The sequence below is a fragment of the Chiloscyllium punctatum genome, chromosome 14 (genome assembly GCF_047496795.1).
Source record: "Chiloscyllium punctatum isolate Juve2018m chromosome 14, sChiPun1.3, whole genome shotgun sequence".
Classification (NCBI taxonomy): domain Eukaryota; kingdom Metazoa; phylum Chordata; class Chondrichthyes; order Orectolobiformes; family Hemiscylliidae; genus Chiloscyllium; species Chiloscyllium punctatum.
Genome location: NC_092752.1, coordinates 38,939,795 through 39,061,690, shown reverse-complemented (window position 1 = coordinate 39,061,690; position 121,896 = coordinate 38,939,795). Strand labels below are relative to the sequence as shown.

The following is a 121,896-nucleotide window of genomic DNA, read 5'->3' as shown; positions in this document are numbered from 1 at the left end:
TCTCTCCCCATTTCTTCAATCAACAATTCCACCTCCAATCCGTTGGGACCTCCAGCATCTAGGAAATTTTGCTAAATCATACACAGAACCATCCACTAATCTGCAGTTATCGCGACTCAAACCATCATATTGATGCGATAGATATTTGTTAGATTACAGTTCGTTGAATTTTTCCATACTTTGTCTTAAATTGCTCATTCTTATTAGAATCTGAATTGCACTCCTTTTCCAGCATACAAATTCTCTCTTCTTCTTTTCTGAAGTCAGACTAAAAAGATGTTCTGGTCACTCCAGCAACACAGTCGCACTCCAGTTATCAGGGTTAGGGAAGCGGCTGCTGAAGGCGCTGGATATGAACGGCGCATGCGCGTCAAGCCCTCGAGCCTTTGGGGATAACGGCCTTTTGTAACGGCGGGTGCGCGAGAGTAACGGCGAAGTGAGTGACTAATCAGCTTTTTGGAAATGATAATTGTAATGCAGCTGCTTGTGTGAGTGTGACATGTGCACTCTGAGCACGGTAGCCTTCATCGCATGTCAGGTACACTGCACCTTTGGTGCAAAACCATTCTGTCTTTGAAACTTTTTGAAAGAGTGTTTTGTGGAGATACCGTTATGGTGTAGTCCAAGGTTAGGGCAGTAATTATGACCTTCTACCACGTTCTCGATCTGCAATTTACACCGCGAGGCTGGCAAGCTGTGTCTTAGGGTCGGAATCCAGGGGATATCATGGTTAGAAATAAAATCAGTAAACTGGTCATCTAATCTCACGTTTAGAAACAGCTATGACGGACATCGCAAACCAGATTCTTGTTCTTTAAGGACATATGCTCTTCGTGAAAATAAAACATTTTTGGCACTAAATTTGGTACACTTTTGGGAAATTCGTTTGCACTCAAGTTTTCAGTATCCAAAGCAACCTGTGAAGTATATAAAACCGTTTTTTTCCCTAAGATGCACTACACAATTACATCACTAAAATATGCCCTGACCAATTAAAAATATCTAATGGTCCCGACTCTTAGCTTTCTGTTCCTAAAAGTTTATTTTCACCGTCTCGCACTTTTAACTTTTGTAACACGTTTTCCTTCTGGTATCAGCTTTTTGAAAATCTGCACTCTTAAAATGTTCCTTTTGAAAAGTCAAGAATTACGAATTCTTTATAAACAAATTTTGGTTGACCTAGCCCACAATAGTTCTTTGTTTTAGTGGAAGAGAGAATGTACAAAATTGATGATTGAATTACATATTTATCTTTTTGTAGATAGGGTAAATAGCTTCAATGTTGTAAGCAGTTTAGCAATCAAAGGGGCGCCATTTTGCGAATATTAATTAATCTATCAAAAAATCTATCTATGAAATTCACAGCCTAACCAATGCCCCTTTAAATTCTAGTGTTTTCATTTGTAGAGTACACTTTTATTTACTGATTATGCCTTGAAAATATGTTGAAATCAGACCTGAACTTAACTTTTGTGGATTTGTATTCAAATGTAATACACTACTTACTTTTTCCACCTCTTAAATCAACTTTTGAAGTTTTATTTGTTAGCTTTTGCCATTTTTTAAGAACCTGCACCTCATTAAGTCAAGAACTTTAATCAAGTTATGGGTTTTACATTTTGACATGTTAAATTGTAATTATTTGGAGGAAAAAAATTAATTTTTCTTAATTATCTAAATGAATTACCATATCTTTACCACCCTATTGCTAAAATATTGCGACAAAATTTAGGCCAGCATAAATTCAGCAAGTAATCATATGTAGGAATGACAGGAGCAGTCTTAATTGATTCTGCCTTTCCAGGACTTGAATGCCTTTTCTGTATCTTGATGACCTAGTACTGATCTGACCAAATCACTGTGGAGATTAGGCATAATTATGACTAGCTTGTTTTTATTGCTTCGGCATTTGGTTTGTTTTATTTACTGACATTTAGCAATAATTGACGATCAAACTTTAGTAGCATTCATGGTGTTCTTGTATCTGATGTTTCTTTAGCTTCTTGGTCAATTTGCGTTGAACTCTGATTAAAAGTAAGTTCATGTAAATTAAAAGCTGTAGAGGTTCCAACCAATCTCAGGGACAGGAGTAACACACTCCAGCAGATATCAAACAAGTCTCCTTGCTTACAATAAATTATACATCAAGTATTTGTACTTCAGTGCCAACTCTTCTATACAGACTGTTGTCAAATGTTTGAATATCTGGGTATACCATACTAGATTATTATAAAACACTTAGAATAGCTGGGGCAGCTTTTAATAAAAGGTTTGTTGAGGAAACTTTGAAATCCGTTTCAAAATCCATTTTGAAACTATTCACTAGCTTATTTAGTTTTGCACATTGATTTGTCATGTTTCACTGGGTGACACTAACAAAATGTACTGAATCCATTGTAATGAGAGCTATCTTAGATCTTAATTGGGAGTAGTGTTATTCTTCCTTGAGGTTTTATTTGTTAGCTTTTGCCTTTTTTAGGACTTGCAGTTCATTAAGTCAAGAATTTTAGTTCTGTTTAGTTTAATCAAGTTATTGTATTTTACATTTGATGTTAAATCTTAATCAGTAGGAGGAAAAATTAATTTTTCTTAATTATCTGAAAGAACCATCACCTCTTTGCCAACCTATTGTTAAAATATTGGAACAAAATTTAGGCAAGGATAAATTCAGCAAATACTTGTAAGTAGAAATACAGTCATAGAGATGTACAGCACGGAAACAGACCTTTTCGGTCCAACCCGTCCATGCCAACCAAATATCCCAACCCAATCTAGTCCCACCTGCCAGCGCCCGGCCCATATCCCTCCAAACCCTTCCTATTCATATACCCATCCTGATACCTTTTAAATGTTGCAATTGTACTAGCCTCCACCATTTTCTCTGGCAGCTCATTCCACACACATACCACCCTCTGCATGAAAGAGCTGCCCCTTAGGTATCTTTGATATCTATCCCCTTTCACCCTAAGCCTATGCCCTCAAGTCCTGGACTCCCCCACCCCAGGGAAAATACTTTGTCTATTTATCCTATCCATGCCCTTCATGATTTCGTAAACCTCTATAAGCCTCCAACGCTCCAGGGAAATCAGCTGCAGCCTGTTCAGCCTCCCCCTATAGCTCAAATCCTCCAACCCTGGCAACATCCTTGTATATCTTTTTTGAACCCTTTCAAGTCTCACAACATCTTTCCGATAGGAAGGAGACCAAAGTTGCATACAAAATTCCAACAGTGGCCTAACCAATGTCCTGTACAGCTGCAACATGAGCTCCCAACTCTTGTACTCAATACTCTGACCAATATAAGAAAGCACACCAAATGCCTTCTTCACTATCCTATCTACCTGCGACTCCACTTTCAAGGAGCTATGAACCTGCACTCCAAGGTCTCTTTGTTCAGCAAAACTACCTAGGACCTTACCATTAAGTGTACAAGTCCTGCGAAGATTTGCTTTCCCAAAATGCAGCACCTAGGAGAAAGTGAGGACTGCAGATGCTGGAGATCAGAGCTTCAAAATGTGTTGCTGGAAAAGCGCAGCAGGTCAGGCAGCATCAAAGGAGAAGGAGAGCTTCTTCAAGGAAGGCATCCTTGCAAGAGAATTTGCAGTAGGTTAAAATCAACTAGGAGAAAGTGAGGACTGCAGATGCTGGAGATCAGATCCTGAAGAAGGGCTTATGCCTGAAACGTCGATTCTCCTTCTCCTTCTCCTTTGATGCTGCCTGACTTGCTGTGCTTTTCCAGCAACACATTTTTAAGCCAAAATGCAGCACCTCTGATTTATCTGAATTAAACTCCATCTGCCACTTCTCAGACCATTTTTCCATCTGATCAAGATCCTGTTGTAATCTGAGGTAACCTTCTTCGCTGTCCACTACATCTCCAATTTTGGTGTCATCTGCAAACTTACTAACTATACCTGTTATGCTCACATCCAAATCTTTAATGTAAATGATGAAATGTAGTGGACCCAGCACCGATCCCTGTAGCACTCCACTGGTCACAGGCCTCCAGTCTGAAAAACAACCCCCCACCACCACCTTCTGTCTTCTACCTTTGAGCCAGTTCTGTATCCAAATGGCTAGTTCTCCCTGTATTCCATGAAATCTAACCTTGCTAACCAATCTGCTACGGGGAACCTTGTCAAATGCTTTACTGAAGTCCTTATAGATCACATCTACCGCTCTGCCCTCATCAATCCTCTTTGTTACGTCTTCATAAAATTCAATGAAATTTGTGAGACATGATTACCCACACACAGAGCCATGTTGACTATCCCTAATCAGTCCTTGCCTTTCCAAATACATGTACATCCTGTCCCTCACGATTCCCTCCAACAACTTGCCCACCACCGACATCAGGCTCACTGATCTATAGTTGTCTGGCTCGTCCTTACCACCTTTCTTTAACAGTGGCACCACGTTAGCCAACCTCCAGTCTTCTGACACCTCATGTGTAACTATTGATGATACAAATATTTCAGTAAGAGGGCCAACAATCACTTCCCTTGCTTCCCATAGAGTTCTAGGGTACACCTGATCAAGTCCCAGGGGTTTATCCACTTTTATGCGTTTCAAGACATCCAACACTTCCTCCTCTGTAATATGGACATTTTTCCATATGTCACTATCTATTTTCCTACATTCTCTATATCTTCCATTTCCTTTACCACAGTAAATACTGATGCAAAATGCTTGTTTAGTATCTCCCCCATTTTCTGCAGCTCCACACAAAGGCCGCCTTGCTAATCTTTGAGGGACTCTATTCTCTCCCTGTTACCCTTTTGTCCTTAATGTATTTGTAAAAACCCTTTAGATTCTCCTTAACTCTATTTGCCAAAGCTATCTCATGTCCCCTTTTTGCCCTCCTGATTTCCCTCTTAAGTATACTCCTACTGCCTTTATATTCTTCTAAGGATTCACTCGATCTTTCCTGTCTATACCTGACACATGCTTTCTTCTTTTTCTTAACCAAACACTCAATGTCTTTAATCATCCAGCATTGCCTGTACCTGCCAGGCTCTCCTTTCTCCCTAATATACTTTCTCTGGGCTCTTGTTGTCTCATTTCTTAGATTCAATGTTTGAGAAAATACGGGTGCAAATTATTACTCTTAATATACAAATATGCAGGTGCGTGTATTTGTTTAACTGTAAATTTTTTGGACACCGTGTAAAAGTCAACACTTACATGAATAATATTTTCAGTGGATTGACAAGCATGCTTAATTTGTGCCACATGGAGAAAAGTAAAGAGCAAAACAAATCTTCAGTACAATTTTTGAAATATTTTGAAAATAAGTTATTTTAAAAACCTCAAAAAATCTCTTTCCTTCATCTATCATTCACACCAAGGATGTGGCCACAAAGCTTACTGTCGTTGAAATACAGCACTGAAAATAGCTTTTAATTATCTAACAATAATTTGCAAAGACTCAATGGAAGCTGACATAATTAGCCTACTAGCACCATTACGTAAAAAATGAAATCAACTTTTAAGTACGCCGTACAGACGATTAGAGAGAGCATAAAATTGTGAACAACGTTTAACATGTTGTGACATTGAAATGAGATATAAATAATGCGGTATAAATCCTGACATGCTCTATGACAAATTAACATTAGGCTCTTATATTAATCAGTATTTCATAAGCAGAGTAGCATCAAAAATTATTCTCAACACCATGTTAAATCCTTCAAAATCACAGATCTTCAATGAGTCCACTTGCTTGATTTTTCTTCGAGTGGAGGACATTTATTTCTCTGAAGTGTTTCCCCAGTTTCTTAATTATTTTCTAGAATCATTAAATTCTTTTGCGACTGTTCCGTTATCTGTCGTCTTCACAAGTACTACTTTTAGTTTTTTGAACAAGGTGCTTCCCCCCGCCCCCATCATCCAGACAGCCCTCCACCAACTGCTTCATTCCCCGTTCCACTGTTCTAAACCCTCCACCCAAATGCAATAAAGATAAGGTCCCCCGTTATCCTTACTTACCACCTCACCAGCCTCTGCATTAAAGGCATCATCCTTAAATACTTCTACCAACTCCATTAAGACCCCACCACCAAGAACATCTTCCCCATCCCACCTCTTTGCCTTTGGCAAGGACTGTTCCCTTCACCAATCCTTGGTTCACGACACTCTCCCCACCAACAACCCCCCCCCCCGAACCCCAGGGTACCTTCCATTACAACCAGAAAAGATGCAAAACCTTGCTGGCATACCAATCCTTCACCTCCATCCAGGGCCCCAAACAGTCCTTCCAGGTGAGACAGAGATTCACCTGCCTCTCCACCAACCTATTTTGCTGTATCCGATGCTCTTGAGGTGGTCTTCTTTACATTGGGGAGACCAAACGTAAACTAAGGAAACATTACGCCGAGCATTGCAGCTGGGCCTGCAGGGGCCGACCTGACCTCCCAGTGACTGCCTACTTTAATTTCCCTTCCTACTCCCTTTCCAACATGACCATCCTGACCACCTCCATTGCCACAATGAATCAGTCCACAAGTTGGAGGAGCAACATCCATCTTCTGCCTGGGCAGCCTACAGCCCAGAGAGCTCAACATTGAGTTCTCCAATTTTAAATAACCTCCTTTCCCATTACTGGACTCCCTTCCAACCCCTTCTCTACCTCCCATTCTTCTATAAGACCATAAAACGTAGGAGTGGAAGTAAGGCCATTCGGACTATCGAGTCAACTCCGCCATTCAACCATGGCTGATCGGTATTTCAATGCCACTTACCCCCACTCTCCCCATATCCCTTAGTTCCTTATGAGATTAAGAATTTATCAATCTCTGCCTTGAAGACGTTTAACGTCCCGGCCTCCACTGCTCTCCGTGGCAATGAATTCCACAGACCCACCACTCTCTAGTTGAAGAAATGTCTCTTCATTTCCATTTTAAATTGATCCCCTCTAATTCTAAGGCTGTGCCCACGGGTCCTAATATCTCCGCCTGATGGAAACAGATTCCCAGCATCCACCCTTTCTAAGCCATGCATTATCTTGTAAGTTTCTATTAGATCTTCCCTCAACCTTCTAAACTCCTAATGAATACAGTCCCAGCTTCCTCAGTCGTTCATCGTATGTTAGGCCTACCATTCCAGGGATCATCCGTGTGATCGATCCTTCTTTCTGGCCACCAACCAGTTTCATTCCTCCCATCGACCAACTAGGTCGTACCCTCTACCTGTGTTCACTTCCCCACCGCACTGCCCCCTCCCCCACCTTCTTTATCTGCATCTCCACTTATACCCAGTCCTGAAGAAGTGTTATACCCGAAACGTCGACTTCACCACCTCCTGATGCTGCCTAACTTGCTATGTTCTTCCATCCTCCTACTTGAATACTTTTAGTTAGACCCAAAACCAAGTCATGGGTCAGTTGAACTCCACTTTTACACGTGTATAATAATGATGTAGAACTGGTTCATGTTTATTGGGTCCATTCCATCATCTGTACTATTGTGCAAGAATCTTTGGACCACTCAGTAAATGGGGGAAAAAATGTCAATTGGATGATGTAACGCAAAACTGAAAAATGTAATGGCTGTGTTTACCTTTGCTGAGTAATTTGTTCTACTTTATAATGTCAGCTTATTTTGTGTATATTCTAATGTGCAGATGTATTTTTGAAAGTGAATGCTGGCAAGTTGAGACAAAAATGTTAGAATTTTATATTTTTTAAGTATCGATGAGCAGAAAAAAGTAACAGCTATGTTATGGATCAGAGCAAATCCCCTCAAAATATATTAAGAAGATAGCATTGACACCAACCTTCTCTTAATTTTAAAGGCAAGTGTAACGCCTTGTGTTCCAGGTAGAATTCAATTGGTCAAAGGTTTGAAGCAAAACATACTTTATTCTTACTCTATGGGTAAAATACAAACAAAAGAATGAAGAATTGGAATAATTTAACTCTATTGGAAAGTTTAACAGAATATCTTATAAACAGACCCTGGGAAAAGGCAAATTCAATGAAATAGAACAAAGAAAATTTACAGCCCAGGAACAGGCCCTTCGGCCCTCCAAGCCTGACCCAATCCAAATAGGTTGTCTTGCATGCAATTCTAGCAGTAGGAAGAAAACCCAAGCTTCTGGCTGTGACAGAGAGTAATAATAGCTTCCACATTCAGCTTCAAGACCCCAGCAAATGCTGATTCCATGGGAGCTTGACCCTACCCCTCATGTTCCAACTTCAAAAAAACACAAAGCCTCACAAACTGTTTATTGGCTGGGAACAGACGTTACTTTATTTTTTAAAAAAAGGACAAAGTGCACCGCTTAAAACCATTGCATAATCGCAGCTATCACTAGAAAATCTAAGAAGTTGTGTTTCAAAAGAAGATTTTCAGTTTAAAAAATAACTGAGCTGAGTCATGTTGCCTAGATGAAAATTATACTAGATCACTGGCAGGAGCGAGGATAAAGGCAGCAGAGCTCTCAATATGATCTTTCAATTCCCCTTAGATGCAGAATCTTGATGAAGGACTGGAGGATTTTTTAAAAATTCATTCACAAGATGTGGGCATCACTGACCAGGCCAACATTTATTGCTTATCCTAGTTACCCTTGAGGCACTGGCATGAGCTACCTTCTTGCTACAGTCTAGCAGATGTAGGTGCATTCTGAATGCTGTTAATGGAGGAAATTCTGAGATTTTGACCCAGTGACACTGAAGGAATAGTGATTATATTTACAAGTCAGTGTGGTGAGTTTCCTGGAGGGGGACCTGCAGGTCTTCCCATGCATTAGCTGCTATTGTCCTAGTTGGCAATGGTTGTTGGTTTGGAAATGTGCTGTCTAAGGACCCTTGGTGAACTTCTTCAATGCACCTTGTAGATGTTGCCCACTGCTGCCATTGAATGGTAATTATGCAGGAGTGAATTTTGTGGGTGTGGTACTCGTTAAACAAGTTGCTTTGTTCTGGATAGTATTAAGCTATCAGGCCTTATGCATGGACTGCTTTGGTGTCTGAGGAGCTGCAAATGGTGCTGAACATTATGCATTCATCAACAACATCCCACTTCTAACCTGATTGGAGAGAAGACCATTGAAGCAGCTGTAGATGCTTAGACAAAGGGCACTACTCTGCAGAGCTCCTGTAAAGATGTCCTGGAGCTGAGATAACCATCTGTGATTGTTGCTGAGCCTTATGTTTTGCACTGATCTGCTGGGCTCTGCCATTATTAAGGATGTTTGAGGAGTTGCCCTCTCTAGTGTGTTCTTTAATTGTCCTCAACCATTTATAACTAGATGTAGTAGAACTTAAGAACTTGAATATGATCCAGCAGTTGTAACATTATTTAGCTCTGTCCAAGACTTGCTGTTTTTGTTTGGCATGCAAATAGTCCTGTTTGTAACTTCACAATGTTGTCACCTCATTTTTAGGTATACCCAGTGCTGTTCCTGACATACCATCCTTCTCTCCTTGTTGAGCCAGAATCCTCTGGTTCTTTTGTAATGGTAGAGAAGGGGGTTATGCCAGCCCATGAAGTTGCAGATTGTGTTGGCCTACAGCGCCTTTGAATGCCCAGTCTTGGGTTGCTAGATCTATTCAGTCAGTTCCATTTAGTACAGTGACAGTGCCACACAACGTTGAGTGTTTTCTCAGTGCGAAGATGGGACTTTGTCTCCAGAAGGATTATGCATTGATCACTCCTACCAACACTATTATGAACAGATGCATCTATGGAAGACAGATTGGTGCAATGATGTCAAATATGATTTCCCCTCTTAGGGTCTTACAGCGGACCCTTTAATCCAACTCATCAATGCTGGCCAAGTTTCCCAAACTAAACAAGTCTCGTTTGCCTGCATTTGACCCAAATCCCTCTAGATCTTTCCTATTCCTGTACCTGTCCAAATGTGTATTAAATGTGGTGACTGTACCTGCATCCACCACATCCTGCAGCAGTTTATTCGACATGAACCACTCTCCGTGTGACTTTTAAATATTTCTTCTATTAGCTTAAATATATGCCTCTAGTTTTGAACTATCCCATGCTGGGAAAAATATCTACGCCTCTGATAATTTTATAAACCTCTATAAGGTCATCCCACAATTTCTACACTCCAGTGAAAAAAGTCCCAGACTCTCCAGCCTCTCCCTTACTACTCAAATTCTCCAGTTCTGGCAACCACTTGGTAAATCTTTTCTGAATCCTATCCATTTTAATAACATTGTTCCTGTAGCAGAGCAACCAGAACTGTACACAGTACTCAAAAAGTGGTCTCACGAACATCCTGTATGACCTCAACATGATGTCCCAACCTCTATACTCGATGGTCTGAGCAATAGGGGCAAGCATGCTAAAAGTCTTCTTAACCACCCTGTCTGTGGTAATGCAACTTTCAGAGAATTACGTACCTAAACCCCTAGGTCTCTCTGAACAACAATACCACCGAAGAACCTACCTTTAACTGTATAAGTCTTGCCCTTGTTCACTTTACCAAACCTCAATACTTGAAATTTATCCAAATTGAAATCCTCTCTTCAGCCCATTGACCCAATTGATCAAGGTCCCTTTGTAATCTTAGATAACTTTCTTCACTGTCAGCTATACAACTAATTTTGGTGTCATCCCCAAGCTTACTAACCATGCATCCTACATTGTCATCCAGATCCCTCTTATTGGGTCCCACTCCACCTTTGCAATATGTGGTAATGAGCAGGAGGTTCCCTTGCCCATGTTCAACCCAGTATAATGGGAGAGGTTTGGAATCAATGTTGGGGACTTCTAAGGCAGCTTCCATCCAACTGTATATCTCTGTGCCATCACCTCTGCTGAGTCTACACTGCTGACAGGAAGGTGATGCTGTTGTCTGGGATATTGAGAGTAAGGTATAATTCCGTGAATATGTTTACTTAAAGCTGTTGATTGGTGCCCGATACCACTGTTTACAACTGCCATCTCAGAGGGCAGTTAAGAGTCAACCTCATTGCTGTGGTTTGGAATCACATATAGGCTAGACCAAGTCTGGATGAACCAGGTGGTGTTTTGTGACAATCTAAACTGGTTTCATGATTGTCACCATCAGACATTTGTTTCCAAATATTTGAATTCCATCATCTACTGTGCTGGGAACTTTATCCGCAGCTCTCTGGATTACAAATTCGGCATCAATGCCAAATGCTACCCCAGATTGCAGATAGTGTGTTCTCTTCACAGACAGGAGAAGAATAATAACCACACATTAATTAACGTAATATTAGTAGTGGGAGAAAAATTGTTGATTATCAAGTTTAAAGTTAAGTGGCATGGAGTTGCATAGGAAGTAAAAGATAGCCAAGATGTGCCTGTTATTGGTAAATGGTGATTAAACTAATTGAATTTTCTGAAGTAACTGACTTACAAAAGTAATAAAGTATGGCATTTGTTATCACAAAAAAAACTTCTTTTTCTTTTTGAAATGGAAACACATGATATTAACAGTAAAGTTAGAATTGGTTTAGTATCACATACTCACCCGGATGCAGTGATAACTTTGCAAAGTTATCATTTAAGGCATCATCTTAGGTACAAAGGTACCTAGGGTACAGGATCTTAGAAATAAATTAGAAAAATAAAGAAAATAAACAGCTCAGTATTATAGTCCCTCAAGCAGACTGCAGTTGCACCGGGACATCACTTCCACGACACTTCCAGGCACCAAGCTCCACCACAGCTGACAGCCCACCAAGTTCCTGAGTCCAGGCTCCGGGCCTACTGAAGCCAGGTGTCTTTGATCCCACTATCGCTGCTGCTGCTGGCAACTCTCTGACACTGTTCCAGCTGCCCCACAACGTCAGAAGATGAAATAAGCAAAAGAGAGAAAACAATGAAAAAGGAGAGAGAAACAAAGTGTGCAGTCAGACTGGAGCATACAGGCTAAGGACCCTCAACACTCCCTACGTTGCTGCCACCGTCATCTTTATATGACCTGTATGTGAAATTGGCTACTAGTTGATTTTATTGTTGTTACAAGTACTGAGTTGCAGTGAAAATTGTTGCTTTGCATGTTACAGGCAATTGCACCGTACAAAATGCATCAGGGTCGACAAAAAGAATAATAACCAAAAGAATAGAAATGAACTTTTTTTTCCATCTGAAAAATGCAAGAATCAGTATTAGGACCATTCATTTTCCTGGAATATTTAAATAATGTAGGCCTGATTATATGAAGTACAATTTCAAAGTTTATTGATTATGTAGAAAGGATAATGCACATGGTAAATTGTAAAGTGATGTGCGTTAACTGATGACATATGTGAAGGTGGTATAATCTACTGATGAAAATGCAGTGCTCTGAAAGCTAGTGCTTCCAAATAAACCTGTTGGATTATAACCTGGTGTTGTGTGGTTTTTAACTTTGTACACCCCAGTCCAACACTGGCGACTCCAAATCAAAAATAAAGAAGACGTGCAAAATGTTTACACCTTAGGCCTTAACTGTCACCTGGTTTGGCCTTGACTGTTCAAAATTCTGGGAGCCACATTTCAATAAAGTTATCAAGACCCTGGAGTGGGTCAAAGGAGGTTTATAAGGATTACAGCCAGAAAAAAGCTGTTCAGTTATGAGCAGAATTGGACAAAGTGGCATTACAGGTTGTTATGCAATAATACACATTTCTTCAAAGGGAATTGGCTGTTGTGGACGTTGTGTGGATAACGTGAACTTTCTACTGGATGAGTAAAGCGATTTTCTATTAGTTATCTTTTACAGCACAATTTTCTATAGCACGAGGTTGCAGAGGAACACAAATGTCGCTTTATAGCAGAACGACCTGAATTCTCCTTGGAGCAGAGAGATTAAAACAGGGTTTCTAATAACATTATTCAAAATTGAGGGCTTTAGTAAAGAAACTACTTTCTCTGGCAAATGGTAAGATTAACAGAGGGCATTAATTTAAACCTATTGCCAAATGAATTTGAGGGGATATGAAACATTCTTCAAGACAGTGAGAACCTTTTTCCACGTATGGAGTCAGTGATTACAAGGGGGCATAGCTTTAAATTAAGGGGGGGTAGATATAGGACTGATGTTAGGGGTAGGTTCTTCACTCAGCGAGTCATAAGTTCATGGAATGCCCTGCCAGTAGCAGTAGTGGACTCTCCCTCTTTATGGGTATTTAAGCGGGCATTGGATAGGTATATGGAGGATAGTGGGTTAGTGTAGGTTCGGTGGGCTTTGATCGGCGCAACATCGAGGGCCGAAGGGCCTGTACTGCGCTGTATTCTTCTATGTTCTATGTTCTATGTTCTAAGATTTGGAGGCAGTACTTGAAAGCATAGTGGAGTTAGGTGTCATCGTAACTTCCAGAAAACAGTCGAAACATGCACTTAAGAATTAATTTGCAAGGGTATTGGAAAAATCTGGGCTGCGGGATTAAATTGGACCATACTTTGAAAGAGCAAGTACAAGAACAAAGCTAAATTTCTTCCTCATTGCTGTAAAGTTGTGTTTTCATTATTGTACAGAATGCGCGTTCCAGCATGGAATGGGAGAGGAGCAATTTTTAAATTTTCCATTTTATCTGCTATGAAAATGGCCTGATTTGTCAAAATGTAATCTACTGTTACAAACCATTGCATTTGGACATTAAAAAGTTGAGCTTATCTTTGAAATAACAGCATTCCCAATTTGGGGAATAAGTTTGCTGAGACATCAGAGAAGCTCTTGTTAAATTCTCAAACATCGTTATTGTCAATATGCTTCCTTGGGCTAAATACACCCAGCATGCTTAAATGTTTCCAACACAGATGATAATATAAGCATGCACAAATGAAGAAAGGTTGTGTACTTTGGTTTCCTTTTCAGTAAGTTATGTGCAAACACTGTTCACAAATGTTGCTATTTATTTAATTCATGCTGTTTTCTTTTATTTCAGAATGTCCAGTGACAGCGCGTGGCGTAAGGGTTCAGGAGAACCTAGTTTTGCTCAAATTTTGAAAAAGAATATTCCTCCAAAACCATCACAGCAAACACTAAATGTAACTTTTACACCACAGGGCGGAACTGCAGAAGATTTAGACTCTGGTGTATCCAGAGTAATTCAAATTTCAGGTGTGGTAAAATAATTAGTTTTCATTTTCTTGTGTTTTGAACAGTTTTGCCTTCACATTAAAGGGAAATCATTATCCTTTTTTGTATGCCAGTATACCATCTAAAAGGTTTCTTGCTCTTGTGTTAAGGAAGTTTTGAAGGATGTTTTTTAAAGTAACCAAAGTGAAGGTTCTAGGGCAATCTGTGGGAAAGAATAGAAGAACTGTTATGCTTCAAGCCTGGAAAAGTCATTCTTTATTTCCAGTGTATTGTTTTCAATTTATTTATTTTTGACTAAGCGAGGCATGGGGAATCATAATTTTTTTGTTCTTTCAAAAGGGCGGCACGGTGGCACAGTGGTTAGCACTGCTGCCTCACAGCGCCAGAGACCTGGGTTCAATTCCCGCCTCAGGCGACTGACTGTGTGGAGTTTGCACGTTCTCCCCGTGTCTGCGTGGGTTTCCTCTGGGTGCTCCGGTTTCCTCCCACAGTCCAAAGATGTGCGGGTCAAGTGAATTGGCCATGCTAAATTGCCCGTAGTGTTAGGTAAGGGGTAGATGTAGATGTAGATGTAGGGGTAGGGATATGGGTGGGTTATGCTTCGGCGGGGCGGTGTGGACTTGTTGGGCCGAAGGGCCTGTTTCCACACTGTAAGTAATCTAATCTAATCTACATACAATTCACCTGAACACCAGCTCTTATTCTCTATCAATTAGATATTTCATCTAAGCATTTATTTTCTGGGAAAAAAAAATCATTCTTCACTATATCTATAACCAGCAAGATTGTATTTATACCTATTCTTGCTGCCTTTAAATGTCAGTCATCAGTTTTCCTCGAATAAGTACAGTAACCGTGGCAACGGGACACACAATGCTATTGGTTAGGGAATTCATGGATCTTATCTCGGTGATAGAATGGCAGTTAAGCGTTCAAGTCATTGTGATTGGAAGGAGATCTTTCCATGTGCTTGTTGCTGTTGACCACCTATGTTGTGGAGATACTGGATTTGCAAGGTGCGGTCAGTGGGTACTTGGTGACTTGTTGCAAAGAATCCTATAGATTTTTGCATCTGCGTGGGCTGACAATCCAGCCTGTCCTATGTGGTTCAAATCTCTTGAATGTTGCAGCTGCAGGGAATTCCTAGAGGCATGGCATTCATCCACAGATTCAATCAATAAGCACATCGAACTGGAACCAAAATACAGGCCACTGCAGCGGACAGCTGGAATTTACAACTGGAAGTGGCAGATACAAATCAGTACAAATGCCGGAGGAAAGATCACAGAAGCGCTTCACAGGAGGCTCCCAAGCACTGAGGATGTCACCTAGACGGGAAAAACGTCTGCAACACAAATTCCCAGCTCGGTGAACAGAACCACAACATTGCTCATGCTGGAAAAGGCTTTCTAGAGTTGGAAAGAGTGTCATTCATGGCCAAATTGTGCACTCTGATCTCCTCTTCCATTCATGTCATTTATACGGCTGGTCCCCTTGGGTTGGCTGACATCAGTTATATTCAAGAATGACAGTTTGTAAAAGATTGATGGTTGGTCTAGGTTTTATTAAATGTATAATCTGATTCAAGAAAAAGGAGAAAATTATGATTGGGAGATACTGTAACGCAGAAAAATTGAAATCTATTGCTATAAATTGTAATTTTTTAATAGTACAGTTATGGACATTATCATCATTAAATCATAGAAATGTGCAGCATAAAAGGAGGCCAGTTGACCCATCATGCGCACATTAGCCAATAAGTTATCATTTATCTTATTCCACTTTGCGTGTTTTGGTCTGTATCTTTGAGCATTTTTTTTTTGTGAATATTTTACTCAATGTATAGCACAGAAACAGACCCTCGGTCCAACTCGTCCATGCCGATCAAATATCCTAACCTAATGTAGACCCATTTGCCAAAACTTGGCCCATATCCCTTTAACCTTTCCTATTCATAGACCCATTCAGATGCCTTTTAAATGCTGTAGTTGTACCAGCCACCACTACTTCCTCTGGCAGCTCATTCCACACACACACCACCCTCTGCATGAAAAAGTCACTTCTTAGGTCCCTTTTATAGCTTTCCACTCTCACCCTAAACCTATGCCCTCTAGTTCTGGACTCCCTCACACCAGGGAAAAGATCTTGTCTCTTTACACTATCCATGCCCTTCATGATTTTATAAACCTCTATAAGGTCACCCCTTAGCCTCCGATGCTCCAAAGAAACCGACTCCAACCTATTCAGCCTCTCCTTACAGCTCAAATCCTCCAACCCTGGCAACATCCTTGTAAACCTTTTCTGAACCCTTTCAAGTTTCACAACATCCTCCAGAAAGGAATGAGACCAGAATTGCAATGCTTTATTTCGAAAGTGACCTAACGAATGTCCTGTACAGCCACAATATGACCTCACAACTCCTATACTCAATGCTCTGACCAATAATGGACAGCATACCAAACGTCGCCTTCACTATCCTGTCTACCTGCGACTGAACTTTCAAGGAACTATGAATCTGAACTCCAATGTCTCTTTGTTCCGCAACACTCCCCAAGACCTTACCATTAAGTGTCAAATCTGCTCTGATTTGCTTTTCCAAAATGCAGTACCTTGCATTTATCTAAATTAAGCTCCATCTGTCACTCCTCAATCTGTTGGCCTATCTGATCAAGATCCCATCGTACTCTGAGGTAACATTCTTCGCTGTCCACAATGCCTCCAAGTTTGGTGTCATCTGCAAACTTGCTACCTATATCTCCTATGTTCGCATCTAAATCATTTTTTATATATGACGAAAAGTAGTGGACCCAGCACTGATCCATGTGGCACACCACTGGTCACAGGCCTCCAGTCTGAAAGGCAGCCCTCCACCACCACCCTTTGTCTTCTACCCTCGAGCCAGTTCTGATTCTAAATGGCTAGTTCTCCCTGTGTTCCATGAGATCTGACCTTGTTAACCAGTCTCCCACAAGGACCTTTGTCAAACGCCTTATTGAAGTCCATATAGATCAAGGTTGCACATTAAAAACTATGCACTTATCTGTTCCTGTGCTGTGAGATCTCCTACACAGGTTCCTCCAAGGTCAGCTGTGAATTTTGATGTTTCTTAATTTTTCCTAGATGCACTCCAATGTCCACTGATGCATGAACTTGGACAGCAAAGGCAGTAACTGTGCAGATTCACTGCTGTGTCAGTTAGCAGTGTAGGTTTCTTTCTATCTCTCCCTCACTGACCATATGCTCACTGCCTTTTATCTGTCTGTCTTCTGGGGAAGCAGTGACTTGAACAAGAAGGACGGATTACACCTGAATTGGAAGGGGAGTAATATACTGGCAGGAAGACTTGCCAGAGCTGCTGAGGAGGATTTAAACTAGTAAAGTTGGGGGATGGGGGGGGGCACCAGGAAAATGGTGACGAAAGAGATCAATCTGAGACTGGTAAATTCGGGAAAGGGAGCGAGTCAAACAGTCAGGGCAGGCAGGAATAAATAAGAGAACAGGGTAGGACTGATAAATTAAACTGTATTGGCTTCAATGCGAGGCCGAACATGGAAGGTAGATGTACTTGGTTAAGAACATGGGACAAGGATATCCTAGCAATTACAGAAATGTGACTCAAGGATGGACAGGACTGGTAGCTTAATGTTCCAGGATATGGGAGAAATTGGGATGGGGGTTCGGGGGGAAGCATTTTTGATAAGGGATAGCATTACTGCTGTACTTAGGGAAGATATTCCTGGGAATACATCCAGAGAAGTTATTTGGTGGAACTGAGAAGTAAGAAAGGGATGATCACCTTGTTGGGATTATATTTTAGACTCCCCCCTCCCCGCAGTAGTCAGCAGGGAATTGAGAAGCAAATTTGAAAGGATATTTCAGTTGTCTGTAAGAATAATAGGGTGGTTATAGATTTTAACTTTCCAAACATAGACTGAGACTGCCATAGAGTTAAGGGCTTAGATGAAGAGGAATTTAAGTGTGTACAAGAAACTTTTTTGATTCAGTATGTGGATGTATCTACTGGAGAAGGTGCAAAACTTGACCTACTCTTAGGAAATAAGGCAGGGCATGTGGCTGAGGTGTCAGTGGGGTACACTTTGGAGCTAGCAACCATAATTCTATTAGTTTTAAAATAGTGATGGAAAAGGATAGACTGAATCTAAAAGTAGAAGTTCTAAGTTGGGAGACCTATAGACCAATGAGTCTGACATCAGTGGAGGGCAAGTTGTTGGAGGGACAGGATTTACATATATTTGGAATGGCAAGGACCGATAACGGATAGTCAGCATGGGTTTGTGCATGGGAAATCGTGTCTCAAAAACTTGATTGAGTTTTCTGAAGAAGTAACAAAGAGGATTGATGAGGGCAGAGCAGTGGACGTTCACCCCACGTGGAATCCAACTGAAGTTTCATCCCTTGTGCTTTGAAACCACCCAGGATCACAGGTATCTCCGTGATGTTCTTATTCCACAGACAGCTGCTCTTGCTGTATCCTCAGATTCGGACTCAGTGCCATCGGCGTCGCATGCACATTCTCGATCTTCCTCTTCAGGTGCATTGCAAAACGCTGGCACAAAGCTGCGCCACTCCGCATTCCACTTCAACGTCCAGCTCATTTGCCGTGCTGACAAGAAACTTTTTTTCTTTTCAGGAATCAAGGCCTGTAAGATGCAATAACATGGGGATACCCATGGCCTTCTGGAACCTTTCTGTCCTCCCCTTCTGTCTGACTCTATTCTGTCTCCCAACCCCATCTCCTGTCAGGTATTCATCATTCCTCCTAACCTTCCGCTGTCAATGCAGAACCTTTTCTGTACTCAATAAAGGTTTATCCCCCTGCGTCCCCACCTGAATGAAGTTTGGGCATGAAGTGATGTTGAACTCTTCTTCCACCATCTTTATTTCTTTGGACAAGAGTCCTGTCCCCCTCCCACAGCCCCTTTGTCCCGATCCAACACTCTCCCTTCACCTGGCCCCCTCCCTCTAGCATTTTACCTGCACTTGATTTGTTCACTGAGAACTGTCAACATGACATTGGTTGCCTCAATTTCTCTGACCCCCTCATCCAATCCAATCTGTCTCCCTCCAAACTGACTGCACTCTGGATGCTTAGATCCAACCCTGACTTTGTTATTAAGCCTGCCAATAAGGATGGTGCTGTTTTTGTCTGGTACACTGACCTCTAATTTGCAGAGGCTGAGTGCCATCTCAGATACCTCCTCCTATCTTCCCCTGGTCCATAACCCCACCATGGTACATCAGGGCATTGTATCAATAACAGTCATTGACCTCATTCATGTGGCCACCCCCAACACTCGCTTCTACCCCCTTCCAAAAATCCACAAACAGGACTGCCTGGGCAGACCCATTGTTTCTTACCCCACAGAACTCTTCCTACCTTGACTCAGTCTTTTCTCCCCATTCCAGTCCCTGACCATGTACATCTGTGATTCCTCTGACACTTTACACTGGTTTCAGAATTTCCAGTTTGCAGGCTTGAACTGCCGCCTCTTTACCATGGATATGCAATCCCTTTACATGTCCATCTCCCACCAAGATGGTCTGAGGGCCCTCTGTTTCTTCCTGGAACAAGGGCCTGAACAGTCCCCACCCACCACTACCCTCCTCTGCTTGACCGAGCGTGTCTTCACTCTCAACAACTTCTTTTTTAACTCCTCTCATTTTCTTTAGGTCAGAGGGGGTGGCTATGGATATTTGCATGGGCCCCAGTTAATGATTGTCTCTTCATGTGGAACATTCCTTGTTCCAGTCCTATGCTGGCCTCCATCCACAACTCTTTCTCTGATGTATCGATGATATCATTGGTGCTGCTTCCCTCTTTCATCTGGAATTGGAAAAGTCAGTCGATTTTGCTTTGAATTTCCACCCTACTCCTCCCTTCCCTTCCTCAACATCTCTGTTACCATTTCTGGCCATTAATATATAGTGTAAACTCACCAACTCCCACAGCTACCTGGACTATCACCCTTGTACCCTATTTCCTGTAAAGACTCCATTCCATTCTCCCTGTTCCTCTGTTTCTGTTGCATATGTTCCGCTGAGGCCAACTTCGACAAGGGAGCCTCCAAAATGTCCACCTTCTTTCTCAACCTGAGATTCCCCAGTACCATTATCAACAGGGCCATTAACTGGCTCCAACCCAACTCCTGCACTTCCGCCCTGATTTCCTTTCTTCCCTCCCGCAATAGTGATAGGGATAACTTGTCCTAGGTAAAAACAATGACTGCAGATGCTGGAAACCAGATTCTGGATTAGTGATGCAGTTCAGGCAGCATCGAAAGAGCAGTGAAATCGACGATTCGGGCAAAAGCCCTTCATCAGGAATAAAGACAGTGAGCCTGAAACATGGAGAGATAAGCTAGAGGAGGGTGTTGGTGGGGAGAAAGTAGCATAGAGTACAATGGGTGAGTGGGGGAGGAGATGAAGGTCAGGGAGGAGAGGGTGGAGTGGGTAGGTGGAAAAGGAGATAGGCAGGTAGGACAAGTCTGAACAAGTCTTGGGGACAGTGCTGAGCTGGAAGTTCGGAACTAGGGTGAGGTGGGGGAAGGGGAAATGAGGAAACTGGTGAAGTCCACATTGATGCCCTGTGGTTGAAGTGTTCTGAGGCGGAAGATGAGGCGTTCTTCCTCCAGGCGTCTGGTGATGAGGGACCAGCGGTGAAGGAGGCCCAGGACCTCCATGTCCACGACAGAGTGGGAGAGGGAGTTGAAATGTTGGGCCACGGCGCGGTGTGGTTGATTGGTGCGGGTGTCCCGGAGATGTTCCCTAAAGCGCTCTGCTAGGAGGCGTCCAGTCTCCCCAATGTAGAGGAGACCGCATCGGGAGCAACGGATACAATAAATGATATTAGTGGATGTGCAGGTAAAACTTTGGATGTGGAAGGCTCCTTTAGGGGCTTGGATAGGGGTGAGGGAGGAAGTGTGGGCGCAGGTTTTACAGTTCCTGCGGTGGCAGGGGAAAGTGCCAGGATGGGAGGGTGGGTTGTAGGGGGGGCGTGGACCTGACCAGGTAGTCACGGACGGAACGGTCTTTGTGGAAAGCAGAAAGGGGTGGGGAGGGAAATATATCCCTGGGGGGGGGGATCTTTTTGGAGGTGGTGGAAATGTCAGCGAATGATTTGGTTTATGCGAAGGTTGGTAGGGTGGAAGGTGAGCACCAGGGGCGTTCTGTCCTTGTTACGGTTGGAGGGGTGGGGTCTGAGGGCAGAGGTGCGGGATGTGGACGAGATGCGTTGGAGGGCATCTTTAACCACGTGGGAAGGGAAATTGCGGTCTCTAAAAAAGGAGGCCATCTGGTGTGTTCTGTGGTGGAACTGGTCCTCCTGGGAGCAAATACGGCAGAGGCGGAGGAATTGGAAATATGGGATGGCATTTTTGCAAGAGGTAGGGTGGGAAGAGGTGTAATCCAGGTAGCTGTGGGAATCGGTGGGTTTGTAAAAAAATGTCAGTGTCAAGTCGGTCGTCATTAATGGAGGTGGAGAGGTCCAGGAAGGGGAGGGAGGTGTCAGAGATGGTCCAGGTAAATTTAAGGTCAGGGTGGAATGTGTTGGTGAAGTTGATGAATTGCTCAACCTCCTCGCGAGAGCACAAGGTGGCACCAATGCAGTCATCAATGTCGCGGAGGGAGAGGTGGGGAGTGGTGCCGGTGTAATTACGGAAGATCAACTGTTCTACGTAGCCAACAAAGAGACAGGCATAGCTGGGGCCACTACGTGTGCCCATGGCTATCCTTTTGGACTGGAGGAAGTGAGAGGATTCAAAGGAGAAATTGTTAAGGGTGAGGACCAGTTCGACCAAACGAATGAGTGTGTCGGTGGAAGGATACTGTTGGGGACGTCTGGAGAGGAAAAAACGATGGGCTTGTAGGCCCTGGTCATGGCGGATGGAGGTGTAGAGGGATTGGATATCTATTGTGTAGATGAGGTGTTGGGGGCCAGGAAAATGGAAATCTTGGAGGAGGTGGAGGGCGTGGGTGGTGTCTCGAACGTATGTGGGGAGTTCCTGGACTAGGGGGGATAGGACAGTGTCAAGGTAGGTTGAGATGAGTTCATTGGGGCAGGAGCATGCTGAGACAATGGGTCGGCCAGGGTGGTCAGGCTTGTGGATCTTGGGAAGGAGGTAGAACCGGGCAGTGCGGGGTTCCCAGACTATGAGGTTGGAAGCTGTGGGTGGGAGATCTCCTGAGGTGATGAGGTTCTGTATGGTCTGGGAGATGATGGTTTGATGATGGGGGGTGGGGTCATGGTCGAGGGGGCAGTAGGAAGAGGTGTCCTCGAGTTGGCGTTTGGCTTCAGCGGTGTAGCGGTCAGTGTGCCAGACTACCACTGTGCCCCCTTTATCCGTTGGCTTGATGGTGAGGTTGGGATTGGAGGGCTGCGCGTTGTGAGTGTGAGAGGTTGGGGGGGGGTGTAGACAGGTTGAGGCAGTTAATGTCCCGGTGGCAGTTGGGAATGAAGAGGTCGAGGGCAAATAATAGACCCGCGCGGGGTGTCCAGGTGGATGCAGTGTGTTGGAGGTGGGCGAAGGGGTCCTTGGAAGGTGGGTGGGAATCCTGATTATGAAAGTAAGCTCAGAGGCGGAGGCGACGGAAGAATTGTTAACTTGTCCTGCCTACCATCTCTGAGCAGGAGTATCGACGTTTCGGGCATAAGCCCTTCTTCAGGAATGAGGAAGGTGTGCCAAGCAGGCTAAGGTAAAAGGTAGGGAGGAGAGACTTGGGGAGGGGCGTTGGGAATGTGATAGGTGGAAGGAGGTTAAGGTGAGGGTGATAGGCCAGAGAGGGGTTGGGGGCGGAGAGGTCGGAAAGAAGATTGCAGGTCAAGAAGGCGGTGCTGAGCCTGAGGGTTGGGACTGAGATAAGGTGGGGGGAGGGGAAATGAAGAAGCTGGAGAAATCTGCATTCATCCCTTGTGGTTGGAGGATTCCTAGGTGGAAGATGAGGCACTCTTCCTCCAGGCGTCGTGTTGCCATGGTTTGGCGATGGAGGAGGCCAAGGACCTGCATGTCCTTGGTGGAGTGGGAGGGGGAGTTAAAGTGTTCAGCCCCGGGGCGGTTGGGTTGGTTGGTGCGGGTCCCAGAAGTGTTCTCTGAAACGTTCCACAAGTAGGTGGCCTCTCTCCCCAATGTAGAGGAGGTCTCATTGGGTGCGGTGGATGCAGTAAATGATGTGTGTGGATGTGCAGGTGAATTTGTGACGGATATGGAAGGATCCCTTGGGGCCCTGGAGGCAAGTGAGGGGGGAGGTGTGGGTGCAAGTTTTGCATTTCTTGCGGTTGCAGGGGAAGGTGCCGGGAGTGGAGGTTGGGTTGGTGGGGGTTGTGGACCTGACGGAGTCGTGGAGAGAGTGGTCTTTCCGGAACGCTGATAGGGGAGGGGAGGGGAGGGGACAGAAATATATCCTTGGTGGTGGGGTCTGTTTGGAGGTGGCAGAAATGACGAAGGATGGTACGATATATCTGGAGGTTGGTGGGGTGGTAGGTGAGGACCAGTGGGGTTCTGTCCTGATGGCAATTGGAGGGTCGGGGTTCAAGGGCGGAGGAGCGGGAAGTGGAGGAGATGTGGTGGAGAGCATCGTCAACCACGTCTGAGGGGAAATTGCGGTCTTTGAAGAAGGAGGCCATCTGGGTTGTTCGGTATTGGAATTGGTCCTCTTGGGAGCAGATGTGGCGGAGGCGAAGGAATTTGGAATATGGGATGGTGTTTTTACAGGGGGCAGGGTGGGAGGAGGTGTAATATGGGTAGCTGTGGGAGTCGGTCGTTTTATAGTAAATGTCCGTGTTGAGTCGGTTGCCCGAGATAGAAATGGAGATGTCTAGGAAGGTGAGGGAGGAGTCTGAGACGGTCCAGGTAAATCTGAGGTCGGGGTGGAAGGTGTTAGTAAAGTGGATGAACTGTTCAACCTCCTCGTGGGCGCAAGAGGTAGCGCCGATACAGTCATCGATGTAGCGGAGGAAAAGGTGGGGGGTGGTGCCAGTGTAGCTGCTGAAGATGGACTGTTCCACATATCAGACGAAGAGGCAGGCATAGCTGGGGCCCATGCGGGGTGCCCATGGCTACTCCTTTGAATTGACGGAAGTGGGAGGATTGGAAAGAGAAGTTGTTCAGAGTGAGGACCAGTTCAGTCAGTCGAAGGAGGGTGTCAGTGGAAGGGTACTGATTGGGTCGGTGGGAAAGGAAGAAGCGGAGGGCTTTGAAGCCTTCATGATGGGGGATGGAGGTGTATAGGGACAGGATGTCCATGGTGAAGATAAGGCATTGGGGGCCGGGTAAGCGAAAATCATGGAGGAGGTGGAGGGCGTGGGTGGTGTCCCGAACGTAGGTGGGGTGTTCTTGGACTAAGGGAGACAGGACCGTGTCAAGGTATGCAGAGATGAGTTCAGTGGGGCAGGAGCAGGCTGAGACAATGGGTCAGCCGGGGCAGTCAGGTTTGTGGATTTTGGGCAGGAGGTAGAAACGGGCGGTGTGGGGTTGTGGGACGATGAGGTTGGAGGCGGTAGATGGGAGATCCCCTGAGGTGATGAGGTTATGGATGGTCTGGGAGATGATGGTTTGGTGGTGGGAAGTGGGGTCATGGTCAAGGGGACAGTAGGAGGAGATGTCCGCGAGTGTTAAAGTGTTCAGCCACGGGGCGGTTGGGTTAGTTGGTGCGCCTAGGAACCCACAGATTTCTCCAGCTTCTTTATTTCCCGTCCCCTCACCTTATCTCAGTCCCAACCCTCGGACTCAGCACCGCCTTCTTGACCTGCAATCTTCTTCCTGACCTCTCCGCCCCTACCCCTTCTCTGGCCTATCACTCTCACCTTAACCTCCTTCCACGTACTGCATTCCCAACGCCCCTCCCCCAAGTCCCTCCTCCCTACCTTTTATCTTACCCTGCTTGGCATACCTTCCTTATTCCTGAAGAAGGGCTTATGCCCGAAACGTCAATTCTCCTGCTCCTTGGATGCTGCCTGACTTGCTGCGCTTTTCCAGCAACATATTTTTCAGCTCTGATCTTCAGCATCTGCAGTCCTCACTTTCTCCTGCCTACCATCCCACCAGCATCCACATCCAGAATATCAGCAGCATCCATTTCCTCCAGTGAGATGCCATCACTAGACACATATTCCCCTCCTCTCCCTTGTCAGCTTTCCACAGGAACCATTCCCTCTGGGACACCCTGGTTCACTCTTCCTGCATTTCCAACACCCACCCGCAGCCCTCTGGTACCTTTCCCTGCAACGGCCGAAGGTGTAACACCTGCCCAGTTACCTCCCTCCTCAGTATTTAAAAGCCCAAAAGTACCTTCCAAGTGAAGCAGCACTTCTTTACTTCTCATGATCTAGTCTACTGCATTTGCTGTTCACAATGTGATCGTCTCTACATTGGGAAAATGAAATGTAGATTGGGTGACCGCTTTGCAGAACATCTGCGTTCTGCCTGCAAAAAAGACCCTGAGCTTCCAGTTGCCAGCCACTTCAACACACCACCCAGTACCCTGGCCAACATTTCTGTCTCTGGGTTACTGCAGTGTTCCAGTAAAGCTCAGTACAAGCTAGAAGAACAACACCTCATTCTCCGCTTGGGGACCCTGCAGCCCTCTGGATTCAATATTGAGCTCAATAATTTTAGGTCCTGACCTCCCCCATGTCGCTTCCTCCCCCCCCCCCCCCCCCCCCACCCGCACAGTACACACTCCCTATTGTTAGCCACTAACAGTCTCCAATAACAGCCATTCACTCTCCTAACCAGATCGTTTGCTCCTTACTCCCTTCCACCACCCTATCTTCTGCATATAAACCAATATTTTCTGAACCACAATCGGTTCTGAGGAAGGGTCACAGGACCCAAAAGATTAACTTTGATGTCTGTTCAGAAATGCTGAAAGATGAACTAAGCTTTTCCAACAACTTCCGTTTGTGTTGTTAATCCCCTGGCTTGTTGGTAATGGTAGAGTAGGGAATGAGGTTGCAAATTGTCTTCAAGCATGATTCTTATTGGTGATGATGGCCCAGGGGCACCTCAAAGATGCCCAGTTGCTAAATCTGTTCAAAATCTGTCCCATTTTGCATGATAATGTGAAGCACGGTATTCTGAATGTGAGTGCAGAGTTTTGTTTCCTCAAGACTATGATGGTCACTCTTGCAAGTGCCATCATGAATAGATGCAAATGCAGATTGGTGGGGATGAGACCAAATATGATTTGCTCTCCTTTGATCCCTTGCCAACTGCTGCAGGAATGTCCTTTAGAATTCGACACTCTCAATCAGTAGTGCTGCTACCAGTCCATTTTTGGTAATTGAAATCCACCATGGAGTGTACGTTTTTCACCCTTAATACCCTTAGTGCTTCCTCCAAGTGGTATTCAGCATGGAAGAATGCTGATTTATTAGTTTTGTGGAGAGAAAAATCACATGAAGTTTATTTAGCAATGTTTCACCTGATTCCATGAGATTTCAGGCGGTCTGGGCTCAGTGTTGAAGACAACTCCCTCTCAACTGTATATTACCGTGCTACAACCTCTTCTGAATCCGATCCTTGCCTTTGGACACGACATACACAAGGATGCTAATGGTGTTGGTTTCAGGGACATTGTAAGATATGTTTCTGAGAGTGTACTGACAGACTATTGTTTATTTAGTTGCAATCAATCTCTCCCAATTGTGGCAATAGCTTCCCTATGTTAGTGTGGAAGACGTTGCAGAGTCAACAGGTCTGTATTTGTCGATTGTTGTCACCGGTACTGCTGTCAATTCCAGGTGGTTGTTAGGTATCATTCCTTTATTGAGACTTTTTAACAATTGTTACTAGGGCATTTCAGAAAGCAGTTAGCAGTGAGCCAGTAGACCAGACCAGGGAAGGACAGCAGATTTTCCTCCCTAAATGTTATTAGTGAATGAGAGAGATTTTTCTGACAGTCAAAAATGGTTTCATGGCTATCATTCTGGATCATGATCCAGATCATTCCAGATTTTTATTGAATTCAAATTCCACTGTCTGAACTCACCATCGGTTCAAATCTGGGTTTTCAGAACATTACTTGAGTCACTGGACTAATAGTTATAATTTCACTATGCCACTGCTCCCCATTACTCAATGCCTTTGAATTGTGCCTTCTATTTCTTCAAGCATGCCATGCTTCACTTGTTATTCTTTTGCATGGCAAGCCCCCTACTGCTGTGGGATGGGTTCTTTACAATTAATTGGAATGGCAGGCTGGGACAACCATCCACAGGATTTTCCTTCACAGACCTCATTAGGGTGGAGGTTGGAAAATAATAGGATGCCTATCTTCTACCAAATTAAATAACCCTGTTAATTATCTCTCCATGGGAAGGCGCAAGATCCCACCACTTGCCTGACATCTGCTGAAACTCTGAGGTACCCTCTTACCTCAGGACTTGACTATTCCCAATGCTCTCCTACCTTTTCACCCTGTATAACTTGTGTTGATGCAGAACTTCTGCCTATATCCTAAACAAAAAACAAAGAACAACAGATCCTGGAAATCTTAAACAAACACAAACATTTCTGGAGAAACTCAAAAGTTTGGTAACATCAGTGATCCTTCTTCAGTGGCTTTGTCCCTCTCGATCTCTCTAACCTTTTCTAGCCCTATAAATGTTCAATGCTTTTGTCTTGGCTCAATTCTGGCATGCTGAGCATTTTCAATCTTATCTGATGTACCAGTGACAACGATTTCATATGCTGAGGCCCTAACCTATGGAATTTGTTCCATACTATCTGTACCAGTGTCTTCCTTTACTCCTTTAAGACACTCCATAAACCTAAACTCTTTGGGCAAGCTTTTGGGCATCCGCACTATTATATCATGATGATGTTGTTTGTTGTGAAAAATATTTTTGTCAATAATGGTTTTGTTGAAGCACTTTGGGATTTTTTTTCTATTTTAAATAAATGATACATAAGTGCACATTTGTGTTTATTTACCATATTCTAGTGCACCATCTTCAATTGCTTCACCAAATGTACTCTGTTTTCACCAAGGCTGTTTTTATAAGTAATTGCATAGTATTTTGCACTTTTTAGGTCAATACCCAAAGTCACAATTTGTTGAATATACTAAACCACTCTCAAACAGTGCACTACCACCAAAGAAAGTTTCCAGGGAATTTATTGATAAATACAGACGTGGTGAGATCAACCCAGTTTCAGCCTTGCATCAGTATGCACAAATGTTGCGAATGCAACTAATTTTAAAAGAAACTGTAGCAACAGGTAAGTGGAATTTATTTTTCTACAGCAGATGCCCTATTAGCAATTATTTATATTCTTTTAGCTGAGAATGTTAAAATTTTGTTTTTTAGGTAATATCTTTGGACAATACTTTGCATTCTGTGCTGTGGTTGATGGGGTTGAATATAAAACAGGAATGGGTCAAAACAAGAAGGAAGCAAAAGCTAATGCTGCACAATTAGCTCTTGATGAACTTTTGGACACCGAACTGAGCAAACCTTCAAGTAAGTTTTTTTTGGAGAAAAAAATCTTTAAGTGATATCTTTTCTTGTTTTGGCTAGAAAAAATGGTGATGAGAGATTTTTTACACAGAACTGAACTCTGGAGAGAGCTGATTAACTTACCTGGATAGTTACACAGAAAAGTTAACACTTTATAAAGCTCCAGTTAGGCCCCATTTAGAATTCTGTGTCCAATTTTGAGTCCCACACCTCAGGAAGGACATTCTGGCACTGGAGCGGTTCAGCGGAGATTCACACAGATGAATGGTAGGTCTAACATACAATGAATGGCTGATGATCCTGGGATTGTATTCATTAGAGTTTAGAAGGTTGGGGGAGATCTAATAGAAACTTACAAGATAATGCATGGTTTAGAAAGGGTGGAAGTTGGGAATTTGTTTCCGTTGGGCAAGGAGACTAGGACCCATGGGCACAGCTTTAGAATTAGAGGGGGTCAATTTAGAACGGAAATGAGGAGACAATTCTTCAGAAAGAGAGTGATGGGCCTGTGGAATTCATTGCCACAGAGCGCAGTGGAGGCCGGGGCGTTAAATGTCTTCAAGGCAGAGATTGATAAATTCATGATCTCGCAAGGAATTAAGGGCTACGAGGAGAGTGCGTGTAAATGGAGTTGAAAATGCCCATCAGCCATGATTAAATGGTGGAGTGAACTCGATGGGCTGAATAGCCTTACTTCCACTCCTATGTCTTATGGTCTTAAATGTTGGGTTAAAACAGTGTCTAATTTGTGTGCATCATATAAGGCTTTGAACCCCCAGACTCTTAAATTCCTCAGACATCTCTCATCCAATTCCCATTCCATTGGACTGCTACCTCCAACATGTTTCCCAACGCACCATCTCTTACAAACCTGCTGAGAAGCAATTTGAAGATCCCAAAGCATTTCAGTCCATTGTTGAATAAATACACAAGACAACACAGTCACTAGTGCTGTATGAAGAGGGATATGGCTTCTACGCAGATACTCTTTACTATTACCACTGATTTGCAAATTACCACCCACCCCTTTGTTGAATAAAATAGCAAAGTATAGTGCAATGGGAGGCAATGGATGAGATTGCAGGGCCCCTGACATTAATTTTCAAAGACTCTATGGCTGCAAAAAGGTTGTCAGAGGACTGATGGAGAGTTAATAGTCAAGAAAAGTGATATATAAACCAGGAAATTACAGACAAGTGAACTTAACATCTGTGCTAGGAAAAAATTTGGAAAACATTTTGAGGGACAGAATTAATCTGAAGAATCGCGAATTAATCAAGGATGGCCAGCATGACTTTGAGAGTGGGAAATCAAACAAATTTGATAGAACTTTTTTTTGAGGAGGTGACTAACTGTGTACTTGAGGGTATTGTGATTGATATAGTCTACATGGATTTCAGTAAGGCTTTTGCCAAGGTCTCACATGGCAGACTGTTAAGAAGCTAAGAGTAGGACAATTTGACAAATTGCAACTACAGTTCACTTAGTGGCAGGAAGCAGATGGTAATGGTCAGCTACTGTTTTCATACTGGAAACTCCTTTCCAGTGGCATACCGCAGCATTTAGTGTTGTGTCTTTTTACTGTTGTGTATATTAATGACCAAGACATCTGGAGGTGTGATCCAGAAAATTGGTGTCATAACCATGAGGAAACCCTGAGAATACAAGACAGTATAGGTGGTCTGGTCAGATGAGCTAAACAGTGGCAAATGGAATTTAATTCTGAAAAGTGTGAGGTGATGCATTTTGGGAAGAGTAACCAGGCAAGGGAGTACATGTTGAATGGTAGGACCCAAGGAAATACAGGGAATCAGCAGGACCTTTGTGTGCATTCCCATTGATCATTGGAGTCAGCAGGACAGGTAAATAACATAGTGTTTAAAAAAGCCTATGGGATACTTGCTCTTTTTAGTCAGAGCATTGAGTACAAGGGCAAGGATGTTATAATGGAGCTACATATTTTGTTAGAAAACATCTGGAGTGCTGTGTGCCATTCTAGTCGCTGCACTATGGGAAAATTGTGATTTCCTGTGTAGAAGAGATTAACCAGAGTATTACCTGGGCTGGAGCAAGTTAGCTATGAGGAGATGCTAGATAGGCTGGGGCTGATTTCATTAGAGCAGATATTTGGTTGAGGTGTACAAAGTCATGAGAGGCATAGACAAGGTAGAGATGGAGAAACCTAACTCTTGAACAGAGGGATGAGTAACCAATGAGCACAGTTTTAAGGTAAGGAGCAAGCGGTTTAGAGAGGATTTGAAGAATTTGTTTCACCTAGAGGGCTGGGCTATTTTGAACTCACCACCTAGGGGGTCGTAGAGACAAGTACCTACAAAACAGTTGAAAAAAGTATTAAAATGAGCACTTGAAATGCTATAGCATACAAGGCTTTGGCCAAGTGCTAGGAAATGAGATTAGAATAGGTAGAAGTTTGATGGTTGGAACAGATACAATGGCCAGAAAAAAGCCTTTTTCTGTTTAAAAATAGAATTCTTCAATATTTCAAAGTTTTAATATGTTACTGCACCATGGGTATTATGGCTATTGTATGAGTCTCCCACTGCATACTGTGACTATTCCTCATCTTTTGTAGCTTAATTTTAGCCATCATTACAAAACACATTTTTTGTTGCATAGAAATATATGCATTTTGGTGGGTCAGATCAGAATGAAAAACTTGAATAGTTTCGAGTAGAACCTTGGGAAATAACTAATGCCAACTTCTTAAGCATCTTCAGAGGAACACATCCTTTAGGTTTGTGTCATAGCTGTAATAAGGACAAGTTGTATTTAAAAGGCCATGCTATTTTAGTTGTGATAGTGCTGTTCATTCAAAGATAAATGTAATTGTTCACACTAGTATTCTGTGTTTAATTTCAGCTACAGGTCCTGCACCAATACCTGCTGAACGAAGAGTAATATCTTCACCGTGTTTACCTTCAAGAAACCAACCATCAAAGTTAGGATATGGTGAGCAAAGATTCATTGTTTACGTTGAATATCATTTGAATAGATCTGTTTGCAAAAAAAAGGTTCTATGTTAATAACTATAGGTTTCATTTTGAAATTGAATTCTGACATTTTTAAAACAAAATCCAGTAAATTTCACCCTCATGCATTCTACACTTAATACATCAGTCACTAATGAGGAACTGTTTTTCATTAAAAATTCCATTGCAAGTTGTTGCTAACATGTTTTTCACATTCTTTTTACCTCTGAAAGGGAAACTTTGATTAAATGTTCCTCTAAGAAAAGTTATCACTTATTATTTGAAAATAATTTTTTATATGTTTATGCTGAAAGATCCATTGAAATAATTGTTAACATGTTAATGTATAGTATTATGGTCCATAGGGGTGCCTCCATTACATTCTGTGGAAGTAAAGATGAAGTAAAAATGCCAATTTTTGTTTTTCAGTGGTGCTACTTTTAGCAGCAGCTATTTTAACCCGTTTTGGTACAAATGAGGGCAAGTTGCCAGTTTACAGACCTGAGCTATGTCTACTGTCCACAAGCTGGCAAATAGTTCAGATTAAATAGGGGAGCTAGTTTTTAAAAAAAAACTTGTGAACTAGAATTGGCAGCATTTCAAGAGAATGACAGGGAAATTATAAAAGGGGCTGGTAAAGCATCAGGTTTGGGCCAGAATGCTAAATTGACCCAACCTATCTTGTTCGGAGAAAACCTTTTCGTCTTCTAGTGTAAGTGTAGTTACAACAATTGTGTTTACCCACAGTCAAAGAGAAACTCATCATATTTCTTAGAATGGAGCTGGGGCAAAAACCTTTTGAAAAGCTTTTTATATAAATGGGATATGAATGTAGCTGACAAGACCAGCATTTATTATCATCCCACATTGCTCTTGAGAAGTTGGTTCAAGGGAGTGGAGTTTCAAGATTTGACCTAATGCAAATGATTGAATGACAATATATTTCCAAGACGTGGTGATGTGTGTCTGATCTTCGAGGTAATGGTATTTCCATACACCTTGTCCTTTCTAGGTGGTCAAAGTCACAACGGTTTGGGAGATGAGCTGCTGATTTGCATCTTGTGAATAGAAATCGCTGTAGTTATGTTGCAACAGCAGTAAACTGTATGATTGTTTAAGTGATGGATGAGATAGCATTCAACTGTCCTGGATGGTTTCGAGCTGCTTGAGTTATACTGGAGTTGCACTTTTCCAGGCAACCGAAGAGTATTCATAGAATCCCACAGTGCAGATAGAGGCCATTCTACCCAACAAGTTTGCATCAACCCTCCAGGGAGCATCCACTCCACTCCCATATTTACCGTAGTTAACCCACCTAGCCTATGCACTGGAGTGAAATTTAGCATAGCCAATTCACCTACCGTGCACATCTTTGGACTGTGGGAGGAAACCAGACCACCTGGAGGAAACATGTGCAGAGACATGGGAAGAACTCCACAAATAGTTGCCCAAGACTGAAATCGCACCTGGGTCTTGGCGCTGAGAGGTAGCAATACTAACCACTGAGCCACCATGCCACCCTCACAATCCTGACTTGTGACAGTAAATGGTGTAATTACTTTGGAGAAAATTCGATTCACAAATGTCAGAGTGCAGAAGGAGGCCGCTGTCTGCGCAGGCTCTCTAAATGAACATTGTGAATTGGCGCTGTTTTCCTGCATTTTCCCAGTCCCTTGCACATTATTTATATTTAAACAATCATAATGCATTCTTGCCCTCAGTTAAATCTGCTTCCACCAGACTTCAGAAAGTGCATTCCAGAAATGAAATCTTTCTTGAAATTGTTTTTCTCATTTCACATTTGCTTGATCTGAAAATCGCTTTAATTTTGTGTCCTGTCATTCATGATCTCTTTACGAAACAGGACTAATTTTTCCAAACTTTATCCAGCCCCATTATGATGTTGAAAATTTCTATCAGGTTTCCTTTCAGCTACTGGTCCAAGAACAATAGTCCCAACTTGTCCAATCTGTCCTCGCAACTAAAGTTTCTCATGCCTGGGACCATTCTTGACAATTTCTTCTGCATACCCTCCAGTGTGTTCACATTATTCCTAAAATATAGTGCCCAGACTATACAAAATACTCCATCTGACTTGTGTCTTGTATAAGTTAAGAATAACCTGATTATTTTTGTACTCCATCAACTGCTGTCTCCACCTGTCCTGACACCACTGATGTGCACGGACATAACCAGGTCCTTCTGCTCCTGCATCATTTTGAAAATTGTACCCCTTATTTTCTGTTATCCACTTGAGTTCTTTATACCAAAATGTATTACTCACACTTCGTTGTATTGAAACTCATTTGCCACATATCCATACACTCTTCAACATGTCTGTGTCATTTTTGAAGTTTTCCTCTGTCCTCAGAACTTATAGTGCTTCCAAGATTCATATGGTAATTTTTCCCTGTCCTCCAAGATCTAGATCATTATTACATTTCAGGAAAAGCAAGGGTCCCAATATTAACCCCTTGTGAAACTTCGCTGTAAGCCTTACTCCAACCAGAAGAACAGAGATTACTATAGTTTGGTAGATGTTTTAGGCTGGTGCAGACATGATAGGCTGAAGGGCCTTTTTCAGTGCTGTAGATCTTTATGACTCTGGCCATTACTATTTGTTGTTACTCAGCAAATATTTGTGTTAATGTTGCTACTGCCCCTTATATTCCATAACTTTTTTTCACAAATCTATTGTATGGCAAGGCAGTAGATGCCTTCTGGAAGACCGTATACACCACTGTGCACTGTCCATTTCTGTCATGGCTTTTAAAACCTCTTGCATTTCCTTTGGGAAGAACAGTACAAGAACATAAGAAGTGCAACTGGAGTAGGCCATTCAAACACTCAAGTCTGCCCTACCTTTCTATATATGATCATGGCTGATTTGCCCCAGGCCTCAGCTTCTTTCGACCCTGAACTCCTCTATTTCAAAAATCAGCCTTTGTTCTCTTTGAATACTTAGTGATTTAGCCTCCAGCATCAAGGTAGAGAGCTGCAGGCATTCACTACCCTTAAGGAGAAAGAAATTCCTTTGCATCTCAGTTTTAAGTGTGTGCCCCCTTTTTCTTTAGCTACGTCCTTTAGTTCAAGATTCCTCCACGAATGGAAACATCTTTTCAACATCTACCCTGTCAATCCTTCTCAGAATCCTATATGTTTCATTAAGATCACTCCTCGTTGTTTTAACTCTAATGAATAAAGGTTTAATCTATTCAGCCTTTCTTGATGTCAGCTCCTTCATCCCAGGAATTCGCCTAGTGATTTTTTTCTTTGAACTACCTCCAATGCCAGTGTATCTTTTCTTAAATGCTGTGACCAAAACTGTACACAGTAGTCTACATGTCCTGTCATCTACACCTTGTAACAAGACTTACCTACTTTCAAACTCCAACCCCAATAACGAAAGGCCAAAATCCCATTTACACCCTTAATTAATTGCTGCACCTGCATACTAATGATTTGTTTCATGCATCAGAGCACTCAGATCCCCCTGTTGGATGTTTTTGGAGTCCCTCTCCATTTAAATAATAGTCTGCCATTTGATACTTCCCATCAAAGTGCACAACCTCTCACTTTGCTGCATTAAACTCTGTCAAGTATTTGCTTACTCACTAGGCCTATCTATATCCCTTGCAGGTTCTTTCCCCTGATAGTGTGATGAGGATAAAGTGAGGACTACAGATGCTGGATATCAGAGTCTAAAAGTGAGGCTCTGGAAAAGCACAGCAGGCCAGGCAGCATCCAAGGAGCAGGAGAGTCAATGTTTCGGGCAAAAGCCCTTGATGAAAGGCCTCATTTTTCAACTCATCACTCTGTCAGTCCAGTTTTTAACCATGTGACCACTATTTCTATCCTGAATAGTTGTTTCTAGAAGCTTTCCCACCACTGAAGTCAAACAGACTGATCTGTGATTGGGCTTACCACTTTTTGAACAAGGATGTGATTTACAATTCTCCAGCTGTTTGGCATCTCCCCTGAGTCTCAGGAATTATGGCCACTGCCCATGCAATTTCCACTTTTGATTCCTTCACTATCCTTGGATGCATCTATTCTGGTACCTTTTCAAATTTAAGTACCAGTGGTCTATCTGACACTTCCTCCTTATCAATTTTAAACCCTATTTAGCCCAACTTGTCCCTTTACCAATTATAAACCATTACAAGACTTTGGGTCATCTCTTTATTTTGGCTACCAGTTATTTCTCATAATTCCCCTTTGTTTGTCTCATGTGATTTTTCACCTTCCTATAAACCTTATGTATTCTTTTTGGTTCTCAATTGTATATTCTACCTACGAGGAGAATGTGAGGACTGCAGATGCTGGAGATCAGAGCTGAAAATGTGTTGCTGGAAAAGCGCAGCAGGTCAGGCAGCATCCAAGGAACAGAAGAATAGACGTCTCGGGCATCAGCCCTTCTTCAGGAATGAGGCAAGTGTGTGCAGCAGGCTAAGATAAAAGGTAGGGAGGAGGGACTTGGGGGAGGGACGTTGGGAATGCGATAGGTGGAGGGAGGTCAAGGTGAGGGTGATAGGCCGGAGTGGGGTGGGGGCGGAGAGGTCAGGAAGAAGATTGCAGGTTAGGAAGGCGGTGCTGAGTTCGAGGGATTTGACTGAGACAAGGTGGGGGGAGGGGAAATGAGGAAACTGGAGAAATCTGAGTTCATCCCTTGTGGTTGGAGGGTTCCCAGGCGGAAGATGAGGCGCTCTTCCTCCAACCGTCATGTTGCCAAGGTCTGGCGATGGAGGAGTCCAAGGACCTGCATTTCCTTGGTGGAGTGGGAGGGGGAGTTGAAGTGTTGGGCTACGGGATAGTTGGGTTGGTTGGTCCGGGTGTCCCAGAGGTGTTCTCTGAAACGTTCTGCAAGTAGGCGGCCTGTCTCCCCAATATAGAGGAGGCCACATCGGGTGCAGCGGATGCAATAGATGATGTGTGTGGAGGTGCAGTTGAATTTGTGGCGGATATGGAAGTGCCCCTTGGGGCCTCAGAGAGAAGTAAGGGGGGAGGTGTGGGTGCAAGTTTTGCATTTCTTGTGGTTGCAGGGAAAGGTGCCAGGAGTGGAGGTTGGTTGGTGGGGGGTATGGACCTGACGAGGGAGTGGTCTTTTCGGAACGCTGATAGGGGAGGGGAGGGAAATATGTCCCTGGTGATGGGATCCATTTGGAGGTGGCGGAAATGACGGCGGATGATACGCTGGACATGGAGGTTGGTGGGGTGGTAGGTGAGGACCAGTGGGGTTCTGTCCTGGTGTCACGCCTCTACTGAGGCCTCTGATCAGTCCTCAGCAGAGGCCTCACCTTCATTCCCCTACGCTCTTGGATTAACGAGTTCAACATGCGGCGTGAGAAGGTCCCAAGGGACACTTCCTATCCGCCACAAATTCACCTGCACCTCCACACACATCATCTATTGCATCCGCTGCACCCGATGTGGCCTCCTCTATATTGGGGAGACAGACCGCCTACTTGCAGAACGTTTCACAGAACACCTCTGGGACACCCGGACCAACCAACCCAACCGCCCCGTAGCCCAACACTTCAATTTCCCCTCCCACTCCACCAAGGACATGCAGGTCCTTGGACTCCTCCATCGCCAGACCATGGCAACATGACGGTTGGAGGAAGAGTGCCTCATCTTCCGCCTGGGAACCCTCTAACCACAAGGGATGAACTCAGATTTCTCCAGTTTCCTCATTTCCCCTCCCCCCACCTTGTCTCAGTCAAATCCCTCAAAATCAGCACCGCCTTCCTAACCTGCAATCTTCTTCCTGACCTCTCCGCCCCCACCCCACTCCGACCTATCACCCTCACCTTGACCTCCCTCCACCTATCGCATTCCCAACTCCCCTCCCCCATGTCCCTCCTCCCTACCTTTTATCTTAGCCTGCTAGACACACTTTCCTCATTCCTGAAGAAGGGCTGATGTCCGAGACGTCTATTCTCCTGTTCCTTGGATGCTGCCTGACCTGCTGCGCTTTTCCAGCAACACATTTTCAGCTATATTCTACCTACACCTATCATAAATATATTTTTCTTTCCCTTAATTTCTATCTTTCTATGTTATCTTTCTCATTTCATCAAAGATTTGTTTTAAGTAGTTCATGATTTAACAATCTTGACCATGTTTCTCTTTCATCTGGTTTCCGAACAGATTTATGAGAATTGAAAAATATCCAAGAAACTTCACTGTTAAGAACTAACAAAACTATTTGCCATTTTAGAATCCTTTTTAGTGCCTCAACCATTTTTCTAAGGAACAAAAGCTAAGTGGGCGGTATGGTGGCACAGTGGTTAGCACTGCTGCCTCACAGTGCCAGAGACCTGGGTTCAATTCCCGCCTCAGGCGAATGACTGTGTGGAGTTTGCACATTCTCCCCATGTCTGCGTAGGTTTCCTCCCACAGGTGAATTGGCCATGCTAAATTGCCTATGGTGTTAGGTGTAGGGGAATGGGTCTGGGTGGATTGCGCTTCGGTGGGTCGATGTGGACTTGTTGGGCTGAAGGGCCTGTTTCCACATTGTAAGTAATCTAATCTACATATTTCAGCCTTGGTCTTGAGCAATTGTTTATGGAATATAATTTATTTACACTTCATTTTGCTTTGGTAATTGATATGCTGTAATGTTTTTAACCTTAGTTATTTTCCTGCTGTACCTCATCTTGTATTTTAATGTTTCATTATAGCTTAATAACACTGATATAAAGTACTTACCCATTGTTGATATATAAATAATTTTACTACTTTTTTTTACAGAAGGAAGGAATTCATATTATAAAGCTGTTTCTGTAGCCTGCCGAGATGTTTTCAACAAGTTGACTGCTAACCTACCTGAGCTCCAAAATTGTAGCAGCTCCTTGGCTGCTTTTGTAGTTGAAAGGTGTAAGTAGAATTTTAATAGAGTCTGTAACTCAAAAGCCCCAGAAATTGGATTACACAAGATGTAGATGGACAAGGATAGTATAATGTTAGTGCTGGGTAGCATAATATTATGATCACTTAAGTGCAAGGAGGCTTTTGTGTGGAGCCGCAGGAGATGGGGGGGATATTAAATGAGTATTTTATATCTGTGTTTACTGTAGAAAAGAACATGGAAGGTATAGAATGTAGGGAAATAGATGGTGACATCTTGAAAAACGTCCATTTTACAGAGGAGGAAGTGAATTGAATTTAATTTAATTTATTGTCACGTGTACCGAGGCACAGTGAAAAATCTTGCGAGCAATACAGGCAGATCACATAGTTAAGTAGCTTCGATAATAAATAATAGGTAAACAGCGTCAAAAACGTAACACAGGTACAGGCGAATGTTAAGAGTTTGTGAGTCCATTCGGTATTCTAACAACAGTAGGGTAGAAACTGTTGCAAAACTAGTTGATGCGTGTGTTCAGGCTTCTGTACCTTCTCCCCGATGGTAGAGATTGTGGAAAAACATTGTCAGGGTGGGATGGATCTTTAAGAATGGTGGCGGCCTTTCCTTGACAGCGGGCCTGGTAGATTAATTCTGTGAATGGGAGGTTGGCGTTTGTGATTGTCCGGGCCAAGTTCACCACTCTCTGTAACCGTCTCCGACCTTGAATGGTACAGTTGCCATACCAGGTAGTGATACATCCAGACAGAATGCTCTTGATGGCGCACCTATAAAATTTGCAAGGATATTTGTCATCATGCCAAATTTTCTCAGCTGCCTGAGGAAGAAGAGATGTTGTTGGGCATTTGTAACCAGTGCATCAACATGAAGAGTCCAAGAAATCTTGTTGTGGGTGACCACTCCCAGAAGCTTGACACACTCTGCTCGTTCCACCTCTGTGCTGTTAATGTGTGGGGGGCATGAGTAACATCCCGCCGAAAGTCAATAATGAGTTCCTTGGTTTTGCTGGCATTGAGAGACAGGTTGTTTTCAGTGCACCATTTTTTCAGGTCTTCCACCTCCCGTCTGTAGTCTGTTTCATCGCCATCTGAGATTTGACTGACTATGGTGGTGTCATCATCGAACTTGTAAATGGCATTAGTCTGGTATTTGGCAACGTAATCATGGGTATACAGTGAGTACAGCAGAGGGTGAGTATACACCCCTGGGGAGCTCCAGTGTTAGTGAGGATGAAATATTGTCCCCAGTCTTCACTGATTATTGCCTGTGGGTCAGGAAATTGAAGATCAATTTGCAGAGAGCAGGGCTTTATGTCTTGAAACACATAAAATTGGATAAATCCCCAGGACCTGATCAGGTGTACCTTAGAACTCTATGGGAAGTTAGGGAAGTGATTGCTGGGCCCCTTGTTGGGATATTCCCGCCTCAGGCAAATGTCTGTGTGGAGTTTGCACATTCCCCCAGTGTCTGAGTGGGTTTACTCGGGGAGCTCCAGTTTCCTCCCACAATCCAAAAATGTGTAGGTTAGGTGAATTGACTGTGCTAAATTGCCCATAGTGTTAGGTGAAGGGGTAAATGTAGAGATGTATGGGTCTGGGTGGGTTGCTCTTCGGAGGTTTGGTGTGGACTTGTTGGGCTGAAGGGCCTGTTTCCACACTGTAAGTAACCTAATCTAATTGTAATCTAATTTGTATCATCGATAGTCACAGGTGAGGTGCCAAAAGGCCTGGCTAACGTGGTACCACTATTTAAGAAAGGTGGTCAGGAAAAAACAGGGAACTATAAACCGGTGAGCCTGCTGTCGGTGGTGGGCAGGTTGTTGGAGGGAATCCTGAGGGACAGGATATACATGTATTTGGAAAAGCAAGGACTGATTAGGAATGGTCAACCTGGTTTTGTGCGTGGGGAATCATGTCTCACAAAATTGATTGAGTTTTTTGAAGAAGTAACAAAGAGGAATTATGCGGGCAGAGCAGCAGACACAATCCATATGGACTTCAGTAAAGTGTTCGACAAGGTTCCCCATGGAAGACTGTTTAGCAAGGTTAGATCTCGTGGAATACAGGGTGAACTAGCCAATTGGATACAGAACTGGCTCAAGGGCAGAAGACAGAAATGGTGGTGGAAGGTTGTTTTTGACCTGTGATCAGTAGAGTGCCACAAGCATCAGTTGTTGTGGTTCTGTTCGCCGGGCTGGGAATTTGTGTTGCAGACGTTTCGTCCCCTGTCTAGGTGACATCCTCAGTTCTTGGGAGCCTCCTGTGAAGCGCTTCTGTGATGTTTCCTCTGGCATTTATAGTGATTTGAACCTGCCGCTTCCGGTCGTCTGTTCCAGCTGTCCGTTGCAGTGGTCCAGGTTGATGTGCTTATTGATTTGAATCTGTGGATGAGTACCATGCCTCTAGGAATTCCCTGGCTGTTCTCTGTTTGGCTTGTCCTATAATAGTAGTGTTGTCCCAGTCGAATTCATGTTGCTAGTCATCTGCGTGTGTGGCTACTAAGGATAGCTGTTCGTGTTGTTTCGTGGCTAGTTGGTGTTCATGGATGCAGATTGTTAGCTGTCTTCCTGTTTGTCCTATGTAGTGTTTTGTGCAGTCCTTGCATGGGATTTTGTACACTACGTTGGTTTTGCTCATGCTGGGTATCGGGTCCTTCTTTCTGGTGAGTTGTTGTCTGAGAGTGGCTGTTGGTTTGTGTGCTGTTATGAGTCCTAGTGGTCACAGTAGTCTGGCTGTCAGTTCGGAAATGCTCTTGATGTATGGTAGTCCTTTGGGTTGCGGCATGTCCTCGTTCTGTTGTCTTTCGCTTAGGCATCTGTTGATGAAATTGCGCAGGTATCCATTTTTGGCAAATACATTGTATAGGTGTTCTTCTTCCTCTTTTTGCAGTTCTGGTGTACTGCAGTGTGTTGTGGCCCTTTTGAACAGTGTCTTGATGCAACTTCTTTTGTGTGTGTTGGGGTCGTTGCTTTCGTAGTTCAGGACTTGGTCTGTGTGTGTGGCTTTCCTGTATCCCTTTGCGGCGAATTCTCCATTCGGTGTTCTCTGTACCATCACGTCTAGGAATGGGAGTTGGTTGTCTTTTTCTTCCTCTCTAGTGAATCGGATTCCTGTGAGTGTGGTGTTGATGATCCGGTGTGTGTTCTCTATTTCTGTGTTTTTTAATGATTACAAAGGTGTCATCCACATATCTGACCCAGAGTTTGAGTTGAATTTGTGGTAAGACTGTTCTAATCTTTGCATTACCGCTTCTGCTATAAGTTCAGAGATGGGTGAGCCCATGAGCCGCATCCATGAACACCAACTAGCCACGAAACGACATGACCAGCTATCCTTAGTAGCCACACACGCAGATGACAAGCAACACGAATTCAATTTGGACAACACTACTATTATAGGACAAGCCAAACAGAGAACAGCCAGGGAATTCCTAGAGGCATGGCACTCATCCACAGATTCAATCAATAAGCACATTGACCTGGACCCAATATACCGACCACTGCAACGGACAGCAGGAACTGACAACCGGAAGCGGCAGATTCAAATCACTATAAATGCCGGAGGAAACATCATAGAAGCGCTTCACAGGAGGCTCCCAAGCACTGAGGATGTCACCTAGACAGGGGACGAAATGTCTGCAACACAAATTCCCAGCGCGACGAACAGAACCACAACAACGAGCACCCGAGCTACAAATCTTCTCACAAACTTTGAACAAGCATCAGTGCTGGGTCCACTCCTTTTCATTATTCATATAAATGATTTGGATATAAGCATAAGAGGTGTAGTTAGTAAGTTTGCAGATGAGACCAAAATTGGAAGTGTAGTGGACAGTGAAGAAGGTTACCTCAGAGTACAACAGGATTTTGATCAGATGAGCCAATGGGCTGAGGAGGGACAGATGGAGTTTAATTTAGATAAATACGAAGTGCTGCATTTTGGAAAAGCAAGTCTTAGCAGGACTTATACACTTAATGGTAAGGTCCTAGGTAGTGTTGCTGAACAAAGAGACCTTGGAGTGCAGGTTCATAGCTCCTTGAAAGCAGAGTCATAGGTGGATAGGTTAGTGAAGAAGGTGTTTGGTATGCTTTTCTTTATTGGTCAGAGTATTGAGTACAGGAGTTGGGAGGTCATGTTGTGGCTGTACAGGACATTGGTTAGGCCACTTTTGGAATATTGCATGCAATTCTGGTCTCCTTCCTATCGGAAAGGTGTTGTGAAACTTGAAAGAGTTCAGAAAAGATTTACAAGGATATTGCCAGGGTTGGAGGATTTGAGCTATAGGGAGAGACTGAACAGGCTGGGGCTGTTTTCCGTGGAGTGTCGGAGGCTGCGGGGTGACCTTATAGAAATTTGGATAGGACTATTAGACAAAGTTTTTTCCGTAGGTTGTGGGAGTCCAGAATTAGAGGGCATAGGTTTGGGGTGAGAGGGGAAAGATGTAAGGCCTTTTAAACGCAGGGGCAATACATGTATGGAATGAGTTGCCAGAGGAAGTGGTGGAGGCTAGTACAATTGCAACATTTAAAAGGCATCTGGATGGGTAAATGAATAGGAAGGGTTTGGAGGGATATGGGCCAGGTGCTGGCTGGTGGGACTACATTGGTTTGGGATATCTGATCAATATGGACGAGTTGGACCGAAGGTTCTGTTTCTGTGCTGTACATCTCTATGACTCTAAGTGTGCAACCGTTACTAACTGCAATACCTATTGCATGCACAGCATTCAGTGAATATCAGCTGTCTGGCCACCTTTTAAAGATATCATGCTGCTTTTTTAACAAAAGATAGAATTTGGTTCAACAGGAAGCAAAGGAATTGTTGCTGGAAGAGCAGGTTTTACCCATGTGTTCTCAGATTCAGTTGTGGAAGTGAATCGAAGAGTCAGATTCCATTACCATTCACATCCTCCCAGGCATCAACTTCCAATCACAGGATAAGTTGGCAAACAATGTGAATGTCCTCAATTTATTTTTCATACTCCAAAAAGCTGAATAATCTAACCACAGTTGTCAAGATAAAAGACTTTTTTTAAAAAATTCACTTGCAAGACAGGGGCCATTGAGAAGATATGGGCAATAAATGCTGACTCAGTAAACTACTTCCACATCCCAAATGAATAAAAAATAATTGCTGACAGTTATGCTACTTCATACTCCGACTGCCTTTTTTTTCTCAATCTCCAGCAAATGCTATGCCGTACTTTTGTACAGTACCTCCTGATACATTACCTCTCCCCCAATCCTCACTTCTCCATATCTCTCATCTGACACACACGCTTGTATGATCAAATATGCATCCTTTCAACTCCCTTACAAAATTGTCACTAACAAATTTCCTTCCTTCCTTCCTTATCTGCCAGCAGAGAAGAAGGGGTCTGTCTGCACATCCTCATCCACTTATGCTAACCATATGGCAAGTAGAACAGAGTAATAGCTGCTTTGAATGATTCTGTGACTGGTGGCATTATACAAAGTTTCTTCTTGACTTTGTGCTTTTTGTGTTATTACTACTTCTGTCTAACCCTAAAAACTGCATAATAAACAACAGGTGCTTTCACCGGCTACCAGTCTGTTACCTCTTTGTACTGTCCTGTTGTAATTCAATCTGACTCTTGTTTCTTTCATTTCACTTGAATATGTTTAAACTTGTCCATTGCTCTCGATGTGGCCTCCTGACATCAGGGAGGCAGAACACCAACTCGTGGAGCATTTCAAGGAACATTTTTGAGACACATTCCCAACAAGCCCACCACCCTGTGACTGACCACTTCAACTCCCCTCCCATTCCACCATGGATGTGCAAGTCTGGGCCGCCTCCACTGCCAAATCCAGGCCACCTGATGACAGGAGGAAGAAAGCTTCATCTTCCACCTTGGGACCTTTCAACCACGTACTATCAATGTCGACTTCACTAGTTTCCAAATCTCCCATAACCACATCTCATCCTAAATCCAACCTTCAACTCAGCACTGCCTGCGTGACTGTCCCACTTGACCTGTCCCACTTGTCCATTTTCCTTATCATCTATCTGCTCTATCCTCCCCACCAACCTATCACAGTCATTCCTCCAACATACCAAACTGTCACCTTCACCTGCTGTATGTGCATGCTTGCTTTCAATGACTGGTGTACAACAAAACCAGGACTTGTAATAATCTGCCTTCCTGTTTTGCTCCTAAAGTGAGTAACCACACATTTCTATCCATCTCTTTACATTACCCCATGCACTTTAATTTTACATGGGACTTCTTTAAAACTCTTCTGAAAGTTCTGATGCATACTCAAAAGAATTCTAGCAGAATTGTCAAAGGTAATTTCATTTTCATAAATTTCTGCTGACGATGCCTGATCACGCTACTGTTTTCCAAGTGCTATTAAATCTTACAGTGGACTCTTATAGTTTTCCCACTACCAATGTCAAATTCACTAGCCTATACTCCCCCCTGCTTTTTTTTTAAAGAGAGGGGGTACATCAGCTATTCTTCAAACTGTAGGAACTATACAAGAGTCTATATAACTTTGGACGATGACTACCAATGCATCCACTATTTCAAGGACTACTTCCTTAATTACTCTGGGATGTAGACTATCAGGCTGTAGAGATTTATCAATCTTTAATCCCATCAATTTCCCAGCACCATTTCCCTACTAATATTGATTTCCTTCAGTTCCTCCCTGTGTCTAAATCCTGTGTTCCCCAAAACTACTTGTATGTTAGTGTGTACATCTTTGTGAACACAGAATCAAAGTGTGTATTTATGGGTCTATAATTTCCTTGTACCCCATTATAAAATCTCCAGTCTTTTTCTCTTTACATACTTTCAGAAACTTCTACAGTCTGTTTATATGCTCCCTGAAGCATACTCTATTTTCTCTTTCTTACCATTCAATTGCTCTCCTTTGCTGATTTCTAAATTGTTCCCATTCTTTAGGTCTGTTGTTTATCTGGCCAGTTTATATATTTCTCTTGGATCTAATACTATCTCAAATTTCTTTTGTAAGCCACCGTTGGTATCTTCTCCCATTTTACTGTCTCACCAGGTACGAATATGCAATTGCTGTAGTTTACTCATGCAGTCTTTGAATATTTGCCATTTTGACCATCATCCCTTTTAATAATGTTGCCTAAATCTGTCATAGCCAACTTGTGCCTCACCATTATTGTTTCCTCTATTTAGATTGAGGACCCTTGTCTCAGAACTAAATATGTCACTTCCCATCTTAATAAAGAATTCCATCAGCTTATGATCACTCATCCCCAAAGGAGCCTCTCAACCAGATTGCCCTCACAGTTTTGGCATCTATATACCACCAGCCCCTACTGATTTTTTTGCCCTTTGTGTTTTTCACTACTATCCATACAGATTCCACATTGTTGGAGCTAATTTCCTTTCTGATTATTGTATAAATGTTTTATTTAAATAGCAATACATCTTGCCTTTTTTTGGTGTCCATCCTTCATGCTTAACACCCTAGATGTTCATTTCCAATCCCTGGTCATCCTGCAGCCATATCTCTATGATCCTGACTATATCTTAACTGTTTTCATCTATTGTGCAACTAATTCATGAACAATATTGTGAATGCTCCACACATTAAGGCTTATCTTTTTAACCTTACCTGTCTTGTTCCCACTATTTTTCACTGGCCCTTGTTTGATCCTGTCCCTTAATTCCTCTGTCTGTATCACTTTTCTCATTTGCTTTCCGTCTTCTTCTGACTTCATGCATAGGTTCCCATTCCCCTGCCATTTTAGTTTAAAGCCCATCAAATCACTCTCGCAAACACTGTCCGTAGGATGTATGCCCTGCCCAAGTCTAATCTATTCAGTCTGTACTGATCCCACCCCTCCACCCCAATGACCAGAAATCTGAAACTCTTACCCTCTCTCAACTCTTCAGCTGCATAGTTATTTGATACCTCTTGCTATTTCTACTCTAACAAGGACATGGTGCTGGTAGTAATCCTGTGATCATTATCTTTGAGGCCTTACTTCTCAACTTACTTGCTAGCTCTCTATATTCTGCTTTTAGGACCTCCTCCTTTTTTAAAATCTATGTCATTTGTACTAGTGTGCACCGCGACTATTGGCTGTTGACCCATTCCTTCTATAAAATCCAGTAGCCACTGTAAGACATCCTTGAACCTAGGGAGGCAACATGCCTTCTTGTTTATGGAGTCTTGTTAATGGCCACAGAAATATCTGTCTATTCTTTTGTCAGTTGAATACCCCTTAACTATTGCATTCCCACCACTTCCTCTTCCTCTCCTGTATAGCAGAGCTAAAGTGAAGCAACAAATTTGGATGTTGCTGCTTTCCCCAAAAGACCATTCCCCTCAACTGTATCCACAGTGGCATATCTGTTTTATAGGAGAGTCTTGCACTGCCGACCATCTTGTTATTCCCGGTGGTCACCCATTCCCTTCTTGCTTGTGGAGCCTTATCGCACAGTATGATCATCTTTCTATCTGTCTATTCATAATAGTCTCCATCTTGCCAATGCTCCACACTTCTCCATCTCCAAAATCTGGGCTGTCAGGAACTGTAGCTGGAGACACATCCTGCACGCATGCTGGGCCTGGGCACTGGAAATCTTCCCAGATTTCCACAGAGAACAGAACGTACCACAGCTTTGAGCTCTCCTGCAATGACTTACACTTTTAAATTGAACCTTTTGGAAGAAGTTTAACATCAAACTTATCAGTTACTCTAGGGCCCTCATTCCCTGGTCGTTGTTACTGTACAATACAGTCCTTACTGACTATCAAATGTAAAAAAAGAACTTCCAATCTATGAACCAAAAGATCCAAAAAAAAACCTCTGCACGAAATTCCCACTGTGCTCCAAAATCCCAGATAAGCATGTTCTCGGTCTGGCTGTCTCTCATTCAACATCGATTGAGGCCCTATTCAGGCTTCAAATGATTGATAGTTAACTGTCACCCAGTCATCTGAGTATTATTTATTAATCTTGTAACTAGGATACTGATCTTTTATTTTAAAAAAAGACTTACCAGTTCAATTCCCATTGTCTCCAAATTCCCAAAAATGTGCACAAACTGACTTTGTCTCACTCAGATAGTGAGTTTCAGTGCTCATCTTAAAGATCAAAAGCAAGGCAGAAAAGTTTAGGCAGCAAATTCTAAATCCTTGGACAAACGAAGACAAAGAGTCAGTGGTGAAACTGTTAAAACTTTGGATGCTGTACAGATGCAGGATGCCTTTAAATGATGTTAACAAGCAGTCCTTCAGCTGGCTAGCATCACTTGTTGCAAATAAAGTTATGCATTTGATCTGTCGATCTGGAAAATGGTTCCTGGAAGAGGCACAGGACAATGATATTGAATTTATAGTTTCAACCTTCAGTACAACCTTTTGGGCACTTCTCATGCTAACAGAATTGCTTACATTAAGTGGCAGATAACCTAGTTTTCAGCTTATGTTTTTGCTATATGCCATAGTTAAGACTTAGGCTGTTTCGTGCTGCTTGATTTAATTCTAGGCCAAAATGTGATTAGATGATTCATTTCTTAAGGTAGTAGCATTAAACAAATAATAATCCTATTGTGTCTGCCCAGTGCTAAATAATTACAAACCTTAAGTTTTGTGTTGCATCTTGCTTAAAGTGTTAATGTATATGTTGCTTGAATAGCCTCACCACAAGCTGTATGTATTATAACTGTGGATGACAGTTAGAAAAGACATATGAGAAGAAATAGAAGAGTACAATCAAAGTAACAAATGGATTTTCTAGGCATTGGGAGTGTTGCACAAGAGAAACAATGTGACAGTTTAATGAAACAAGGTTAAGAATCATGTGAAGAAAAAGGATGTTATGGTCAGTTATTAAATAGAGAGATTTATGGGTTGGTCATTTTATGATAAAGAAACATTAACAGAATGGTAATCATTGCTCTTAGAGCTGCTTTCAATGTAGAGGCAATGGCAGACAAGTACAGAGAGAAGCAGAAGCCTTTTAAAAGTAAATGCATTATGATTGGAGGTTTTAATGTTGAAATATGAATAAAGGTACAATACAAATGTCGTAAATTACTTTTTAGTTGAAGAGAGTTACGAGCTATGTTATTGGACTAAATAAATGTCTATCAGTCCAGATTATAGCTACAAATTGCATTTATTCAATGCTTTTAGAGTCATAGAGTCCTACAGCATGGAGACAGGCCCTTTGGCCCAAAATGGCCCATGCCAACCAAAATGTCCGTCCATGCTAACCCCTTCCCCTTCCCCATATCCTTCTAATCCTTTCCTATCCATATATTTGTCTAAATGCCTTTTAAATGTTCTCCTTGGTGATGGCCACCATACTCAGCTCTGACACCTCAATCTTTCGAAATTTTGTGTCTTCTACAGTGAAGACTGATGCAAAGTAATTGTTCAGTTCCTTAGCCATTTCTTTGTTCCCTACTACTATCTCTCCAGCATCATTTTTCAGCAGTCCAATATCCTTACTTTTGCCTCTCTTTTGCCCTTTATATATCTAAAGAAACTCTGACACTCTTCCTTTATATTATTGGCTAGCTTACCCTCATATGTAATCTTCTCCCTCCTTATTTCATTTCTGGTTGCCCTGTTTTGATCTTTGTAAGCTTTCCAACCCTCTAGTTTCCCACTGCCCTTCGCCACATTGTATGCTTTCTCTTTTGCTTTTATGCAACCCCTGACTTCTCTAGTCAGCCACGGTTGCTTCATCCTCCCTGTACCAAGCTTCGTTTTCAATGGGTTGAATTTCTGCTGTGTCTCCCGAATTAGTCCTGGAAACTTGTGCCATTGCTGTTCCACTGTCTTTCCTGCTATGCTCCTCTCCCAGTCAATTCTAACCAGCTCATCCCTTATGCCTGTGTAGTTGCCTTTATTCAGCTGTAATACCGTTACCACTGATTCTCTCTCTTCTCCCTCTCAAACTGCAGAGTACATTCAATCATACTATGATCACTGTCTGCTTAGGATTCCTTCACCTTAAGTTCTCTTCACCTTAAGCTCATCCCTGCTTGGATGGCTCCCTGTACCACAGTTGCGCAGTCAGTTGGCTCACCCTTCCTGCGGTCCCCATTCTTATCCACACAAGGAGCAAAACTCTTTTAATTAAAAAAGAGTCACCTGATGCTTAAAACAAGTATTACGGAAACAAAGGTGCTGAACAAAAAAAACCCCTAATAACAAGAGTAAAGATGTTTGGTTAATACTTGTAGGAAAGTTGCGGGGGTTGGGGGTGGAAGTGTGCTGCTGCTTAGAACCAAAAAGTTGAAGGCTTGATTGCTTGTAGTGAAGTGGAGTGGAGAAGTTTCCAATAGCTTGAGTCACAGGAGGGAAGATTTTGCAGATTGTGCCTGGGGATACATGAGAAAATTAGAGAGAGGGAGGTGTACGTGGCAATCAAAAATGCAAATGAGTGATGAGACATTTAAATCTATGGGATTATGGTAATGAAGCAGTACTTGATGTAGGCAGCAGATTAGGCAAGGTTTATCAAGGTTGGAGATGGCTGGGTGAAAATTGAAATAGTTAAAGTACAGAAATGATAAAGAATCAAAGTGGTGGTTTCAACAATAGACTGAAAATAGACCTATAGGTGAGTGATTCTAATTCTAGAGGCAGTGAATTTGATGTTGAAAAGAATGCCAAAGTTGCAAATAGTAGTTTTTGCTTAGCCTCAGGATGTGGATGGTGGGGGAAATCGATGTTAAGGGTACAGCGTTATATTGGCGAGTGTTGCAGATTTGATTATCATAGTGTTTGATTTAGAGGATATTGAATCTCATCCAAGACTAGATGTTGGTGAAGCAAACTGATGATACTAAGGTATGCTATGCTATGGGGTGAGCAAAGTTAAAAATCACACAACACCCAGGTTATAGTTCAACAGGTTTGTTTGGGATTACTATCTTTCGAAACACTGCTTCTTCATCAGGAATGCAGGATTATGATTGAAACATCGATTCTCCTGCTCCTCGGATGCTGCCTGACTGGCTGTGCCTTTCCAGCAACACACTCTCAACTCTGATTTCCAACATTTGCAGTCCTCACTTTCTCCGCTTTGTAGTTTTGCACCTTAACAATACAGGTGTGACATTAGAATAAGAGATCAAAATATATTAAGTCAAGTATAGTGAGGATAAAGACTCTGGTCTGGATGGATTGCATTGTTGCATATTGATAGTATTTTGGGAAGACATGGCAGTCACTATTACGTCTAAAAAATTACTAGAAATGCATATGGTGTCAAGACTACAAGACAGCTAATGGTTTTCATAATTTTGAAAGGGAGATTGAACAAAGTCAAGGAACCATAGGTCAATTCATTCTCTAGTGTAGGAAAGATAATGGGACATGGTATAATAAAGAATGGTGTGGATTGCACAAAGTAAGGTTATTTTTGAGTAACCACTTGCAGTCTTGAAAAGGTTTGAAATGACAAAGGTAATATAATCAATGTAACATTTTTGGATTTTCTGAATATCTTTATTATTATGTAGACTTGTTAAAGTCAGAGCATGAGAGGTCAAGACAAGTAATTTCATTATTAATGATGGATAGTAAGGGTTTAGAGGGATATGGGCCAACACAGGCAAATGGAAATAAGTCAGTTTTGGAAACGATGCTGTATGGCTCTGACTCATAATTGGTTACAAAATAGGGCATGAATGAAGTCAGATGCTGTTGCTGGTTGGACGTCCTGTTCCACAGGAAGTATTGCTCGAACCACTGTTCACCATTTATTTGGTGTCTCTTCACAAGTGTGACACCAATGCCTATGAATGACACCAAATTGAATACAGTTCATACAGAAGAGGTATGTAACAAAATCCAGTGAGACATCAACAAGCTTGCAAAATGGCAATGCAGTTGTCAAATTGACTTCTGTACAGCCAAATATAAGGGTGTGTTTTAGAAGGATGATTAGGGAGGCTACCCTTATTTTGACAATTCAGTGTGTAATTCAAATCAAATGCAATGTTATTGTTTATTGTGAGAGGAATCAAACACAAAAGTAGAGAAGTTATGGTCTTGTTAAATTGGGTGTTAGTGAGACCATATCTGGAATACTATGTATAGTATTGGTCTTCCTATTCAAGGAAAATTGTAAGTATGTCAGAGGCAGTTTAGACAGGGTTTATTAGATGAATACCTGGAATGGATGCTTTGTTTTGAGTTGAGGCTGGACAGACTAGTCGTTCATTATTGGACTTTAGAAGAGTAAGAGGTTACTTGATTGAAACATTCACAACCCTGAGAAGATCTGACACAGTCGATGCAGAAAGGAAAAGCAATTTGGTTCTGTCCAGTAGTGTATCAAGGAAACAAGCAAACGTTGGTGTTTGACTTTATGGATTTAGCTTTTTGAGGATCTGTCCAAACAAACCAAAGACATCCCTTACACATTCAAGACTATATTTACCTGCATTTGAGGCATTAGGTAACTGAATGGACCCCAAGGGTCACCCAGTATTGTTAGAGCACCAGGAATGTCTGCAGTATCACTGTTTTGCAATCAAATTTCAACATTACCGACAAGTTGTGATCTGAATATCTTTCAGATGAGAAGATTCAATTTTCTTTCTTGATCCAACTAATCAAATTCAATGAATATTGATTTAAATTTTGTCCAGTCAGACTTCTACAACAGTACAGTGAAGATTCTGCTACATATTACCAATTATCAGCATTAAACTGTAACTTGCCAACCATTTGACTGGCTTGCATGTACAAATTAATGGAGGGTCTTGTGTGTTCAAGTACAGGCTGATCTGCATTTGCTCTTTTGTTGATGTTTGACTAAAAACTTGAAAATTTGATTAGTCTAGTATCATGTTCCTGCTGGTAGAGATGGATCTTCAATGCCTAATTTTCCTCCATGTTTCAGGGTGAAGATTTGGATTGATCCTCAAGAAGCTAAATCCATTCTTGCATTTTGAAACTTAACCTTCCGATTGCAGATCAAGTGCTAGGATTTTCTAAGTGTGTCTGTTTTTTTCTTGAGCATCTTTCTTCAGATATTTAGAGACTTTCCTCTAAACTACAATATTCTTCTTTGATATCTTGAATTCTCTGACTACTGCACAATTATGTCTACTCTTCAGTCTTAATGATTTTTAATTTTGAATTGAGGTGTGTATCTGTCATTCCTTGGTACCATGTTGCTATATTAGAGAGTGCAAGAATACAGCATGCTAATGAGGTGGTGGTCTTGCTGTGAGATGTAGAAGTGCATAACAACAAGGGGGTGAACAGTTGTCTTCAAGTATGTGCTGTGTTAAGATTCTGTCAATGAATGGTTTTGCACCACGGCAGTTTTAATTTCAACAGTGAGTAGATGGTAAGTGTCATAAAGTTAGATTTGTTTTTAGCCAAAACTTGTGGAGGGTTGACTTTTAAGTGCGATTGACCAGTCCTTGGATACATACAGTAATAAGAAACATTGCCCTTCAGCACATATGGCATTATGTGGTTACTAGTTTCACCATATGCTTTTTTTGTTTATTCATGCGAGGTAGGTCATGAGTCTTTTCCAACACAAACGTGCATCTGAGTATCACAGGAACAATTGTCATCACTGAGATACATTTCCACCAATTCCCCCTCCTCCGAAACATGATAGTTCTGATGGTGTAGCTTTTTAAATTGCCAACAAATAACTGTTTGGTTCAGAGTTTGGCTATTTCTGGGAAAACATCTGACTCTTTAGTGATTTTGAACTATTCACACAGTTTCCCATGTGTAAGATCTCTTCATTCAAATCACATAGTACTTCCAAGAGTTCCTGTCATCTTTTCTAACGATACTGACTTCTGCCTGAAAGAGATTGACTTCTTGTCTTCAGGAGTTTGACAAGATCCTCTTTCCATCTCTGTTTGTTTACTCTGTGTCTGCCAGGCATATGGCATTTTTCTTAATTTCCGTCTTGTTGATACTGCTTCCAGGTCAGGGTCACCGGGTCATGTGTTAATGCCTTGTAAGTCACATTGTTGTGATTTATTACAATTAAGGTTAAGGGTACACAGATGGTGGGTACTGATTGCCTTTATGTATACAGTATATGAATATTAGACAGTTGGAACACTGAAGGTTGTGGCTTGAGAACTATAGGACTAAGCAAGTCAATAAACTCACTTCAGAATGAAAAATTTTACAGTTGAGCTCTTTACAGTTAATGCAAACTTTTAGATTCATTTGGAAACATTCTTGAAAACCATTAGATTTACAAACCTTTTAAAGAAATTGCAAGTTTTTCTTGCTGTACTGCTTCCAGGTCAAAAATTGTCAAAGGATTCATAAATCACTCAAATTATGGATTCCTGTTAACAAAGCCATATAGATAATTTGGGTTCATTTCTGGAGAGAGAATTGAAAAGCAGAAAATATATGTTGTATTATAGAACCTAGTTTGTATATATTTAGATTTGAATGAAGCATTTTGGTGTTTACATGATTTAAAAGGACATAAAGACACTGAAGAACATATAATACCTACTTTAAAGTATGATGCTAGAACTAAGGTGTTAACTGCCAAGAAGGATTGAGCAGATTTTTACTTTCATCTAGAAGTTGTAAGGATGAGGGGTGATCTCTGGTGATCTTAAGATTATTAAAGTTTTGCTTGAGAAAATGGAGATATTTCCATTTGTGGATAAGACCAAAACCAGAAGCTGCAAATACAATATAGTTACTAATAAAAGTCGTGAGGAATTTGGGAGAAACCTCTGCCTGAAGAATGGTTAGACTACAGAATTTACTATTAGAATGAGTGGATGATGCGAATAGCATAAATGCATTAGAGGAAGCAAGATGAATACAATAAGGAGAAAGAAATATGTTATATTATTGGGATTAGATGACGATGTATACGGGATGATCTTTATGAAGCATAGACAGTGCCATATATCTGTTCGGTCCAATGGCTTTTTTTGTGTGCTGTAAAGTTTGTGTAATATTTTGCTGAGAAAATATTTTTAAGGCAATCAGTACCCACCATCTGTGTACCCTTAACCTTAATTATTTTATTTTTAATAATTAGATGGACAACCTTATGAAGTTGTTGCAATTGGAACAGGAGAGATGAACTGTAATGATCCATTGTATTCTGAAGGACGAATCATGCATGATTCCCATGCTGTAGTTACTGCAAGACGTTCATTATTGAGGTAAAATTTTGTCTTTCTAAATTCAGAAAATTGAATGTGGACTATTTTATTGTTGGCAGAAGCACGTAAAAATTAAAATTACTGTCTTTTATTGTTCTAATGGTTGTAAGAGATTATAAAGCAGTCAATCTGATGGTCATTGACAATATCAAGAAGAGGCTTGTATTTTCACTACAACTTCCACAGCCTTGAGTCACACTCCTAAAAGAGTGCTTATACACCGTACTGAACAATTGCTATACTGTTGGAGCTACTGATTTTTGAATGAGTCCTTGAACAGTGGCCAATCACCCTGTTCAACCTGAGGTAAAAGAGCCAATGGTATGTTTTTTGAATGTGCAAAGAATTCTCCCCAATGCATAATTTAATGTTTTTCCCTCAACTGACATTATGAAATGGATGTTCTGGTTATTAAATCATCACCATTTGTGAGGTCTTGCTATTATTAGCTACTATTTTTTCTATGCGTGACTGCAGTTTAAAAAGTATTGCTTGATTGGCAGCAAATTATTTTGGAATATCTTGGGGGTCATGATAGTTATACAAATGCAGTTCTTTTTTTCACTCAATTTAAGATAAAGGTTCTGATTTCCTTGCCTTTACAGTGATTTGGCTACAGGCTGAGTGAAATTGGGACTTGAAAATTTAAGGATTTTTAACATTTAGGAAATAAATGAAGAAGGTGGGGGGGGGGGGGGGGGGGGGGGGTGGGACCAAGGAAAATAGTGAGGAAAGAGATCAATCTGAGACTGGTACAGTTGAGAACAGAAGTGAGTCAAACAGTCAGGGCAGGCAGGGACAAGGTAGGACTAATAAATTAAACTGCATTATTTCAATGCAAGGGGCCTAACAGGGAAGGCAGATGAACTCAGGGCATGGTTAGGAACATGGGGCTGGGATATCATAGCAATTACAGAAACATGGCTCAGGGATGGGTAGGACTGGCAGCTTAATGTTACAGGATACAAATGCTACAGGAAGGATAGAAAGGGTGGCAAGGGAGGACGGGGAGTGACATTTTTGACAAGGGATAGCATTACAGCTGTGCTGAGGGAGGATATTCACAGAAATACCTATTACTACCTGCAATACTTATTGCATGCACAGCATTCAATGAATATTAGCTGTCTGGTCACCTTTTAAAGATATCATGCTGCTTTTGTAACAAAAGATAGAATTTGGTTCAACAGGAAGCAAAGGAATACTTTGAGCAAAGGAATTGTTGCTGGAAGAGCAGGTTTTACCCATGTGTTCTCAGATTTTGTTGTGGAATTGAATCGAAGAGTCAGATTCCATTACCATTCACATCCTCCCAGGCATCAACTTCCAATCACAGATAAGTTGGCAAACAATGTGAATGTCCTCAGTTTATTTTTCATACACCAAAAAGCTGAATAATCTAACCACAGTTGTCAAGATAATAAGACTTTTTTATTAAATTCACTTGCAAGACAGGGGCCATTGAGAAGATATGGGCAATAAATGCTGACTCAGTAAACTACTTCCACATCCCAAATGAATAAAAAATAATTGCTGACAGTTATGCTACTTCATACTCCAACTGCCTTTTTTTTCTCAATCTCCAGCAAATGCTATGCCATACTTTTGTACAGTACCTCCTGATACATTACCTCTCCCCCAATCCTCACTTCTCCATATCTCTCATCTGACATACACGCTTGTTTGATCAAATATGCATCCTTTAAACTCCCTTACAAAATTGTCACTAACAAATTTCCTTCCTTCCTTCCTTATCTGCCAGCAGAGAAGAAGGGGTCTGTCTGCACATCCTCATCCACTTATGCTAACCATATGGCAAGTAGAACAGAGTAATAGCTGCTTTGAATGATTCTGTGACTGGGGGCATTATACAAAGTTTCTTCTTGACTTTTTGCTTTGGGTTGGTATATCTGGTTGGCATGGACAGGTTGGACTGGAGGGTCTGTTTCCATGCTGTACATCTCTATGACTCTAAGGAGAAGGAAATGAGGCATTGCTCTTAGTGAGGGACGAGATCATTACATTAGTGAGAGAGGATCTTTGTTCAAAGAATCAAGATGTTGTGTCATTTGGGTAGAGGTAAAAAAAAAGAAAGGGACTATAAACATTGTTGGGCCGAAGGGCCTGTTTCCATACTGTAAGTAATCTAATCTAATCTAATTAGTGGGAGATGTTTATAGGCCATCAGCAGTAATGGTGATGTTGAGCTGGTTAAAAATCAAGCAATTGAAAGTGTATGTTGTAGTTATAGAAATAATTGGTGACATCGATTTGCAGATGGACTGGGTGAATCTAATTAGCACCAATATTGTGCAGTATGAATTTTTAGAATTGAAGAACCAATTAGGGATTGGCTATTTCAGATAGTGTTATAATATGTAATGAGAAAAGACTAATTAATAACCTTACTGTAAAGGAGGCTTTGGGAAATTGTGACCATAACAGGATAACGTTTCCCATTAATTCATTCGAAATATTATTCATTTGGAAATGTTGGTCTTGAATTGGAACGGAAGAAACTATGAAGGTCAAGTAAGCTATGATGAATTGGGAAAGTATAAATAAATTTTTGAAAGTAGTCAGGCAATGGAAGATGTATTCCATGTAAAGAGGTATTATGTGATTGACAGCAGATGTGCATTTCTCTAAGGCTGAAACACTCACTGAGAAAGGTAAACCAGCAATGGATTACACAAGTAAGACTGCATCAAGTCAAATTAGTGGCTTAGGATGTCAGAAAAAGTATTTACCTGAGGTTTCAGAGCAATTTAAAACCCAGCAAAAATTGACTAAGAACCTGAAAAAGAAAATGAAAAGAGAACATGAATGCAAACTGAAGGCAGTGTGTAAAATCTGCTTTAGGTATGTGAAAAACAAAAGATTAGATAAGGCAAATATGCACCCACAACAGGTGGAAACTGGATAATTTATAATGGGGAAGAAAGAACTGGCAGAGAAATTGAACCATTACTTGGTTTTTATCTTCATGAAAGAAGGTACAGAAAACTTCTCAGAGATACGAGGCAACCAAGAGACTCTGCGACTGAAATAGATTAGTATTAGTAAAGATGTTGCACTTGAAAAGCTTAATGAATTCTCTGGATCAGATAAACTACATCTGAATGAAGCTAATAACTAGAGATATTGGATTTATTAGTGACCTTTCTTTCAAAATATAGGTTCGAGACAGGTTTCAGTATACTGAAAAGTAGAAAATATATTCCCACTGTTCAGAAAAAGAGAAGGAATGGAGAACCCTGGGACTCTTGGTCGAGGAAATGTCAAAATATGTTATGAAGGATGTAATAAATTGGACACTTCGAAAATAATGGTGAAATTGGACTGAGCCAACATGGATTGATGAAAGGAAAATTGTATTTGACAGATTATTTGGTGTTGGTTTACTGTTACTTTTATTGTAAATAAAGGACAGCCAATAGGTACGTCAATAAAGTCAAATGAAAAAGAACAAAGAAAATTACAGCACTGGAACAGGCCCTTCAGGCCTCCAAGCCTACACCGATCCAGATCCTCTTTCTAAACCTGTCGCCTATTTTCAAAGGATCTGTAGCCCTCTGGTCCAGCACCAGGGTCCCAGGTTCAATTCCAGCCTCAGGTGACTGTCTGTGTGGAATTTGCACATTCTCCCTGTGTCTGCATGGGTTGCCTCCAGGTGCTCCGGTTTCCTCCCACAGTCCAAAGATGTGCAGGTCAGGTGAATTGGCCATGCTAAATTGCCCATAGTGTTAGGTGCATTAGTCAGAGGGAAATGGGTCTGGGTGGGTTACTCTTTGGAGGGTTGGTGTAGAGTTGTTGGGCCGAAGGGCTTGTTTCCACACTGTAGGGAATCTAATCTAATAACGAGCGGTAATGGGGGGCCCAGCACTGACCCCTGAGGGCACTCCACTCGTCACAGGTGTCTAGTCTGACAAACATCCTTCCATTGTTACCCTCTGCTTCCTACCATCAAGCCAATTTTGTATCCAATATGCCAACTCGCCCTGGATTCCATGCGATCTAACCTTCCAGAGCAGCCTGTCATGTGGAACCTTATCAAAGGCTTAACTGAAATCCATATATACTACATCTAACCCCCTGCTCTCATTACATATTGTAACGCTAAATCATGACCCTCCTGAAAATTCAAATACTGGCGCTAAGAGATAAGGAGATAATTCAGGGAAAGGATTTAGGTTGACAATTAGCCATGATTTGATTGAATGATTACTCAGATCTAAGTTCCTTGTTTTTGCCCATCTGAGGTTTTGAAGCCTTCTGTCTCCTGCTCCCTGATCTTCAAATTTAGCTCATTAGCTCTAGAACTATTTGGTCAAGATTATTTGTGCAACTGAGGTGTTACTTGCATAATTTTTTCTGACACTTCTCTCCAACATTTCCATTCCTTTTATAAGCAATAAGCCTTCTTGCCTGCTGAGCAGGATTTGTAAGCCAATTTTGGATCCATTTACCAACATTGTGGGCCAAAAAGCCCATTGCTATGGTGGACTGATCTAACTTGCCTTGGATTCCAGAGAGTCTTACCTTTTGGACCACCCTTCCATGTGGGACTTTCACAAAGGTTGAACCAAATTCCATGTAAACCACATCAACTGCACTACTCACAGCAATATATTTAGTTACCTTTTCAAAACACTAGTCAGGCAGGATCTCCCTCTAACAAATCCATGCTGACTATCCCTGATCAATCCCTGCCTTTCCAAGTATTGATTAATCCTGTCCTTTAGAATTTTTTCCAATAATTTCCCTACCACTGACATCAGATTACTGGTTTACGATTATCTGGCCTATCCCTGCTGCCTTTCCCGAACAAAGGAACCATATTTGCTCGTCATCTGGCACTTCACGTGGTTAGCAAATTATTAAATATATTCCCCAGGTCTCAGCACTCTTTTTCCCCCCCCCCCTTACCTTCCTAAAGCAGTCTGGAATGCACCTCAGGAACAGGGTATATATGCACTTATATGCCTGCTAAACATTGAATACCTCCACCTCATTAATCTTAACATGTACTAGAACCTCACCATCCCAGCTGAAATCCCCAGCCACAATATCTTTCTCCTTTGTGAACGCAGATGAGAAATATTCATTTAAGACCTCACCACATCCCTTGGCTCCATTCATAGGTTGCCCCTTTTCTGTGTAATATGTCCTACTATTTATTTTGCAATCCTCTTACTCTTAATATATTTATTAAAAACCTTGGAGTTTTCCATGATCCCATCTGCCAAACATTTTTTGTGGCCCCTTTTTCTCCTATAATTTCCTTTATAAACTACCTCCTGAATGCTCTGTACTTTTGAAGGGCCTCTCCTGTTTTTAATGTGCTATACCTGATGTATGTTTTCTTCTTTTTCTTTATCAAAGTATTGATATCTGTTGACATCCAGGCTTTGCTGGATTTTCTGCCCTTGCCCTTCGCTCTTAGAGGAAGACACTAGCCCTGAATTCTTACCGTACTACTATTAAAAGACTTGCTGGATTGTTTTTTGACTTACCAGGCAATATGTAGCTCCCATTTGGGGTAGACCTTGACCCAATCTGATAATGTAAACAGATGATACTGAGTCAGGAATCCATTTTTTTCCCTCCCTGGATTGTTCTTACCCAAGCTAGCTATCTAGTAATATAAAAACTACAAGTAGTTAAATAAGGAATGAATAAACTAACGCTAGTGTCAATGCTCTTGAAGTGAGTCACACAAACTGATATTGAAAAACAAATTATGATGAATGTGTTTTGTCAATTATTTTGTTTGTTCACTGTCAAAGACTTAGGAAACTTTTGAGATATCTGAAAAATGAAGAATTAAAGGAAAGGAGAAACATGAAGCAGTAAACATTATGGAAAAGGTGCTGGAAAATCAGTTAGATCTAAAAAAAACAACTAGCCTCATTCGCTTTCCCTTCTGTCCTCTGCAATAAAAAATAAAAGATCTCCTTCTGATGTCCACCTTGTCAGATCCCATCAGAATTTTGTATTTGTAGTAAGATGATCCCTCAGTTATAAACAGTCAAAACCTGTTCATCCTTTCTTGATAAAAATGCTTCATCCCTGGAATGGGTCAAATGGACCTTCTCTAAACTATTTGCAATACAATTATGTCCTCCTTCAATTAAGGAGACCAAACTTGTACAAAGTAGTCCTGATATGACTTCAGCAAGTCCCTATACAACTTCAGTAAAATCTCTCTGCATTTACGTTTCATCACCCTTGCAATAAACATCAGAATTTGATTTGCCTTCCTAAGACACTTGTATCTGCATTCTAATGTTTTGTGATTCATGTACCAGAACACTCCAACATCTCACCATTTCTGATGAAGGACTTATGCCCGAAACATCAATTGTCCTATTCCTCGGATGTTGCCTGACCTGCTGTGCTTTTCCAGCATCACACTTTCAACTCATCTCTCTATCGCAGTCTCTGTCCATTTAAGTAGTGTCCTGACTTTCTGTTCTTCTGGCCAAAAATGAGCAAGTTTCACATTTTTCCACATTAATCTGCAAGGCTTTTACCCACTTACTTAGCCCTATCAAAATTACTTGTATGGTCTTTACTTTCTCTTGGCAATTCATTTTCCTACCTACTATATCTTGATGTGATCAGTAAATTTATCAACCATATATGGAGTGCCTTCACCTCAGGAAATGGAGGAGGAATTTGGAGAGCAGGTGAAAAAGTGGCTCAAGATCAATCATAAATTTGTTGAATGGCAGAGCAAGCTCAACAAGCCATACAGCATACTCCTAATATTTCTTGTGCTCTAATGCCATCTTCAACTGTTATCCAAAAACTGAGCCAAGTTGCTATTCAAATTTTTTATTTTGCTGTCACTACCTGAGTTTATCTTGTGCATCTCAGTGTACCTTTCCTTATGTTAATCTCAGAATCATTTAATGTTTCTTTTTATTTATTTTTGTAAGGGTGGCATGGCGGCTCAGTGGTTAGCACTGCTGCCTCACAGCGCCAGAGACTGGGGTTCGATTCCAGCCTCGGGCGGCTGTCTGCGTAGAGTTTGCAGGTTCTCCCCATGTCTGCATGGGTTTCCTCTGGGTGCTCCGGTTTCTTCCCGCAGTCCAAAGATGTGCAGGTTAGGTGAATTGGTCATGCTAAATTGCCTATATAGTTAGGGGGAATGGGTCTGGATGGGTTACTCTTCGGAGGGTCGGTGTGGACTAGTTGGGCCGAAGGGTCTGTTTCCACACTAGGGAATCTAATCTAATCTATTTCTTTCACTTTTTTGACTGTTGCTCTAACTGCATCTTATTCTTTTTTTTTTGCCAATCTCTGCTTTATTGCTTTTGTTGAATGAGAGGTGATTTTACTGCAACAAATTAGATCCTGAAGGTATTTGACATGGTGGATGTCATGAGGACAATTTCTTTTGGCTGTATTTTTGGGGAGGGCAGATGGGGAAGAGAACAGCACTAGCAAGGAGTCTAATTAGACTTGGTCTAATAAATTTTTCCAGCACCTTTTCTATTTTGGTTCTTTGTTTCTCCCTATCTTCACTCTTGATTTTTCAACCATCTCCAGGAAGCTTTTCAACATTTTCTATTTCTTCATGGATCCCTTGTCTGTTTTAATTTATTTAATTTCAGTCTTATTCTTAACATTTTTTTCATGTGGCCTCTATTTTCTCATTTGCTCTTGTCTCAGCATAATATATTTTTTAACTCTTACTGCTCATCCTTCTTAAAATTTTGTGCTGCTTCATCAATTATACTTATTATGTTTTGTTTTCCAGTGTCTTTCCTAGCTCCATTATTGTCTCATAGATTTTTATTCAGTGTATTACCTTTGTCTTTATTTTACTTGACTTTTTCAACTGTTATCCTTAACCATTTTATATTGTAGCTACTTCTCTTGTCTGTTGTCATTCCTCTCTCCTGTAACAAAGTAAAATTTCCATTCTCTTTATCCTTTGTCTCCTTGTGTCTTGAAGATTTATTTGAGAACATTTACAATCTCTGATTGCTATTGACTGTTGTCTTATGTTCATTTCATAGATTTGCTTAAATATTTATCTCTTACTACCTCAGTAGATGATCTGTTGTATACATGGAAAGGCATGAGCAATCGCATCTTATTCTCTATCTAATCTATATGGATTCAGTTTCTATCTTAAGCACCATTATGTTCTAATTTTGTCCCTTATAAATCTACTGCTGTAATGTTGCCTCTGATTAGTACAGCAGCTCCTACCTCTCCTCCTCCCTACCCTTCAGGGTCTAAAACAAAAGTGCTGAAAAGGGATACAGCATGATTTCCAATTCTCCAAAAAAAATATGATTTTTACCTCTCTTTCTTGCCAAATTATTAAAATGTTTAAGCTTGTTTTTAGGATTCCTTTTAAAGTTCATTTTGTGTCATAAAGACCATAAGACATTGGAACAGTGTTAAGCTATTTGCTCCATCGAGTCTGCTCTGCTATTTGACCATGTCTGATATGTTTCTCAATCCCATTCTCCTGCCTTCTTCCCATAACTCTTGATCCCCTTGCCAGTGCAGAACCTATCTATCTCTGTCTTAATTACACTCAATGACTTGACCTCTTCAACCGTCTGCGGCAATGAGTTCCACAGAATCATCAACCTTTGCTGAAGAAATTCCTCCGTCTCAGTTCTAAAGCTTCATCCCTCCACTCGGAGGCTGTGCCCTTAGATCTTAGCCTTTCTGGTAGAAACATTTTCTCCATGTCCACTATATCCAGGATTCTTAGTATTTTGTAAGTTTCAACCAGATAAGACCATAAGACCATAAGACATAGGAGTGGAAGTAAGGCCATTCGGCCCATCGAGTCCACTCCGCCATTCAATCATGGCTGATGCGCATTTCAGCTCCACTTGCCAGCGTTCTCCCCATAGCCCTTAATTCCTCTAGACAACAAGAACCTATCAATCTCGGCCTTGAAGACATTTAGCGTCCCGGCTTCCACTGCACTCCGTGGCAATGAATTCCACAGGCCCACCACTCTCTGGCTGAAGAAATGTCTCCGCATTTCCGTTCTGAAATGACCCCCTCTAATTCTAAGGCTGTGTCCACGGGTCCTAGTCTCCTCGCCTAACAGAAACAATTTTCTAGCATCCACCTTTTCAAAGCCATGTATTATTTTGTACGTCTCTATTAGATCTCCCCTTAATCTTCTAAACTCCAACGAATACAATCCCAGTATCCTCAGCCGTTCCTCATATGCTAGACCTGTCATTCCAGGGATCATCCGTGTGAATCTCCGCTGGACACGTTCCAGTGCCAGTATGTCCTTCCTGAGGTGTGGGGACCAAAACTGGACACAGTACTCCAAATGGGGCCTAACCAGAGCTTTATAAAGTCTTAGTAGTACATCTCTGCTTTTATATTCCAACCCTCTTGAGATAAGAGACAACATTGCATTCGCTTTCTTAATCACAGACTCAACCTGCATGTTTACCTTTAGAGAATCCTCGACTAGCACTCCCAGATCCCTTTGTGCTTTGGCTTTATTAAGTTTCTCACCATTTAGAAAGTAGTCCATTCCTATATTCTTTTTGCCAAAGTGCAAGACCTCGCACTTGCTCACGTTAAATTCCATCAGCCATTTCCTGGACCACTCTCCCAACCTGTCTAGATCCTTCTGTAGCCTCCCCACTTCCTCAGTACTACCTGCCTGTCTACCTAACTTTGTATCATCGGCAAACTTCGCTAGAATGCCCCCGGTTCCCTCATCCAAATCATTAATATATAATGCGAACAGCTGTGGCCCCAGCACCGAACCCTGCGGGACACCGCTCGTCACCGGCTGCCATTCTGAAAAAGAACCTTTTATCCCAACTCTCTGCCTTCTGTTAGATAGCCAATCCTCAATCCATCCCAGCAGCTCACCTCGAACACCATGGGCCCTCACCTTGCTCAGCAGTCTCCCGTGTGGCACCTTATCAAAGGCCTTTTGAAAGTCCAGATAGACCACATCCACTGGGTTCCCCTGGTCTAACCTACTTGTTACCTCTTCAAAAAATTCCAACAGGTTTGTCAGGCATGACCTCCCTTTACTAAATCCATGTTGACTTGTTCTAATCAGACTCTGCTCTTCCAAGAATTTAGAAACCTCATCCTTAATGATGGATTCTAGAATTTTACCAACAACCGAGGTTAAGCTGATTGGCCTATAATTTTCCATCTTTTGCCTTGATCCTTTCTTGAACAAGGGGGTTACTACAGCCATCTTCCAATCATCCGGGACCTTTCCTGACTCCAGTGACTCTTGAAAGATCTCAACCAATGCCTCTGCTATTTCCTCAGCAACCTCTCTCAGAACTCTAGGGTGTATCCCATCGGGGCCAGGAGATTTATCAATTTTAAGACTTTTTAACTTTTCTAGCACTATCTCTTTCGTAATGGCAACCATACTCAACTCAGCCCCGTGACACCCTTTAATTTTTGGGATATTACTCATGTCTTCCACTGTGAAAACTGACGCAAAGTACTTGTTAAGTTCTCCTGCTATTTCCTTATCTCCCATCACTAGGCTCCCTGCATCAGTTTGAAGTGGCCCAATGTCTACTTTTGCCTGTCGTTTGTTTCTTATGTACTGAAAGAAACTTTTACTATTATTTCTAATATTACTGGCTAGCCTACCTTCATATTTGATCCTCTCATTTCTTATTACACTCTTTGTTATCCTCTGTTTGCTTTTGTATCCTTCCCAATCTTCTGATTTCCCACTGTTCTTAGCCACTTTATAGGATCTCTCTTTTTCTTTAATACATTTCCTGACTTCCTTTGTCAGCCAAGGTTGTCTAATCCCTCCCCGGTTAATCTTTCTTTTCTTGGGAATGAACCTCTGTACAGTGTCCTCAATTATACCTACAAACTCCTGCCATTTTTGCTCTAGTGTCTTCCCGGTTAGCCTCTGCTTCCAGTCTATTTTAGTCAGTTCCTCTCTCATGCCCTCATAATTACCTTTATTCAACTGTAACACCATTACATCAGATTTCGCCTTCTCCCTTTCAAACTCCAGACTGAACTCTACCATATTATGGTCGCTACTTCCTAAGGGTTCCCTTACTTTAAGATCTTTTATAGAGTCTGGTTCATTGCAAAGCACTAGGTCCAGAATAGCCTGCTCTCTTGTGGGCTCCATGACAAGCTGTTCCAAAAAGCCATCCTGTAAGCATTCCATGAATTCCCTTTCTTTAGATCCACTAGATTTCCCCTCATCCTTTAGATTTCCCCTCATCCTTCTAAACTCCATTGCATATAGACCCAGAATCCTCAACTACTTCTCATATGATAAAACCTTCAACCTGGAATCATTCTTGTAAACCACCTCTGGACCCCTTCTAAGGCTAGCACATCTTTCCTTAGATATGGAGCCCAAAACTGCTCCGAATACTGCAGTCTGACCAGAGCCTTATACAGCTTCAGCAGTACATTTCTGCTCTTGTATTCTAGCTGTCTTGAAAAGACTGCTAACATTGCATTTGCCTTCCTAGCTGTGAATTGAACCTGCCTGGTAACCTTAGCAGAATTCTGCACTAAAACTCCCCAAAGTCCCTTTGCACTTCAGATTTCTGAAGCTTTTCCCTGATTAGAAATAGTCTATGTCTCCTCTTCTTACCAAAGTGCATAAACTCACTCTTTCCCCACATTATATTCTGTTTACCACTTCTTTGCCCATTCTCGTAGCTTGTCCAATGCCTTCAGTCGCCTTCTGCCTCCTCAACATTACCTGCCTCTCTAACTATCTTTGTTTTATCTGTAAACCTAGCAGAACTGCCTGCAGTTCCTTTGCCTAGATCATTAATGGATAACGTGAATAATTGTGGTCCTAACATGGGCCCCTACGGAACACAGCTAGCCACCAGCTGCCATCCTGATAATGCTGCATTGTCTTTGTTCATATGAATCAACCTCTCCCCAGTCATTTAGGGTTGGTCATTCATGTCATAATTATGTGATTTATGTGGCTGGACTTTCATCATGGAAGTGAGAGTCAAACATATTTCTGACCTTGCATTTCCTACTCCCTTCTTGGCATGAAGGGAGTGTCATGACTTCTGTTCAGTCTGGAGTCGCACCTACTGCCAGGAGGTGGAGGTGCTCTGTAACTGAAGCATCCAGGTTAGAAATCCCTTCTCTGTTGCAGATATATCTGCTTAGTTCTGCAGATCAATGTAAAGCCCTGCACCCTCATCTCTCATAATCCCCTCCTCCCCCCAGAGACTCTATGTCAGACCCGTTAACAGTGAAGGCCATACATAAACTTGGAGGTCGAGTTGGGAATGTGAAGGGCTCCTTACATGCCACTATCCTGCATGACTAAATACCATCTCTGCCTCCAAATGCAACATCATGGAAATAGCCTTTGTGTCTGCCCTTACTGAAGACAGAACAAGTTGCATGCCAGAAATAGGAGATAACCGAGAGACTTAAAAGTTGAGAAAATTAATTGGTATAAGCAGAGAAAAAGGTCAGAGAAATTTTAAGGAACTAAAATCTGACAAATCCCAGGGTCCTAATGACCTTGTCATAGAGATCTAAAAGAGATAACTGCTGAGATTGTGGATGTGCTTTTTAAGGAGGGATAGCAAACCCAGGACAACAGACTGGTTAGCCTGACTTCAGTCATTGGGAGATGCTGGAATCTATTAATAGGGAAGTTTTAACTCTGCACTTATTTGAATTATGCAGTGTCTTTCTAAGTTAGCATTGTTTTACAAAAGGAAAATCAGAGTTTTTTGAGAATGTAACTAGTAGGATAGATAAAAGAATCAGTGGAAGTATTATACCTAGATGTCCAAATGTTTTTGCTGAGGGACCACACAAAAGATGATTTAGGCAAGATATGGAGTTAGAGGTATTATATTAAACAATCGCTTATCCATGGTGATAGTCAGGAAACAAGGAGTATGTAAAACAAGACATATTCAAGTTAATAGGCTGAGATGACTGAAGTGCTGGAGTTTCAGCTAATTGTGGCTTACATAAATAACTTCGACACAATACTCTTTTTATTTTGACCCATTTTGATAACACAAAGCTAGGTGATAATGTAAACTGTGAAGAAGGCACAGGCTGTGAGGAGATGTAGACAAATAAAACAAATAGACAACAAGTCATGAGATGAAGTATATTCTGGGTGAGATCAATCATTTTGTCAGTGGATTAGAAAAGCAGATTTTTTTTAAAGGTGTGGTGTTCTGATGGGATTTGATTATATTTGTACAAAGAATGGAAAGAATAGTAAAACAATTAGGAAGATAAAAGGCATGTTGGCCTTTACTGTAGGGACTTTAGATTACCAGAATAAAAATGTCTTGCTGCAATTGTACACGGTCTTGGTAACACCTTTTGGAATATATGGCTTCTTAGTATTACGATTGGACTATTAATCCAGAGACCCATGTAATGTCCTGGGTTCGAATCCTGCCATGGCATATTGTGCAATTCATATTCTACAAAGTCTGGAATTAAGAGACTAATGATGACTATGATTGTCGATTGCCAGAAAACCCATCTGGTTCCCTAATGTTCTTTAGGGAACGAAACTACCGTCCTCACCTGGTGTGGCCTGCATTAGACTCCAGTCCCATAGCAGTCTAATTTCCCACTTGTGTAATTTGAAATGGACAATAAATGCTAGCCTAGCCAGTGAAGCCCATATCCAGTGATTGAATTTTAAAAATACATATATGGAATACTGTATTCAGTTTCAATCTCCCTATTTTAATAAAGTTTTTCATGGAAGATGCCAAAACAAAGATTTGCATGATTGGTCCCTGTAGTGAGGATGTTGACCTATGTTGAGAGGCTCAATAAAATTGGGTCTTTATTCATTGAAGCTTGAAAGAATGAGGGTAGATTCTCAGACATTATTTGCACAGGTCAGTGAATTTAAATCATAAGGACAGAATCTCAGGATAATGAACCTTTAAAGCTGAAGTGAGGAGAAATTGCCTTTTTTAAAAGGTTGAAGATCTTTGGAATTCTTTATCCCAGAGGCTTTTTCTTCCTCTCATTCTTTTGGGGGATGTGGGTGTTGCTACACAAGCCAGCACTCACTATCCATCCACAGTTGTCCTTGAGACAGAGGTGGTGAAATGGGGCACCAACAATGCTGTCAGGAAGTGGGTTCAAGGATTTTGACTCAGTGACATTAAAAGAATGGTGATATTGTTCCAAATCAGGATTGTGTGCAGCTTGGGGGGGCAACTTGACGAGGTAGCATTTTCAAGCATCTACTGTTCTTGTCCTTCTAAGTGTTAAATCTCAAAGTTTAGAAGGTGTAGTCAAATGCATCTTGTTGAATTTCTGGATAATCCATTCTCTAATATATTTAAGGGTCAACCAAAGAAATGTTTGGCACCTCCAGGAATTAAGTGATATGGGGACTGGCCAGAAAAATGGAATGGAAGCCAGAGATTAACCCAGAGTCTATTTGAATGACAGAGCAGACTTGATGAGCTGTATCATCTACTCTTGCTCTTATTACTTGTGTTCTTGGGATTGGGCAGAAATGTGCAGTTAATACAGAGGTGGTTGAATACGTACAATTGCCATATGGTCTATTCTTGCTCCTGTTTCTTATACTATCAACAAATGAACATAATGTATCAGATCCATTTGCAGGGTTTCCTTAATTTTGAGCATCTATCACTCATCTCGTTTCCTTAAGGGGAGTGTGAGTGATAAACGTTTTGCAAATACTTTGTAGCACCAATGTCCCTAAATGGGAAGTATTCAGCAGATCTGACAGCCTCTGGGGAGAGAAACATTTTAGCTCAATGCCCTTTCAGCAGACCTGAGAAAAGTTTGAGATATAATAGTGGAGAGCACAGAGTGACAGGAAAGTCTGTGATACAGTGATAGACAGGAGAGTTTGAACACAGGAAACTCCTACAGTGCCACATAAAATGGTGATAGTGCAGGAAAAGAAACAACAAATGTGCTGAGAGCAGGTGTGCTGCTATCTGAAAGTGAAAATAAGAGAACTAAAACATGTGAAGAAAAGGAAACAAACTAGAGGGCTGAGTTAGAGTCTGAAATTCTTGAACACAATGTTAAATCCAGAAGGTTGTAAATTGTGCAATTAATGAGATGTTGTTCCTCAAGCTTATATTGAGCTTAATTTGAACCATGCAGCAGGCCAAGGGCAAAGATGTAGGCAAGGTAGACAGACCATGGAGTTTCATGCTTGTGGACTGAATGGAGCTGTTTCACAAGGTAGTAATTCATTCTGCATTTGAGCTCTGTAATATAGAGGAGACCACATTGAAGAAAACAGCAAATACGGTAAACTAAATTGGAAGTAGTACAACTCTGAAAGAAATGCTTGAAGCTTTTGGATGGGTTGAAAGGGCAGCTGTTTCGCCTCCTACTTTGGTACAGAAAGGTGCTTTGGGATTTCAATGTTGTTTTAGCACAACAGAAGACTGAAACTGGGTATTCTTGAAAGTGGTGGCTGTGTGGAATGCTCTGCCCCAAAGGGCAGTGGAGGCCCAATCTCTGGATTCATTTAAGAAAGACTTGGATGGAGCTCTCAAGGATTGTGGAAACAAGGGTTATGGAGATACGGCAGGAACAGGATACTGATTAAGGATGATCAGCCATGATCATATTGAATGGTGGTGCAAGCTCGAAGGGCAGAATGGCCTACTCCTGCACTTATTGTCTATTATGGATGGAGTGGCCCCTTCAGAATGCTAGAAGAAGAGTGGAAGATCTGTTGGGAGTCGAAAAACTTTGATTTATTGTACAGTGATCAGTGGGAAGAGGAGATGTCCTGTGTAGCTTAATGGCAGAAGACAGAGACCTGTGGTAGAAGTTGGCTTTGTGCACTGGAGGCCTGTCACCAATAGTGTTCCACAGGGATTGATTCTGGGTCGTTTTTCGTTTGTCGTTAATATCAATGATTTTGATGAGAATATAGAAATCTAGTAAGTTTTCCGATGACACCAAAGTTGGTGGCAAAGTAGACAGTCAAGAAGGTTTTCTAAGATTACACAGGGATCTTGATAAAATGGCTCAGTGGGCTGAAAAATGGCAGATGGTGTTCAATCTGGATAAATTTGAGTTATGTTTTGGTACAACAAATAAGGGTAGGGCTTATTACAATTAATGGTAGTGTTGTAGAACAGAGGGACCTAGGAGTAGAGATAATTCTTTGAAGTTTGCACCACATGTAGACAGGGTGGTTAAGAAGGCACTTGGCTCACTTGCCTTCATTGCTGAGTTTGTTGAATACAGGAGTTGGGAAATCATGTTGACATTGTACAGATGAGGGCTCTTCTACAATACTGTATCTAGTTCTGATTACTCAGTTATAGGGAGGATATATTAAGCTGAAAAACATTCAAAAGAGATTTACCAGGATGTTGCCAGGTATGGAAAGTTTGAGGTATAAAGAAAGGCTGGATAGGCTGGGACCTTTTTCACTGAAGCATTGAGGTTGAGAGCTAACCTGATAAAAGTTTATAAAATAATGAGGGTTATAGACAGGGTTACTTTTCCCTAGGATGGGGGATTTCAAGATTGGGGGGAACTTTTTTTAAGGTGAAAGGAGAGATTTAAAAAATGCATGAAGGTTAGATTGTTCTAAACAGAGGGTGGTTTGCGCATGGAATGAACTTACTGAGGAAGTAGTGGATGTGGGTACAATTACAAAATGTTTAAAAACACTTTGATAAGTACATGAATAGGAAAGGTTTAGATGGATATGGACTAGGAGCAGGCAGGTGGGACTAGTTCATTTAGGAATTATGTTTAGTATGGACTATTTGGACTGCAGGGTCTATTTCTATGACTTGGAGATGGGGCAGAGGGAGAGCATAATGTTGAAAATGTGATAGTTGAGGACCCTGCCAGGCATCGGTTCAAAGAAAAATGAAGACCTCTCAGAAGCACCAATGCAATCTTTATTTCAAGTACCGTAAGAAGCACACTCCCTGCTGACCAAGCCCCAAATATATCGTGGTTTACTTATGCAACTTCCAAGGTGTATTCGCTGTTTCAAAATGTGCTGCTCTGTGCCTTGGAATATCAAATAGGCAATCACCTTTGTAGAGCTTCTATCCACAAATGTGTCTTTCAACTTCACCACAAATTGGTAAATTGGTGTCTTTGAACTTGCTATCCATTGCTGACATCCGCTCTCCTTGGCCTATTGTACCAGTGAAACACCAATATAATATAGTACATCATCTTCCGATTGCATGTTTAACAGTTTCAGAACTGAAACTTTGCAGTTTTCCTTTATTTTTGCTTTCAGTTAGCAGCACATCTATATCTTTTATTTCAACTCCATCACAAATTCCTTTGACCCTGTAATATTAACTCTTCTATCATTCAATTTCTCACATCTTCCATCCTAAAATAGAGCTTTTTTTCAGCCATCCCTTATTTAAAAACTGTTCTAACTTGCCCTGGTCTTGTAAAAAGGTTACTCACAAGCCTAAAGTATTAATTCTGCTTCTCTCCCAACAGAAGCTACCTGACCTGAGTTTGTCCAAAATTTTCTGTTTATATTTAAAATTTCTGGTATCTACTGTGTTCCGCTTTTTGATCCCAAAGCAGGGCTCTTGCTTATGTATGATGCGGAAGTGTATTTGATCAAATGAGGAATTCTTCTGTCAGAGATGAATTTTCTTTATGTTGCTTCCTCTGGTACCCCTAAATTGGTGTATTCCAGTGTGTGAAAGATGACCCTCAGAAAAGAACCTTGGAATATGTGTCATGTTCCCCTTGATACAATACAAATTATTATAACACATGTCACTTGTTTTTGTAGTAAGTGTACTTGTACTTTTGCAGCACATTAGATTTCTCTGCAACAGATTACTATTAAAACATTATCACATAGCTTCTAAAACACATTCATTTTCATTTGTTATTTTTAGTGACCAAAGTACAGACAGATTTTATTGCATTGGAATTTTTTACAAGTGAAAAAGCTATTTATGTGCATCCATGTGCTTTCCAGGTATCTTTACAGGCATCTTCTCATGTTCTACAACAAAAATCCTGATGTGGTGAACCAGTCTATTTTTTGTATCGACACTGGAAGGAACGTTATTACTGTAAAGGATCGTATTAACTTTCACCTTTACCTGAATCAACTACCAAAAGGAGCTGCACAGATAAAACAGTTGTAAGTTAACAAGTCAGAGTTTTGAGTTAGTCTAATGTTGAGCTGGTATGAATACATGCATAAAGTAATGCATATTTTATAAGAATGGTATTCATTTTGTTGAAGTCTAGGTTCTAAACAGTGACTTGCTTGGGGGTAATTTTCCCAAAACTCCATAAAAAATGTATTTGCTACTTTTAGAGCATGTCCAATGAATGTGAAAAATGTGTATAATATTTTGAATATTTTACATTATTTCTATTCTCTTTCTAATATTGAGGTGCTGATAATTTCAGGATATATAGTTTTCAAATCTGACAACAAATTAGACTGTCTTCAACACAGATTCATTAAACTTGCTTTTTATGCTTCATGTGGACCTGGTCACAATTCTGTCACACATTCAGCGCACACTGCAATATTATTTCCATTATTAAATGAGAAGCTAAGTTATGTCATAATTCCCTAGCTATGCCTTTAGCTGCATTCTTCTACTGCTGGAATATAAATATGAGAACTTAAAAGCTCACAAACATGTTTCCATTGACAAAAGCTTGAATTAATCAATTGATGATAGGCATTGATGTTAGAATCATTTGCCAACTTCAGATTGTGTGTAATTCCTGTTGTTAATAAAAAACTCTAAAAGTTGCCTATAGTTATACATTAGTGCTCTGTGTTACTCTACCTTAAGTTAGTGACCCCAACCAATTGTTTTCTTTTAATTTGATAACATTATCTATCCTGACAGTAGAATATAATAAGCTACACTTTCTAATGACTAGCAATTATAGTTAAACCGTCTCTCCACTCCTATTTGTTTTGCTTTAAGACAGAGTTCTGCAGTTCTAGCAAAACATTCAAATCACAGCTGCTTCAGAAATATTGTGCTTCCCTTAAATCCAGTATTGTGTTTGTAGTTCAGTCCTCACTTTCTCCCAGAAGTCGAACCATGCTCAGTGTTCCCACAGTAGTGGTTGCAATATTTTGTGTTTTAAATGCCCAGCAGAACAGTTACTTTGGCAGTTCTTGGTGACAGGATAAGTGTGTAATACAAGTATAGCAATCAGGTACAAAAAAAAGTGCTGCAAGAACTCATCAATAGATAATAGGTGCAGGAGTAGGCCATTCTGCCCTTCGAGCCCACACAACCATTCAATATGATCATGGCTGATCATCCTTAATCAGTATCCTGTTCCTGCCTTATCTCCATAACCCTTGATTCCACATCAGGCAGTATCTGTGGATAGTGAAACAAAGTTAATATTTGAGTTTAATATAACTCTTCATATTGGACTGACATTGTTAACCTTATTTCCAGATGTTACTAGACCTGCTGAGTTTCTCCAGCTCTTGCTGTTTTGATTGCAGGTTTCCAGCATCTATGGAACTTTTATGTAGGGGTAGGGTGTCACATAAGTGGTATTAGATCCAGCAGTGGAGAGGGAGTGTTGAATCCAGCAAGTTGGGTAGTGGGTGAGAGAGGGAGGGAGAAAGAGAGACTTGGTGGATCCTGTAGTAGAGGGAAGAGGGTCGTTGAGCTATGGGGGAACAGGAGTGATCTGTTAGCTTTTGTACTGGGCAAAGTGGGGCTTTGGGTGCAGGTGGCAAAAGGGTTGTATTGAGGTGGAGTTGGGGATGTGTGGTAAGTTAGTGTCAATTTAGTAGTTACCAAGGAATTAGACTAGATTATTACTCTTCTAACTTCTCCTTGATAACTATTATCAGGAGTGGAACTTTCTTAAATGGATATTTTCAGAAGGTTGCAGGTGCAGGGGTACTGCCCATTGAAATGTTCATTTTCCTGTGCAGTTCCCTCCCAAGTGTGCTATGTATGGGATTTTGCAGGATTCCAATGAACAACCCTCAACTACACTACAGAAATGGCTAGCTGGTCATTTGGTCCTTTGTCATTGGAATTGAAGTGCACTGGTATCTTCCTTTTTTGTCAAATGTAGCTGCGAGGTGAAGCTGGCCTGCTAAGGAGTAAATAACTATTATCTAATTAATTATATGACACTTCAGAGCATGCAAGGTCTCTTCTTCCATTCATTGCGACCATAAACCTGGCTGCACCTCATCCAATAGAATGGACAAAAAGGAAGTCAGGTGATCTTAGACCTATACTTAAGTTTGTTCCTTGAACCTTCACTCTATAACTCCTTCAACTGAATGATTATTACTCTGATATAATGGAGTGCAAAGTTAGTTTTCAGGATTAGCCAGTGATTCTGTACTCTGGTAGAAAATGTAAGATTAAAATCAAAAGTTTAACACAATATCACTAGAGCCATTAGCTCACCCTGATCACTCATCTTGGACATAACCAGCATGTATTTATTCCAAAATATATTTCCATCAGTCTTTTTTAAAAAAAAACTCAAGGAAGTACTTAACATTGTCTACTAGTAATCTGGTACCCAAAATAAATTGTTGCAAATGAAATTAATAGATTGCTATAAACAAGCATCAAAACTTATGGAAATTGCAAAGAGAAAACAGCAAGTTAACATGTTAAGGTTGTTTTCTGATATCTCATGGCTGTTAAGGCGCCTCACCACTACTGTACACATGGATACTCAGAAACATGTTAAATTATGATTTAAATTAAGTCAAACTTGTTACATCTTAATAATTTTCCAATTAGAAAATTGCAGCTATTCAAACCATTAAGTTACTTTCTGTGACTTGAGTTTTTGTAGTTTCCCCGAACCCTTTTAAGGGATTTTTTTAAACTTCGTAAGATTAAAGTCAACATGTTAACTTAGCTATTTGCTTTAAGGTTGCTTATTGACATATTTGTTTTTCCACCTCTATTTGTAACTTGTAAGGGCAATGTATAACCTTTTCCTTATACAGGCATCTGGCTCCTCACTCAATATCTACCTTTCACACTAATAAAGAGATGGAACTTCACGTTATTTTGGATGGGAAGGTGTTCGCAATTAGTCATTGCAGTCCTGAAGTAACTGCTTCTAGAGTGTGCAGCATGTCAGCCAGTGATAAACTTACTCGTTGGGAAGTGCTTGGAGTTCAAGGTGCTCTACTTAGTCACTTCATTGAACCCATCTACATCAACAGCATTCTTATTGGTAAGTGTGATATTTCCATACCAAGAAAATTCATAATCTGCTAAAGTAGCCATCATTATTAAAATAATAATGCATTTTTTAATTATAGTGTTTTAGCATTTGGGTCCAATTAGGTATTTTGTAGCTTGTCAAAAGGTAATGAATATTTTTGATTTTTCTTAAATTACCTATGTTCAAGAAATTTATTATTCATTCTCATATGCACCAATGCTGTCTGTCGTCATGTTTGTTCTACTCCAAATCACATCATTTTCATTTTCTGTCAGAATGAGTGGAAGTTATTCATGGAATATATTAATCAGACTAACAAGTTTAAATGGCTTTAATTTCATGTCTGAGAATCAGGTAAAGCTTATCATTTTACCTAGATTAAAATGGGCACTTAAAGTGCTTTGAATGAGAAGGCATATTTGCATGCTGTACAATAATCAGATGCACAGCTTAAAGGTATTGTTTCAACAACTCTGTCAACAAGTGCCATGAATAGAATCAAAGTTACATCCCCTTGCAGATAAAAAACAAAAACTGTGAATGTTATGTTCAGAGACAAAAATAGAAATTGCTGGAAAAGCTGAACAGGTATTTTACAACATCTGTGGAAAGAAATCAGTCAACGTTTTAGGTCAAGTGACCCTTCCTCAGAACAGTTCTAAGGGTCACTTGACCCAAAATGTTATCTCTGACTTCACTCCACAGATGCTGCCCCGTCTGCTGAGCTTTTCTAGCAATTTCTATTTTTGTCACATCCTCTTGTGGATGTTGAGAACCGATATAACTTAGAGCAACACTGAAAACAATTTGGTTTGATGGCTGTGTTTAGGGGCAATGCTGTAGTTGGATAGTTATGATTTGGAGATGCCGGTGTTGGACTGGGGTGTACAAAGTTAAAAATCACACAACACCAGGTTATAGTCCAACAGGTTTAATTGGAAGCACTAGCTTTCAGAGCGCCGCTAGTTGGGTAGAGCACCAAGTGCACTTCTGCAGAAATAGTAGCACAGAGCACTACATCACAGTCAAGCCACTGAGTGGCACGTGCCTGTTATAAAGATAGCACTGCCTAAATATCCATGGGGCATAAACATACACGTGTAAAAGCACAAAGTAGCTCTGCCTGAATGAATGAGAATTGAAGTCCTGCATTAGAAATAGAAATGTCACGTGCAACAGGTTGAGAACAAATGCAAAGGCAGAGCAAAGAAAAAGAGATGGCTTGATAGGTTGCAAAGAACAGACTATTTAGATGGTTACGGAAGGCAAAACATGGGTCATAATGGGGCAAATTTTACTTTCTAATGTTTACACTGGTGCAACTAATCAATCAGTTATAACCGCTTTTTCAAAACAACATACCTGATCAAATAGGTCTTTCTTTGTTGTAACTGGCTATCATTGGTTGCTTCACTCAATTGTTCTGCTATTTTATAACCCCCTCTAGTGAAATGTATGTTTTGACCTTCTTTTGAGGTCAAGACGCTGAACAAATTGAGCAAGTATCATGTCATTTACAACATGGAATTTGAAGTCAAGTTGACAGAATGGAAGTTAATGGTGTCAGCCCTTCACAGATTTTTATCTGTAAGGAAATCAAGGGTAATAAGGAAAAGACAGGAAAATGACATTGAGAGGCATAGATAAGGTAAAGTTAAAAATCACACAATACCAGGTTATAGACCAACAGGTTTATTTGGAAGTACTAGCTTTCAGAGCGCTGCTCCTTCCACTAGTTACCTGATGAAGGAGCAGTGGTCTAAAAGCTAATACTTTCAAATAAACCTGTTGGACTACAACCTGATGTTGTGTGGCTTTTAACTTTGTTCACCCCAGTCCAACACTGGCACCTCCACATCATAGATAACTGAAAGCTTCCCCGTATGGCAGGGGAATCTAAAACTAGACGGCATAGATTTAAGAGGAGAGATACAGAAGAGTCCAGAGGGGAAAGTTTTTGACACAGAAGGTGGTGAGGATTATCATAGAACCACAATTATTATGGTGCAGAAGACAGCTATTGTCCCATTTCCAATAAACGGCTTATGCAGACCTTGTGAAATTGACATGTTTGACCTCTTCCCACCATATCATGAAATAAACAAATGTGTTAATTGAACAATGGTTCAATAGGCTGACAGTATTACTTGTCTAACAACATTTATTAGTTGAACAATTGAAACTGATCGAATACCATCCTGTTCATAGTAGTCAGTGCCTATTAATATTAAATAGTTTGGTGACATCTTGTCTGCAGGGGAATTGTTTTATCTGGAGTTCCCATGAACAGAGACGCCTTGGGGAACTTGGCAGTGGGTATGGAGGTACAGCAGCATTGTCAGTGAGAGAATCCAATTAGCGGGCCATTTAACGAACATGTTTCCTCCAGTCAGGGAAATGGCTGTCACAGCCAATTCCTGTGAATAGCTTCAGCAATTTAGCATGTCTCCTCTAAGCAAGGAAAATGGCTTCCACGCTCAAAATGATTCCCCTTCTCCCACAGCTATTCAGCCCGTTGTGCCTGCACCAGTTCTATCACATAGTACCAACCTTCTACCTTTTCCCTGTATTACTGCACACTAGATCTATCTAAATAATCATCTATTGCCCTCTTTCTTAGCAATGATCTCATTGAATAACAAAGCAGATTTAGTCATAAAGTCATATAGTATGGAAGTAGACCCTTCTGTCCAATTTGCTCATCCAGCCACATTTCCCAAACTAAACTAGTCCCATTTCCCTGTTTTTGGCCCATATCTGTCTTGAAAGGCCAAATGGGCTACTTCAGCTCCAATCAATGCCTTATGATCTCCGGACCGTGGACACTACACTGATCTAGATAGCTACTTCAGACCTGGCTGGCAGGGTCTGATGCCATTGTTTCCTCTAGCAGTCCTGGGGGAAAAGCCCCTGCTTTCCACTACACCATCCACCAAAAAATCCAGATCCCTCTCAACAAAGTGAGTGCCAATTTACTTCTTTCTGCCATCTCTATGGTAATTCTTCCCATTGTGTGTATGGTAAAGAACAATTCCTGACTTGCAGCATTTAAGCTGGTGCATGGCTGGGATTTAAATATGGCCTAGACAGTGAAAAACCTGGCAAGTAGCTCTACCAGAGTTGATTGGTAGATCATCAGTGCACGGAACCATAGAGTCATGTTGCATACAGAATGGAGTGAGAACTAGAAAATTTCATAAGATGATCCACTAGACCTTACAGAAAGAAACTCTCCACAAAATTCCTGAAAAAAAAATTCTGCCTGTAGGGTTCAATTTGAGCTGTTCTAGCTGTGACCATGAGAAAAAGTATTGATGAGGACTAAGAGTGGCGAAAGAAGGCTTTCAGCATGCTAGCTTTCATTGGTCAGAGCATTGAGTATAGGAGTTGGGACGTCTTATTGCAGGTGTATAAGATGTTGGTGAGGCCACATTTAGAGTCATAGAGAGTCATCAAGATGTACAGCATGGAAACAGATCCTTCGGTCCAACTTGTCCATGCTGACAAGATTTCCCAACCCAATCTAGTTCCACCTGCCAGTACCTAGCCCATATCCCTCCAAACCCTTCCTATTCAAAAACCCATCCAGATGCCTTTTAAATGTTGCAATTATACTAGCCTCCACCACTTCCTCTGGCAGCTCATTCCATAAGCGTATCACTATCTGAGTGAAAAGGTTGCCCCTTAGGTCTCTTTTATATTTTTCCCTTCTCACCCTAAACCTATGCCCTCTAGTTCTGGACTCCTCCACCGCAGGGAAAAGACTGTCTACTTATCCTATCCATGCCCCTCATGATTTTATAAACCTCTGTAAGGTCACCCCTCAGCCTCCAATGCTCCAGGGAAAACAGCCCTAGCCTATTCAACCTCTCCTTGTAGCTCAAATCTTCCAACCCTGGTAACATCCTTGTAAATCTTTTCTGAACCCTTTCAAGTTTCACAACATCTTTCTGATAGGAAGGAGACCAGAATTACTCACAATTCCTAATCAATGTTCTGTACAGTTGCAACATGACCTCCCAACTCCTGTACTCAAAACTCTGACCAATAAAGGAAAACATATCAAACGCCTTCTTCACTATCCTATCTACCTGCGACTCCACTTTCAAGGAGCTATGAACCTGTACTCCAAGGTCTCTTTGTTCAGCAACACTCCCAGGACCTTACCATTAAGTGTATAAGTCCTGCTAAGATTTGCTTTCCCAAAAAGCGGCACCTCCCATTTATCTGAATTAAACTCCATCTGCCACTTCTCAGCCCATTGACCCATCTGGTCAAGATCCTGTTGTAATCTGAGGTAACCTTATTCCCTGTCCACTACACCTCCAATGTTAGTGTCATGTTGTAATCTGAGGTAACCTTATTCCCTGTCCACTACACCTCCAATGTTAGTGTCATCTGCAAGCTTACTAACTATACCTCATATACTCACATCCAAATCATTTATATAAATGATGAAAAGTAGTGGACCCAGCACTGATCCTTGTGGCACTCCACTGGTCACAGGCCTCCAGTCTGAAAAACAACCCTCCTCCACCAGCCTACAGCCAGTTCAGTATCCAAATGGTGAGTTCTCCCTGTATTCCATGAGAACTAACCTTGTTCACTAGTCTCCCATGGGCAACCGTATCAGACGCCTTATTGAAGTCCATATACAACCCACTTGCCGCTCTGCCCTCATCAATCCTCCTTGTTACTTCTTCAAAAAACTCAAGTTTGTGAGACATGATTTCCCACACATAAAGCCATGTTGACTATCCCTAATCAGTCCTTGCCTTTCCAAATACATGTACATCCTGTCCCTCAGGATTCCCTCCAACAACGTGCCCACCACCGACGTCAGGTTCACTAGTCTATAGTTCCCTGGCTTGTCCTTACCACCTTTCTTCAATAAGAGACCACGTTAGCCAATCTCCAGTCTTCTGGCATCTCAACTGCGACTATCGATGATACAAATATCTCAATAAGAGGCCCGGCAATCACTTCCCTAGCTTACCACAGAGTTCTAGGGTACATCTGATCAGGTCCTAGGGATTTTAGAGTACTGCGTACAGTTCTCGTTACCCTACAGAAAGGATATTATTAAGCTAGAAAGAGTGCAGAAAAGATTTACTAGGATGCTACCTGAACTGGAAGGATTGGGCTAATAGGAGAGCGGATACGCTTTTTTTTAACAGGAGCACAGAAGGTTGAGGGGTGACCTTATCGAGGTATATAAAATCGTGAGAGGCATTGATAAGGTAGATAGCTGACAGTTTTCCCCCTATGGTAGGGAATCTAAAACGAGGGCATAAGTTTAAGGGGAGAGATACAAAAGAGTCCAGAGGGGCAGTTTTTTCACACAGGAAGGTGAGTGTCTGGATTGGGCTGCCAGAGTTAATGGTGGAAATGAATACAATTGTATCACTTAAGAAACATTTAGATCGGTACATGGATGGAAAAGTTTTGGAGGGATATGGACCAAACACAGGCAAATGGGACTCGTTTAAATTGTGAAGACTAGGTGGCATGGACAAGTTGGGCCATAGGGCTTGTTTCCGTGCTGTAGACCTCTATCATTCTAAGAGAGCATTCCAAGGAACAATGTTAAAGGCAGTGGGATTAATCTGTTTTACTTAATATTGGCATCCTGATTTATAACAACTTTAAACCCCTGGAGTATCAGCACCAAACAGTGACTGCGAGAATGAAGGAACATGAGCAGATCATATAGCCACTATTTTCAGTGAGATTGAGGGTATTACTTAACACTATATATCAGGCTTTAGTCCATAATCTTAGTATTAATTTTTAATTAATGTAGAATTGGGGGATGGTTCTGTTATTTTTTAATCTGCTAATTGTTTAGACAGAGTCTCCCTAACTAGCAATGCTCAATAGCCAATCAGTTGACAAAGTTAATTTGATGCCTCACCCAATTTTAATTTCTATTCATGATTCTGAACCTATAGACAATGATAGTTAGCCCCAAAGTCCTCTGAACTCCCAGGCCACTTTTGACGTCTTCAACTTTTAATCATGTTTAGGTAAGTGTTATATAAGTACAAATTATCTTTTTCAATTTTAAATGAAAATTACTTAAGAAAATATAGGATACTTGAGGCAAAAGCTTTGAAATGGTTAGGTTTGTAGTCTTCTGTCCATAAAGCTGGTTGTGGTGATTAAATTGCTTGCAAATTAAATGTTTATTAGAAGATCCTCTGCCATTTAATAAACTTTAGAAACATAACTACTTGAATTTTTATTGTTTAAATGTAATGTTTTTTCTCTCTCCACAAATGGGAAAAGGATTCAGAAGAAAGATCACTGGACATGATACGTTAACTCTAATTTCTCTCCACTGGTGTTACCAGATTTGCTGAGTTTTTCCAGCAATTTCTATATGTTTCACACTGTTAAGTCTTCCTTACTATTTGCCCTTCAATTTGTGTCAACTCTTATCTGTACTGTGCATCATGCCTCTAACTTCCTCCTTGTAAAACTAAATTAAGAATGAAACCAATCAGTTCAAATGCTTATAACATCATCTTTGATTTGGTCCTCCAGGTGACACCAACTGCACAGATACACGTGGAGTAGAGGTTGCAATTAAACAGCGTGTAGATGACTCACTGACTTCAAAGCTCCCAAATTTCTACATTGTCAGCAAACCACAAATATGTCTTACAGAAACTGCCTTTCCCTGTCTAACAAATTCTGTTCATAAAACCCTCAGTCTGAACTGGTCTCAGTCAGATTCTTTGGTAGAAGTGGTGAATGGTACAACTGGAAGAATTGCTGAAAGGTAAAAAGCTGTTACAAGCTATGTTATTTGAGTAACTTTTAATTTCAGCATAGATTATCTAAAAGTGTAATAAAAGTAGTACTGCTTGCTATTTTTTGCCTAAAACATGTAATACCATATATGTTATACTCTCATACTGGATATGTTTCTTGTACAATTTCTTCTTTCCCATTCGTTGGCAGCATTAATTAAGGGTGGTGATAAACTATCATTTATGATGAATGCATTTCTGTACCCTTCAATTTCTTAAATTCCAATTTCTCATTAACTGAATCACTGCATCCTGGTATCACACATCCTTTAAAAACTTCAGGTGTTGAAATTGGTTTTGATCAAGGCTACTCTTTTCTGTACCTACTGGTGCTATAAGCTTTACAAACTTCAAGTAACCCCATTTGGGTTGTAAGATTTTGTTTTGGTTATATTTGAAACAGCATCAAAATCATCTCTTCTTGTAGTAGGAATAGCCCTTGGAGGACTTTTACAGATACAAAGTGTGAATTCTTCCAGTTACATTTAAAGCTGGTTAGCAAGGTTAGATCTCATGGAATACAGGGAGAGCTAGCTATTTGGATACAGAACTGGCTCGATCATAGAAGACAGTGGGTGGTGATGGAGGGTTGCCTTTCAGACTGGAGGCCTGTGACAAATGGTGTGTCACAAGGATCGGTGCTGGGTCCACTGTTTTTTGTCATTTATATAAATCTTTTAGATCTGAACATAGGAGGCATGGTTCATAAGTTTGCAAGTCACACCAAAATTGGAGGTGGACAGCGAAGAAGGTAACCTCAGTACAATGGGACCTTGATCAGATGGGCCAATGGACGGAGTGGCAGATGAAGTTTAATTTAGATAAATGTGAGGTGCTGCATTTTGGAAAGCAAATCAGAGCAGGAGTTATACACTTAATGGTAAGGTCCTGGGGAGTGTGACTGAACAAAGAGACTTTGGAGTGCAGGTTCATACTACCTTGAAATTAGAGTCGCAGGTAGCTAGGATAGTGAAGAAGGCGTTTGGTATGCTTTCCTTTATTGGTCAGAGCATTGAGTATAGGAGTTGGGCTGTATAGGACATTGGCTAAGCCACTTTTGAATTATTGTGTGCAGTTCTGGCCTCCATCCTGTAGGAACAATGTTGTAAAATTTAAGAGTACAAAAAAGATTTACAAGGATGTTGCTAGGGTTAGAGAATTTGGGCTATAAGAAGAGACTGAATAGGCTGGGCCATTTTCCTGGAGCATCAGAAGCTGATGGGTGACTTTATAAAGGTTAATAAAATCATGTGGGGCATGGATAAGGTAAATAGACAAGGTCTTTTCCCTGAGGTGTGGGAGTCCAGAACTAGAGGACATAGGTTTAGGGTGAGAAAGGAAAATTTAAACGGCAACTTTTTCATGCAGAGGGTGGTGCATGTGTGGAATTAGCTGCCACAGGAAGTGGTGGAGGCTGGTACAATTACAACATTTAAAAGGCATGTGGATGGGTATATGAATGGGAAGACTTTATAGGGATATGGCCAAGTGCTGGCAAATGGGACTAGATTAGATTGGTATGTCTGGTCGGCATGGACGAGTTGGACCGAAGGGTCTGTTTCCGTGCTGTACATCTCTATGACTCTAATAAAACTGGGATTAAGTTTGTCTAATAGTGTGAGTGAAGCCATTGTCTTTTGTAATTTCCTAAATGCCTAAATTTCATGAACAATTTTTTTTTAATAGTGCCAATTGTGTTTGAGTTTTGCGTTATTTTAGCAATTCAGCCAACCATTAACCCTTTAAAACATTGGAAGAGGTGGCCCTCTGTTCATTCTCATGTATTCTAACATCGCTTGTTCTGTCCATAGTGGATACATAGTTAGTATTTTAGGGGTTTTGGAGAAGTGATATTCATGCTAACTTCCACAGAACTAGGCTAATGTCGCAGGAAATGAAAGTGCATCTTTTAACCACCTGGCTTTGGGCCTTCTTCAGAAATGATGGCACTGACCATTGGGTGACATTGCTAACCAAGAAGTGTGATTGCTATTTTGGGAATGCTCCTGACTCACGATCTCTGCCAAGGAGATGAAACTCCAACCAAAGTTCTGATTGGACTTCATTTCCTATACGTATATTGTTACGATGCAGGGTAAACCCTTCTGCTACTTAAACCAAACACATAGAAAAGCTCACCGTGCCTTGTAATCTGTTAAAGTGTGAGGGATGGAGAACTACCCAAATTCCACTACTTAACGAAATAAAAACAATTTTATTATTTAACTCTGAAAGAGAACATTAAACAACATTAGTTACAACTGTAAGCTTCCTTTCTCTTAAATTTGTTATCCACCTCCCACTCTATAACAATATACTGATCCGATAAAGCCCCTATTAAATATACAGTAAATCAATTATCAAAACTCGCCAGTGTTGTCAATCCTCCTTTGCAGATTTCCCTGGGTCATCTTCAGTCTTCTGCTGCAAAGCTGTTTCATATGACAAGGTACCTTTCAGAGAGAAAGGTTGTGGGCAGTCTGTATGGCAGTAGGTGCTTTTTGTCTCTCTGGCTAACTGTCCAAAATGCCTGTTTTTATACCCCAACGCATCAGATCGTATCATTGATTCAGTGTTGTCGAAACAGTAAAATTCAAATTTAATTGGGTTTTATTACCTTATGGCATAATTTAAACTGGTTGGTTGAATTTGAATTGTTGTGAAAATATAGCAACTAAGCTCAGCTATTTGTTTCACAGCCAAATATTACATTTTTAAATTCTCCAGGACACTGTGACATGATAGGTGTTTACTAGCTTTCACTCTCTTTTAAAGGTACAATACACACCTTCAACTTCATAACAATATGAAGAATAAATGCCTATAGGAACATACAGGAAACTGCCATTGGTAGCTATTTTGATGATTTTCTAAGCAGTTTTATGCAATTTCTAGATCAATGCATTAGCAACATTTTGGTACACTCTATAATACCAACAGGTTACAAACATAGCAATAAAAAGGACGGAGTATGTTTTTTGCCCCTTTTCAGACTGCTCTGTATGTGATCATAGCAGAACTGTTTGTGGCTTTGCCGTCAACTTACTTTCTTCATCAAAAATAGATTGATCCTTGCCTTAAGCTTTGCATTAAAATGTTGAATGACGTTGCTTACACTCTTCTGGGAAGATCATTCCACATACTAACAAACTTCTGAAAGAAAAGAATTTCTGCTGACTGCAGTCTTAAATGAGAGACCATGTCCTTAAACTTGCACCCTCTCGTTCAGAGGGGAAAACATCCTGTCAGCATCCATCCTGCCAAGTTATTTTACCATTTCACAAGATCATCTTTTGTTCTCTTGAGCTCCTTACAGTCCCAACATGCCCCTTTCCTCATAAGATGGTTTCTGGAATCAATTGAGTGAACTTCTAATGCAGATGTATCCTTCCTTGAGTAAGGAGAACCAAACTATCAAATATGGCCTCACTAAAACTATAAAAAAGCATTACACATACCACATCTATAATACTGTGAACAGTTTTGGTCCTTTTATCTAAGGAAAGAAGAGCTGACATTGGAGGAATTCCAGATAAGTTTCATGAGATTGACTCCAGGAATGGAAGGATTTTATGAGCAGAAGTTGAGTCAGTTAAGGCTGTACATGGAGAGGAGAACTTATTGAAACATACAAAACTCTCAGGAAGCTTAACAGGGTAAATGTAGAGAGGTTGTTTCTCCTTGTGGGGAGTGTCCAGAACCAGAGGGCATAGAGTAAGAAGTTGTCATTTAGTACAGAGATGATTTTTTTTTGGAGTTGCATTATTTACTACAAAGAGCTGTTGAGGTTGGGTTGCTAAGAATGTTAAAAGCTGAGATAGATTCTTAATCAGTAAAGGAATTTAGAAGTGTAGTGAAAAGGCAGAAAAGCAGATTTGAAGGGTATCAGATCAGCAATTATTCTATTTGAACGGTGAAATAGACTCGATGGACCCAATAGGCCTATTACAGTTCATGCATCTTTTGGTATGAGGCTCTGTACATTAATATCAAAATGTTCCTATTTTTATACTTGGTTCTCCTTAGAGCTATCAGCAACATTCTATTTGCCTGTTTACTAACTTTTCATGATTCATGTATAAGACTGCCCAAAACCATCTGCACTACAGTAATCTGCTTTCCATTGATTTCCATTCAAATAGCATGCATTATTTTATTCGTCCAGCTAAAGCAGCTAAATTTACATTTTACCACATGAAATATCACAATTTTCCCTATAACAGATTTATCATTTCCTGCTTTCTGTCTCCCTTCTTTCTTGGATAGGGGAATTGCGTTCACTATTTTCCAATGGGGCATTTCCATGACCTAGAGAATTTTAGAAAAATTACAACCAATACATCTCCCTATTATCCTACATTTACAAGCAGTGTATTGTAATACTCTTCACTTGTGTAGATTGGTGCAGCAGCATAGAGTCATCGCACGGAAACAGACCCTTCGGTCGAACTGGTCCGTGCCGACCAGTATCCCAAACTTAACTAGTTCCACTTACCTGCATTTGGACCATATCCCTCAAGTTCTTTCCTATTCATGTACCTGTCCAACTATGTTTTAAATATTGCAAAGGTATCTGCTTCTACCACTTCTCTGGCAGCTCATTCTATACATACACCATCCTCAGTGTGAAAAAGTTGTCCTTGGGGTTCCTTTTAAATTTTCCCCCTCTGATCTTAAACCTATGCTCTTTAGTTTTGGACTCCACTACACGTGGAAAAAAGATCAGCTATTCACCATATCCATGCCCCTCATGATTTTATAAACCTCTATAAAGTCACCCCTCAACCTTCTACACTCTAGTTAAAAAAATCCCAGCCTATCCAGCCTCTCCTTATAATTCAAACCCTCCAGTCCCAGCAACATCTTTGGAATTTTTTTTCTGCACCCTTTCTGGTTTAACAATATCCTTCCTATAGCAGGCAAACCGGTATTCCAAAAGTGGCCTCACCAATGTCTTGTATGGTTGCAACATGACCTGCCAACTCCTATACTCAATGTTCTGACCAATAAAGGGAAACATACCAAACACCTTCTTCACTATCCTATCTATCCACTTTCAAGGAAATATGAACTTGCACTCCAAAGTCTCTTTGTTCAGCAACACACCCAGGACCTTACCATTAAGTGTATAAGTCCTGCTGTAATATGCCTTATCTAAATTAAACTCCATCTTCCAATCCTCAGTCCATTGGCCCATCTGATCAAGATCCGATTGTACTCTGAGGTAGCCGCTGTCCAACTACACCCCCAATTTTGGTGTCATCTGCAAACTTAATTCCTATGATCACACCCAAAGCATTTATTTAAATGACAAACAGCAGTGGGGCCAGCACTGATGCCTTGTGGCACACCACTGGTCACAGGCTTCCAGTCAGAAAAGCAACCCTTCACCACCACCCTCTGTCTTCTACATTCGAGCCAATTCTTTATCCAAAAGGCTATGCTTGCTCGAAGCTAAATATATTTATTCACAGGGTACACATAGAGTCATAGAGATATACAGCATGGAAGCAAATCCTTCAGTCCAAATCATCCATGCTGACCACATATCCTAACTTAATCTAGTCCCATTTGCCAGCACATGGCCCATATCCCTCTTAAACCCTTCCTATTCATGTACCCATCCAGATGCCTTTTAAACGTTGTAATTGTACCAGCCTCCACCACTTCCTCTGGCAGCTCATTCCATACATGCACCACCCTGTGCGTGAAAACATTGCCCCTTAGGTCCCTTTTAAAATTTTCCCCTCTCACCCTAAACCTATGCCTTCTAGTTCTAGACTCCCACACCCCAGGGAAAATATCTTGTCTATTTACCCTATCCATGCCTGTCATGATTTTATAAAACTCTATAAGGCCACCCCCTCAGCCTGTTATGCCCCAGGGAAAACAGCCCCAGCCTATTCAGCTTCTCTCTGTGGCTCAAATCCTCCAACCCTAGCAACATCCTTCTAAATCTTTTCTGAACCTTTTAAGTTCCTCCTGATGGGAGGGAGACCAGAATTACACACAACATTCCAAAAGTGGTCTAACTAATGTTCCATACAGCCGCAACATGACTTCCCAACTCCTATACTCAATACTATGACCAATAAAGGAAAGCAAAACAAATGCCTTCTTCACTATCCTATCTACCTGTGACTCCACTTTCAAGGAACTGTGAACCTACGCTCCAAGGTCTCTCTGTTCAACAACACTCCCCAAGACCTTACCATTAAGTGTAGAAGTCCTGCTCTGATTTGCCTTTCCAAAATGCAGCACCTCACATTTATCCAAATTAAATTCCATTTGCCACTCCTTGGTCCATTGGCCCATCTGATCAAGATCCCTTTGTACTCTGAAGTAACCTTCTCCAGTATCCACTACACCTCTAATTTTGGTGTCATTTGCAAACTTACTAACTATCCTCCTATGTTCACATCCAAATCATTTATATAAATGACGATCTCTGCCATCAGGAGAAATATCTAAACACTTCATCTTTTTCAATTAAACAAAAGCTTGGAACTTTGTATTCCATGGTGTTTTCCTCATGGCAAAACAGTGAGCAATCAGAATTGACCTGCCATTTTTCCATTTTTAAAAAAGAAACTTAGGCACTAAGTGTTTCTTGGTGCTTTCTCCAAGGCAATACGTCAACCATTCAGAAATTGGTTGCTAAACAATTATCATCATTTTTCACATGCAGTATGAATTGTTGCTCTTTGAAATTTGGTGTTCTTACACGTGTCCAAATAAATTCAAGGTAAAAAAGTTCAACAGCATTTTACTTTTCTTTGAAATATATATGTGTTTATATGATTAAATGACTAATGTTTTTGCTCATGATAAGTGAAGAATAGATTATTTTTTAGGACGATGGTTTGTATTATATGGTGTTTTTGAGTGCGGTTTAGAGCAGAATTTCACATCTTGGTCAAAGAGTAGATTTTAAAGAGTGCCTTAAAATTGGAAAAAGGGGCAAAGGTGGAGAGGTTTAAGGAGAGAATTCCAGAGCTTGGTTCTAAGTATCCGAAGACATAATCGTCAGCTTGGTTAGGAGAATGGCAAGTTCTGGAACACAAGTCTTCTGTACTTTGCCAGAATGCTATCAGGACCATATTCTTTGCAACATGCAATGCATCTAACTGTTTCTTGATATCACAGAGTGATATTAATTGGCTGAAAAGTGGCATCTGTGATGCCAGGGACTACTGAGGGAGGCCAAAATGGATCATCCACGTGGTACTTCTGGCTGAAGACTGCTGCGAATGCTGCATCCTCATCTTTTGTATACACCTGCTTCCTCCAGCACTTCGGTATCTATGTCTTGTCTTTTTCAGTCAGAGTTAAACTTTATTCTGCTTTTGGCAATACTCTATTAACACTCTGGGTCTTTTGTTCTATAACACCTTTAATCTCTGATTTTCTGCCCAGATCTTGTCATTTCTCACGACCCACTTTTCAACAATAAAATTCATAACTTTTATACCTCGCTACAGTTTCAAAGAGCCATTGGACTGAAATGTTAATGGTTTCTTATTCTATAGTCGCGACTGGATTTGTTGTCTTTATCAAACATCATGTTTCAAATCCAGTTTTCGAACATAGGCAGCATTTTGTTTTTGTTTTAAAGAAGTAGAGACATATGAATGCAGTTGGAAATAACAAATGGGTCAGAAAAGACTGGATTATGCCTGGGTCATTCCACTTCATATAGGTTATCAATCTCCTCAAAAAAAAATCCTTGACTCCACCCCCTTGCAAACTATTGTCCCATGTCCAACATCGCCCTCATGCTAAAGTCACTGAATATGTTATTGCTTTGTGAATCAGTGCTTATTTTCCCTGGAGCTTCTTGTTTGAGTCCATCTAATTCAGTTTAAGTAGAATTCTATATGACCGTAATAAAAATAAACTATTCTCACTCTCATCACTCTGTTGTCCTCTCAGGATCTGTGCTTGATATCATCCTATTGTTCATTTACACGTTGTGTCTCATTCAAACACACTTATTTTCCTCCAAAATATGCCATGGCGACATCTAGCTTAACAACTCTTCCGTCTTTTGCAATTCTTCCAGTATTGTGAAAATATCAAATTGCTTTCCTGATAGCTAATAGTGGACAAGCAGAAATTTTCACCAATTAAATATTTGGATTATAAAGGCCATTGCCTTCCATCACTACTCCAAACTCTTATTACTGACTCCATTTCTCATTCTAGTTTCCAACTCTCTCTATGGTGTCATCTCATTTTTCTGTAATCTAATTGGGTCTGACAATCCCAAAATATCTGCACTCATCTAATTTTGGCCTTTACAGCAATCCAAAGCCTTTAAGATTCTGCATTCTAATTTGATCTTGACTCCTCAAATTATCTCAAATAACATCCCTGTTAATGTTAGGAAGGTAATCATTTTTATACATTTTAAGATGAATTTAGAAATTTCTAGACTAATCTGATTTCTGACATTGTCGTCATCTAGTTCTTATCAATTTTTAGTTTTTTTTTCTTTGTCATTTTCTCTCCATTTATTTCTCCCTCTCTCCCTTTTCTCTCTAGGCTACAATTGGATTCTAATTTCATCTTTCTTCTTTCCCATTCATTTGTTTTCTTTTGTTGTTTCATTGACCATGGGTCATTGGGTATAACGTTTAAGACATTCCCAATATACTGCCATTTGCGGTGTCTTCTAAAAAACAAGGTTTAAAACTTCAGTTCACCTTGTTCACTGAAATTCACCATTCCAGCAGTTTGGGCCATTATTTGAAGATTTTCACTTGAGGAATTTATACAAATATGATTAACTTCTTTTGTGACGAGTTTATCTCCTGAAATAAACCTGTTTGAATATTGAATTTGGAATTGCTTCTTATTGTCCTTTTCAAAACTGATATTTGTTTTTATTTAAGCTCGCCATTTAAAAGTGGTACCTCCATGACCAGTCGCTTGTGCAAAGCTGCTATGCTGAGTCGTTTCTATCTTGTTGCAAAAGAAGCAAATAGAGAAGATTTATCTACGGTTCCAACATATCATGCAGCAAAGGTAAAGTTACTTCCAGCTTTAAGAATCAACTCACAGTAAAATTTCTAGTAGCTATAATCTATGTTCAGAAAAATTTCATTTTATTACATTAATTAAGGTCATCACTTTAGCCTTCATCGTCCTGGCAACAGTTTGTTCAAAACCTAGTGTCATATTTGACCTTGAGATGAGCTTCCACCTCATTCCTGCTATGACACAGCCTATTTCCACCTCACCCCTCTTTGATACAGTTTCACTGCCTGTGACTGACAGTTCACAGCCTTGGTCTGTTCAGTTCCAAAAAAAAAAATTTTTTTATGCTACCGTCATGTTGGCTGAAGATGTGTCCATTGCACAAAATTTTTTCCACATCTAGTGCCATCTTGTTACAGTTAAACATTATCTATAAGTTCTAGTTTGTTTGGCTTCCATTTCTCTGTTTTCAGTTTAATTTTGCATCCATTAAATGCAACTTATTTGGGATGGTCAATAAGTGTCTGATTTTTACAGATTTCCTTTTTTTGCGGGGGGGGGGGGGGGAGGAGGACTGTCCATTCATATGGATTTCATTGCAGAATAGTTAACAGAACATTTTGTTGAATCTTTAACATTATTAGAATCTTCATTTCTTTAATTTTAGGATGTTTAATTGCTTAATTAAAACTACTATGCATTTGTCCATTTCTCATCAATAATATTAGGAATAAACAACAAGGAGGCAATGGCCTAAGATAATATCACTGGACTGTTAATCCAGAAATTCGAGAAATGTTTTGGGGACCGAAGTTTGAATTTCATCATGGTAGATGGAATTAGAATTCAATAAATATCTGGAACTAAGAATCTGATAATGACCATGAATCACTGTCAATTTTTGAAAAAACCTATCAGGGGAGAAAATCTGCCATCCTCACCTAGTCTAGCCTTTATATGAGACTCCAGACCCACAGCAATGTGGTTGACTGTCATTTGCTGTCTCAAATGTTCCAGCAAACCACTCAGTTTCATTAATCACGAGAAAGCCTCAAAACAAAAGACTGAAATTAGATGAACCATCTATCATCAATCGACACATCAGAAATTTCAAAGGTAAAAACAGCCCTGTCAAAGTCTTCCTTGCTAACAGACACCACTATGACCCTGGATACGTCCTGTCCCACCATCAGGACAGGCCCCACAGTTTCTATGGTATGCTTTGGGAGGGAGTTGCCCTTGGAGACCGCAACATTGACTTTAGATGTCATGAAGTCTTACAACAGCAGGCAAAACATGGGCGAAAAAGGGTCCTGCTGATTTCCACATTCCAGCCTTTTATTCTTATAATAAAAGCAAGCAGGTAACTAGAGAAAAGATTGGCCAACTAAAGGATAAGGAAGGAAGGCTGTGTGTCGAACCTGAGAGAATGGGTGAGATTCTGAATGATTACTTTGCATCAGTGTTCACTGAGGAGAGGGACATGATGAATGTTGAGATTCGAGATAGAAGTTTGATTTCTCTGGATCACATTGACATGTGATCCAGAGATGTGTTAGGTAGGTTAGAGATTATTAAGATGGCAAATCCCCAGGACTGGATGGGATCTATCCCAGGTTGCTGAGGGAGATGAGAGAGGAAATAGTAGGGCCCTGACAGCTATCTTTGTAGCATCCTTAAACGAGTGAGGTGCCAGAGGATTGGAGGGTTGCTCATGTTGTCCCTGCGTACAGGAAGGGTAGTAGGGATATTCCGGGTAACTACAGACCAGTGAGCCTTATGTCAATGATAAGAAAGTTGCTGGCAAAGGTACTGAGAGATAAAATCTACTTATATTTGGAAAAGAATGGGCTTATCAGTGATAGGCAACATGGTTTTGTGCGGGGGAGATCATGCTTTACCAACTTAATAGGGTTCTTTGAGAAAGTGGCCAAGCTGATAGATGAAGGAAGGTCTGTAGATGTCATATACATGGACTTTATTAAGACGTTTGATAAGGTTTCCCATGGTAAACTAATGGAGAAAGTGAAGTCACATGGTGTGCAAGGTGTTCTAGCTAGGTGGATAAAGAACTGGTTGGGCAATAGGAGACGGAGAGTAGTAGTTGAAGGAGGTTTCTCAAAATGGATAAAGGTGACCAATGGTGGTCAACAGGGATCAGTGCTGGAGCCACTGTTGTTTGTGATATACATAAATCATTGGAAGAGGGCACTATTGGTATGATCAGCAAGTTTGCAGATAACACAAAGATTGGTGGAGTAGCAGAAAGCATAGGGGACTGTAAAAGAATACAGGAGAATATAGATAGACTGGAAAGTTGGGCAGAGAAGTGGCAGATGGAGTTCAATCCAGGCAAAAGTGAGGTGATGTGTTTGGGAAGTCTAATTCGAGAGCAAATTATACAGTAAATGGAAGAGCATTGGGAAAAGTTGATGAGCAGAGAGATCTGGGAGTTCAGGCCCAATATACCCTGAAGGTTGCTGCACAGGTGGATAGAGTGGTCAAGAAGGCATATGGTATGCATGCCTTCATCAGATGGGGTATTGAGTATATGAGCTAGCAGGTCATGTTAAAATTGTACAAGACGTTGTTTCGGCTGCATTTAGAGTACTGTGTACAGTTCTGGTCACCACATTACCAAAAGGACGTGGACACTTTGGAGAGGGTGCAAAGAAAGTTTACGAGGATGTTGCCTGGTATGGAAGATGCTAGCTATGAAGAGAGGTTGAGTAGGTTAGGATTGTTTTCATTAGAAAAAAGGAGATTGGGGAGGGACCTGATTGAGGTCTACAAAATCATGAAGGGTATAGACAGGGTAGATAGATATAAGCTTTTTCTCAGGGTGAAGAACTCCGTAACAAGAGGTCACACTTCTAAAGTGAGAGGTGAAAAGTTTAAGGGGGATATATGCAGTAAATACTTTACACAGAGGGTGGTAGGTGCTTGGAATGTGTTGCCAGCAGAGGTAGTAGAGGCAGGAATGGTAGATTCATTTAAGGTGTGTCTGGACAAATGCATGAGTAGGTTGGGAGCAGAGGGATACAGATACTTAGGAATTGGGCTATAGGTTAAGACAGTAGATTTGGATCAGCTCAGGCTTGGAGGGCTGAAGGGCCTGTTCCTGGGCTATAAATTTTTTGTTCTTTGTTCTATCCTCCCTCAGCTGTAGAGATCCTTTTATTTTAAGGACACTCAGTTCCTGATCAGATTAGACCTTTTGTTCTAACATGAAAAGAGATAAATTCCAAAAGTGAGGTGAGAGTCACACTCCTTGACATCAAGGCCACATTTACCAACTGGAGTATCAAAGACCCCAAGCAAAACTGGAGTCAATGGAAGTCAGGGAAAAACTGTCTCCAATTTTTCCTACCAGGTCATACCTGGTTCAATTATTTCATAAATGACTTAGAAATAGGTTGCAATACTTTCATGTCCCTGGGTCAAAATCCTGGAATTCCCTCCCTAACACCATTGAGGGTCTACCTACACCAAATGAACTAGAGCTGTTCAAGAAGGCAGCTAACCACCACCATCTCAAATGCAACTAGAAGCAGGCAATAAAAGTTGACCCAGCCACATCCCACAAGTGAATTTAAAAATACATTGTGTGTGTTTAAAAAAAAACAAAGCGAAGGTAATAATTAGGATTTCACTTTTCCAATCAGCATAATGCTTAATTAATTGTGATGGAAAAAGTCTTCATATCAATTGCTAAATGATTTGCTGCACCTTTTTCACCATTTAGTTTTTACTTCAAATTTCCAGCACTCATATTTTATAGCTCTTCAATTTGTCATTCCTTTCAGATGATGGCAAAGTCATATCAAGAAGCAAAGGTTTTGCTGAAATCATCACTGGTACATCATGGTTTTGGTTCCTGGTTGGTCAAGAATCCAAATGCTGAAGTATTCCAAATGCAATGAGGTAGAATACTGAGAAAATCTTGGTTAAAAATCACACAACACCAGCATCTCCAAATCGAGAAAATCTTGAACTGTAAACTCAATCACATGCGCTTCATTTCTTTATATCTAAAGGTTGCTGTATATTGGTGTGGATAATCGGCAAAGTGCAAATTAAAGTTTAGAATGTCTCTTCTTTTAATTCATTCTAGATCAACCATTCTACCATAGAAATGTTTGTACCTCAATATATCTCTTCAGATTCAATTTTTTTTAAAAAGAAAAGAGCCCCTTGTTCACTCATCGCTCTACAAAAGCAGTGTGATGATGATTTGCAGTTTGTTACTGATGTTTGCTGTAAAGGTTCTATGGCTGAAAAATAACAGCATACTGGATAACATTGGCTAAATTCAAACTACTTTATTGTGAAAAAACTATTTTGCAATGTTATATTTAGTTCTTTGGTACAGCATTGAAGTAATTAATACTACACAGAATGCTTTCTGACCAAAAAAACACCTAAGTATTTGGTTACCCTGTTTTTACACTGTTTGCAGTGGAAACAATTCTGTTCTTGAAAATAAGCCTGATTGAAAATATATATGACATGAAGTAGATGGGAAACTTATGTCAGAGTTAGACATGAAGCTAATTTTTCCATGATGTAGCACAACTATTTTGACCTCCAAAACAAGAATATAGTATCCTTCAAAAATACACAAATGATTAGATTTATCCAACTTCTTACTGTGTACACAAGACATCTAGTGGCTAATTAGTTATGCTTTCCTGTGGGGAAGTGCCTAGATTTCACCAGATACTTCTCATGGTTATATGTTCAAGATACATTTCTCATTGTACAAATTACTAAGTACTATTACAAATTGCACTGGTATATTCAATTTAGGTAGAACACTGGAATAGGCTTTCACTTTTAAAAAAAAAATTCCATCCTTTATTAACAGATCTTATTTGATCCCTAGGTAATGATAAAGATAATGGTTCCAGAAATCATCATAGGAGAATGCTAGTTCATGATTTTTAGGCTGTTGGAATTGTTGTAACCATTATACATTGTTGAGATATTTTCAGAATTGAAAGCAATAAATCAAACTGGCTGACGTAGAGCACCTTGCGCTAATTTGATGAATCAGATTTAAACCACTACGTTATGTTGTGTACTACTACAATGTAATATTTAGAATATGAGACATTGCCATGCAATATGGAGGCCATTTAGCTTTTCATCATATTTGTGACCTTAATACAGTGTCTTAAGTATTTGTTATAAGGGTTTTGATCCCTCAACTTGGCACAGAATCCTCTTACCCATCCAGTCTTCCTTGAAAAATTAATGTACAAGTCACCATTTCCCTATCTTGCGAGTGCAGCCAACTCTGCAGTCAAGCCATTTCTGTTCTTGTTCTTGGTTACTAGTGAGTACAAGTTAGCCAAGTTTTAATGCTCTTGAATTTTTTTAAAAAAGAAACATGCAGTTTCCACCATCCCTGCCTTTCTGACAGGTAGTCCAACTGGGAAATGAATTAGATCGCTTGTTGCGAAATTGAGCATCAGACTATTTCACCTAATGAATATAGATACATAATGTGAAGGTTCTATTGAATCCATGATCTCAACTGTTCCACACTGAAGAAATGTCAAAACGGCAGTGAATGAATGTACCATTGATACTACTAGATGTTAGAGGGTGGGATATCAGTTATCACACTGAAATGATGGCGATAGGAAGGAGTGGAGGAAATCTGTACAGCCCATTTATCGTATCAATGAAAAGAATTCTAGGTTTAAGCAACCTTCCATCTATTTCAGTTAGATTTTTTTTTAAACTAAAGCCTGGTGTAAAAATTGCCAAATGTGGGCAGCAGTAGACAGATTGATGTGCTGGCCTGATTTCTAATTGCCAGTTAAATTCTATCTCTCGCTTTGACCCCTACTGTGAAATTTTCACACCAATTGAAGATAAGGAAATCTGAAGAAACTTCACTTTTTGGTGACACAGAGCAATATTCGCATTGGTGTCAGACAAAAACTGACTCCTCTGGATCTTCAGAACGTCTACACAGGGCTTATAAAAGTGAACAGTTTCCCATAAATGCATGCTTTTAATTAGCGGAGAACCTAATGCTAGGAAGAAAAAACAAGATCTTTGAATTGTAAGGGAGATGTAGCTCAAAATCTTGCATGTTGCATTATTAAGCTTGAGTATAATAGAACTCTAAAACTAAACAGCAGGATTGCACAAGTGTGCAGGAAAGGAATTGAGTGGTGACCTGAAGTGCAATTATGTCTTCATGCTCTGTGACTAAATTATTTCAAACACCATTTTGATAACAATATTGCCACAACATCTAGTACTTGCGCTTGCAAGTTTAACGCTGAAATACCACATCAAAGCTTGCACAATTGCCTTCATGATTTGGATGATAGCTGGGAATGTATTTTCCTTCATGCAGACCACGTTTCCCAAGAAATCTGATTCTGTCTGGACCAGTAATTCTTTTGGCTGTTTGCACACTTGAAAGCAAAGGCTATAACTACAAACTTAATAGATACTGTGTGTACTTGACCTCTTTCTTTATTGTCCACTTGCTCTTTCCTACTATTTCTTTGACTTTTATTTAAATTTATTCTAATCTTGCTCCCCAGCCCTGCACCAAAACAAGAATAAGTCTTTCTCAAAACACCTTTTTCTCTTGTGTTTTCTGCCTCATAGGGCTCTGTAAGACATCTTCCAAAAAAAGTATAATTGACTCAACACTGGCCATCAAGTTTTTTTCTAAAAGGCGATTGAAAGTCCGATGTGTAAAATATGGTCACGTTGATTAACCCAACCAACCAGATTTATCCTGTGCACATTGAAAAATGCATCCAATTAGGCATAGTTGCCACTGGGTCACTAAACTCAGTAGTGACCTGCAGAGCTCAGTGTTGGATGATAAGTAGTCACTACAAGATGATATTGAAATAGCGAGTATTGAAGAGAAATAAAATGAAGGAACATTAGGATTGGGGTTTGTAAGTAGAAATTAAAATGTAAATCTTTAATATTTTTGTTACATAGATTTTCTGTTAAGCAAAGGTGTTTCTAACATTTGAATACTTCATTACTGTAAGACTATGGTTCAATTTCGTCATAGTCACTTAATTTATTCAAGGAGCTTGAGGTCTAACATGAACAACTTGCAGTAACTAAGTTAAATTCACAAATACATTTGTGAGCCTCTAAAATGTGTATGCAGCACTTCTGTGAATTTATCAGTTTTGCAATCAGTGACCGAAATAATTCTGCCCTCTTATTGTCCTACCTCAGATAGAGAGAGGGATGAGATGGTAATTGGAGGAGTTTGTTTATTCTAGTAATTTGTTAGTGTTTGCTTTGTTAGTTTCAAAAATAAACAGTTGACAACATTTCATTCTGTGTCAGTTTTACATTTTTTTCTCAGCATTTATGTATTAGTCTGTATTGTAAATTAACAGTCTAAGGGATTTGGATTCTATTTTGATTGGTGTGTAATACTGACATGAACCATTCTGAACTGACCACCAGGAGTTACAAAAAGATCAGATTGTCTCTTGTGTATTAAATTTCTATGAATGTGTTATTTCTTGCAGAACACAAAATTAAGTTGCACATAGCTTTTTTTTACTGGCCAATTTTTTAAAGTGTTGAATAATATTTGCCATACAAGGAAGGTATCAAGGAGGAGTAAATGAGGACTGCAGATGTAGGAGACCAGAGTCGAAGAAAAGCACAGCCGGTCAGGCAGTATCTGAGGAGCAGGAGAGTCAACGTTTCAAGTTAGAGCTGCATTTTATATAGTTGCGGCATGATATTGCGGCTCCGGAACTCAATCCCTCTACAAATGAAACCTAACACACACGGTTTGCCTTCTTAACAGCAGTGTCCACCTGGATGGCAACTTTCAGGGATCTATGTACGTGGACTCCCAAGATCTCTCTGCACGCCCACACTATCAAGAATCTTTCCGTTAACCCTTTACTCAGCCTTCCTGTTATTCTTCCCAAATGCATCGCCTCACATTTAGCTGCATTGAATTCCATTTGCCACCTGTCAGCCCAATTCTGCAGTTTATCCAAGTCTCCCTGCAACCTGTAACATTCTTCCAAACTGTCCACTACTCCACTGACTTTAATGTCGTCTGCAAATTTACTAATCCATCCACCTATGCCTGCGTCTAAGAAATTTATAAAAATGACAAACAGCAGTGGTCCCAAAACAGATCCGTGTGTCACACCACTAGTAACCGTACTCCAGGCTGAATATTTTCCATCAACCACCACTCGCTGCCTTCTTTCAGAAAGCCAGTTTCTAATCCAAACTGCTAAATCACCCTTAATTCCATGCCTCTGCATTTTCTCCAACAGCATACCATGTGGAACCTTATCAAAGGCTTTACTGAAGTCCATGTATACAACGTCAACTGCCCTACCCTCATCTACATGCTTGGTCACCTTCCCAAAAAACTCAATGAGGTTTGTCAGACATGACCTGCTCTTGACAAAACCATGTTGACTGTTGGAAATCAAATTGTTGCTTGCTGGATGATTATAAATCTTATCTCTTATAATCCTTTCCAAAATCTTTCCTACAACAGAAGTAAGGCTCATTGGTCTATAATTATCTGGGTCATCTCTATTGCCCTTCTTGAACAAGGGCACCTTTGCAATCGTCCAGTCCTCTGGTACTAAACCTGTAGGCAATGATGACTCAAATATCAAAGCCAAGGGCTCTGCTATCTCCTTCCTAGCTTCCCAGAGAATCCTTGGATAAATCCCATCTAACCCAGGGGACTTGTCTACTTTCACTCCTTCTAGAATTGATTACACCTGTTCGTAACTAACCTCAATCCTTTCTAGTCTAATATCTTGTACCCCATTCTTCTCCTCTGCAATATTCTCCTTTTCCTGAGTGAAAATCAATGAGAAATGTTCATTTAGCATCTCTCCGATCTATACAAGGTCCACACTCAACTTCCCACTTCTGTCTTTGACTGGCCCTATTCCTACCTAAATCATCCTTTTATTCCTCACATTCCTATAGAAAGCTTTAGGGTTCTCCTTTATTCTATTTGCTAAAGACTGCTCGTGTCCTTTCTTTGTTCTTCTTAACTCTCTCTTTAAATGCTTCCTAGCTGATCTATAACTCTCCATTACCTCATCTGAACCAGCTTGCCTCATCAACACATAAGCCTCCTTCTTCTTAACAAGAGATGCAATTTCTGTAGTAAACCATGTTTCCCTTACCTTATCACTTCCTCCCTGCCTGATAGGGACATACTATCAAGGACATGCAATATCTGTTCCTTAAACCAGCCCCACATTTCCATTGTCTGCATCCCCTGCATTTTGCTTCCCCATTCTATGCATCCTAATTCTTGCCTAATCGCATTATAATTGCCCTTGCCCCATCGATAACTCTTGACCTGTGGCATGTACCTATCCCTTTCCATCGCTAAACTAAATGTAACTGAATTATGGTCACTCTCTCCAAAGTGCTCACCTACAACTAAATCAAACACTTGGCCTGGTTCATTACCAACGACCAGATCCAGTGTGGCTCCCCTCTTGTTGGCCCTATGACATACTGTGTCAGGAAACCCTCCTGTACACATTGGACAAGAACTGATCCATCCAATGTACTAGAGTTATAGCACTTTCAGTCAACGTTAGGGAAGTTAAAGTCCCCCATAATGACCACCCTGTTCCTTTCACTCCTACCCAGAATAATTTTGCTAATCCTCTCTTCCGCCTCCCTGGAACTCTGCGGAGGTCTATAAAAAAACTCCAAGCAGTGTGATCTCTCCTCTCCTGTTTCTAACCTCAGCCCACACTACCTCAGTAGACGAGTCCTCATCAAAAGTTCTCTCAGCCACCGTTATACTATCCTTGACTAACAAGGTCACACCTCCCCCTCTTTTACCACCTTGCCTGTTCTTAATGAAAGATCTAAACCCTGGAACCAGCAACATCCATTCCTCACCCTGCTCTATCCATGTCTCTGAAATGGCCACAATGTCGAAGTCCCAGGTACCTATCTATGCAGCAAGCTCACCTAGCTTATTTCGGATATTTCTGGCGTTGAAGTAGACACACTTCAAACCAGTTTGCTGCCTGCCAGCGCATTCCTGTGACCCTGAAATCCTGTCCCTGTCCTTCCTAATCTCATCCTCCTGTGCACTGCAACTTCACCTCCGGTTCCCATTCCCCTGCTGAGCTAGTTTAAACCCACCCGAATAGCACGAGCACATTTCCCACCCAGGATATTAGTACCCCTCTGGTTCAAGTGAAGACCGTCCTGTTTGTACAAGTCCCACCTTCACCAGAATGAAGTCCAATTATCTGAGAGCCTGAAACCCTCCCTCCTGCACCATCCTTGCAGCCATGTGTTCAGCTGATATCTCTCCCTATTCCTTGCCTCGCTATCACGTGGCACAGGTAACAAACCAGAGATAACAACTCTGTTTGTTCTCAGCTTCCACCCTAGCTCCCTGAAATCCTGCCTTACATCCATATCCCTCTTTCTACCTGTGTTGGTACCTACATGGACAACAGCTTGAGGCTGGGCACCCTCTCCCTTCAGGATCCCAAAGATACGATCCGAGACATTTCTTGTGAATTATTTTTCTTTATTCTGGATTCCTTGCTGCACTGCCCTGTGCAATTATGTGGCTCCCAAATTAATATCCAATTGTATTAGCTTTGTTTTGTTTGTTTCCTAGTCATTGAGCATAAAATTTCTCAGTTTAATAGACCAATAGTGAAGGAAGATCTGGCGAAAGATTTTAGCTTAAAGCACTCCATTCATTCTTTTTCCATAAGTAAATACTATTTGGCTTAAATTCTTTTCGAGGTGAGAGGAAAAAAAAACTCATCAGCCATGATTGAATGGCAGAGCAGACTTGATGGGCCAAATGGCCTAATTCTGCTTCTACATCTTATGGCATTTGAGCCAAATGAATAAAGGTTTGCTTGAGTTGCTCAATATGCAGTTGTGTATGTATCCATAGAAAGATGCAACTTGGACTGAATATGGCCATTATATCTTAGTTGATGGTGCAGCTGTTCTGGTTGGTTGAGTTGCCATACACTTACCTGATGCTTTGGATTTCAGACTTGAGGAATATTTTCTGCTTCATTACAAGTATAAAACTAAATCCCAAATTTAAAAAACGGAGTTGGGGTAATTGGACTACTCACTAAACCAGACATTCAAAAGGATTGAAGTAAGGCTCTGAATTGTCATAGTTGAAATGTTTGGCCTGGAAAAGCTCAGCAGGTCAGGCAGCATCCAATGAGCAGGAGAGTTGATATTTCAGGCATAAGCCTTTCATCAGGAATATAGGGTGGTGGAAAACAGCGCTGAGAGATAAATAGTGTGGGGTGGGGCTGGGGGAAGGTAGCTGGGAAGGTGATAGGTAGATATAAGAGGAGGGATGATTGAGATGGGTTGGTCAGGACGGTGGAGCAGATAGGTGGGAAGGAAGATGAATAGGTGGGACACGTCAACCTGCCGAGTTGGAGGGTTGGATCTGGGATGAGCTGGGGCGAGGGAAGATTTGGAAACTAGTGAAGTCAATGTTGATGCTATGTGGTTGAAGGGTCCTAAGGCAGAAGATGAGGCGTTCTTCCTCCAGTCATTGGGTGGCTTGGATTTGGTGGTGGAGAAGGCTCAGGACTTGCATGTCCTTGGAGTGGGAGGGGGAGGAATTGTCATGTTCTATTCAGTCTGGTGGAGGTCATCATAACGAATTAACTTAGAATAGCTATTATAGGTATCCTTAAAAAAAATTGTAGGACTGTGAAAGAGAGATCATACTATGACACAGTATTCAACTTGCTAGTCTGAAAAATGGTACACGTTAGGATAGGTGTCCATTGCCTGATTCAAAATAGAACCTCAACGATGGGGTTTTCATAGGCACTATTTATTTGTGTTAGTATTTTGGTGATCATAATGAATGCCAATATTAACATGACCAGTGTGGCTGGAGAGTATTTTAGGAGAGAGAACCAACGTTTCCTGGGAGAGGTGATACCTTTCCAGTTTAGATAAGTTGCATTGCAACAGAACTAGAACCAATGTTTTGCAGGTGGATTGCTGTTGTTCCTGGGAAGGTTTTAACTAATAAGCCCAAGGAAATGGGAACCAGAACGTAGCACTGAAGAGGAGACATAAAATGCAGAAAGAATTTGAAGAGCCAGATAGTAGCAGAGTAAGAAATAGCAAGATTAAATAGCAATTTGCTGGGGTCAGATGAGAGCATAGTTCGGTAAGATCTAAGTTAGGTTTACAATCAATGTATCACATTTGTAATTTAGCATCTTGTGCAGCTAGTCACATGGGAGTATGATGCAGTGATTATAGGAATCTGCAGCAAGAAAAGGGCAGGAGTGGATACGAAATGTTCTCAGATGCAATGTGTTCAGGAAGGTTAAGGAGGATGAAGTGATAGGAGAATCTTACAGCACTGGTGAGAGGATGTTCTGGAGGACCAAGGACAATATCTACTTAGAAGAAAAATTAGAAGTATTTCAATTATTTTTATATCAACAGGAATTTTAATACAGGAAAGGTTAGACAGGACCAAGAGTTAGAGAGAATTTTCTTGGTCAATAAATTGCAGGAACATATACAGAGAATAAACCTAAGATTCTTGAGTCAAGATTAGATGTTATAAAGATATAAAAAAAACCTAAATGTTCTCTGCTAGTGATAGTGTCGTGTCTCAGGGCATAGTTGAGGTCCATGTATCCTGGTGGCTACCTTTCTGCCTGTTTGTCCAATGTAGTGTTTGTTACAGTTCTTGCAAGGTATTTTGTAGATGACGTTTGTTTTGCTTGTTGTCTGTATAGATCTTTTAAGTTCATTAGCTGCTGTTTTAGTGTGTTGGTGGGTTTGTGGGCTACCATGATGCCCAGAGGTGTGAGTAGTCTTGCAGTCATTTCCAAGATGTTTTTGACGTAGAGGAGAGTGGCTAGGGTTTCTGGGTGCGTTTTGTCTGCTTGTTTGAGTTTGTTGCTGAGAATTCGGTGGATTGTGTCATTAAGTATCCATTCTTTCTGAATACATTGTACAGATGGTTTACCTTTGCTCTTCATAGTTCCCCTGTGCTGCAGTGTGTGGTGACTCATTGAAATAATGTTCTAATGTGGCTTTGTTTGTGGATGTTGGGATAATTTCTTCTGTAGTTCAGTATTTGGTCCATATGTATTGTTTTTCTGAAGATGCTGGTTTGAAGATCTCATTTATTGGTCATTCTACTGTGACACTTAGGAATGGTAGTTTGTTGTAGTTTTCCTCCTCTTTTGTGAATTTAATGCCAGTGAGGGTATTGTTGATGGTCTTGAAGGTTTCTTCTAGTTTGTTTCATTTAGTGATGACAGAGGTGTCATCCACGTAATGGACCCAAAGTTGGGGTTGGATGGTTGGCAGAGCTGTTTGTTTGAGTCTCTGTATTACTGCCTCTGCTAAGAGCCCCAGTGTTGGAGATCCCATGGGTGTTCCGTTAGTTTGTCTGTAGATTTTGTTGTTGAAAGTGAAGTGGGCGGTAAGGCATAGGTCCAATCATTTGATAATGTTGTTTTTGCTGATGAAATTGATGGTGTCTGGTGTATGTCTTTGGTTCTTCCAATAGTGTAGCCAATGTTTCTTTGGCCAGGTTGATGTTGGTGGATGTAAATAGGGCTGTTATGTCAAAGGATACCATTATTTCATCCTTTTCTATCTTGCTGTCTTTGATGGTCTTCAGGAATTCTTGGGCGGAGTGACTGGAGTGCGAGTCTTCTACTAAGTGTTTTAGTTCCTTAGCTAATCTGTACATTGGTGTTCCAGATAACCAAACAGGCAGAAAGCTAGCCACAAGGATACATGAACATCAACCAGCCACAAAAAGACATGAACCACTATCACTAGTATCCTTACACACAGGTGAGAAAGGACACCACTTTGACTGGGACAACGCGTCCACCCTAGGACAAGCAAAACAGAGACATGCATGAAAATGTTAAGAAGTATGGCACTCCAAGCAGAAGTCTATCAACAAACACAGTGATTTGGACTCCATTTACCACCCTCTGAGAAAAAGAACTTGAAATGATATCACCAACCCAAGGAATCCTAAGCATAAAAAGAAAGTGAAGCAAAACACCAGCGCTTCACCAGAGATTCACTGATTTTGTTACCTAGTATGGTGATGAAACTTCTGAAAATGAACCTTTCAGCCCAGCAAGCAAACTTACATCCAGAACCGAACTAAATAAACATAATATGATAGCTGCTACAGAGATGTGAGTGTCAAGGGCTGGATCCTGAATAATGAGGGAAAATGTAATAGTCAAGCTGAAAGGAAGCTTGATAAAGGTGGAGATTTGTCACTTTTAACTAAGGATGACATTGACACAATAGAGGTGTCTTTGCATTAAGTGTTCAGGATGTGGAATCAGTCTGAGTGCAGATGAGGAATAGTAGGGGAAATAAGTCATTAGAAAGTGTGGTCTACAAGTCCTGTAACCACAATGAAAGGGAAAGTATACAAGAAATTTTGGGTGCTTGTGACAGATGACAATCAGGATGATTTTAATTGATGTATAATCTGGAAAACACGGGTTGGCAGTAGTAGCCTGGATGAGGAGTTCAGAGTTAATCTTTTTATAGCACCATATTCTGCAACCAGTCAGAGAACTGATTTTAACAAGCTGAAAAAACTAGGGATGCTGGAAATTTGCAATAAAAACAGAGATTGCTGGAAAATCTCAGCAGGTCTAGCAGCATCTGTGGAGAGTTAATGTTTCTGAAGTTCTGAAGAAAGGTCCCTGGATCTGAAGTGGTAACTCTAATTTCTCTCCAGAGGTGCTGCCAAGCCTGCTGGGTTTTTCCAACAATTTCCGTTTTGTTCCTGATTTCCAGTATCCATAGCTCTTTTATTTTTTTGATGCTAGACTTGGTAATGTGACTGACTAATTAATTAATGACTCAGAGTAAAGACACACCTAGGAAAGAGCAGCCACAATATAGTTGACTTTTACAATCAGTTTGAAATAAGACCAGATTTTAAATTTAAGTAATAACAACCAAGTGGAAATAAAAGCTGAAATAAACTGAGAAACTAAGTGGCAGACATTTAGGGGTATAGTTCAGGACATGATAAGTTTGTTCCTTCTAAGGGGAAGATCTAACATCCATGGTTAACTGAAGAAAACATCAAACTTAAGGGAGTAATTGCACAAAAGTGAGTGGCAGGCCAAATGATTGGATAGGACTTAAAGGATAACAGAATGACTAAAAGATTTATCAGGAGAATTTTGATGACATAAAAATGGTTGGCAAGAATTTCTACAGGTACTTCGAAATGTAAAGAGTGAATAAAATGAGTCTTGGTCCTTTAGAGAGTGAGACTGGGGAATTAATAGTACAAAATAAGGAAGTGGCACATGAAAGGAGCAAATATTTCACTTCTGTCTTCATTATAGACGATACAAAAAATCATTCCAGTAATTGTTATAAATCAACAGGTGGAGGGGAGAGAAGATCTTGGTGAAATTACAATCACTAAAGAGACAGTACTGAGCAAACTGATGAGATTGCAGAATGGCAAGCTCCTCGTCCTGATGGACGTTACCCTCGCGTCTTAAAAGATGGTTCAGCAGTCAATGCATCTGTATTAATTTTCCAAAATTTGTTACAGGAAAATGATGTATAATCTGTCATCAATGAAGGCATTTGCAACCAGCAGATTAGTGAGGATGAAGTCAAGTAGATTTCTTCCTCTTGTTGGTTCCCTCCACAAAACGTGTTTTGGTTGGAATCTTCAATGTCTGTCACCAAGAGTGGCTCAGAAATACCACCACTGAAGGGGTTAACTGAATACTAAAGGACATAGCTGCTGAACTGGCTCTGTGGCAGGTGGTGAGGGAACCAACAAGAGGAAGAAATCTACCATCTCATCAGACTGGAAAATGGCAGATAACTCATCTTCTGAAGAGGAGAGTGAGCCAGAAGGGGAAACTAGAACCAGTTAGCTCTTATGTTTGTTGTGGAGAAGGTGGCAGAATGTTTTTCGCTAGCCACTTAGAAAACTCAAGGCACTCTGGAAAAGTTCTCATAGTTTTGCAGAATGGAGAGCACGCTTATCCAATTTATTTGAGTTTTTGAATGCTGCAGCTTTTCTTGTCCTGTCATTTTAATATGATTTTCTTAGTTTACTACTTAATTCATTCATTTATTTGTTCTCCTTTCCTTTTTGTACATTTTGTTAATCCATTCACTTGTTCCTGTCTTGCTTTAAACTTCAGGAGTAGAATAGACCTTAATCACAATTGGCTTCTTCCTCTGTGGGAGAGTTTTGCCCTGATTTGTCCTACATGTGACTTTAGACCCACAGCATTGTGAGGAACACAACCATCCTCTGAAATAACCTAGCAAGCCACTTGTGTATGAAACTGCCATAAAAAACTAAACAAAGCAATGGACCTGGACAAACCATCTAGCATTGACCTACACAGTGGAAATGACAAGAGCAAACAGAGCCCTGCTCAGTTCTCCTTACTAATATTTGGGGGCTCTTGGCAATTCTTGTGACAAAATTGAGATGATTGGGCCAACATTGAGAGAGCTGTCCCACAACTATGCAACATAGTTCTGCTCACAGAATCGTACTTTACAATGTCCCAGGACCCAACCCTCTCCATACTTGGTAATGTTCTGTTCCACCATCAATTTAAAACCACCACAGGTGATGGCGCTGTAGTATATAGTTAAGAAGGAACTGCCTTCAGAGTTCTCAACATTGATGGTAAATCCTATGAAGTTTCATGACGTCAGGTCAAATATGGGCAAGGAAACCTTCGCTTGACTAACTCCTTCCTCCCCGATGAATCAGAATTCCTGCACGCTGGCCACCACTTGGGAAAAGCACCAAGAGAGTCAAGGACACAAAATGTGCTTTGGTTGGAGTCTTCAATGTCTGTCACCAAGAGTGGCTCAGAAATACCACCACTGAAGGGGTTAACTGAATACTAAAGGACCTGCTGAACTGGCTCTGTGGCAGGTGGTGAGGGAACCAACAAGAGGAAGAAATCTACTTGACTTCATCCTCACTAATCTGCTCATTGCAAATGCCTTCATTGATGACAGTATCACTATGAGGTATCATTGCACAGTCTTTGTGGAGATTTTACTTTGACGATATCCTCCATTATGTTGTGTAGCACTATCACCATGCTAAATAGACAATAGACAATAGATGCAGGAGTAGGCCATTCAGCCCTTCGAGCCTGCACCGCCATTCAATATGATCATGGCTGATCATTCCCAATCAGTATCCTGTTCCAGCCTTATCTCCATAACCCTTGACTCCACTATCTTTAAGAGCTCTATCCAATTCTTTCTTAAATGAATCCAGAGACTGGGCCTCCACTGCCCTCTGGGGCAGAGCATTCCACACAGCCACCACTCTCTGGGTGAAGTAGTTTCTCCTCATCTCTGTCCTAAATGGTCTACCCCGTATTTTTAAGTTGTGTCCTCTGGTTCGGCACTCCCCCATCAGCGGAAATATGTTCCCTCCTGCCAGAGTGTCCAATCCTTTCATAATCCTATACGTTTCAATCAGATCCCCTCTCAGTCTTCTAAACTCAAGGGTATACAAGCCCAGTCGCTTCAGTCTTTCCGTGTAAGGCAATCCTGCCATTCCAGGAATTGACCTCGTGAACCTACGCTGCACTCCCTCAATAGCCAGAATGTCTTTCCTCAAATTTGGAGACCAGAACTGGACACAGTAGTCCAGGTGTGGTCTCACCAGGGCCCTGTACAGCTGCACAAGCACCTCTTTGCTTCTATACTCAATTCCTCTTGTTATGAAGGCCAGCATGCTATTAGCCTTCTTCACGACCTGCTGTACCTGCATGCTTGCCTTCGTTGACTGGTGGACAAGAACACCCAGATCTCTCTGAACAGCCCCTTTACCTAATTTGATACCATTGAGGTAGTAATCTGCCTTCCTGTTCTTGCCACCAAAGTGGATAACCAGACATTTATCCACATTAAACTGCATCTGCCATGCATCTGCCCACTCACCTAACTTGTCCAGGTCACCCTGTAATCTCCTAACATCCTCATCACATTTCACCCTACCACCCAGCTTTGTATCATCAGCAAATTTGCTAATGTTATTGCTGATACCATCTTCTATATCATTTATATATATTGTAAAAAGCTGCGGTCCCAGCACGGATCCCTGCGGTACCCCACTGGTCACTGCCTGCCATTCCGAAATGGAGCCGTTAATCACTACCCTTTGTTTCCTATTAGCCAACCAATTCTCTAACCAATCTAGTACTTTGCCCCCAATACCGTGCGCCCTAATTTTACTCACTAACCTCTTGTGTGGGACTAAATGAGGTAGACATCAAACAGACGCAGCAACTCAATACTAGGGGGGGGGCGTTGAATATGATCAGAAGCAGCAGAATTGCTTTCAAGCCCAATCTATCCTCTCATGAACTAGCATATCCCACGCTATCCCATCAATATGAAGCCAGGAGTTCAACTCTGGCTCATTACGAGTGCAGTAGACATGCCAAGACCAGCACCAGACAATCCTAAAAACGAATGTTAACCTTGTGAAGTTGCAAGACAGGCCTACCTGTATTCTGAGCAGTGAAAGTAGCATGCAACAGACAGGGCTAGGTGTGTCCACACAAACAAATCAAATCTAAACTCTGCGCTCCTGCCCATATTTTAAAAGATAAAAAATGTTTCCCCAGCAGTTCAGCGTTCTTCATTTTTTTGACAGCAGTTGAAGTGGGAGAATAGGCACTGCTGCGTAAGTGAGGCTTTATATTTGGGTGTTGCTTTACCCAAAACATTACATGGGTAGTGTCTCCCACCCATCCTCCTCCTCTAACCAAACAAAAAGATTCTGTGTGCCGAATTGGTAAGGTGTCTAGCTCAATTTATTTTAAGTTTCTTAGTGGTTTTTTAGGATAGGAGGAATGGAGGTTAGGGCAGTTGAATTTTCCTCCATCAGAATGTGGGAGGTAAGGGTCACCAGTAGTGGCCCTGCTGACTGCATCTGTAGGAACTACACCCAACTCCAGCTCCTCAAAAACTGTGTTAGGGAACTGAAGCTGGACTGGATGAACTTCGGATCATTTGGGAGGCAGAGGGAGTTATTGGGAAGAGTTACAGGGAGGTAGTCAACAGCAAGTATACTGTTTTGGATACTGTTAAGGGAGATGACTTACCAGGGATAAGCAATGGGGCATAGATCTCTGGCACAGAGTCTATCCCTGTTGCTCAGAAGGGAAGGGGGAAGAGGAGCAGAGCATTAGTCATTGGGGACTCCATAGTTAGGGGGACAGATAGGAGGTTCTGTGGGAACGAGAGAGACTCATGGTTGCTGTGTTGCCTCCCAGGTGCCAGGGTTTGTGTTTTCAGGATTCTTGAGGAGGGGGGGGGAGCAGCCCCAAGTCGCGGTCCACATAGGCACCAATGACATAGGTAGGAAGAGAGATGGGGAGTTAAGGCAGAAATTCAGGTGGAAGCTTAGGGCTAGAACAAACAGAGTTGTTGTCTCTGGTTTGTTGCCCGTGCCATGTGCTAGCAAGGCAAAGAAGAGGGAGAGGCAGGGGTTGAATACGTGGCTACAATGATGGTGCAGGAGGGAGAGCTTTGGATTCCTGGATAATTGAGGCTCATTCTCGGGTAGCTTGGACCTCTACAAACAGGATGGTCTTCATCTGAACCAGAGGAGTACCAATATCCTGGGGGGAATATTTGCTAATACTCGTTGGGTAGGTTTAAACTAATTCAGCAGGGGAATGGGAACCAAAATTGTAGTTCAAGTATACTGGAGGTTGAGAGTGTTGAAGTCAGAACTAAGATTTCAAGATCGCAAGAAGGAACTGGCAAGGAAGTTGGTTTGAAGTGTGTCTACTTCAATACCAGGAGCATCCGGAATAAGGTGGGTGAACTTGCAGCATGGGTTGGTACCTGGGACTTTGGTGGTGTGGCCATTTCAGAGACATGGGTAGAGCAGGGACAGGAATGGTTGTTGCAGGTTCTGGGATTTAGATGTTTCAGTAAGAACAGAGAAAATAGTAAGAGAGGGGGTGGTGTGTGGCACTGTTAGTCAAGGACAATATTACAGTTGCAGGAAGGACTTTTGAGGACTCATCCACTGAGATAGTATGGGCTGAGATTAGAAGCAGGAAAGGAGAGATTACCCTGTTGGGAATTTTCTACAGACCTCCAAATAGTTCCAGAGGTGTCGAGGATAGGATAGCAAAGATGATTCTCGATAGGAGCGAGAGTGACAGGGTGGTTGTTATGAGGGACTTTAACTTTCCACATATTGACTGGGAATACTATAGTTCAAGTACATTAGATGGGTCAGTTTTTGTCCAATATGTGTAGAAGGGTTTTCTGATACAGTATGTATAGAAGCCAACAAGGGGCAAGGCCACATTGGATTTGGTACTGGGTGATGAACCCGGCCAGGTGTTAGATTTGGAGGTAGGTGAGCACTTTGGTGATAGTGACCACAATTCAGTTTACTATAGTGATGGAAACAGATAGGTATATACCGCAGGGCAGAAGTTATAGCTGGGGGAAAGGCAGTAACAATGTGCTTAGACAAGATTTAGGATGCATAGGATGGGGAACGAAACTGCGGGGGATGAGCACAGTTGAAATATGGAGCTTATTCAAGGACCAGCTGCTTCGTGTCCTTGATAAGTATGTACCTGTCAGGCAGGGAAGAAGTTGTCCAGTGAGGGAGCCATGGTCTACTAAGGTGGTTAAATCTCTTGTCAAGAGGAGGAAGATGGCTTATGTTAGAATAAGATTTTGAAAGTAACAAATGACAACAAGCAAAACTAATGTTATTTACAAAATACCGTGCAAGGGCTGCAACAAATACTACATTGGACAAACAGACAGAAAACTAGCCACAAGGATATATGAACATCAACTAGCCACAAAACGACATGACCCTCTCTCCTTATATACAGATGAGGAAGGACACCACTTCGATTGGGCCAATACATCCATCCTAGGAAAAGCCAAACAGAGACAAAAATTTAAATGCCCTTAAACACAAGAATTCCTAGACACATGGCATTCCAACCAGAACTCTATTATCAAACACATCGACTTAGACCCCATCTACCACTCCCTGAGAAAAAGAACAGGAAATGACATCACCACAGGAAATGACATCACCACAGGAAATGATATCACCAACCCAAAGAAACCCAAACATGTAAATAGAAAGCAGGAATTATCAACAGTGCTTCACTCGGAGGCTCACTGAAGATGTTACCTAGTAGGGTAACGAAACATCTGGAAAAGAACCTTCCAGCTCAGGCAGCAAACCTACATACAGAGGGTTATAAGACATGGGATTTATAATCATCTGGAAAGGAATAAGTGGAGTATGGATAGTCAGCACAGTTTTGTGAATGGTAGGTTGTGCCTCATACTTATTGAGTTCTTTGAGAAGATGACCAAACAGGTGAATGAAGGTAAAGCAGTTGATGTGGTGTATATGGATTTGAGTGAGGCATTTGATAAGGTTCCCCACTGTAGGCTATTGCATAAAATACCGAGGCATGGGATTGAGGATGATTTCATGGTTTGGATCAGAAATTGGCTAGCTGAAAGAAGACAAAGGGTGGGGGTTGATGGGGATTATTCATCTTGGAGTTCAGTTACTAGTGGGATACTGCAAGCATCTGTTTTGGGTCCACTGTTTTTTGTCATTTTTATAAATGACCTGGATAAGGGCATGGAAGAATAGGTTAGTAAATTTGCAGATGACAGTAAAGTCGGTAGAGTTGTGGATAGTGATGAAGGATATTGTAGGTTACAGAGAGACATAGATAAGCTCCAGAGCTAAGCTGAGAGGTGGCAAATGGGGTTTAATATGGAAAGGTGTGAGGTGATTCACTTTGGAAGGAGTAACAGCAATGCAGAGTACTGGGCTAATGGTAAGATTCTTGGTAGTGTAGATGAGCAGAGAGATCTCAGTGTCCAGGTGCATCGACTCTTGAAAGTTGCCATCTAGCTTGATGGGGTTGTTAAGAAGGCGTGCAGAGTGTTAGCTTTTATTGGTCAAGGGATTGAATTTCGGAGCCATGAGATCATGCTGCAGTTGTACAAAACTCTGGTGCGGCCACATTTGGAATATTACATACAGCTCTGGTCACTGCATGATAGGAAGGATGTGGAAGCTTTGGAAAACGTTCAGAGGAGATTTACCAGGATGTTGCCTGGTATGGAGGGAAGGTCTTATGAGGAAAGGCTGAGGGACTTGAGGCTGTTTTCGTTAGAGAGGAGAAGGTTGAGAGGTGACTTAATTGCGACATAAAAGGTAATCAGAGGGTTAGATCGGTTGGACAGTGAGAGCCTTTTTCCTCAAATGGCGATGGTTAGCACGAGGGGGCATAGCTTTAAATTGAGCAGATAGATATAGGACAGATGTCAGAGGTAGTCTCTTTACTCAGAGAGTAGTAGGAGTTTGGAATGCATTGCTTGCAACAGTAGTAGATTTCGCAAGTTTAAGGGCATTTAAATGGTCATTGGATAGGCATATGGACGAGAATGGAAGAGTGCAGGTTAGATGGGCTTCACATTGGTTCCATAGGTCAGCGTAACATCGAGGGCCGAAGGGCCTGTACTGCACTGTAATTTTCTATGTTCTATGTTCCAGTTGTGGATGGTGGTGGACAATTAAACAATTAACAGGAAGAAGGCATTCCTCAAATATCCTCATCCTCAGTGGTGGGGAGTCCAGCACCTCAGAGCAAAAGGCAAAGCTGAAGCCAGAAGTGTTGAATGGATGATTCATCTCAGCCTCCACCTGAAGTCACCAGCATAACAGATGTCAGGTTTTAATTAATTCGATTCACTCTGCATGATACCAAGAAATTGCCAAACGCACTGTACACTGATAATATTCCTGCAATAGCATCAAAGACTAGTGCTTTGGAACTAACTATGGCCCTAGCCAAGCTGGAACAACAGATAAGACACTGGCATATCCTCAACAATGTGGAAAAATGGCCGATACACTAAAGAAAGACAAATCTAATTAAGCCAATGGCCACCCTGTTGATCTACTCTTGATCATCCAAAAAGGTGATAGAAAGGGTCATCAACAAGTGATTTCAAGTGGCACTTGATCAAGCAGCCCAAAAGGTATCAAATCCATTAGCATTCACTCCCACCACCAGCAATACCTGGTCCCAGGTAATAAGTCAATTAAAAACTTTACCATTGTCAATCATCGATGAGCAATTCATCCCTAGATTGACGATTGCTTTCAAAAATTCCAAATACAAAAATCTTTTCAAACATTGTCTTACTTTTTAAAATGAAAAATCCTGTTTAAATTCAGTTTAATTAAAGGGTCAAAAACTCTTCTGTTTCCCAACTGATCCCAGATGGCTTTATAGCTGATATTAGAACAAGTGAACATATGGGAGAGATTTTTAAAAAAAGATTTCCCTCTTCAGCACTTTGATTTGTTATTACTATTAAATTCAGAATTATATAAGAGGTTTCATATTTCTTAATTTTTTAACCCCATTCACCACAAAATAATGTCATGATAAAGAAATCAAAGTTCAAATTTGTTTTACTGTTCCACGCAAGTACTGTATCAATATAGGAAGTGGAAAGATTTCTGATAAGATTCATCAAAGCAGGTCTCCAGATTACTTCATGAGTTTTGTAAATTGTCAGTCATTCAGCAAGTAATTAATTGCAGGACTTCACTGACTGTTAACTAGATTAAGGATGAGATTCTGAGATGTTGGAAAGGTTCAGCTGTTGTTCATGATCCAGTTTACCATCAAACAAGTGAGAGCTTCTGCCAAAAAAAAAGCCATTACCAGCTGCTCGATTATCAGAGCTGTGTTATACCTGTAATGTACTTTTAAAAGCTGCTTGTAAAGTAAGTTGCCTGTAAATCTACATGAATGAAACCAAATCCAGCAGATGCTGGCAATCTAAATTTAAAACAGGGAATGTTGGAGGAACTCAGCAGATCTGGCAGCGTCTGTGGATAGAGGAGAGAAGCATTTTAAGAATAATATGTACTTTGCATCCCTTTATAGAAGTCCTGAACAAAAGTCATATTGGACTTGAAATGTTAATGTTATTTTTCTGTGCGCAAATGCTGCCAGGTCTGCTGAGGCTTCAGCATTTTGTGTGTTTTGAAACCTTTTAACTTAAATATGACTTTGTGTCAATTTGTATAATAATTTGGAAAGCTAGGTATATTTTCATGCAATGCAGTTGGCTTCAGAGACGTTCACAATAATGGCAGTATTAGTATTCAATGATCATAACACTTTTGATTCCCTGCCAAGCCACAGTGTACTGTACATCCTCAGGAAAATGTAAAATAAGTCATTCACATCTGGGTTGCAGCCCGTCCTGGAAGGTGACGCAAGTCATGTGCTAACTCTGTAAAGGGTATAACCACAGATGAGATCTGGTACATCAGATCCAGGTGAAGACTTTGATGGTGGTGGTGGGGGCAGGGGGAAAGAGTGGGGTGGGATGGTAGTGAAGTTCTGATGACCATGCACACTTAGAAGCTTGGCAAATTTTCTGGGCTCATTGTCAATGATAAGTAACACAAAGCAATCTGACTCCACTGTGGCAAAGGGAATATGAAGAACCCATCCTTTCCAGTGTGATTGATGAGGTGTCCCCTCATGGGATTGTTACTGACTCTGAAACATAAGCCTGTTGCCTTTGCTGACTGAGTTTATATTCCCATCATTGTCTTTGCTGTTGTCTGTCAGCCAGCTTGCCCAGACCAATAGAGCAGTCTGAAGCCGGTTCTCAAGGCCAAGATCTGCTCAATGCCATCCTGTCAAGGCCATCTGGAGTCTCCCTCACTGAAAGTCAACAGATTTTCACTAACCACTGTGCAGCCCTGTGTAGGAGCACAACATGCCCGAGAAGACAGGCACTAAGCAAATGCACAAAGATAAATAGTTAAATTTTCCTTGGATAATTGAAAATGATGTTGGTTAAAATTGATATGGAAAGGTTTTCCTGATTGATTTTACTTATAGGATCTTGGTTATAGGGCTGCTTTGGTAGCACGTCGCTGGTGAATATGAATGTTGGAGCTGTGATGCATTGGTGTGTGATGACATGAGGGAACCAGAGCCTTACTCAGTGCTTACTAACACTCAGTGCTGAATATCTCTCTCTGTCTCCTCCTTCCCCTTCTCCATTTCCTCCTGAAATGGCCTTTTGTCAGCCTGATGACAGTAACTGAGTGAAAAGTTACTAAAAGTTGTGAATGATGTGATACCCTTAACCAGCCCACCATTGAAACATCTTTTCCGTTGCAATGAGGCAAGTCTCAGTTCCTCCATTTCTTGTAAACCTATCAGCCTTAATGACACACAACAAAGCATTGCAAACCACTTTTACTTTTATTTGTAGCTTGAATGAGAACCCTGTAAATTTTAAATACACAGCAGAAACCTCAATAACTTACAGTAAAAATACATCATACATAAATAAGACGAGTTAAATACAATGTGTTCCTAACATGACATTTTGAATAAGTTATAAATATTGACATCACAGTCATCCATATAAAAATAGCTTTGTTTACAAATCACTATTACTTAATTATGATAAACAAGGCTAAATTCAGGTACATACAAAAAAGGCTAGTGCAACAGTTTACATTCAGCACTAGTGACCAGTTAGTAATTTTATCATTTTCAGAGCAGCCTTCATAAGATTATAAAAATACAATAAATTATATAGTGAAGTATAATTTTCCAATCCTAATTTTCAAGTTACATGGTGTCAGCTTTATTGATAGCATCCAGAGTTCGAGTGTCTTACTTTGTTGCATGAACATCAGGCAGATTTGCATTGTATTCTTTGATTCTTCTCTGTAAGAATGTAATCAGGTCAGACATGAATTCAGGGATGCTCTTCTTTTCATATTTGCATTCTGGACATTCTCTCTGGAAATAAGATCACAATTCTTACTTTCTTTTAAACCACCAGCATTGACATCATGATCAAGGTGTCCTCCAGTTCAATATACTGCCACCTACTGTTAATTCTTGTACTTTCCCTCTTCTCAGTATTGTTTTGGTTTTTGAGTTATGCAATTGTTTTAAAAAGGTAAATATTGTTAAAGAAATACATTTTTGTTGAAATCGCATTTTACATCTGACAACCACTGTTACTTACCTTTTGCCAATTTTTCATATTCCTTTTTAAGACAAATAGAGACATTAAACAATCTTGTGAATCAATATTGCGACAATTCCGTTTCATTTCATTCAATCCTTTTGCGAAATAGTGGATAGAGCAATCATACTGCACATAAAAAAGAGATTACAGTTAGGATAGAGGAATATATTTTACATGATGCATCACTCATGGAGGTACAACATCCTAATACACAAGGATGGGAAAATGGAAATATTATCAATTTTAGAAACTGCCATTAGTATAAAAATATAACTTGAAAAATCATGACTAGTTTTTGAATAATTAAAGTGACTGAGTGCAAATTCATGTTTAATTTTCAGATTCTACTAGCCTGTATCATGAAGGCAACAGTTTACCACTGTGGCTCTCAACTGACTTCAAAATACTATCTTGCTCAAATGAATTCTGGATGTGCTTTCAAATGCTTATTGTTTGCTATTGTAACCTAGATTATGCTTAGGTACTGTACTTCAATATTTTTCTATCTCTTTTGCAAATATAATTCAAAGTGTTGAAATAACAATGAAATATTCTAAACTATTAAAAAGTATTTTCAAACTCAAAAATATCTGCTGATTGAATTTAGCATCCCTGAGCCACAGAATAAATGTCTACACTTACGATTCATTTAGATTATCTTATCATTAAACCTTATTGCATTTGTCACAGGTATATTTATTTTCCTATATTACTACATTCTTTATTCTTTCACTTGATGAAAGTCATCATTATCTTTCCAAATTAACCTGGCATTCTTCAAATAACTAGTCCAAAAGGTACACTTAACAATCAAGAAATAAATTTATTAAGATCACTCATTCACATTATGTTCCATTGTATAACTTTTGCATTTTTCTTTATATTTTCAAGTAAATTGATATAAATTAAAACTTGTTTACTTCTGTTTTAATCATGCTTACCTTTATGTTTACAGGTGTGAGTAAAGAGTACCCTGTGTCCTGAAATTATACAAAACAATTAATCTTTAATACGTGCAAATAAATAAATAACATTTGTAATACTAAAGGAATCATCACATACTTAAAGGCTAAAACATACCTGTTTCTTCCAAAATTCGTTGAGATGATTAGCACGCTTGATCATTTCTGACAGGACAGCATACCTGCTACTTGAGGCACCTACTAAAACGGTGCAAGTTACCACAACAAACATTGAGCACAGTAAACTCTTCATTGTCACAGCAGGCAAATGTTCTGAAGACAGGAGACTGACAAAATTTCAGAATGCAAATGTAAACCATAGTAGAAGGTATCTAAATTTATACCCTTCTTGGGGGAAATCGTGGGAGTGTTCAATAGTCATTAGTTTACTTTTCTGTACCATTTATGATTGATGAATAATATTAAATTTTCCTCTCTGATGACTCTCTGGAATTTCTTCAAGCCTAATAGTAGTAGAGGATGCTGGTAAAATCCCTTTTTTGGCTAACCTCTGACTAAAACCACTAAAACCCATAAAATTGCACACTTTCATGAATGTGCATGAGTACAATTTTCCTGCTTTTAAAAAATTTCACACTTTTATTCATGAACCATATTTTCTGAAAGAAAAATCCACTTATTACACTTCACAATTTAACCATGCAAGAAAGATTCTTAAAATGCACAGGTAGCAGGAGTTCACTCTGAGGTTTAAAAGCAGAATAAGTGCTTTGTACTTGTTTGTCCTTTCAAACAACAGGAAGTGTTGGCTTCCTGTTACTAGGTGGTCTGCTGTAGTGAATAAAACACAACATTTCCTCAGTTTAACCTGTATGTTAAGCTGTTGACTGAATATGCAACTAAAAATATCGTCAGAACTGAATTTTTTTTTGCTGACTTGTATAAGATTTAAAGTTAAATTACTCACAACTCTTGTAGTATTGCACTGACTTGCTGATGCAGAAAGAAGCAGCAAACTCAAAGACCAATGCAATAGCTTTGACCTGCTGGGTAAAAACTGTTCTCTCGGCCACCCTTTCAACACAGACTGTAATAATTATGAATTCCAGGAATACACTTATTTTGGAACACGTAAAGCATGCGTATCCCTGGAAAATTAAAATTGTGAACATGAAACAGCTTTAATCTGTCTTATTCCATTTATTATTTTGATAGCAAATTTCCTGTGACATTGCTCATGCAGATTTCAAGGCTGCATAATATCCTAATTGGGTATTTGCAATAAAATGTAACATGTAGGTGATACCAGAAATGAATATAACAAAGTAATTTCAGATTGTACTCATATGCTTTAATGTTTGCTAACAGACTCATAGGTCATTACAAACATATGGCTACTCAAGGACTTGAGGATGTTGTAGAGGTTTTGTTTGGTGTGTGAACACGTTGGCTGCCAAAGAGGTTATCAGGATCTGATTTTGATTTTAACCAGTGGTGTGAGTGGAATGATGTAGTGAGTTTTCTGTCAGATCAAAGCAGCAAGAAGACCCTTTTCCACAGTCTATCTGCTGTCAGTTGACAGCAGCTCAGTTGATGCAGTGTTAGGCAATGCAGGGACAATAATGTCTTTGCATTTACTTTTAGTGGATTGGGGTTGCAATCAAAAAATTATAACTTACTTTATGATAATCATCCAATGTACTCAGTATTTTATTACCATTGTGTTACAGGTAGATGGTGAATGATAGATTATGTTGAATGATAAGATGAATTGTGTTGAATCATATCAGTTCATTGTTGACTTTATAAAGATAAAGGATGGCTTGTGAAAATAGGACTATCTGAATAGTAATTCAAAACAACAATTACATATTAAAAACAGCAAATGCTGGAAGTGCTCACTAGACCAGGTAGCATCAGTGGTGAGAGAAAAAACTTTGGAGGAATTGTAAACTGTGAGGAAGAGAGTGTAAATCTTCAAAAGCCATAGACAAGTTGGTGGTGTGGGTGGATAGATAGTAGATGAGGTTTAATATGCAGCAGTGAGAAGTGAGACCTTTTGGAAGGAAGAACATGGAGAGAGAGTATAAAATAAAGGATACAACTTTTAACAAGTGTAGGAACAGAGGGATCTGAGTGTATATGTGCATGAGTCATTAAAGGTGGAAGGACAAGTTGAGACAGCAGTTAAAACTTACCATATCCTCGGGTTTATTCATGGGGGCATACAATCAAGAACAAGGAGGTTATGTTGAATGAATAAGGTAGGAGGTTGGCCTCAGTTGGACTACGATGTATAGTTTTGAGCACCACATATTGAGAGGGATGTGAAATCATGTTAAAGAGGTTTACAGGGACTGCAGGGATAAGGCATTTCGGTTATGAAGATAATATTGTTGACAATGAAAAAAATCAGCTTATTGGTTTTGAAAAATATTTTCTAGACTTTCCCCTGCAGACTTAAATGGCAAGTTCAGAAACATATTCAAAGCAACTATTTCCCTGCATTTACTTTTCATTACAGTTGCATTTATCTTATTTCTAGACCAGTTCTCAAAAATCGCGACCAGTTCCAACTTTCCTTCCTTCCCTACAAAACTAGACAGCACAAATTGCTGCCATGTAAATCAGTGCAGGTACCTGGTGGTTGCAGCTGCTTCTTCACAATAATGTCCTCAGATGCTCCTTGACCACCATCTTCATCTACCCTTTGTCCACACAAGGCAGCCCTGTCATATCATTATGCCTGCTAATTCACATGGCACTTCAACCCTTCAGGACTTTATTTATGGAGCTCAGGACAAATTGAATATACACACTCTTGCAGGGACGCACACATATATCTGATGCATTTGCACAGAATGCCTCTTAGCTTGCTTTCTTAATGTCCACTTACTTTGTGTTTACTTAGAAGCTGTCAGCCGGTGTGTTTTACATGTCTTCCTTAGCACACACTCACTGATTTCTGCACTGATTTACATACTGCTAGCTTCTTGTGGCTCATATTACTTTCTTGCTGCATCAGACCTTCGATACTCAGTTTTACGGACTGCCAGCCTCCTTGGCTTCTACTGCTTTTTACAGCAGAGAGAGAAGCCTACAGCCTGTGACATTGGGATGAAATTAGCAGTCATGGTGGTGATTATGTCACTGTGTAGTAGCAGGCTACATCAACATCATACCTGCAACATGTGCCAACAGTTTACTCAGCAAACATGCTGCTTGTGTTTCGAACACTTGGTCATGTATGAAAGTCCAAGGGAAGCAGCAT

General features: G+C 40.8%; 1 protein-coding gene across 1 annotated transcript; it reads left to right on the top strand.

Annotated features, from left to right (window-relative positions):
* Positions 1-385: 385 nt before the first annotated feature.
* adad1 (adenosine deaminase domain containing 1 (testis-specific)) lies at positions 386-98,803 on the top strand. Its single transcript, XM_072584204.1, has 12 exons — positions 386-436; positions 13,868-14,043; positions 28,071-28,259; positions 28,349-28,501; positions 31,379-31,468; positions 38,242-38,367; positions 54,391-54,517; positions 72,495-72,662; positions 75,501-75,733; positions 82,271-82,508; positions 91,434-91,566; positions 95,325-98,803. Exons 2-12 carry the CDS (start codon positions 13,869-13,871, stop codon positions 95,439-95,441), a joined length of 1,749 nt encoding a protein of 582 aa, XP_072440305.1. The 5' UTR covers positions 386-436; position 13,868; the 3' UTR covers positions 95,442-98,803.
* Positions 98,804-121,896: the final 23,093 nt, after the last annotated feature.

Excerpts from the sequence above, each read along its gene's own strand:
- adad1 (XM_072584204.1), top strand. The coding sequence starts at position 13,869 with ATGTCCAGTGACAGCGCGTGGCGTAAGGGTTCAGGAGAACCTAGTTTT. Across the intron at positions 14,044-28,070 it reads CAGAGTAATTCAAATTTCAG|GTCAATACCCAAAGTCACAA; the intron begins GTGTGGTAAAAT and ends TGCACTTTTTAG. Across the intron at positions 91,567-95,324 it reads CAACATATCATGCAGCAAAG|ATGATGGCAAAGTCATATCA; the intron begins GTAAAGTTACTT and ends CATTCCTTTCAG.